At 46.0% G+C, this 144179-nt stretch overlaps 2 protein-coding genes and 1 long non-coding RNA gene across 4 annotated transcripts; 1 reads left to right on the top strand and 2 right to left on the bottom strand.

The window, feature by feature from the left end:
• Window positions 1-9639: 9639 nt before the first annotated feature.
• Window positions 9640-10885, bottom strand: LOC146072889 (olfactory receptor 5B21-like). The gene has a single exon (XM_083180068.1). The coding sequence runs from the start codon at window positions 10689-10691 to the stop codon at window positions 9681-9683; it is 1011 nt and encodes a 336-aa protein (XP_083036194.1). The 5' UTR covers window positions 10692-10885; the 3' UTR covers window positions 9640-9680.
• A 27702-nt stretch (window positions 10886-38587) lies between these two features.
• Window positions 38588-91469, bottom strand: LOC146072888 (uncharacterized). Its single transcript, XM_083180067.1, has 5 exons — window positions 91345-91469; window positions 56350-56532; window positions 48265-48387; window positions 40081-40200; window positions 38588-38849 (listed from the first exon to the last, which is right to left on the bottom strand). The coding sequence occupies exons 1-4, from the start codon at window positions 91379-91381 to the stop codon at window positions 40097-40099; spliced, it is 447 nt and encodes a 148-aa protein (XP_083036193.1). The 5' UTR covers window positions 91382-91469; the 3' UTR covers window positions 38588-38849; window positions 40081-40096.
• A 33993-nt stretch (window positions 91470-125462) lies between these two features.
• Window positions 125463-143001, top strand: LOC146072886 (uncharacterized). 2 transcript variants are annotated; one of them, XR_014473258.1, is made up of 5 exons: window positions 125463-125708; window positions 125854-125946; window positions 128305-128325; window positions 140118-140228; window positions 142895-143001. It is a non-coding gene; the product is annotated as an uncharacterized LOC146072886 (long non-coding RNA). The 2 variants fall into 2 exon arrangements; XR_014473259.1 differs by having other exon boundaries at window positions 140118-140231.
• Window positions 143002-144179: the final 1178 nt, after the last annotated feature.

Genomic DNA, 144179 nt, shown 5'->3' with positions numbered 1-144179 from the left:
ACAGGAGGGGTTAAACTCTGGACTTAGGCTGAATACACTAAAGGTGCAGGTTTCAGCACTCTCAGTTTTTTTCCAGAAACGTATAGCTCTCATTCCGGAAATCCACACTTTTTTCCAGGGGGTGCTGAGGCTTCAGCCCCCTATTCGTCCGCCTACGGCTCCCTGGGACCTAGAGTTGGTCCTCAGATATTTGAAGTCATCAATATTTGAGCCTTTAGAAGAGGTGGATCTTCGATATCTCACCTGGAAGGTGGTTCTTCTTTTGGCTCTGGCCTCGGCCAGACGTGTCTCGGAATTGGGTGCGCTTTCTTGTCGCTCACCGTTCCTCCAGTTTCATCCGGACAGAGCGGAGCTCCGTACCAGTCTTTCTTTCCTTCCAAAGGTGGTCTCAGCGTTCCACGTGAACCAACCCATAGTGGTTCCAGCATTCACAGAGGCTTCACCTGAGGATAGGTCTTTGGATGTGGTGAGGGCCCTGCGGATTTATGTCTCTCGCACGGCTTCTCTTCGCAAGACGGATGTCTTGTTTGTTACCTACGACCCAGTGCGTCGTGGATGGCCAGCTTCAAAACAGACGCTGGCCAGATGGATCCGTCTGACTATTCGTCAGGCATACCTTGCTGAGGCTCAGACGCCTCCCACTAACATAGGCGCGCACTCCACCAGATCGGTGGGTCCTTCATGGGCGGCTGCCCGTGGGGTCTCCCTGCAACAGCTCTGTCGTGCTGCGACAGGGTCAGGTCGGCACACTTTTGTGCGATTTTATAGGTTTGATACCTTTGCGGCACCAGCTTCTCAGTTTGGCCGCTCTGTTTTAAGGGGATCTCAGCGCTCACCCACCCGGGTTGAAAGCTCTGGGACGTCCCCAGTGTAACTCCAGTGACACCTAGTGGATGAAGGAGAAACAGGGATTTTGTACTTACCGTAAATCCTTTTCTCCGAGTCCACAGGTGTCACTGGACGCCCGCCTCAGCGCTGTTCTCCACCTGTTATGTTCAGTGTTAGGTTCCTATTGGGTAACCTCTGGAGTTTTCCCTTGTCAGGGTTATTTAAACATGGTTATTACACACCTGTCTTGTCTGGTTTGACTCTGTGTGTGTTTGTTTGTTTTTTCATATATATACATTCTTTTTCTACTATTTGTATTGAATGATGTTATGTTGTGATGAACCTCCTCTCGGATGTGTGTTATATCTTTCTGCTCCCTTTCGGGCACGATCTTTATGACTGCCTGGGAGGGGAAGTAGAAGGGGAGGAGTTGGTCACACTGATTAATTATTTTAAAGTGCCCATGCTCCCTGTGGTCGCCTTCTATTCCCCAGTGTAACTCCAGTGACACCTGTGGACTCGGAGAAAAGGATTTACGGTAAGTACAAAATCCCTGTTTTAAAGGTCGCAGGATGCGTGCCATTTTAACGGCATGTGATGCTATGCAATATTTTATTGTACTGTGCGGGTGTTTTGACCCGAAAATCGCATTGCATCGCATACCACTAATTAAGGTATGCAATGCGATGGGCTCCGTGATAATACACAAGTACCGTTTGGTCTATTTATTTACTGACAAACTGGTTGAGTGCTTCCTGCTCCATATTGACTATTTTCAACAGACAAACAGCCTGGGAAAGGCACCGGGGCATGATTTCTGTCAAAAAAGGAGTGCCGGCCATATATATTTCGTCCTCATATATGCGGCCACAGCTTATGCTACAGATCTTACGTAGGACTCTAGGCGTACTATGTCACTACCCTGGGTCCACGCCACTACCCTCCTGTGTCTATTACCTTTAGAAAAGTTGTGGCAAGTGAAGGTGATCTAGTCAGATCACTTAGAAAAGGGTCTGAAATCGCCCCATGTGTACGCCCCTTAGGGGCTTTAGGAGGTGAGCTCATGAACATGTTCCCCCTCCCTGAGAGGTGCTCTCCTTTCTCCCATTATTCAGAATTATACATGGGCTGAAAACTTCATATACATATTTTTTAAGTGTATGTATTCAAAGTAATCAGCCCTGTTTCCTGCAGTGTCCATGGCTGAATTGCTTGGGCGGCGCAACACTAGTGATTAGGTAGAAACACGTGCAGCTTCAAGTTTGACAGGTATACTGATGTAGTAACCCCGCCTACTGTTATGCTGGACACGCCCATTTTGGTTTGGTGCCACCCACATGAGGCCGCTTCCAGAAATTTTCCAGGGCCACTTTTGGTCCCCAATCCGCCCCTGGTAAGAACCTAGTTGTTGGATAGGAAACAGAGAGTTGTAGTAAATGGGGTGCATTCTAAGAAGGAAAAAGATCACGATTCTGAGTTAAGAGCCCTGTGAACTACATGAATCAATTTGTTGTTGTTTAATTGCAGCAAGGAGACAAAGGGATGTGAGAAGTTTTCTTATGAAGTTGGTTAGATTTCAGCTAGGAGGTTCACAAGCTACATTACTCACCTACACTAGATAAAAATATGCCAAAGTGTGTAGACCAAATATATTCCATAGCTGTTCGTTGTTAGAACTTACCTTGCTCAAGGCCGATGGATATTTTTGTGGACTATAAATAATGTGTGACAAGGAATCACATACACTGAATAGAGATGAATTCTGTGTCTTTATTTGTGCGGGTAAACACCATACCATGTTCACATCTTGCCAAGCAGGTTACAGCATTGCAGGGTTTTTTTCCACAGATTTCACAGTCAGGGTACAATCCACACCCACCTATCATACCATGACATTACCGGCCTATCGCCCAGCTGCTTGCCAGCATTGGGAGCCATGACCTCCTGCCCTGGACACACATATAACAGGAAGCCACAGGTGCTGCTAATCAGCCAAACACATCAGTTTAGAAAACCTGGACTGGATCTAATTTAACTGCTGCTGCTCTAAAATCTGGACTGGGTCGTCCACATTACCCTCACATGGAAATATGCTGTCCCTACCACAAATGGCTTCTTGTTAATTGATCAGATTCATGCTTTTTAGAAAAATGTACTGTTATTCTGCACAGTAATAACTTGCGTAATGCCAGCTACTGCTATATATTTGCCAGGTATATGTAATGCTTATTCATTATTTATGCATGTATAGTAGGGGATCAGACAATAAATGAGAAGACTATATACAGTAACTGCCTGGACACATGATAAAAAGTTCAGAGTGAGTTTGGAAATATAATAATCCTGTGTGCAATTAATTCCAGCCCTATGCATGTAGACTTGGAGGATTGAGGGGTGACAGAGCACCCCCTTCATCATGGAACCATTAGGTTTTACAGTCAATGAAATTGGTATAACTACGTTAGCTCACTTGTCAGTTTTTATGTCTAGAATTGATCTATATAATGTATGTTATTAGCCTATAGAATACAATATTGTTTTACTTGTTTAATAAATCACCCACTTTTATACTATGCCGAGGATATGATACCATTACTTTTACTAATATATCAAAGTATTTATGATGGGTATGTTGTGTACTTATGGCTTGTGTTTACAGATATTTATTGGTTAAGACTTTTTTTTAGTATATATGGAAACCCAAAATTAGCAAAAAATGAAAAAAAAAAAAATTATCCCAACTTACCCATAAACTGCTCTTATTACATAGTTACATAGTACTTAAGGCTGAATAAAGACAAGCGTCCATCAAGTTCAACCTGTTATTAAAGTGCATGATCTACTTGCTTCAACCCATTTGATGATCTGATTGTTAGGCGCCGTACCTGGCGTCGCCGCCATCCAGGTCCCCCGTAAGCGTCTGCGCTGCTAGGACGGCGGCCATCTTCTGACGCGCGTCATCAGGAAGCTTCAGGGACGTTGCTAGGCAACGCCCCGAACTTCCGCTCCGGCCGTCTCTGCAGGGGGAAGATTCTGCAGGGCGGACAGGAAGTGATGTCGCCACAGGGGGCGGCTAATTCAAATATAAGCCGTCGTCTCTCTCACACAGACGCCGGTTATAGCGTTCTTTCAGCCTGTTGCTGAGATCGTGTTCCTGGTCCTGGAGCCTGTTGGAGAATCCCTGTTTGTTCCCCGCCTGGTCTGCCTTGCCTGGTTTGGTCCTGCCGTATCTAAGTTCTTTAAGAGTGCCCAGCTGTGAGAGTTACCGTCCTCAGAAGTCTGGAGGGGCTTGTCTGTGATACCGTCATCTCTCCAGATAAGTCAGGGGTCACCCTGTGTTTCCCTCCTGCTATTTGGCACATTTCTTTATAGTACATCTCATTAAGCATTGTTGCTATTTTCTTATATTACATCTCTCAAGCATTGTTGCCATTTTTGATATCTTCTTCTGAGCATTGTTGCTATTTCTTTATATTACATCTCTCAAGCATTGTTGCCATTTTTATATCTTCTTCTGAGCATTGTTGCTATATCCTTATATTACACCTCTTGGGCATTGTTGCCATTAATTCCTTGATCCATCATTACGCATGGTTGCACCCTATAAAGGTCACCACCCAGCATCATCACCCCTCGGGGAATCCGGGGACCCCTATCTTAGTGTCAGGTCAGTTAGTTGTCCCCTTGCTCTCCTCTGGCCTTGGTGGGCGTGTTGTCACTCTCAAGACCAGGTGGCATCGGGGTTGGAGCTGGACTAACCAGCTCCTTCGGACGCGGCTATTATTGGCGAAGCCTAGTTCCGCACACGTCCGCCAACTCCAGCTCGAGGCAACGGAGGTAGGGCAAGGTAGGTGGTCCCCATTCCCTTACACTGATATTGCATTTAATTCCATAAATAGTTGTCCTGTTGTCAGTTCAGTTCCTTGTGTAAACGAGTCAGACTGTACAGAGCGTCATTTAGCATTCAAGGTGAATGAACACATTAATATAAAAACCAATACACCGCATTTATATTACCCCAGCACAGAGTAAATACATGTCCCCAAATGCATCCGGAGAGTGTTGTAAATGCAAGATGTGGAATGCTAGATTCTTCCATTGCTTCTGGTCTTGCTCCAGGATTTTAAAATGTTGGCGTAAGACTATAGGCTATATAAACTCCTTATTCTCTATTAATGTAAGCATAGACCCTTTAGCCACGTAAGACCGGGAGGACCACCCGGCACTCACCTTTACCCACCACTTTGCTTCAAATCACCAGATTTATTTTCTATCCTCGGTGTCGATACCTGTGAGCAGAAGGGTGACCTGCGGCGATCCCGGACTTTACCATCCACAGGCTCCCCCGAGAGGTGTGACTCGCTCCAGACTCTGAGACCAAGTGCGGCAGGTACTCCGTCACTCCCACCGTTGGCTCTCTTTCCCGGAGCGTCACGGTGGTAGATGAGACAGACTTCTGCAACATACACCTAGCCGCGCCGCTGGTTCAATATGGAGTGCTCCTGGCTCATTACCATCATCTGCCGGTTGTAGCACAGATACATCTATTTCCAACAGCGAGGCTGCTTTGTGAGTCACCTTTTCATCTCTACAAATCCCCCTCCGTTTTTTTCCCCCCAATCAAACATCACATACTTCCATAAACTTACTGGATGGACTTTGTCTTCTCATATCTCATCAAACTAAATTATAAGTTCCCCGCTACTGGACATAACATCATCCTTAGTGGGTAAGAGCAACTGGACATTATTCATATAGCATTGTGTGGGGCATCAGTGATTGCCCAGTGGTCTATAACTATTTTATATCATATTGATTTTATTGTTATATTTTATTAAATAATTGTGATCATTTATATAAGCCTTTTTCATCTATTGTTTTTTAATAAATATTTGTGCTTAATTCAGTGCGCTCTCTATAATTATTTGATTAGAATAATTATATCCCCTAGATTTGTTTCATTGGATCCCCTGGTGGGAATCCATTGGGAGCTGCCATTTAATATATTGTTTCTTATATTAATTATTTAATTAACCACTTGCGCCCAATTATATATTACATATATATTTTTCCACGTGTATATGCCTACATTTTATCAATTGGCCCCTCCCTCCACAATTCTCAAAAAATATCCCCCTACTTATAATCATACTAACTCTTGCAAAGAAACTCATACTGATCCATATGGATATTACCAAACAGCCCCATCTGTAACTCAAATCGAGACTGTTCTAACTTCTCATGTTTGATAGACGCTCGGTACAACTAGGAATCCACTCATCCCCAAATGTTTTTTACTTGAAATGGGAAACTTTTATTGTCTCCCTAGAAGAGCCCTACAAATCAAACTGTATATTTTGAACTGTGACTATGACTGTCTTTGACGGTTCTGCTAGGTCGTGCCAGATCAAGATACCGCCTGTCTGGAAAATTTCAATGATCAAACTTCCTAGATTGATGCTAAACTCCAAGTATTGCAATTTACAAATTCTTACAATATGTCTAAAGTTTTAGATAGCGTCACACACCTCCCCTCCCTTCATTCATCTAACACCCCATACTCTCCCTTCCTCCCCTTCTCGTTTCGTCTCGTGTATACTCCCTTCTATTTTTATCCCCATCCCATACCCTTTTCTTATCTTATGCTCATATTCAATTAATCACAAAGTGTATTCTCAATATATGTTCAAAATAATAAGTTATAATCAGTCTCCTATTCTGCAAATTTCTTCTTTAATATAATAAGTTGTTGTTATTGAACAGATAAATATAGAACAGGAGAGGACGTGTTGTCTATTACTGTACCCCTATCTCTCTTACCAATCATATGTCTGTACAAAATGTACTGTATATTACATTCTGTGTTTAATGATAATCTTAATAAAAAGATTTAAATAAAAAATAAATGTGTGGCTCACACATAAAACCGTAACATAAAATGTATTTACAGTAATATTTACAAAACCAGCTAAATAGTGTTATCACAAAGAGAAGCACAAAATATGTATGATGGTGGTGGGGGTAAATAGATGTTACACCACTAGTTTATTTAAGATTTTTATCATCTTTTTTATACTCTTCCATATAATAACAGTAAAATACATAAAATTGGGCTTATGTGTTGTATCTTTTGTTGTAGTCCTCATCTTTCCAATTCACAATAGTTTGGTAGGATATACATCAAAGGAAAAAGTAACACGGTGAAAAACTGTATAATAAAGAAATACAAAAACATGATGCAGAAGTGTGAAAGTGGAAAACACGAAATGTTACACCCCAAAATTACATACAGTATCCACCCATAGGCAGTATATCTGCGTCCCCAATAACTACTTGAACAAATAGCAGATGTATACAACTCTGGAAGATCACTAGATAAATAGGGTTCTTGTTCACTTGGGAAATACAAGGAAGAAGTTCAGTAGCCTTCAATAGCGTACTGCTAATACATAGAACACATAAACTGTAGACTGGACCAGTCAGTGAAAGCATGGATTATCACAAGGCTTCTCAATAGGGAAAGTTCATGAAGGAGCGAGGGTATAACTGCCACCCGACGCGTTTCATCCTTTCTTGTAATGAGACTTCTTAAGGGGAATATTAACTCATTCACATTCGGGGTGCAAGCCTTTTGGTAGTATTCTAAGAATACATGTAAAACCTTGTATAGCCATGTCTTCACGGTCACCCAACCACTTATTATTGGCATACATTGCTCAAACAGCAACAATAGGAGTCCACATCAGGAAGAAAAAACAATAATGTAATTAAACATTCAACATGGACACAGTTACTAAATGCGGACATCATATCACAAGAAACAATATCGAGATTTGCACCAGATGGTGATGATTGTTGTACAAAGCAGAGGAATTGGCTATGGAACCTTCCTCTCACTGTCCTCAATATACCAAGTCTAAGAAGTGACTGGTGTCTCCTGACTGTAATCCTAAACCTAGCCATTCCCCAAATGCCTAATCCCCCCTCCTGCAGCCTAAACCCTCCCCCAAGTGCATAACACTAATTGTACCCTCTGGTAACCTAACCCTAATCTTCCCCAAAGTGCCTTACAATAACTATGGGCTCTGGCAGTCTAACCTTAATCCCCCATGTTACTAACTGTAACCCCAATGCTAACCTCTAACAATAAATACTAACCCTAGCCTTAACCCTAAACCTCGCCAAGCTCCTAACCCCCCAAAGTGTCTAACCCTAGCACAAGGGGTGTGATCAGAGAAGGGGAGGACCCACATGCAGCCTTTGTTGCAAGGCCCCTCCTCTCTGACAGCAATCAGACTTAGAATTTTCACCCGCGCCTTGTTCCAGGGCACATATCCAGTGCGCCCGTGCAAATCACACAGAACTGGCCACTCCGGATGGGTAGTTATAATGTATGGGGCAGTGTGTGCAGTGTGGGCCGACCTGGATTCCCGTGTGAGCCACAAGCACTGCACTCATTAAAGAAACATCTATGACTAGCACCTAACCAGGGCTGGACTGCCAATCTGGAGATTTATTTGACAGGTATTGACCATGTGGGGGAGATAATAGGGCTTGGCTAGAAAAATGCAGATATGTCGGAACCGTGCTCAAGTCAGCCACTGGAAATTAGTTATCAGGTGGAGAGGCCCTGGCATTTTAGGAGAGCCACTCATCTTTTGTGATGAAAGGTGTGTGTAAACAATGCCCTGCCAATGTGGCATCTGTTGTATGCAAGCTGGGGGATTGAGTCCTCAGGGGTGGACTTCTCTGTGTACAAATCAGCATCTGAGTCTGTGAGGCTACCAGGTATTGGAATCAGAGATTATGAAGGAGGAGGGCAGTGCACATAGAACACTCACATCCAGTGCAATACAATTGTCTATAAAGCCACGACAAGCTGCAACACATTTAATAACAAGCCCGGGTTTTATCAGTCTCATTAATATCCCCCATAAAGTATATGGGGGGCAATTCAATTGGTCCAGATGGTATAAGGATACACAGAGTCACTGCTAAACACTATACGGAGCAACGTGCCAAGACAGGATTCGTCCGTGCCACCGCTATTCATTTGTCCCCCTACCTACTAATGGACTGCGCTCTCCCTTCCGCTAATGAGCGGACCAAGTTATGCTGACACCGCTTACCATCTGACCACATAGATCCCGTTGGCTCTAATACACCCTGCTGCGGAGGAGTTCTTCATTCCATCAAGCCAACAGGCAGCTCTTCCGATCCCACCACTCTGCATGCTCGTGGAGGTTCCGGCATACCATTATCACTTCCAGTGGGTGAGATCATTTTAAAGGGACACGGTTGCTAGGACACTATGAAGGTCGATATACATTGGGTTGACACATGAAATAGGTCGACATGGCTAAGGTCGACGGGGTTGGAAGATCAAAACAAGCATTAGGTTGACAATGGGAAGGTCGACTGTTTTCAGTTTTTTTTTTTAGCAGACTTGTGCCGACTGGCGGTATTTAATACCCTGCCATTGAACATTACCTGTTCACCCTTGCTGGTGGAGCATAGCGCATGTCCAGGGATAACTTAACGAGACATTGACTACTTATTTCTTTATTTCCCAGAAACATATATTGTATTTATCAATATAGACCGGACATTGAGATCACCGTGATATTTGAATGTGAATTTTTATGTACACCACTAATTGTTATATTAAGTCATTTCAATTTGTTTTATTATATGTGAAGCTTTATTATATTGCCCTCTCTTTTTAGTATGTGTACTAAAATCTGCTGTCGATCATCTATACATATACCTCATCAAACAAATCAGTGATATTGATAAATGTAACCAGCGCTACAATCGGAAATTGGTCTCAGCCCAGGGGTGAAAGATATGGACTACATATATGTTTTGTGTAGATTAAATGTTACTAAAAGAACCCCAACTTTATCCCTAACAAATGAGATAATTATATCTACATCAGTAATATTGTGCATTACTTGTACAATGACTCTTTTCACCTCTTGGTTCCTCAGGCTGTATATTAGAGGATTGAGCATTGGTGTCACAGTTGAATAGAAGACTGCAGCTATTTTGTCTTGGTTCTCAATGACATTGGAAGGAGAGCGTAGGTAAGTGAAGAAAACGGACACATAGAAGATGGAGGCACAGGTGAGGTGTGAGGAGCAGGTGCCGAATGCTTTCCGTCTGCCCTCAGCGGACTTCATCCGTAGAATGGAGGAAATGATGAACGTGTAGGAGACCAAGATGATTATAAATGACCCCATGCCACAAGAAACTACAAAGAAGACCGTGACTATGACACAGGAGAAGGTGTCCGAGCAGGACAGCTTGAGCAGTGGTGGGACGTCACAGTAGAAGTGGTCTATAAGGTTTGTTTCACAGAAATGGAGACTGAATACACAGATGGTCTGAAATGATGACTGCAAGAAGCCAATGGAGAAAGACAGGAAAACCAGATACACACATATGTTCTTGGTCATTATAGAGATATAATGTAGAGGGTGGCAGATGGCAGCGTAACGGTCATATGCCATGTTGGAGAGAAGCAAGACTTCAGTACAGGCAAGACCAGCAAAGAAGAAGAACTGAAGGGCACACCCAAAAAATGAGATGGCTTTCCTCGTGGAGATAAGGTCAGAGAGCATTTTCGGAGTAATAGCTGAGGAGTATAAAAGGTCCACCAGAGAGAGGTAGCTCAGGAAGAAGTACATCGGGGTATGAAAGTTGGAGGTGTTATGGACAATGGCCATCATGCCGATGTTTCCAAATACAGTCACCATGTAGACATGTAAGAAGAGTATGAAGAGGAACGGGGCAAGTTGTGCATTGTCAGTGAGTCCAGAGAACAGAAACACTCTTGCTTGGGTCATGTTTGTGATGTCCATTGTTTTCTCTGTGTAGCGATGAAAATATTATTAATTAGAAACATCAATAATTTAAACTCATGAAAAAAGCTGTAGGATAAGCTATTCCATGTAAAGACAATTCTACAGAATACAACAAGGGTGTAACAGCATAGTTGAAAATATAATAAATGAATAAGTTAATTCAGTTTACCTTTGATGATCTGCAGACTTCTCTATTTCCCATGATAGTTTACACACATATTAAAACTGTACAGTGTATAGTGGTGATAATCACGGGGAGACTTGTTGCCTTGTCAGGAGTTTGTTTTGTACTAATAGAATTTAGATTTTAGGCCAAAACACCCAGGATATACAGTATGTTGTCTCTCAAACACACACAATCTTGTCAAAGTCTATAATAAAAATTGTTACATGATGAAATTGTCCTTGGGCTGCATTTGTAGTTTATTTGCAGCAATTGGCTGCTGCTTGCTCACAAGGGTGTATATATAAGGGTGTATATTTATTAAGATGGTAGTTATTTTGAAGGTTTGATGTTGCTATGGGCAATCATTATATCTATGACCTTCTAGAAGCTGCTAAATAAATAAGAAGTAGAATCTGATTGGTTGTTATGGGAAACTTGCCATATTAAATAGAACTCCCATGTAGTAAATGTACTGCAAGGTTCCTGAATAAAATCCTACCGTCTCAGTACACACCTTTGGGTACACACCTTTGGGTGGTCCTCTTTTTATGCAAAACCATCTATTGACAGAAATATTGGTGCTTGTGTATTATCTGGGCGCCCAAGTTTTCCATCGTACAACATACCAGTAGTTCTCGTCGCATCGCATCGCATGCGATCCAATTGCATGCGATGCGACCAAATTGGACCTGATTTTTAATCGTACAGGCACCCTGATGGGTCATTACTATGTTAAATGGCACCCCCAATGTTAATGCCACCCCCGCTATCAACGGCCACCCGAATCGTGGCGAGTGGCGGCGGTACGCCTCCTCCGACCTTTTCATACCCCCACTATCCACGTCGGCGCGGAGTTGATGTTAGATAGCGTGGCGTGCGCAGCGAGTCACCGAGCCCGAAGCGTGGCAAGTGCAGCGAGCACCGCACAGTGCGGGTCTGTACGCCTGGAAATCGGATCCCATCGCATACCTTAATTAGTGGTAAGCGATGCGATGGGCGCCCAGATAATACACAAGTACCAAAATATTTTATCCTGTTGTTCAGAATCAACACTTTTTACCATTGTACTTGTTTCTGGTGAAACTCTGATTAGCTGACTTCTATACCCTTCTTCTCCTTCTTTATACTCCGCGCCTCTATTAACAGTGAGGTTCCATAGAAGTGCAGCTTCCCCAACAGCGCAGGAAAAGGTCACAACCCCCCATCTCTTATATATAGCTCTCTGACGAAGTCCAGCGTGACGAAATGCGTAGGGGCGTGGCCTAGCGTCAAGTACGACCGGAGCCTTGAGTGTAACCTCTCCAACGCTTGTGTGCCCAGCACCTTCCTATGCCTGATCTGTGCGGCAATTTGTAAGCCGCTGTATATGGTACGTTACCCATCCCTTGTCTTGTGCAGTTTTTGAATAAATATCTTCTTTTAAAAAAGTGGTAATTTTGCACTATTGGAGTGCCCACATTTGTCTTTTCTAGATAAAACAATTCCCGTGTTTGGAGCCGGGAGAACCGCTGTGTTCAGATTGTGGAGCTGCCGGCTTGAATATAGCAGTGCATTTAAACATTGTGGAGCGGTGTCCTGCCTGTGTCCATCAAGGACGGATCAAGACTGTGGGGGAAATTTACTAAAGGAAATTTGTACAAAATAGGTGTATTTGTATATCCAGAAATACACTTATTTTTGACATTTACTATCCCGAAAATACGGCAATTCGTGTTCGTATTGATAGCACATCAGTACGACTACGAATTGCCATATTTTCGGGATAGTAAATGTCAAAAATAAGTGTATTTCTGGATATACAAATACACCTATTTTGTACAAATTTCCTTTAGTAAATTTCCCCCTGTGTGTCTATCATATGGACTGGTATTTAGCACCACATTACTGACATTTTGGGGGAAATTTACCAATATGAAAAACCTAGTTTTTCGTATTGGTATTTTCCCTACGACTGCATACGACTGTTTAAGTCGTATGCAAAGTCGTGTTCCGGAGGATCAGTTACAAAGCAGTCATATACGACTGCTTTGTAACCCTCCGATGGTGTAGTGATTCGTATTAGCGGCCGTATATACGGCTGCTAATACGAATTATTTCTAGCAGTCTGCACGGATCAGTCAGATCCGTGCAGGCTGCAATGTGTAAAAAAAATAGAAAAAAAAATAAATTAAAAAAAAAAACGGCGTGGGGTCCCCCCCACAGCCGAAACCAGCACCAGGCTGAAGGAGCCAGGGCCGGTAATTAAAAATCAGGGAACCCGACAAATAGGGGTTCCCCGATTTTTAACAACCAGCCCCAGGCTCCTGCTCTGGGGCTGGTTCCCAAAATACGGGGGACAAAATGACTAGGGGTCCCCCGTATTTCAAGAACCAGCCCCAGGCAAAACCAGCCAGCGGGTAATGCCACAGCCGGGGGGAGACTTTTTATGCAAGTCCCCCCGGCCAAAGCATTAACCCTACCGACCAGTCAGCCTGGCCAGGGGCCCTGGGGGAGTGGGGACCCCCCAATAAAGGGGTCCCCCCCCCCTCCAGGACTTACCTGACCAGGCTGAAGCCTGGTGCTGTCCTCGATGCCCCTGGGCGGTGGGCATCGAGCTGATGGTTTTGTGTAAAAAATAGAATAAAAACCATTGTCTTTTACTGGTGAACTATGAGTCCCAGCAAGCCTCCCCCGCAAGCTGGGACTTGGAGAACCACAAGTCCCAGCCTGCGGGGCATTAAAGGGCCCGCTGGGTCTTGTAGTTCCACAGTAAAAGAAAGAGTTAAATAAACACACTGACACACGTGAAAAATAAAAGTTTAATACATACATAACACATACATACTGATACTTACCTTTCTTGATCCCGTAGGTAGCCCTGGTCCTGATGTCCTGTGTCGTCCATGTCGGCTGTCTGCGTCGTCCTCCAGGTCCATGTCGACGGTCCGTGTCGTCCTCCAGGTCCATGGCGGTGTCCGGGTCCGAAGAAATCCATGTTGGAGCTGTGGAAGGAAATCCTACTCACCTGTTCCTGCGCTGAAGAAGTCTTCTCTTGATCCGACGTAGTCCAGGTAATCTTCAAAGCTGTCGCCGGTCCCCGCTGTCTGCGCTGTCTCTGCATCGCGCTGAGGAGAGATGCTGAAGTTTCATATTCGGCGCCTCTCCTCAGACTGAATTCTATTGGCCGCCTAGCAGGCCAATCAGGAGCCGACTTTCTCGGCTCCTGATTGGCCTGCTAGGCGGCCAATAGAATTCAGTCTGAGGAGAGGCGCCGAATATGAAACTTCAGCATCTCTCCTCAGCGCGATGCAGAGACAGCGCAGACAGCGGGGACCGGCGACAGCAGGAAGATTACCTGGACTACGTCGGATCAAGAGAAGACTTCTTCAGCGCAGGAACAGGTGAGTAGGATTTCCTTCCACAGCTCCAACATGGATTTCTTCGGACCCGGACACCGCCATGGACCTGGAGGACGACACGGACCGTCGACATGGACCTGGAGGACGACGCAGACAGCCGACATGGACGACACAGGACATCAGGACCAGGGCTACCTACGGGATCAAGAAAGGTAAGTATCAGTATGTATGTGTTATGTATGTATTAAACTTTTATTTTTCACGTGTGTCAGTGTGTTTATTTAACTCTTTCTTTTACTGTGGAACTACAAGACCCAGCGGGCCCTTTAATGCCCCGCAGGCTGGGACTTGTGGTTCTCCAAGTCCCAGCTTGCGGGGGAGGCTTGCTGGGACTCATAGTTCACCAGTAAAAGACAATGGTTTTTATTCTATTTTTTACACAAAACCATCAGCTCGATGCCCACCGCCCAGGGGCATCGAGGACAGCACCAGGCTTCAGCCTGGTCAGGTAAGTCCTGGAGGGGGGGGACTGGTCGGTAGGGTTAATGCTTTGGCCGGGGGGACTTGCATAAAAAGTCTCCCCCCGGCTGTGGCATTACCCGCTGGCTGGTTTTGCCTGGGGCTGGTTCTTGAAATACGGGGGACCCCTAGTCATTTTGTCCCCCGTATTTTGGGAACCAGCCCCAGAGCAGGAGCCTGGGGCTGGTTGTTAAAAATCGGGGAACCCCTATTTGTCGGGTTCCCTGATTTTTAATTACCGGCCCTGGCTCCTTCAGCCTGGTGCTGGTTTCGGCTGTGGGGGGGACCCCACGCCGTTTTTTTTTTTAATTTATTTTTTTTTCTATTTTTTTACACTGAAGCCTGCACGGATCTGACTGATCCGTGCAGGCTTAAAGCAAATAGAACAGGAAAATGGTGTTCTATTTTCCTGTCGTATTTGCGTGGGTGTTTCACACCACTAAGCAGCCGTATTGTCAGTACGGCTGCTTAGTAAATCAGAAACCACCATTCTTTGAATGGTGATTTCTGTCGTATTCTATCGATGGTGTAGACATTCGTATTTGTAAATACAAATACGAATGTTCCATCTTTAGGACTACGATTTGTTGTATTTTTGGGATTGTAAATCCCGAAAATACAAATTCGTAAAAAAAAGGTGTATTTCTCCCTACGAATACACCTTTTTTCTACGAATCCATTTTGGTAAATGTCCCCCTTTATTCTCTTTTGCGCACTGTACTGTTATATATATATATATCTATATATATATATATATATATATATCTATATATATATCTATATATATATCTATATATATATATAGATATATATATAACAGTACAGTGCGCAAAAGAGAATATATATATATAGACCAAAGTGAGACCGCACTCGCACTAAATTAGAGTGTACAGCTTTAGGGGTGTTCAAAAGAGGAAACATGTAAACCATGCCCCTCAATTACAATCCAATTATCCCTCCACGGATTGGGGGGATTTGAACACTCTCCTTTGAAATAAATAAAGTCACTGGTTTTGTTTAAAAATAGCACAATCTTGCAATTTATTTCAGCATGTTAGTTCTCATCTAGCCCCGACGTTTCGGTCCATGCTCAGACCTTTATCAAGGAGCCTACAATAACAATATGTACAAAACAAAATTCATTTAGATGTCTGCAAACAAACCACTTAGCAAAACATCTAATATGCATATAGACAAACAGTTACATACTTTTGTGGTGAGTCATCAGCGTTTACATATGGCTAACGCCTCAGCCCTGGAGAAGACAGGATCAGCCACATAGGAGGACTGTCCTGGTCAGGCTTTTATACCCTACTGCATTTCATTAACAAGGGGGAATTTGGCGCCAATCTTTCAATCAGCGCAACTACTGTGCGCGCGTACTTCCGGTAAAACCGGTGGAACGCACAGTTGAGCCGCACATCAGCCGGGGATATCGGCTGATGTGTTGCAGGCTCAGGAGACAATCAGTGTTACAGAGTCTGCTTAAAACGGACAGTTAGCAGATCACTACAGGATCTGCTGCAGCACATAAATAGATGAAAGAGTAGTAATATCGCTATGGTGTATGAAAATAAATATGGCGGCTAATTTGGACCGCAGGTGGAATGCACAGTGTACCAGCGCCACCTGTGGGTTGACAGTATATTACATCTCATAGAATTGAATTATACAAGAAACATATGTGCTGCCTCCAAGTCCGTTTTTATATGGGATTAAGCCTGACCATACATTAGGATGTGACAAGTGTGGAACCACCAATTAGGGAACATGATTATAATAGATTCATGATTATATGGTTATATGGTTGTTAGGATACTCATGGTCACAATAATTTCATTTCTTTTAATTTTTATTTTTTACTTTTTATTTTATTTTTTATCCTTATCAAAAAAAAAATTTTTTTTTTTATTATTCTTATTTATTTTTTATTCTCTATTTTTTATTTTTTATTATTTTTTATTTTTATGATATTACATACATAGAAATTATTTTGTCTGAATGAGATCAGTATTGGATATATGACCAAGGCTAAACCTAATTACCATTTGGTGGTTCTTACATACATTATAATTCATTATTCGTAGTATGGGTGGTCTAACAAAAGTCTCATCCTTGGTGCCTTGGTCCTGGCAAATGCCAGGGTGTCAATCGTACATTCTTTCATGTATACTCATGGGTGATAAATAATATGGAAGATAGTAATACGTGTTGGAAAACGGTTTCCACACAACATGTGGGTAGACGGTGATCTTAGTTCTTAAGGAATATTGCTAATGGGTTATGTTCACTAAGGCCCCGTGGGGACAATGTGCCCAATTGGTGAATCCACCTGCATTCAGTCTTCCTCAGAAGCAGTCCTCGGTCGCCTCCTCTAGGTGGAGGAGGGACCCAATCGATCACGCGATTGGGTCAATTGCTTGTATGATCAATCGATTCATACACCATAGCGATATTACTACTCTTTCATCTATTTATGTGCTGCAGCAGATCCTGTAGTGATCTGCTAACTGTCCGTTTTAAGCAGACTCTATAACACTGATTGTCTCCTGAGCCTGCAACACATCAGCCGATATCCCCGACTGATGTGCGGCTCAACTGTGCGTTCCACCGGGAGTCACTTCCCGGTGACGTACTTCCGGTTTTACCGGAAGTACGCGCGCACAGTAGTTGCGCTGATTAAAAGATTGGCGCCAAATTCCCCCTGGTTAATGAAATGCAGTAGGGTATAAAAGCCTGACCAGGACAGTCCTCCTATGTGGCTGATCCTGTCTTCTCCAGGGCTGAGGCGTTAGCCATATGTAAACGCTGATGACTCATCGCAAAAGTATGTAACTGTTTGTCTATATGCATATTAGATGTTTTGCTAAGTGGTTTGTTTGCAGACATCTAAATGAATTTTGTTTTGTACATATTGTTATTGTAGGCTCCTTGATAAAGGTCTGAGCATGGACCGAAACGTCGGGGCTAGATGAGAACTAACATGCTGAAATAAATTGCAAGATTGTGCTATTTTTACACAAACCAGTGACTTTATTTATTTCAAATCCCCCCAATCCGTGGAGGGATAATTGGATTATATATATATATATATATCTATATGGTACTTATATGTTAGTTGGGTGCCCAACATATATACACTGTATGTATACAGTATATATATTTATTTGTGGAATCAATGACATATTCCAGACACAAACTATACAGTGAAGAACATTTCTATGCACAAAATAAATGCAGTTTTTACAACATAAAATGCAACGTACAATGGTGGCATACAGTATGTACAGGGGCGAATTTAGGGGTCAGGCCGCCCCTAGGCACAACATTTTTGGCCGCCCCCCCCCCCCCTCAAATTTAACTGTAGCCCACCTTATTATTTTTTTAAGCAGTCTGCACTGCTCACTGTACGGAGGACCCGAAGGGAGGGAGGCCGGCATTTGGAGGATCTTTATTAGAGGTGTCTCAGTCATTTCCTCTCACAGTCTCACACTGTAACTGACTGACTGAGCGCAGGGAACTGCGCGCCGCTCAGCTCAGCTGCTGTACCCGCCCATTGGATACACAGCAGCCAATAGGCTGCATGTATAGGTTAGCCAATGGGCGCAGGCGGCAGTGAGCCTGAGCCAATCGCCGGACACACAGGAGGACCCTGCAGATAACCGGTGATGTAATGTGCCTGGCAGAGCGGGTGGGCGACGAGCTCGTAACTCGCCGCTGCCCACCTGCTCTGCCATGCTTCTATTTAACAGAATGTCAGCCTGTCTGCCGCCCTTAATTGGTGCCGCCCTGAGGCCCGTGCCTCACGGGCCTAGGCACAAATCCAGCACTGAGTATGTATTAATAACAACAGTCCTTACAGACCTGTAAACATCTCATAATCAGTTCTCTGGACCCCAAAGAGTTCATGTTTTCCAGGTCTCCTCACAGAACTGCAAGTGAAATAATTAGCTCCACCTTGTAAAGTGTGTCAGTGAGTAATGAGTACACCTGTGCACCTGCAATGTGACCCGGGTTATGTGACCTGTTTGGGGTCAGGAGGACCGAGTTTGAGAACCTGTTCCCTAATGGTATAAAGACAGTAAGTTGTTGCTGAATAGTAAGCATTGTTACATATTGGCGCCACAAGGGGTTTGCAGCGCAGTACACAGAGCACACATTAGAACAATACAGTACACAAAATTTAACATTGCAGTAACTGGAAAACTACAACAAAGCACAGGAAACAAATAGCAGTCCAATGCCTAGTAACCAATACAGCTGGGTTGTAGGGAAGCAGAGGAGGTGTCCGTGTAATACCAGGGGCAGCGCCATACATAGGGTATACGTTAGTACAATACAGGGGACACAGAACATTACAGTGACTGAGACACTACAACAGCACAGGTAACAGCAGCACAATGCTCAGTACACAATACAGCTGGGATGTAGGGAAGCAGAGGAGGTGTCCGTGTACTACCAGGGGCAGTGCCGTACATAGGGCACACATTCGTACAATACAGGGGACACAGAACATTACAGTGACTGAGACACTACAACAGCACAGGTAACAGCAGCACAATGCTCAATACACAATACAGCTGGGATGTAGGGAAGCAGAGGAGGTGTCCGTGTACTACCAGGGGCAGTGCCGTACATAGGGCACACATTAGTACAATACAGAGGACACAGAACATTACAGTGACTGAGACACTACAACAGCACAGGTAACAGCAGCACAATGGTCAGTACACAATACAGCTGGGATGTAGGGAAGCAGAGGAGGTGTCTGTGTACTACCAGGGGCAGCACTGTACATAGGGCACACATTAGTACAATACAGGGGACACAGAACATTACAGTGACTGAGACACTACAACAGCACAGGTAACAGCAGCACAATGCTCAGTACACAATACAGCTGGGATGTAGGGAAGCAGAGGAGGTGTCTGTGTACTACCAGGGGCAGCGCCGTACATAGGGCACACATTAGTACAATACAGGGGACACAGAACATTACAGTGACTGAGACACTACAACAGCACAGGTAACAGCAGCACAATGCTCAGTACACAATACAGCTGGGATGTAGGGAAGCAGAGGAGGTGTCTGTGTACTACCAGGGGCAGCACTGTACATAGGGCACACATTAGTACAATACAGGGGACACAGAACATTACAGTGACTGAGACACTACAACAGCACAGGTAACAGCAGCACAATGCTCAGTACACAATACAGCTGGGATGTAGGGAAGCAGAGGAGGTGTCTGTGTACTACCAGGGGCAGGGCCGTACATAGGGCACACATTAGTACAATACAGGGGACAAAGAATATTACAGTGACTGAGACACTACAACAGCACAGGTAACAGCAGCACAATGCTCAGTACACAATACAGCTGGGATGTAGGGAAGCAGAGGAGGTGTCTGTGTACTACCAGGGGCAGTGCTGTACATAAGGCACACATTAGTACAATACAAGGGACACAGAACATTATTGTGACTGAGACACTACAACAGCACAGGTAACAGCAGCACAATGCTCAGTACACAATACAGCTGGGATGTAGGGAAGCAGAGGAGGTGTCCGTGTACTACCAGAGGCAGCGCTGTACATAGGGCACACATTAGTACAATACAGGGGACACAGAACATTACAGTGACTGAGACACTACAACAGCACAGGTAACAGCAGCACAATGCTCAGTACACAATACAGCTGGGATGTAGGGAAGCAGAGGAGGTGTCCGTGTACTACCAGGGGCAGTGCCGTACATAGGGCACACATTAGTACAATACAGGGGACACCGAACATTACAGTGACTGAGACACTACAACAGCACAGGTAACAGCAGCACAATGCTCAGTACACAATACAGCTGGGATGTAGGGAAGCAGAGGAGGTGTCTGTGTACTACCAGGGGCAGCGCTGTACATGGGGCACACATTAGTACAATACAAGGGACACAGAACATTATTGTGACTGAGACACTACAACAGCACAGGTAACAGCAGCACAATGCTCAGTACACAATACAGCTGGGATGTAGGGAAGCAGAGGAGGTGTCCGTGTACTACCAGAGGCAGCGCTGTACATAGGGCACACATTAGTACAATACAGGGGACACAGAACATTACAGTGACTGAGACACTACAACAGCACAGGTAACAGCAGCACAATGCTCAGTACACAATACAGCTGGGATGTAGGGAAGCAGAGGAGGTGTCCGTGTACTACCAGGGGCAGTGCCGTACATAGGGCACACATTAGTACAATACAGGGGACACCGAACATTACAGTGACTGAGACACTACAACAGCACAGGTAACAGCAGCACAATGCTCAGTACACAATACAGCTGGGATATAGGGAAGCAGAGGAGGTGTCCGTGTACTACCAGGGGCAGAGCCGTACATAGGGCACACATTAGTACAATACAGGGGACACAGAACATTACAGTGACTGAGACATTACAACAGCACAGGTAACAGCAGCGCAATGCTCTGTACACAATACAGCTGGGATGTAGGGAAGCAGAGGAGGTGTCTGTGTACTATCAGAGGCAGCGCTGTACATAGGGCACACATTAATACAATACAGGGGACACAGAACATTACAGTGGCTGAGACACTACAACAGCACAGGTAACAGCAGCACAATGCTCAGTACACAATACAGCTGGGATGTAGGGAAGCCGAGGAGGTGTCCGTGTACTATCAGAGGCAGCGCTGTACATAGGGCACACATTAGTACAATACAGGGGACACAGAACATTACAGTGACTGATACACTACAACAGCACAGGTAACAGCAGCACAATGCTCAGTACACAATACAGCTGGGATGTAGGGAAGCAGAGGAGGTGTCCGTGTACTACCAGGGGCAGCGCTGTACATAGGGCACACATTAGTACAATACAGGGGACACAGAACATTACAGTGACTGAGACACTACAACAGCACAGGTAACAGCAGCACAATGCTCAGTACACAATACAGCTGGGATGTAGGGAAGCAGAGGAGGTGTCCGTGTACTACCAGGGGCAGCGCCATATATAGGCCACACATTAGTACAATACAGAGGACACAGAATATTACAGTGACTGAGACACTACAACAACACAGGTAACAGCAGCACAATGCTCAGTACACAATACAGCTGGGATGTAGGGAAGCAGAGGAGGTGTCCGTGTACTACCAGGGGCAGCGCCGTACATAGGGCACACATTAGTACAATACAGGGGACACAGAACATTATAGTGACTGACACACTACAACAGCACAGGTAACAGCAGCACAATGCTCAGTACACAATACAGCTGGGATATAGGGAAGCAGAGGAGGTGTCCGTGTACTACCAGGGGCAGCACCGTACATAGGTCACACATTAGTACAATACAGGGGACACTGAACATTACAGTGACTGAGACACTACAACAGCACAGGTAACAGCAGCACAATGCTCAGTACACAATACAGCTGGGATGTAGGGAAGCAGAGGAGGTGTCCGTGTACTACCAGGGGCTGCGCTGTACATAGGGCACACATTAGTACAATACAGGGGACACAGAACATTACAGTGACTGAGACACTACAACAGCACAGGTAACAGCAGCACAATGCTCAGTACACAATACAGCTGGGATATAGGGAAGCAGAGGAGGTGTCCGTGTACTACCAGGGGCAGCACCGTACATAGGTCACACATTAGTACAATACAGGGGACACTGAACATTACAGTGACTGAGACACTACAACAGCACAGGTAACAGCAGCACAATGTTCAGTACACAATACAGCTGGGATGTAGGGAAGCAGAGGAGGTGTCCGTGTACTACCAGGGGCAGCGCTCTACATAGGGCACACATTAGTGCAATACAGGGGACACAGAACATTACAGTGACTGAGACACTACAACAGCACAGGTAACAGCAGCACAATGCTCAGTACACAATACAGCTGGGATGTAGGGAAGCAGAGGAGGTGTCCGTGTACTACCAGGGGCTGCGCTGTACATAGGGCACACATTAGTACAATACAGGGGACACAGAACATTACAGTGACTGAGACACTACAACAGCACAGGTAACAGCAGCACAATGCTCAGTACACAATACAGCTGGGATGTAGGGAAGCAGAGGAGGTGTCCGTGTACTACCAGGGGCAGTGCCGTACATAGGGCACACATTAGTACAATACAGGGGACACCGAACATTACAGTGACTGAGACACTACAACAGCACAGGTAACAGCAGCACAATGCTCAGTACACAATACAGCTGGGATATAGGGAAGCAGAGGAGGTGTCCGTGTACTACCAGGGGCAGAGCCGTACATAGGGCACACATTAGTACAATACAGGGGACACAGAACATTACAGTGACTGAGACATTACAACAGCACAGGTAACAGCAGCGCAATGCTCAGTACACAATACAGCTGGGATGTAGGAAAGCAGAGGAGGAGTCCGTGTACTATCAGAGGCAGCGCTGTACATAGGGCACACATTAATACAATACAGGGGACACAGAACATTACAGTGGCTGAGACACTACAACAGCACAGGTAACAGCAGCACAATGCTCAGTACACAATACAGCTGGGATGTAGGGAAGCAGAGGAGGTGTCCGTGTACTACCAGGGGCAGCGCCGTACATAGGGCACACATTAGTACAATACAGCGGACACAGAACATTACAGTGACTGAGACACTACAACAGCACAGGTAACAGCAGCACAATGCTCAGTACACAATACAGCTGGGATGTAGGGAAGCCGAGGAGGTGTCCGTGTACTATCAGGGGCAGCGCTGTACATAGGGCACACATTAGTACAATACAGGGGACACAGAACATTACAGTGACTGAGACATTACAACAGCACAGGTAACAGCAGCACAATGCTCAGTACACAATACAGCTGGGATGTAGGGAAGCAGAGGAGGTGTCCGTGTACTACCAGGGGCAGCGCTGTACATAGGGCACACATTAGTACAATACAGGGGACACAGAACATTACAGTGACTGAGACACTACAACAGCACAGGTAACAGCAGCACAATGCTCAGTACACAATACAGCTGGGATGTAGGGAAGCAGAGGAGGTGTCCGTGTACTACCAGGGGCAGCGCCATATATAGGCCACACATTAGTACAATACAGAGGACACAGAATATTACAGTGACTGAGACACTACAACAACACAGGTAACAGCAGCACAATGCTCAGTACACAATACAGCTGGGATGTAGGGAAGCAGAGGAGGTGTCCGTGTACTACCAGGGGCAGCGCCGTACATAGGGCACACATTAGTACAATACAGGGGACACAGAACATTATAGTGACTGACACACTACAACAGCACAGGTAACAGCAGCACAATGCTCAGTACACAATACAGCTGGGATATAGGGAAGCAGAGGAGGTGTCCGTGTACTACCAGGGGCAGCACCGTACATAGGTCACACATTAGTACAATACAGGGGACACTGAACATTACAGTGACTGAGACACTACAACAGCACAGGTAACAGCAGCACAATGCTCAGTACACAATACAGCTGGGATGTAGGGAAGCAGAGGAGGTGTCCGTGTACTACCAGGGGCTGCGCTGTACATAGGGCACACATTAGTACAATACAGGGGACACAGAACATTACAGTGACTGAGACACTACAACAGCACAGGTAACAGCAGCACAATGCTCAGTACACAATACAGCTGGGATATAGGGAAGCAGAGGAGGTGTCCGTGTACTACCAGGGGCAGCACCGTACATAGGTCACACATTAGTACAATACAGGGGACACTGAACATTACAGTGACTGAGACACTACAACAGCACAGGTAACAGCAGCACAATGCTCAGTACACAATACAGCTGGGATGTAGGGAAGCAGAGGAGGTGTCCGTGTACTACCAGGGGCTGCGCTGTACATAGGGCACACATTAGTACAATACAGGGGACACAGAACATTACAGTGACTGAGACACTACAACAGCACAGGTAACAGCAGCACAGTGCTCAGTACACAATACAGCTGGGATGTAGGAAAGCAGAGGAGGTGTCCGTGTACTACCAGGGGCAGCGCTGTACATAGGGCACACATTAGTACAATACAGGGAACACAGAACATTACAGTGACTGAGACACTACAACAGCACAGGTAACAGCAGCACAATGGTCAGTACACAATACAGCTGGGATGTAGGGAAGCAGAGGAGGTGTCCGTGTACTACCAGGGGCAGCGCCGTACATAGGGCACACATTAGTACAATACAGGGGACACAGAACATTACAGTGACTGAGACACTACAACAGCACAGGTAACAGCAGCACAATGCTCAGTACACAATACAGCTGGGATGTAGGGAAGCAGAGGAGGTGTCTGTGTACTACCAGGGGCAGCGCCGTACATAGGGCACACATTAGTACAATACAGGGGACACAGAACATTACAGTGACTGAGACACTACAACAGCACAGGTAACAGCAGCACAATGCTCAGTACACAATACAGCTGGGATGTAGGGAAGCAGAGGAGGTGTTCTTGTACTACAAGGGGCAGCGCCGTACATAGTGCACACATTAGTACAGTACAGGGGGCACAGAACATTACAGTGACTGAGACACTTCAACAGCACAGGTAACAGCAGCACAATGTTCAGTACACAATACAGCTGGGATGTAGGAAAGCAGAGGAGGTGTCCGTGTACTACCAGGGGCAGCGCTGTACATAGGGCACACATTAGTACAATACAGGGGACACAGAACATTACAGTGACTGAGACATTACAACAGCACAGGTAACAGCAGCACAATGCTCAGTACACAATACAGCTGGGATATAGGGAAGCAGAGGAGGTGTCCGTGTACTACCAGGGGCAGAGCCGTACATAGGGCACACATTAGTACAATACAGGGGACACAGAACATTACAGTGACTGAGACATTACAACAGCACAGGTAACAGCAGCGCAATGCTCAGTACACAATACAGCTGGGATGTAGGGAAGCAGAGGAGGTGTCCGTGTACTACCAGGGGCAGCGCTGTACATAGGGCACACATTAGTACAATACAGAGGACACAGAACATTACAGTGACTGAGACACTACAACAGCACAGGTAACAGCAGCACAATGCTCAGTACACAATACAGCTGGGATGTAGGGAAGCAGAGGAGGTGTCCGTGTACTACCAGGGGCAGCGCTGTACATAGGTCACACATTAGTACAATACAGGGGACACTGAACATTACAGTGACTGAGACACTATAACAGCACAGGTAACAGCAGCACAATGCTCAGTACACAATACAGCTGGGATGTAGAGAAGCAGAGGAGGTGTCCGTGTACTACCAGGGCCAGCGCTGTACATAAAGCACACATTAGTGCAATACAGGGGACACAGAACATTACAGTGACTGAGACACTACAACAGCACAGGTAACAGCAGCACAATGCTCAGTACACAATACAGCTGGGATGTAGGGAAGCAGAGGAGGTGTCCGTGTACTACCAGGGTCAGCGCTGTACATAGGGCACACATTTGTACAATACAGGGGACACAGAACATTACAGTGACTGAGACACTACAACAGCACAGGTAACAGCAGCACAATGCTCAGTACACAATACAGCTGGGATGTAGGGAAGCAGAGGAGGTGTCCGTGTACTTCCAGGGGCAGCGCTGTACATAGGGCACACATTAGTACAATACAGGGGACACAGAACATTACAGTGACTGAGACACTATAACAGCACAGGTAACAGCAGCACAATGCTCAGTACACAATACAGCTGGGATGTAGGGAAGCAGAGGAGGTGTCCGTGTACTACCAGGGGCAGCGCTGTACATAGGGCACACATTAGTACAATACAGGGGACACAGAATATTACAGTGACTGAGACACTACAACAGCACAGGTAACAGCAGCACAGTCCTCAGTACACAATACAGCTGGGATGTAGGGAAGCAGAGGACGTGTTCGTGTACTACCAGGGGCAGCACCATACATAGGGCACATATTAGTACAATACAGGGGACACAGAACATTACAGTGACTGAGACACTACAACAGCACAGGTAACAGCAGCACAATGCTCAGTACACAATACAGCTGGGATGTAGGGAAGCAGAGGAGGTGTCCGTGTACTACCAGGGGCAGCGCTGTACATAGAGCACACATTAGTACAATACAGGGGACACAGAACATTACAGTGACTGAGACACTACAACAGCACAGGTAACAGCAGCACAATGCTCAGTACACAATACAGCTGGGATGTAGGGAAGCAGAGGAGGTGTCCGTGTACTACCTGGGGGAGCGCTGTACATAGGGCACACATTAGTACAATACAGGGGACACAGAACATTACAGTGACTGAGACACTACAACAGCACAGGTAACAGCAGCACAATGCTCAGTACACAATACAGCTGGGATGTAGGGAAGCAGAGGAGGTGTCCGTGTAGTACCAGGGGCAGCGCCGTACATAGGGCACACATTAGTACAATACAGGGGACACAGAACATTAAAGTGACTGAGACACTACAACCGCACAGGTAACAGCAGCACAATGCTCAGTACACAATACAGCTGGGATGTAGGGAAGCAGAGGAGGTGTCTGTGTACTACCAGGGGCAGCACCATACATAGGGCACACATTAGTACAATACAGCTGGGATGCAGAGAAGCAGAGGAGGTGTCTGTGTACTACCAGGGGCAGCGCTGTACATAGGGCACACATTAGTACAATATAGGGGACACAGAACATTACAGTGACTGAGACACTACAACAGCACAGGTAACAGCAGCACAATGCTCAGTACACAATACAGCTGGGATGTAGGGAAGCAGAGGAGGTGTCCGTGTACTACCAGGGGCAGCGCTGTACATAGGGCACACATTAGTACAATACAGGGGACACAGAACATTACAGTGACTGAGACACTACAACAGCACAGGTAACAGCAACACAATGCTCAGTACACAATACAGCTGGGATGTAGGGAAGCAGAGGAGGTGTCCGTGTACTACCAGGGGCAGTGCCGTACATAGGGCACACATTAGTACAATACAGGGGACACAGAACATTACAGTGACTGAGACACTACAACAGCACAGGTAACAGCAGCACAATGCTCAGTACACAATACAGCTGGGATGTAGGGAAGCAGCGGAGGTGTCCGTGTACTACCAGGGTCAGCGCTGTACATAGGGCACACATTAGTACAATACAGGGGACACAGAACATTACAGTGACTGAGACACTACAACAGCACAGGTAACAGCAGCACAATGCTCAGTACACAATACAGCTGGGATGTAGGGAAGCAGCGGAGGTGTCTGTGTACTACCAGGGGCAGCGCTGTACATAGGGCACACATTAGTACAATACAGGGGACACAGAACATTACAGGGACTGAGACACTACAACAGCACAGGTAACAGCAGCACAATGCTCAGTACACAATACAGCTGGGATGTAGGGAAACAGAGGAGGTGTCCGTGTACAACCAGGGGCAGTGCCGTACATAGGGCACACATTAGTACAATACAGAGGACACAGAACATTACAGTGACTGAGACACTACAACAGCACAGGTAACAGCAGCACAATGCTCAGTACACAATACAGCTGGGATGTTGGGAAGCAGAGGAGGTGTCCGTGTACTACCAGGGACAGCGCTGTACATAGGGCACACATTAGTACAATACAGGGGACACAGAACATTACAGTGACTGAGACACTACAACAGCACAGGTAACAGCAGCACAATGCTCAGTACACAATACAGCTGGGATATTGGGAAGCAGAGGAGGTGTCCGTGTACTACCAGGGGCAGCGCTGTACATAGGGCACACATTAGTACAATACAGGGGACACAGAACATTACAGTGACTGAGACACTACAACAGCACAGGTAACAGCAGCACAATGCTCAGTACACAATACAGCTGGGATGTAGGGAAGCAGAGGAGGGGTCCGTGTACTACCAGGGGCAGCGCGTACATAGGGCACACATTAGTACAATACAGGGGACACAGAACATTACAGTGACTGAGACACTACAACAGCACAGGTAACAGCAGCACAATGCTCAGTACACAATACAGCTGGGATGTAGGGAAGCAGAGGAGGTGTCCGTGTACTACCAGGGGCAGCACTGTACATAGGGCACACATTAGTACAATACAGGGGACACAGAACATTACAGTGACTGAGACACTACAACAGCACAGGTAACAGCAGCACAATGCACAGTACACAATACAGCTGGGATGTAGGGAAGCAGAGGAGGGGTCCGTGTACTACCAGGGGCAGCGCCGTACATAGGGCACACATTAGTACAATACAGGGGACACAGAACATTACAGTGACTGAGACACTACAACAGCACAGGTAACAGCAGCACAATGCTCAGTACACAATACAGCTGGGATGTAGGGAAGCAGAGGAGGTGTCCGTGTACTACCAGGGGCAGCGCTGTACATAGTGCACACATTAGTACAATACAGAGGACACAGAACATTACAGTGACTGAGACACTACAACAGCACAGGTAACAGCAGCACAATGCTCAGTACACAATACAGCTGGGATGTAGGGAAGCAGAGGAGGTGTCTGTGTACTACCAGGGGCAGCGCCGTACATAGGGCACATATTAGTACAATACAGGGGACACAGAACATTACAGTGACTGAGACACTACAACAGCACAGGTAACAGCAGCACAATGCTCAGTACACAATACAGCTGGGATGTAGGGAAGCAGAGGAGGTGTCCGTGTACTACCAGGGGCAGCACCATACATAGGGCATACATTAGTACAATACAGGGGACACAGAACATTACAGTGACTGAGACACTACAACAGCACAGGTAACAGCAGCACAATGCTCAGTACACAATACAGCTGGGATGTAGGGAAGCAGAGGAGGTGTCCGTGTACTACCAGGGGCAGCGCTGTATATAGGGCACACATTAGTACAATACAGGGAACACAGAACATTACAGTAACTGAGCCACTATAACAGCACAGGTAACAGCAGCACAATGCTCAGTACACAATACAGCAGGGATGTAGGGAAGCAGAGGAGGTGTACATGTACTACCAGGGGCAGCGCTGTACATAAGGCACACATTAGTACAATACAGAGGACACAGAACATTACAGTAACTGAGACACTACAACAGCACAGGTAACAGCAGCACAGTGCTCAGTACACAATACAGCAGGGATGTAGGGAAGCAGAGGAGGTGTCCGTGTACTACCAGGGGCAGCGCTGTACATAAGGCACACATTAGTACAATACAGGGAACACAGAACATTACAGTAACTGAGACACTACAACAGCACAGGTAACAGCAGCACAATGCTCAGTACACAATACAGCTGGGATGTAGGGAAGCAGAGGAGGTGTCCGTGTACTACCAGGGGCAGCGCTGTACATAGGGCACACATTAGTACAATACAGAGGACACAGAACATTACAGTGACTGAGACACTACAACAGCACAGGTAACAGCAGCACAATGCTCAGTACACAATACAGCTGGGATGTAGGGAAGCAGAGGAGGTGTCCGTGTACTACCAGGGGCAGCGCCGTACACAGGGCACACATTAATACAATGCAGGGGACACAGAACATTACAGTGACTGAGACACTACAACAGCACAGGTAACAGCAGCACAATGCTCAGTACACAGTACAGCTGGGATGTAGGGAAGCAGAGGAGGTGTCCGTGTACTACCAGGGGCAGCGCCGTACATAGGGCACACATTAGTACAATACAGGGGACACAGAACATTACAGTGACTGAGACACTACAACAGCACAGGTAACAGCAGCACAATGCACAGTACACAATACAGCTGGGATGTAGGGAAGCAGAGGAGGTGTCCGTGTACTACCAGGGGCAGCACTGTACATAGGGCACACATTAGTACAATACAGGGGACACAGAACATTACAGTGACTGAGACACTACAACAGCACAGGTAACAGCAGTACAATGCTCAGTACACAATACAGCTGGGATGTAGGGAAGCAGAGGAGGTGTCCGTGTACTACCAGGGGTGGGTAGTTATTGGAGGAGATGAACAATTACAAATGAGTAGAGTTGCGTGTGTAAATGGTCTGTAGTAGAAGTACAAGAGAAGAGGGCTGTGAGAACTTGAGGGCAGAGGGCCCTGCTCCAAGGAGCTTACAGTCTAGAAGAGGGCCGGGGGGGGGGGGGGGAGGGGTCACAGAGGTGACGTGAGGTGCAGGTAAGGAGGCCCGAAGGCAGGAAGTCAGCATGGTAGGGATGTCCAGGACACGAGGCAGCAGGTAGGGATAGCGGCCTCGGTACTAGGATATGCGGTACTAGGGTACACTGTGAGGAACAGGTGGGTTTTCGGTCAAAGCTTTTCAAGGCTGGGGAGAGTCTAATAATGCGATGGAGCTCATAGCAATGAGGGTGTAGCACGGGCAATATCTTGGATAAGCTCATGGGATGCAGTTACCAGGGTACAGGAGTGGTGACGGTCATTGGCTGCCTGGAGAGGGTGGACAGTAGCATGTTATTTGGAAGTTGGAAATGGTTTACATTAATAAGATGGTTTGAAATTAATATCATCTCACTCACCAGTTTCATGGCTATATAAACTGATAAATAGGATGAGACCTTCAGAAAGAGATGTTTTACCAGTCTGCACGGAACCGTCATCCGAACTCCAGGACACACGTATCTCCTGGCTGCTGTGGCTGAGGATTTTATATACTGTATATACTGTTGCTTAGTGGCCCTGGAGAATAATTATCTCCAATCCCAGAGATCACATCATTTATTATTGTAGTGTTGGAACAAACTAATTATGGAACTGTTTCTTGAATTGCTAGATTAATTTATTGCTACATTAAGGAAAACATTTCTAACCAAAGTAGATATTTTGTTCAATTATTTTCTCTTGTCTTATGGAATAATGATTACATTTGTCAACTTTTTGTTATTTTTTGTATTAGAAACATATCTAGTAACCATTCCTTCGCTTGTCCATTAAAACATAATTTAACATAATTTACTTTAGCGGTACCTAGTAATACCTTTGTACCACTGTTTTTTTTTTTTTTTTCAAAATAAATTTTATTACAGATGTCAAGAATACAGAGAATAGGAAGCACAAGAAAACCTATGCAGAGGTTTCATAATAAAAAAGAAAAATACTAATTGCCACACTTAACATATTATATAATAGCAACAAAATGGAGAAACTTGCGCCTCTGGACTGCTGCACAGTCTTCACCGAGGGTTACCACACCAATCGATAGTTTTGTAAAAAATGGTGAAGAACTATTGTGCAAATGACAAGAGGGGTTCCTTAATCCTCTTCTTATTCCGCTGACAGTCAACCAAACATTAATATAGAAATAAGACAAGGAGAAACTGTATCATGAAGTTTTCCATACACAGTACCCAGTCTGTGTTACTGACCTGTCTCCCTTGCCCTATTTGCATACAAAGGTTTATTTTAGGATCCACAGCTGGTCCCACAATCCTGATGGTAGTACCTCCTCACCAACGCGTTTCGGGCCGTTAAATGGCCCTTTTTCAAGGTATAAGCCTTTTAACACCGCGAAACGCGTTGGAAGGGAGGAACTACCATCAGGATTGTCCAGGGACCCTTGTGCCAATATTCCATCTTGATTGGCAGGCCCATCTCAGTCTCTATAACCCGGGTGAGTCGAGGTGGTGTATAAGGTGTACCCCTGAGACATTCTCAAACACTTTTATCTGTATGCACCTGTTTTGGATTTTTTATCTGCAATTTCTATCTGCAATTTTTTCTGTTGAATAAAACCCCATTTTTTACTTGTGGATGACTTGGAGTATCTGATTGGTCCGTGGTCTAAAGAATCCATGATTGAGGACTAAAGATACCTATATGTGCATATAGGGCATAACCATAAGGTTAGCCCTGTTTATTTGGGGACGTGGGACCAGCTGTGGATCCTAAAAGAAACCTTTGTGTGCAAATAGGGCAAGGGAGACAGGTCAGTAACACAGACTGGGTACTGTGTATGGAAAACTTCATGATACAGTTTCCATGGTTAAAGTCTCTCCTTGTCTTATTCTGGAGGCCATATCTTCAGAAGGATATACCGTAAATACACTGGAGAGTGTACAAAGAAGGGCAACTAAAATGGTGCATGGCCTACATCACAAAACTTACCTGGATAGACTAAAAGATCTTAACATGTATAGTTTGTAGCAAAGAAGGGAAATGGGGGACATGATAGAAATCTTCACATATATCAAGGGTTTTAACATAGTGCAGGTGGGAAATTTTCTTCAAAGGAAAACAAGTAATAAAACACGAGGACATGCACTGAAACTGGAGGGAGGTAGGTTCAGGGGAAATGTTAGAAAGAATTACTTCACAGAAAGGGTAGTGGATAAGTGGAATAGCCTCCCATCAGAGGTGGTAGAGGCTAAGACAGTAGAACAATTTAAACATGCTTGGGATAGGCATATGAATATCCTTACAAGGAAATAAGGATTGAAAAATGGTTGAGATTACCTGAAGGGTAAAAAAAGGGGCAGACTAGATGGGTCAAATGGTTCTTACGGTATCTGCCGTCAAATTCTATGTTTCTACCACACACATAACCCTCTGAGGCACTTATGTATTATATTGCTTCTGTTCTGGACTTGTAACTTGGTGGGACTGCTATGCTATTACTGGTGCCTGTCCTTGTGTTTCCCTCCTATGTCCCTATAGATTGTAAGCTTGCACCAGGGCCTTCATATTTCCAGCCACAGCCTACGTAATCATACTTAAATGAAAAGGAATCCTACAGTCTACAATAAAAGGCGAACGCAACCTTTTCAAGTGTTGCGGCCACCACTCGGAGAGCCCTACAGAGCAATTGAAGTGTTGCAACGTTGCTGGTGCCGACGTTACTGTTGTGTTGTTCCGTCATTTTTTACGGGCTGGGAACTGGGTATTTTTAAAGAAATAGAGTAGAAATGAAGCCTCAGGTCTAAAGGTGTAAATTATATTACCCTCCAGAAATACAAGAAAGCTAAAAACAAGGAATCTGCGCTGTGCATTATATGGTATTATATTATATGTAGACCACATCCGTCACCGGTGTCATTTCATTACAGCGACAGTATATAGGATGGAGGCTTACCGTATAGTCCCTTTATAATGGGACACTAATGGATTACACAGGTTCCGGGGCTACTGTCTGAATGTCACATGGTTGTAATCCATCCGTATCCCATTATAAAGGGACAATATGGTAAGCCTACCTGTACAGTATACATGATACATTTGCAAATATTATATTACGTTTTATTTTTTGTCCCGAATGTCAACATAGTCAACATGGACACCATCCAAGTGTACTGCGTTCTCTCGCATTGCACGCCATGCTTCGGGCATGGTAGGGCATGAATTACCGCCTGTCGGCTCATGTCAGCTAATTAAAACGTGAAATACTTTGTTGACCTTTTGACTGTTGACCTTTCCATTGTCGACCTAAAGCTTATTGACCTAAATGGGGTCTAGTGACTGTATCCAAGAGAGGGGACGCAGAAAAGTCTGTTATACAAATGCTAAGAAATGTCAGTGGCGTCTCAGAGGGGTGTGGCTGGCACCTGTGTATGACCCGCTGTGGGCTGTCACCAAACCCTGACACAGTGTCTCCGAAGACGCCCTGCATCTTCAGGACCCCCGAAGTGATGAAAACAGGTGTTGGGATGTGAAGCCACGCCCCTCCTAATATAACACACCCCCTACAGCAAGCTACACTCCCCTTTGTGAACTCTGAGGCACCGCATTGGGTGTTGGTTTGGTAAGCAATGCCTCTGGTTGGAACATAAATATATAATATATAGACACCATAATGTCAACAGGTACAATACATAGACAATACAAAATGCCGACATGGACTACTCTGTATGTAGACAAGCAATATGAAGACAGTCAAAATGTCAACAGAGACACATAATGTAGACTATAATATGAAGATTTAGAAAGGTTTAAGGGATTCAAGCTCAGGGAAAACTATTTTGGGGCTGCTGAATGGTATTACAGGGGAACCCCATAATGTTTGTCTCCCCGCTATAGTGTCACCTCCAAAGCTGGTTCATCCTGTAGCTGGTTATAGGAAAATAAAGGGACCCCACACGGCTTTCCTCCTCATATTCCAATACCAGCCAAGGCAGGGTGGTCCGAGGCTAAATATTAAAGGGGGGGGTTCTATCCTGATGGATCCTACTTCGGGCCTGGTGGATCTTATAAGTGTATGTGACGCTGACTGTCAGCAGCGCCGATACTATTGTTGTCAACCTCATAACTGCCAACACTTGTATTATTTCAGTTGGACCTTGTATCATACAGTTGGCACTCCCAGTACCCAGAACAGCAGGTAAGTCACCCTGGAGGTGGCACCACCCCCCCCCCCCACACACACACACACACACACCCCTCACACACACACACACACACACACACACACCCCTTCCACTCCTTTACAGTTATGATCTGTGGGCAACAATATTTAGTGCTAAATTCCGTCATCATAGCCCCGCATCCCACTATTCAATCCCAGTAATCTGGGCATTGGATAGCAGGGGGTGGGGCTAAAATGACGCAATCACATGTTCATGCATCCGCACCACCCACCCATGTTGAGGTCATGCCCCTTATTATCCTGACCGGGCTGCATGGGGCGGGCAGGAAATCAATAAGGGTGACTTACTCTGTATCCAAGTCAACTTTTTTTTTTTGCCATTTTAACCATGTGAACATTTTTATCATTCGGTGTGAGAGTTTTGAGGGTCCAGGGTTTGGCTACATCCTGGCCAGACAGATACATTTGTGCATAAAACACATTATCATCATTAGCGAATGCTGTATTACTCTGAGCAACATCATTCCACTGCAGAGTATTTTACTGATGAGCACAAATGTATCTCACTTTATTGGCATTATGGCCATTACAGATATTGTACCCTATAACGAGCTCAAGCATAAGGCCCCTCATTGGCTGCTCATGCAGGAGAGAAGGAGAACTGAAGAGCAATAGCCCTGAGTCTGACAGGAGCAAATCGAAAAAAAGGTGCAAAAAAAGGAGCATTTTGCCCCTGGATCATTGCTCAAAGCAAGGGGTGTAAGGTATATCCATTTACAGATGTAGCCACGCTCATCGATACTCCCCAAGGTGCATAGATCAATACAGTAGGCTCACCGCATCTGGTCACAGGTCTGCATATTATGTCGGAAAGTGCAATACATACGTTTGTCCACCAGATGTCGCTTTTGAAAATAATATATGCAAGAATGACTTTATGTTAGATGCAGTATACAGGTGTGGTGGAAGTGATAAAATGCTTTACAGATGAGCGCTGGGCTACAGGATCGCTGAATACAGATTACGCACAGTGGGCCGGATTCAGATTTGATCACAAAAATGTTCTCAAATGGACAAAACTACGCTGCACTGAAGAAGGGGCAAATGTAAGTTTGCCCATTTCAGAAAGATTCTGAACTTGAAATGCAAACATACTGCATAACTTTTTCATCTTCCTTCCACAAGGATACGCTTTATAAATTGACTAGGATTGTAACAACCGTATGAATGTCAACATAATAAAATACTGTAATAGCTTTCACTGGGCTGTTTCATCGCCCATGACAACTGCAGCCAATGAAATTCACTGAGTGTCACTGCAATATATCACTGCAGGTAATCATCACCTACTGTATCTCAGTGGCTGCCTTGGCTTAGTGAGTTGATGATGATTACAGAACCATGGCCTTTTATTGGGTTTTCAGTTCCGCAAAAAACACTAGGGGAAAATTTAAAATGATGGGAGTTTTATTGATTGGACTATGGGATGTTGCCCATAGCAACCAATCAGATTCTACGTATTTATTTGGCACCTTCTAGAAGATGATAGATAGCATCTGATTGGTTGCTATGGGCTCATTTAAGTACACACGTCAAAGAAACCTTTTTTCCTGTGCAGAGGAGATGCTCACAAAGCATTTCACACAATGAGCTCAGTTCAGGTGTAATCATGTTTGACTAACCTGACAAATTCTTTATGTACTTCCAAAAGCTACAGGAGGCACCTGCAACCATGCTTTGATTTCTACTGTTACTGTACAATATACTTACGTGGCAAGCAGGCCAGGTTAAGACCACGTCCCTTACCCTCCCAGTGGTCTGCGCTGCGGTTAAGGCCTCTGGTCGGCATTGCAGCATGGCGCGATGTCCTCTGTGTTCCCGCAGGTGACCGGCGTTGTCCCATGTCGCTGGCACGCCGGCTCCGGGCGGCGTGGACGCCGCCATGACACTTGTGCTCATCTGACTACTCTGTCCAATCCCACTGACCATCAGGGTGACTCCTGACCCGCACACCTGTTCTGCAATCAAGGTGTGTTCAGACTTCCCCAGTGTTGATTGGTGCTGCGACTGGCAGCCAATCAGGAGCAAGCAAGGAGGATATAGTTCTGGTCCTTGGTCTGGAGCCTTGCCTTGAACAATTGCTTTACCTGCTCCAGAGTTGCACCTGTGTGTCAGGTAAACCTGGATATCCGGGAGCCTTGGGAACTCTCTCTGTGTCCTTGATTCAGTGCTATTATACTTACCTGGTCTTGTCCATCTCCAGAAGACTCCTGCAATTCCATCTCTGCAGTCGAGTTGCGGTGTGTCCCGCTGAACACCCTGTCAGCCATCGGGTCAGTTGCCCCTGGCAGAGACTGTTTCCATCTAGTCCCGCTCCTGCCGACAGGCTCTGTCGACACCTGGGTTGACGCTTGGCTACTGTGCATTCATAGTGACTGTTTCCATCCACGTCCTATCCAGTATCACCAGCCGGTATACCTGTGTCTACTGTCTCATGTCCTATATAAAGCCTCCAGCGTTCTGCTACCCTGCGCCCCACACTGGTCCACCACGGTCGCAGCCAGGAACACAGAAAACCCCAGAGCTGACAGCCTGATTGGAATATGGTAAAGAAAGAGCATTTTTGGTGGAAAAGACACTTGCACAGTGAGCTCAGTTCAGGTGCAGTCATGTTTGGCTACTTTGCTGAATTATTTCCTTACTACCACTAGCTAAATGGGACAGAATGGGATTGAGCGACCCCAGATGGGGTTGTTGAACATGGGCTGATCTGAGCTCAATCTGTGAAATACTTTGCGAGCATCTAATCTGCCAAAATTAGGTTTCTTCACCACTTTCCATTTGGACAGTTCAATGCAGTTTGCGTCTTTCTACAGTGAGTCACACTACAAGGTCAAAATCAGTTTAGCCTCTAATGCAGCCGAGTGGCAATGCATAGAGATGAAAGTTTGGTGGTACGTGCCTACCGATCGAGACACTTGAGCTTAGAACCCAAAAAATAGTCAGAACACATATAATGCACTTTGACTAAAGCTGCCTGAGCATTTTCTTTGCACCAAGTGATGTGTGTCAGTAAAAATAAAATTGAAATCAAAGATATATGTTTTTTTTTTATGTTAAGAGCAGCACTCCCTTGATTGGCTGAGCTCTGCTGACCTCTCCGCTGACCTAAGAGTCAAGCGGAGCTCTGTTTGTATTTAGAATGTGGAGGGATTCCCCACTCTTAATAGCCATGGGAATTTGTGGTTTCCTAAATGACAAGGTTAATTAGGTTGAGTGTGTGGTCTGACCAACAGATGGAGCACCTCTCATTCAGTGCCAGCGCTCACCAGATCCCCTCTGCTGCGATACAATGCCATTCATTGTATACCATGATGTTTTTATTCATTCATATGTTTTTATTTTGTTGATTCACATTAAAATACATTTTATGCAATGATATTGTATATACTTATCTTGCATGTGGAATGGATTCTGAGATTGGAATAAGGATCTAAGAATTGGTGATCCAATACAGAAGTTCTCCGGATATTTGATTAAGGGAAGTACACCATTCCCCATTATTATTCAGCGCTGGTTGAAGGGTTTATTTCACTTTTCCTTACACAATTTGTCTCTGGGGATACTGAAGAAAATCCCTTTTTGTTATATAGCCTTTCTAGCTGCTCACTGGTTGCGCACGGTGGTAAATACTACATTGTCATATCTGTTGCCCATGGTGTCCTGTCTCTGTAGGGAATCTAAAAATAAATATAGAAAAAAAGAGTTTACAAATTTAAGTCAAAGCAGAAAACATGCAATGCAGCGCATGAAGGCAGAAATACAACTTGTACAGTAGCTGGAAATTGCGAGAACATAAATATTTGGCATTGAAATGAAACCGTGTAATCTGCAGGGTTATATATTGAGCTAAGTCTGGTCACCATTCTAAGTGTCATTAACAATGGGGTGAATGGGATTACAGTTCCAGACCCCTCACACAAAAAGTGGGGACAGCCTGGAGATGACCAGATTTACAGCTGTAGTTGCCATTTATTTTTACTTTCACCATTTTCCCACTTTTACTGTACACTGGCCGCAACTACATAGCACTTGCCACACCCAGAGAGTACTGACCACACCTACATAGCACTGGCCACACCTACCTAGCACTGGCCACACCCACATAGTACTGAAAACACCCTCACATCACTGGCCACATCCACACATCACTGGCCACATCCATACAGCACTGGCCACACCCAGAAAGAGCTGGTCATATATCCTAAGCTCTTCACGATAAGACATTTATCATGTTTAGCACCAAGCCTATGGTGATCGGTCTTAAATGCTGAATCTTTTCCCAGGGTCATTTTAGGAACCACCCTTGCCACTCCTGGAACACCGGCCTATTCTGACTGATCCACTTCTACAACTGTGCATTACCTCCAACCAGAGGTCAAAGTATGTAACCCCCATTGGCATCACCAATCTCCTGACCTGCTTCCTCCTTTTCCTCCCATTCGACTTCATGAACTATGTCATACAGTAAAACAAATACATATGCTCGATTGAATTACTATGGTCATCCAGCTGTATCTCTAAATAGCAAGCCTCAAAAACCAGCATGCACCCTATACAATGATTATAGTCAGGGAAAGTATCATCCCCAGTGCTCCACAACATTTTGCCCATTTCTAAACTCTGCTTCATCTCCTCAGTAAGTGAGGAGAGATCTACACGTTTCACTCCTGCCTCAAACAGCTCTAATGCAGCTCTAAGTCACAGCTGTATTGCCACAATGTAGGGCATCAGATCGTTACTCCGAGTCATCAGCTTGCTCAGCATGTGCACCAGACTTCCTAGCTAGCTCTAGTGCAATCAACCGAACAAGCAGCCACTGGAGATCAGAAGATCCAGAAGAAAAAACTTATATTGGTGCTAGACTTGGGAAGGGAATCAACAATAGTCAATAGCTCATTCAGTACTCACTAACTTCAAAGGGACCTTAGACTGCCAACTCCTCATAGTCATGTGGAGGCTGGTCATCAACTCTTTCCTGAATGCCGGTCCTACCACTTGGAGCTGCGGTACCAAAAGGCAAGGAGTCATCTGAAAGAATGGCAGACACATTAACAACAGAGGGTTGGGAGGGGGGACAGGAACATGGGGTTAAAAGTGGAGCAACAGAAGTGAAGAAGAACACAGGTGACTAGAAACCAGAACTCAAAGACGGGTCAGCAGAAGGAGAAGAAACCACCCCATAGGTGAGAACACCAGCACCATTGACAACCTCCTCTTGAAAAGACAGGAGCAGAAAACAATATACAAAGAACTACAATGAATCAAAAATACAACCAAATTGATAAATAAATAATTTTTATGTAAATAAAAGTGATATTACTCAATGGACATTAATATACATACATAGATATAACAATTATACACTTAAATGAAAGGTTTAAAAATGGGTAAACCTCTCTTGTAGGATGGATGATGGAGCTCAAGGAATCTCAAGGCTCTATAGTGAACAGACCAATAGAAGATGGATGTAATTGGCCAAGATGGCTAATATTGGTATCACTGTTTGTGGATGGTTAAAGAAATTTGCATGGAGATCACAGGTCCTGATCCGATGCCGCTGGAGGAATCTGTGTAGTAATAGTTGTATATGGACTGTTAGTTGGTGCCCAAGGTCCTCTCTGGTGGTACGGCGCCCCCAATTGCCGCTGGAGGATACTGGAATGGAATTTTGATGCAATAATGGAATCGTCCTCTTTCAGGTAACTGTAGATGGAAGAGTTGGCCTGGAGGTATCTAAATATTGAGATTCTGATTAGGGGCCACAGGGGGTCCAGTAGGGAATTTCCCAAGGGAGCAGTGACCAAAACAGATGTAAAGGCAGCTTCTAATGAATATATGTCCAATCCTGGACATATATCCAATCCAATCCTGGAGTAGAGGGTGTGGTGAAAAAGCCACACCCTGCCCAGCACAAGACCTGATCCTTCTGTCTCCTCCAAATCAGTGAGTGTTTGGACAATTACACTCATGTGTTCCATCTGTGAAGCCAGTAGACTATCAGGGGTACAGTCTGTAGTATCCTAATGTAATATATACTAGTATTAAATCCATCAAAATGATGGCTTAGTCCCTATCTGCTCCTACCTCATATCTCTGTCTTCCCAGATCCCTCTTTCCTTATTTAGCTTTTATGTGTTGAACATATTATTTTGCTTTCACTTCTGTTAAGGTGTAATTTAGTCCTTTGAGTGGTCTCTGTTGGTCACTGGCTGTACTGCACCTCATAGAGGTAAGTATATATATATATATATATCCACCCTTTGGCTCCGGCACTTACTGGGTCCCCCAAGGGGAATACTGGGCTCTAGTGCCTTCCTGGGGAGCAGCGCTCCGGTCATACATGCTTGGTGCATCAGGTTAAACGTGTATTAACATAGCAAGACATCTACGTTTCGGGGATAGCCTCCCCGTCATCAGGATACAAGCTAACAACAATGGCAGTGTTTAAATAGTGCATTACTCACATATGGTGACTTCATCCCTCCCACGGCATCACCGCCTGCAGCTCCGGCGCTTCCTCCCCTCCGCTCGCTTCCGCTTCCGGTGGGGGCTGACGTCAGCGCGCCCGGCGGCGTTGCCATGGCTACAGAACAAACAAAAACACACGTCGATGAACAGCGTGAGAAAACAGAGTAAAGTGCATAATAACATAAGAGATCTACGCAAACTGTAGACCATAAAGTGCTGGTGCATGAACGGATTAAAACTTGCTGATCAATAGACACATATATAGTTTGTGCAGGTACAATTCGATAAAAACAAAACATTTAAAATCAGTGAACATGTAAAAAAAGCGGCTCTAATAGTGTCAGATCTGGCCAGTATACATATAACCCATTATAGGGAAGCTATGGAAGTGAATACAATTGACATGCTGACCTAATCCAGTTACCTACTGATTCTTCATAAAAAATGTATAAGGCCCAAAGACTCGTTGAGGCCCTTTGGGCGCAATGTGTCCAGGCGAAAAATCCATCAGGCATTTTGCCGAGGCCAGGCACGGGATGGCCACCCTTAAACACAAAATCATTGATCATGTCCCCATTTCCCCCAGAGGGGGTGACCGTTCAAAAAAACTTCTGCAATTGGAATCCAGATGGATTTTTCGCCTGAACACATTGCGCCCAAAGGGCCTCAACGAGTCTTTGGGCCTTATACATTTTTTATGAAGAATCAGTAGGTAACTGGATTAGGTCAGCATGTCAATTGTATTCACTTCCATAGCTTCCCTATAATGGGTTATATGTATACTGGCCAGATCTGACACTATTAGAGCCGCTTTTTTTACATGTTCACTGATTTTAAATGTTTTGTTTTTATCGAATTGTACCTGCACAAACTATATATGTGTCTATTGATCAGCAAGTTTTAATCCGTTCATGCACCAGCACTTTATGGTCTACAGTTTGCGTAGATCTCTTATGTTATTATGCACTTTACTCTGTTTTCTCACGCTGTTCATCGACGTGTGTTTTTGTTTGTTCTGTAGCCATGGCAACGCCGCCGGGCGCGCTGACGTCAGCCCCCACCGGAAGCGGAAGCGAGCGGAGGGGAGGAAGCGCCGGAGCTGCAGGCGGTGATGCCGTGGGAGGGATGAAGTCACCATATGTGAGTAATGCACTATTTAAACACTGCCATTGTTGTTAGCTTGTATCCTGATGACGGGGAGGCTATCCCCGAAACGTAGATGTCTTGCTATGTTAATACACGTTTAACCTGATGCACTGAGCCTCTGAGTGCCACCTCCAGTTTGTTTGTATATATATATATATATATATATATATATATATATATATATATATATATATATAATGTCAGTACCTGGGAATTCTGTGGACCCGGGGGATGACCAGGAACCGGGGTAGCTTGCAGGTTAGCAGGGCGAATATAAGTCCTTCTCATATGGGACCTGGGAGGAGCCCGGAGTCTGAGGACACTGACATGTAGAAGTTAACCACGGGGTGGATGATGAAGGAACAGGTGGCAAACAGGAAACAGGAACCAGTTGTAGCTAAACCAGTGTACACAGGTGACTGCAGTAGGTAGCACCCAGGCAGGGGTGCACAGGAGACTGTGGCAGGCTGCAGCCAAACAGAAGGTACACTGGAGACTGGTATAGGTTGTACCCAAACGGAAGGTGCACAGGGGGTTGCTTGCAGAATGCACCCGGACTGAAGGTACACAGGTGATAGCAGGAGATTGTACCCAAACGGAAGGTGCACAGGAGGTTGCTTGTAGATTGCACCCAGACTGAAGGTACACAGGTGATAGCAGGAGATTGTACCCAAACGGAAGGTGCACAGGAGGTTGCTTGCAGATTGCACCCAGACTGAAGGTACACAGGTGAGCATGACTGATTGCACCTTGGAGCAGAATACTGGAGGTGCACAGATGGTCAAAGGCTGATTGCACTTGGAGCAAGACGCTGGAAGTGCACAGGTGATCCGGACTGATTGCACTTGGAGCAAGACGCTGAAAGTGCACAGGTAGTCAGGAGAGCTCAGGACGCTGGTGTTCCCTAAGGATTGACAAGCGAAGAACTGGCGCCAGCTTGGTTCAAACATGAGTCTTTTATCCCCCTTGGGAGTCTCTGATAGGCTGCTGACTTCAGCCCGGATTGCATTGGCTGGTTTCACCAAGATGGCGCCTGCTGCGCAGATGCTGCGGCAGAGGTAGTGTGCCTTGTGTCAGTGAAGTCCCCACAGGCGGCCAGAAGCACTGCAGCTGCCGCTCCACTGGTGCCCGCATCCAGGGTGAGGGGACAGAGCCGGGAACCAGGCCAGGACACTCCGCGCCAGCACAAGGCAACCAGTCAGAGCGGGCAGTGTCACCCACACATAATGGTGACTGCCCACGTCCTCCTGGAGCTCTGTTCAGACGCCCGAGACCACGCACCTGGACCAGATCCCGCCGCACTACCCGGACTGGTAAGTAACACACGCGGACTGTGACAATATATATATATATATATATATATATAGGCAATAACAGGCGGCACTCCAAGGGTTTGTATAAATCTTGTTATTAAAGCTGATAAAACACCAACGTTTCGGAGCCAAAAATGCTCCTTTGTCAAGGTGGTCACTGTATGTTTTCACCACCTTGACAAAGGAGCATTTTTGGCTCCGAAACGTTGGTGTTTTATCAGCTTTAATAACAAGATTTATACAAACCCTTGGAGTGCCGCCTGTTATTGCCTATATACCTCTTCATCGTGGAGGGCACCGAGGTCAGAGCTATTGAGGGGAGAGTGCCGGACCGCACGCCACTTTGTATATATATATATATATATATATATATAGGAAAAAAACAGAAAGCGCACAGGTGAGCTAGTATGAAAGTACAAATTTACTAGTAATAACAGGCTCACATACATGTAAGTTTGAGAAAGCAGATATGCGGTAACATAAAAACCAGCACAGCGGAGTCCACGATCAGAAATAGGCACGGCGGCAGGACATCAGCGGCTGGAAGCGGAGGACCCGGAGACGCTACAGCATGGATAGCTGAGATCAACGTCAACGTCAACCCAGGAACGCCCCAACGCGTTTCGTCAGCATGTGACTTCGTCAGGAGGCGTGTCTTGCATCAACAAGGATAGGACTTATATACCCAGCGACAGGCATGTTACGTGAACTTTCACTAATCATATTAAAGGTATATACCCGCGTATATTAAAAAACGAAATGAGCAGCAATAATACATTAAATGAATACATAATAAGAATACATAGTAAAAAATACACACACGGTATACAATAAAATACATAATGAAAAATACATGAAGACAAAAAATAATTTTATACATTGTTTAATAAAATATATATATATATATATATATATATATATATATATATATATATATATGTTGAGATGAAGGAAGAATCGACACAGCATTGCACCACACCGACAGAAAAATCAGGACTAAGCACAGACTAAGGGGTATACGCCCAACTACAAAGTCTAGCACATCCCGAAAAAAGAGTCAGTGTTAACAGTGCAAAAAAGGTACTATGTCGATACCTTCATTCATCCCTAAAGGAGACATGGTTTTTAAAGTAAAAATCCAATAAGATTCTCTGCGACTCAATTTGGATAAAATGTCGCCACCCCTCTCATCAAGGGTAACATGTTCCAAAGCTTTGAAGGAAAAGAAATCAAGGTTAGAATCACAACATAAAGCAAAATGACGGGGGACACTATGAAGAATGGACTTGTTACGTATACTTCTAGTATGCTCCAATATTCTAATTTTTAATGGGCGTTTAGTCTTGCCAATGTAGCTTTTGCCACATCGACAAGAAAGACAATAAATTACGCATGTAGTTAAACATGTCATTCTACTTTTTATAGACCACGATTTAGAGTTGTCACTATTAGAAAATTTATAATGGTCCCTGTCAACGTATTGGCACATCTTGCACTTGTTGCAAGGAAAGAACCCATTACAGGTTTTAAGCCAATTCTCATTGGCTGTTTCTTTTTTGATGCGGCTAGGAGCCAAAATGGATCGCAAGGAAGAGGCTTTTTTAAAAACAATTTGAGGTTTAGGAGGCAATATATCCTGTAATAAGGGGTCCAATAACAACACATCCCAATGCTTATGAAGAACATCAGTAATGGCTTTGCTGCTAGAATTATATTTGGTGACAAACGGAATGAATTTGTCAGATCTAGGAGGGCGTTTCTTATATTGAAGTAGCTCGTTCCGATCACGTTCACGAGCTTTTTTCTGACAATTTTCAACAAGCTGAGGGGGATATTTTTTATCAAGGAACCGTTTATTGTAAATGGCTGACTGCTCATCAAATTTAGTGAGGTTAGCGCAATTTCTGCGAACCCTAACAAATTGAGAGTAAGGGATGTTCTGAATCCACTTACCGAAATGACAACTTTTAAAATGAACATAGCTATTGCTATCAACTTGTTTTATGTATGTGGAGGTATCAATGATGGTATTTTCAGGAGACCATTCAGAAGTGTCAAGCAAGAGATCCAAAAACTCTATTTTGTGGTCATGAAAATTAGAAGTGAAACGAAGGTTATAAGAATTAATGTTGATGGCAGAAATAAACTTATTAAAGGAAATCTCATCCCCATCCCATATAATAAGGATATCATCTATATATCTATGGAGGGAAATAATATTATTCTTATAAATGGAATTAATTTCTAGGCTTAACTCCTCCCACTTGCCAAGATAAAGATTGGCTAAGCTAGGAGCGTATGAATGGATGAAGTATTCACCCTGAAACGTAAACACATTGTTATGCATAACCACCTTGATGCATTCAATAAAAAAATTACTGAAAGCAGGATCCACATTAGTGTCTTTGTCCAAAAAAGAACGGATCGCATCCAATCCACTTTGCACTTTTCTCAGCTCACGTCCTGAAGAAAAGGCCGACACGGCATTGAAACGTCGACATATGATGCTGCTTTAAACTTGTTGCACTAAATAAAATGGTTTAATCCCCTAAAGCCTGCTGAGTGCCGCCTCTCACTTGAAGACCCTGCCATAGGTCATGAGTAACCAACCCAGCTACAATACTTGGGAAGGCACCAGGCGAGATTGCAACTTTATTTGGAGTGCCAAACAATCAAATTGTGTATATATATATATATATATATATATATATATATATATATATATATATATATATATATATATATATATATATATATATATATATATATATATATATATATATATATATATAATATAGACAGTGGCAGAACTGATGGACGCAAGTCTTTATTCAGTCTCACCTTCTATGTAACTTGTGGGTGATGATCCCAGGTGGAAAAACATAATTTGAGCCCTCTCCTCCCCCCAACCCAAGTACACAATATGCAGCAAAGCAGTGGGTGATGAATAGAGGCAAATGGTGAGAGAGAGGCAGAGTGTGACACAGAGAGGCACAGTGGGACAGGGAGGGGCAGGGGGAGGCAGATTGTGACACGGAGAGGCAGAATGTGACAGAAAAAAGTAGGGTATGACAGGGAGAGGCAGGGGAGACAGAGTGGGGCAGGGAGAGGCAGAGTGTGACAGGGAGAGGCAGAGGGGGCAGAGTGTGACAGGAAGAGGCAGAGTGTGACAGGGAGAGGCAGGGGGGCAGAGTGTGACAGGGAGAGGCAGAGTGTGACAGGGAGAGGCAGTGTGTGGCAGGGGAGGCAGATTGTGACAGGGAGAGGCAGAGTGTGACAGAAATAGGCAGAGTGTGACAGGAAGAGGCAGGGGGAGGCATATTGTGACAGGGAGAGGCAGGGGGAGGCAGATTGTGACAGGGAGAGGCAGTGGGAGTCAGTGTGTGACAGGGAGAGGCAGAGGGTGACAGGGAGAGGCTAGGGGAGGTAGAGGGAGACAGGGAAAGGCAGAGGGTAACAGAGAGAGGCAGGAGGAGGCAGAGTGTTACAGAGAGAGGCAGGGGGAGGCAGAGTGTTACAGAGAGAGGCAGGGGGAGGCAAAGTGTGACAGGGAGAGGCAGAGTGCGACAGGGAGAGGCAGAGTGTGACAGAGAGGCAGGTGGAGGAAGAGTGTGACAGGGTGAGGCAGAGTGTGACAGGGAGAGGCAATGGGAGTCAGTGTGTGTCAGGGAGAGGTAGATGGTGAAAGAGAGGCTAGGGGAGGTAGAGGGTGACAGGGAAAGGCAGAAGGTGACAGAGAGAGGCAGGAGGAGGCAGAGTGTGACAGAGAGGCAGGTGGAGGCAGAGTGTGACAGGGTGAGGCAGAGTGTGACAGGGAGATGCAATGGGAGTCAGTGTGTGACAGGGAGAGGCAGAGGGTGAAAGAGAGAGGCTAGGGGAGGTAGAGGGTGATAGGGAAAGGCAAAGGGTGACAGAGAGAGGCAGGAGGAGGCAGAGTGTGACAGGGAGAGGCAGGGGATGGCAGTGTGTGACAGGGAGAGGTAGGGGAGGCAGTTTGTGACAGGGAAAATTATTAGGTGACAGAAAGAGAGTGACAGGGGCAGCAGTGGGCACGTTAGTCCTCAGGGGCCCCGGTGTACTGCCCCTGCTGCACCAATGGTAATTCTGCCTGTGTATATAGATATATAGAGAGATCTCTCATGCAAGGGGTACAGAGAATACTGACCATGTTTGGTGTGACACCAGAATACGCCCAGTGAGAGACCAGCAATGAAGAATGCTACTGTAATGCAGAGACGGATAATCCAGGGAATGCTGTAATCATGTTGTGTCACTAGAACAGGTACATCTAAAAAAAAAGAAAAAAGATGTTTTACAGGTTTTTGTCTCTCTATAATGAGTGCACACCCAGCATCCATTTACTCACCTCTCTGCCAGTCTCGCGCCGGCAGTGCAGTGGCAAAAATCACTGAGAAAATGGCTGTATGACCATTTACTAGTGATTCACGCATGCACAATAGAGATGTCCTCAGGAACGTGACACAAGCACCATGTCCCCGGAGACCTGATTGTACAGTAGAATCTGATACAATGCCAACTGCACTGCTGGAGATGGTGGGGGCCCAATCCTACACTACACACAGCACCGCTTCGCCCTTCACTTTTAAAGTGCCCCTGGTTTGCATGCAGTACCAGAGTCAGATTAGGGGAGGGGGGGGGGGGGGGGGGCATTTTAACTCTGGACCCCTGTCTCTTAGGGGCCACCAATCAAGCCCAACATCGAGGTCGGGCTGCAGATGTAGCTTATCTAGACTTTAGTAAGGCTTTTGACACTGTCCCACATCGCAGACTGTTAAATAAACTTGAAAGCTTGGGATTGTATTCTAAGATAGTTGAATGGATAAGAGCGTGGTTGCAGGACAGAAAACAGAGAGTTGTAGTAAACGGAGTACAGTCAAAGGAGGGAAAGGTTACAAGTGGGGTACCCCAGGGATCTGTACTTGGACCGGTGCTTTTTAATATCTTTATTGGTGATATTGCAAATGGAATTGAGGGTAAAATGTGCCTTTTTGCAGATGACACAAAGGTATGCAACAGGGTAGACACACCAGGAGGGGTAAAACACATGATTGAGGATCTAGGTAGATTAGAGAAATGGTCAAGAGAATGGCAACTACAGTTTAGGGGGTTGGGATCATTCGTCAGAATGAATTTAGGTCTACAGTCATTAGGTCGACCCCACTAGGTCGACTGGCAGGAAGGTCGACCTGACTTAAGGTCGACATGGGCCAAGGTCGACATGACTTAAGGTCGAATTTGCATAAAGGTCGACATGAGGAAGGTCGACTGGTCATAAGGTCGACATGGGTTTTTCACTGTTTTTTGATCCGAATGTCGACACAGTCTACATGGACACAGTTGGCGATGAGAATCGGACCCTCGCATCGCTCGCTTCGCTCGCGATGCTTCGGGCACGGTGCCTCGCTGCGCTCGGCACACTATTTTATTCTCCCACCACGCCCTAGTGGATGGTAGGGCATGAAATACCGCCTGTCGGCACATGTCGGCTCAAAAAACAGTGAAAAACCCATGTCGACCTTATGACCAGTCGACCTTCCTCATGTCGACCTTTATGCAAATTCTACCTTAAGTCATGTCGACCTTGGCCCATGTCGACCTTAAGTCAGGTCGACCTTCCTGCCAGTCGACCTAGTGGGGTCGACCTAATGACTGTAGACCTAAATGCATTCTGACGAATGACCGCATCCCAGTTTGGGTCTATAGGGAAATAGGCATTGATACATAAGCTGCCTGAAGAGACAGTGCAGGATATAGAGCAGGATGGATACAGTGCAGTTTGATACAGTGCAGGATGTAGAGCAGGTTGGATACAGTGCAGGATATAGAGCAGGTTGGATACAGTGCAGGATATAGAGCAGGTTGGATACAGTGCAGGAAGTAGAGCAGGTTGGATACATTGTGGTTGGATACAGTGCAGTTGGATACAGTGCTGGATATAGAGCAGGTTGGATACAGTGCTGGATATAGAGCAGGTTGGATACAATGCAGGCTATACAGAAGGTTGGATACAGTGAGGTATATAGTGCAGGTTGGATTCTATATGGGATGTATACAGTGTGGTTGGATGCAGTGCATTTGGATACAGTGCTGGATATACAGCAGGTTGGATACAGTGCAGTTGGATACAGTGAGGTATATAGAGCAGGTTGGATTCTATATGGGATGGATACAGTGTGGTTGGATACAGTGCATTTGGATACAGTGCTGGATATAGAGCAGGTTGGATACAGTGCTGGATATAGAGCAGGTTGGATACAATGCAGGCTATACAGAAGGTTGGATACAGTGAGGTATATAGTGCAGGTTGGATTCTATATGGGATGTATACAGTGTGGTTGGATGCAGTGCATTTGGATACAGTGCTGGATATACAGCAGGTTGGATACAGTGCAGTTGGATACAGTGAGGTATATAGAGCAGGTTGGATTCTATATGGGATGGATACAGTGTGGGCTGGAAATAATTGGGGCTGGATACACTGCAGGCTAGATACATTGTGTGTTGGATGCAGTGGTGATTTTTACCCATTGGAAGTCTGACCTGACAGTCACCCAAGGAAGTCCCATTGCTAGGTGTTCCCTCCCTCTGGGACGTCTCCACATGGGCTGCTGGGTGGCAACCCATAAATCCGGGTCCTGTGCATGCGCAGTAACGATACCACCGGGGGGCAACAGGGCAGCCCCCCTCCTCGGGAGAGCTAAGATGCAATGCTGATTTGGATGCACAGTGTAGGTTTATTACAATGCAGTTGGATACAGTGCAGGATATACCTGTATAATGGGTTGGATACAATGCAGTGGGATACAGTGTGGTTTGATACAGTGTTGGATATAGAGCAGGTTGGGTACAGTGTAGTTACATACAGTGCGGTTGGATACAGTGTGGGATACAGTGCAGGTTGGGTACAGTGCAGGTTGGGTACAATGCAGTTGGATACATATTCTGGTTAAGGCGGCCGTGCGTACGTACGTTCCGTATCAGCGTACGTTTGCCGTACGCGGCCGTTGAGCGAAAGTCCACCCACAAAACAGCCGCATACGTACACGGACGGATCACCCCTTAGACTCCGACCACTGGCGTACAACAGAGCGTACGCCACCGTGCACGGATGGAAAACTCAGCGTATGTCACTGCTCGTGAGGTTTATGTATTTGTATCATAAATACAAAACATATGCTTGTATTAGAGTGAAAAGGTTGACACATGTCGACTTGTGTAGATTGAGTGTGCTGCTGTTTAAAGTATATGAAAACCCTTTCTGATTGTGTGTAATAAGCAGGTCTTAAAAAGAATCTTTACTAAAAAGAAACCAACCTTTACATGTAGAGAAGTGTAGAAAGATAAGCTTCCAATGTGTTTAAGTGCTGTGTGTGGCTTGCAGGTAGTGAAATAATGGTTTGGACGTAATAGACTGCAGCATTGCTTATTACATTCAGGTGTATGTGTTTGAGTAGTAATCAGCGTTAATTAGCAGACCCAGGTGTCCGCTGTCATGCGGTATCTCTAGGGGTGGTCTGAGGTGGCGGTTGGCATCCGCTTGTTTTGTGTCTGAAATGAACGGTGCTTTCTCCGAATGAGCGGTAGTAGCAGCGTACATTTTTTGTGCACACCCCCGTGTACGCCCATGTTTACGCCCAGAATCCCTCATTATTTTGGCCGCTCCCCTCAACACGCCCCTATGCCGCCCACAGTGACAGTACTCTTGAGTACAGTTTTTTTCGCACGGAAAGACCCATCCGTGAGCGTTGTGGAGCCGTCGCGCCTGCGCATTGCGGAAGATACGCATGCGCAGATAAAAAAAAAAACCCAGGAACGTACGCTTACGGCCCAGCCGCCCGAACCAGAATAACCTCCAATGTCACATCAGGTATAAGAGTAACCTCACCCGTCACATCAGGTATAAGAGTAACCTCACCCGTCACATCAGGTATAATAGTAACCTCACCCGTCACATCAGGTATAATAGTAACCTCACCTGTCACATCAGGTATAATAGTAACCTCACCCGTCACATCAGGTATAATAGTAACATCACCCGTCACATCAGGTATAATAGTAACCTCACCTGTCACATTAGGTATAATAGTAACCCCACCCATCACATCAGGTATAATAGTAACCTCACCCGTCACACCAGGTATAAGAGTAACCTCACCCGTCACATCAGGTATAACAGTAACCTCACCCGTCACACCAGGTATAAGAGTAACCTCACCCGTCACACCAGGTATAAGAGTAACCTCACCCGTCACATCAGGTATAACAGTAACCTCACCCGTCACATCAGGTATAATAGTAACCTCACCCGTCACATCAGGTATAATAGTAATCTCACCCGTCACACCAGGTATAATAGTAACCTCACCCGTCACATTAGGTATTATAGTAACCTCACCCGTCACATCAGGTATTATAGTAACCTCACCCGTCACATCAGGTATAATAGTAACCTCACCCGTCACATCAGGTATAATAGTAACCTCACCCGTCACATCAGGTATAATAGTAACCTCACCCGTCACATCAGGTATAATAGTAACCTCACCCGTCACATCAGGTGTAATAGTAACCTCACCCGTCACATCAGGTATAATAGTAACCTCACCCGTCACATCAGGTATAATAGTAACCTCACCCGTCACATCAGGTATAATAGTAACCTCACCCGTCACATCAGGTATAATAGTAACATCACCCGTCACATCAGGTATAAGAGTAACCTCACCCGTCACATCAGGTATAATAGTAACCTCACCCGTCACATCAGGTATAATAGTAACCTCACCTGTCACATCAGGTATTATAGTAACCTCACCGGTTACATCAGGTATAATAGTAACCTCACCCGTCACATCAGGTATGAGTAACCTCACCTGTCACATCAGGTATAATAGTAACCTCACCGGTCACAACAGGTATAATAGTAACCTCACCTGTCACATCAGGTATTATAGTAACCTCACCGGTCACATCAAGTATAATAGTAACCTCACCCGTCACATCAGGTATAATAGTAACCTCACCCGTCACATCAGGTATAATAGTAACCTCACCCGTCACATCAGGTATAATAGTAACCTCACCCGTCACATCAGGTATAATAGTAACCTCACCCGTCACATCAGGTATAATAGTAACCTCACCCGTCACATCAGGTATAATAGTAACCTCACCCGTCACATCAGGTATAATAGTAACCTCACCCGTCACATCAGGTATAATAGTAACCTCACCCGTCACATCAGGTATAATAGTAACCTCACCTGTCACATCAGGTATAATAGTAACCTCACCCGTCACATCAGGTATAATAGTAACCTCACCTGTCACATCAGGTATAAGAGTAACCTCACCTGTCACATCAGGTATAATAGTAACCTCACACGTCACATCAGGTATAATAGTAACCTCACCGGTCACATCAGTAATCTCACACATCAGTAATCTCACCCGTCACATCAGGTATAATAGTAACCTCAACCGTCACATCAGGTATAAGAGTAACCTCACGCGTCACATCAGGTATAATAGTAACCTCACCCGTCACATCAGGTATAAGAGTAACCTCACCCGTCACATCAGGTATAAGAGTAACCTCACCCGTCACATCAGGTATAATAGTAACCTCACCCGTCACATCAGGTATAATAGTAACCTCACCCGTCACATCAGGTATGAGTAACCTCACCTGTCACATCAGGTTTAATAGTAACCTCACCCGTCACATCAGGTATAATAATAACCTCGCCCGTCACATCAGGTATAATAATAACCTCGCCCGTCACATCAGGTATAATAGTAACCTCACCCGTCACATCAGGTATTATAGTAACCTCACCGGTCACATCAGTAATCTCACACATCAGTAATCTCACCCGTCACATCAGGTATAATAGTAACCTCAACCGTCACATCAGGTATAAGAGTAACCTCACGCGTCACATCAGGTATAATAGTAACCTCACCCGTCACATCAGGTATAAGAGTAACCTCACCCGTCACATCAGGTATAAGAGTAACCTCACCCGTCACATCAGGTATAATAGTAACCTCACCCGTCACATCAGGTATAATAGTAACCTCACCCGTCACATCAGGTATGAGTAACCTCACCTGTCACATCAGGTTTAATAGTAACCTCACCCGTCACATCAGGTATAATAATAACCTCGCCCGTCACATCAGGTATAATAATAACCTCGCCCGTCACATCAGGTATAATAGTAACCTCACCCGTCACATCAGGTATTATAGTAACCTCACCTGTCACATCAGGTATAATAGTAACCTCACCTGTCACATCAGGTATACTAGTAACCTCACCCGTCACATCAGGTATAATAGTAACCTCACCCGTCACATCAAGTATAATAGTAACCTCACCCGTCACATCAGGTATAATAGTCACCTCACCCGTCACATCAAGTATAATAGTAACCTCACCCGTCACATCAGGTATAAGAGTAACCTCACCTGTCACATCAGGTATAATAGTAACATCACCCGTCACATCAGGTATAATAGTAACCTCACCTGTCACATCAGGTATAATAGTAACCCCACCCATCACATCAGGTATAATAGTAACCTCACCCGTCACACCAGGTATAAGTAACCTCACCCGTCACATCAGGTATAACAGTAACCTCACCCGTCACATCAGGTATAATAGTAACATCACCCGTCACATCAGGTATAATAGTAACCTCACCGGTCACATCAGGTATAATAGTAACCTCACCCGTCACATCAGGTATAATAGTAACCTCACCCGTCACATCAGGTATAATAGTAACCTCACCCGTCACATCAGGTATAATAGTAACCTCACCCGTCACATCAGGTATAACAGTAACCTCACCCGTCACATCAGGTATAACAGTAACCTCACCCGTCACATCAGGTATAACAGTAACCTCACCCGTCACATCAGGTATAATAGTAACCTCACCGGTCACATCAGGTATAATAGTAACCTCACCCGTCACATCAGGTATAATAGTAACCTCACCCGTCACATCAGGTATAATAGTAACCTCACCCGTCACATCAGGTATAATAGTAACCTCACCCGTCACATCAGGTATAATAGTAACCTCACCCGTCACATCAGGTATAATAGTAACCTCACCCGTCACATCAGGTATAATAGTAACCTCACCCGTCACATCAGGTATAATAGTAACCTCACCCGTCACATCAGGTATAATAGTAACCTCACCCGTCACATCAGGTATAATAGTAACCTCACCCGTCACATCAGGTATTATAGTAACCTCACCCGTCACATCAGGTATAAGAGTAACCTCACCCGTCACATCAGGTATAAGAGTAACCTCACCCGTCACATCAGGTATAATAGTAACCTCACCGGTCACATCAGGTATAATAGTAACCTCACCCGTCACATCAGGTATAAGAGTAACCTCACCCGTCACATCAGGTATAATAGTAACCTCACCCGTCACATCAGGTATAATAGTAACCTCACCCGTCACATCAGGTATAATAGTAACCTCACCCGTCACATCAGGTATAATAGTAACCTCACCCGTCACATCAGGTATAATAGTAACCTCACCCGTCACATCAGGTATAATAGTAACCTCACCCGTCACATCAGGTATAATAGTCACATCAGGTATAATAGTAACCTCACCCGTCACATCAGGTATAATAGTAACCTCACCCGTCACATCAGGTATAATAGTAACCTCCCCCGTCACATCAGGTATAAGAGTAACCTCACTCGTCACATCAGGTATAATAGTAACCTCACCCGTCACATCAGGTATAATAGTAACCTCACCTGTCACATCATGTATAATAGTAACCACACCCGTCACATCAGGTATAATAGTAACCTCACCTGTCACATCAGGTATAACAGTAACCTCACCTGTCACATCAGGTATAATAGTAACCTCACCCATCACATCAGGTATAATAGTAACCTCACCCGTCACATCAGGTATAATAGTAACCTCATCTGTCACATCAGGTATAATAGTAACCTCACCCGTCACATCAGGTGTAATAGTAACCTCACCCGTCACATCAGGTATAACAGTAACCTCACCCGTCACATCAGGTATAATAGTAACCTCACCCGTCACATCAGGCATAATAGTAACCTCACCCGTCACATCAGGTATAATAGTAACCTCACCCGTAACATCAGGTATAATAGTAACCTCATCTGTCACGTCAGGTATAGTAGTATTCTCACCTGTCACAATGTTTGATGTCACATTAAGGAAAGTCCCATCGCCATGTCCTGATACTTCTCCATCATTCCGGAAAGTGACCTCACAGTAATACATCCCGGTGTCTCGGAAATCTGCTCCGTGCAGGGTGATGCTGGCGGATCTGCTGGCAATGAATTCCTCTGGACCCACTCTGGAGATTCTGCCTGTGAAATCAATATTACTATCAGAGACCTCAGGTCCAGTCCTCACCATGTGTCTGTGCCACCAGTACCAGCCGAGTGTCATATTCTCTGCCCCGCTGATGCTGTAGCTACAGGGGAGGGTGACCGAGCTGCCCACTGTGGTGACTATTTCAGGGATCTGGGACACGTTGAGTGTCTGGGTGCGTAATCCTGGTGTAAAGAGAGTGTAATAAGCATTAACCAGCATTATATCAGTTACACATACAGTACAGGTCCCAGTCTGCAGGTGCTACAGTAATGTGATTATAGGGTAACACACACAAGGTAATAACCTGATGCAATGTTATCTCCTCTCACATCTAATTACACCCCAATAACCAGCAGATGGCCCCTGCTGTAATGAGAGAAGTGATGCCCCATACAGCACTGAGCCCCATCCTCACCTGGCACCAGTGTCCCCAGTGTCCCCAGTATCAGCAGCAATAGCACAGCGTCCATCCTGTCACTGTGCGACTGTCACTCAGGAGCTTGGGTTTCTATATTTTAAAAAAATTACACACAGGGGGTGGGGCCAATTCTGGGGCATAGCCACGCCCCCTCCCATGAACATTTAGTAATACATTTATTTTTAATACTTATAAGAAGCCTTAGCAAGCATGCATTGTGGGAATACTGCCAATTACTGCTAAGGGACTTGTGCTGCTGCTCAGTGGCGTAAGTTCATCCCAGTTGCCCGGAGGCAAGATGTGTATTGACCCCCCCCCCATACACACACAAAACCTTATATAAAGTTTACACTGTATGTCTGTTATGAAATATAACAGGCATATATACAGTATGTATACAGTATATCTACATCTAGAGAGAGAGAGAGAGATAGAACTCCAGCAGTGATATCAATGGCCTTCAATTAATGGATTTAAAATTGCAGGGGAGGAGAGGTGCCCCCTTGAGAGCAGGAGCCCGGTGGCAGATGACTCCATTGCCTCCCACAGTTCTGCCTCTGCTGCTGGTTTTATAAATTTTTATAAGGCTTACTATGTCCTTCTTGGTTCAGCTCCAAACTCAACATTGCTTCATACAATTGTCAGAGCTGCCAGACAAGGTCACCAGATACTCGGAGCTGTCCGTATTGTTACACTGATGGACTGTTCAGTGCGTGGGACGCGGTGGTTACGGGGAAGATGTAAGGAGGTGGGGCCGCCTATGGGAGGTACTCTCACCGTGTGCGCATTACATGGACTCTCTACTGTAGGAACCTAGAATCAGGGACTAGCATAGGGAACATTGGCACCTGAATAGGGGGCATCCCATGTCTTAGGCCCTTAGAGTGTAAGCTGTGATATAGGGGGTGGGGTAATTCTGGTTCCCTCGGAAAGACCCATTCTGGCGGCGGTGGGGGGGGGTAGCGCATGCACAAGTGCGTATTTGTGCATGTTCAGATCCCAGCAACAAGCGGCTTCAACAAGTTACGCACTCATTGTGGGGAGGGAGGGACGAGGGCGGAAATGGGGCTCGCCCATGGGAATACTTGGCATTAGCACAGACTGACTTTTATTTTCGAAGGCAGAGGAAATAATTTGGTGGTCTGTGACCATCGAATGATATCTCCTGCTAGGGGTCACATGCAGGGGGATTTGTCCTCTTACACATGCATGTTACCGAGGGGATTCGGGGGGGGGGAGGGGCGTTCTGCCGCTTGCTAATCAGCGAACAACCAGTACAATCATCCCTCTAATGTCCTGTACTAGAGCCATTGGCATGGTTACGGAGGCTTAGAGTAGGTATAGACAGAGCTAGATTAAGGTCTAAATGGGCCTGGAGCTGAAAATTACCAAGGGCCGATTATGCGCAATAATAGGGGTTGTGGCCAGCACCTAATAATGTGGGGGGCGTGACCAGTGTTCTGGTTGGGTGGTCTGCTCATGGGTGTGTCTCTATTTGTGTAAATACTGTCAACTAATTATATATGCCTGGAAAAGGCAGGGGGCTGGCATAAGAAAAATGCAGGGAGATATATTGGCGGGTGCACTCCAAAGGTGCACTCGCAGGATGCCGATGTCCTAAGATACTTGCGGGGTGAGGCGGCACTCCAGTCATAAAAAAATACTGAAAGCCGAAACTTGGTAGACAATATGTCAGCACCTTTTATGTGGTAACCTACGTTCAGGGCCGGCGACAGGGGGGTCAAAGGGGACATGTGTGAAGGGCCCCGGCAATCTGAAGGGCCCCAGAGCCCGGCCGGGGCCTGTCTGTAAGCTGTCGCCGGCGTCTACTCTGCAGTGACAGTCTGTGCCCCGCCCCCACTCATGTCAGTGTGCTGCGGCTGCCTGGCTCTGCCGTCTGTGTGTGCAGTGCGACGCCGCTGGGTCTCTCCTGCTCTGTGTGTGTGTCCACATAGACGTGCCCAGGCAACTCCTAATGTCCAGAACACCCACACCCCCTCTATCTATGGGTGGTATTCAATGAGAATACCTCGCTGCCCCTGACCGGCGAATATGAGCTCCTGCGGCGAACGCCCCAGGGAGCCTGAGGACGGTGGCAGGCAGGGAGATGGAAGTCTCTCTGCCTGCCCCAGAGCGTATGTGGGGGGGAGTTGGGCTCCCCAGGTGCCAGGCAGCACAGGCTGCCCCCCCGGGGGTGCCAGCAGGGGACCAGGTATATTCACTACACCCGATCGTGCATATGTAACGATCGGGTGCAGTGAATATATGAATATCTAATGAGCGGCTCGGCTCCGGCGCCCCCTGCTGGCTGCTGTGTAAAAATATATATATATTTTTTTTTAAATTAAATATATATTCATGTGCTTACAGCACATGAATAAAAATAGCATGCCCCTCCTCAGAATAAAATTCCTGATTTTTTGACACCAAATGTAAAAAACAAAACACTTTATTTTAAAAGTTCACATTCCACTTCACCATAAAAAGATAGCGATTGCTACTCGGTGAATCATGGCGAAAAAAACATTCAAATGTATTCGCCATGTGGTCATTGAATAGGGTGATTCACCGTTTTAGTAAAAAATTCGCCAAACAGCACAAATTCGCCATAAAAACATGGTGAATCAGGCTCATTGAATACCGCCCTATGAGCGAGGAGAGAGGGCGCGAGGAGTGAGGGGCCCGGGCCAGCTTTCTGTTCCTGCCTCCTGCTAGATGTAGATGTCAGTCACAGTCAGTGCCGCGGTCACGCTGTGGCTGTCCTGAAAGGTGAAACACTGTTGATTGGTGGATGGCTCTGGCTATCCACCAATAACAATTGCGGGACTATCTAAAAACTGATTGGTGGATGACTAGTTCATCCACCAATCAGGTTAAACATCAGTGTAAACTTGCTCCCTCTGCCAGCCAGTGAATTTGATGCTGCTGCACTGGAGGAGGAAGTGAGTAGTATTGGGCTGACCCTGACCCAAAGATCGTAAGTCACTTTATTGCAGGGGGTCAGGGGCATCAGAACAGGGGGGGGGCAAAGCAACATACTTCAGTAACATGTCAGTTATTTGATAGGAGCGCTAGATAACACATCCAGCACCAGCAGGCACCCAGAGTGGCAGGCAGGCAGTCCTCAGACTACAAGTCTGAACTCCGGAGGAGCAAAGGAAGAAGAAGGGGGAGTGACATGCAGCAGCACCACACGGAGCCAGGCAGGCTGAGCCTGTCACACAGGCATCCATTCAGAGAGGAGAGTGCTGTCCCAGTGTCCCGCCTTCTGTCTGCTCTGCCTGTGTATGGGAGAGACCCTGGCAGCAACATAAGAAAAGTAAGTGGAGGAAGCTCTAAGCTTACAGTACCTACAAGTTGAGTTACTTTGGGGATGTATTAAGCTATGGGGACATATGGGGAGTGTGTGAACATCTGATGCTCTGGGCATATGAGGTGTGTTGGGACATGTTCTGGACATATGTGGGGTTTGGGGACATGTTCTGGACATATGTGGGGTGTGGGTACATGTGCTGGACATATGTGGGGTGTGGGTACATGTGCTGGACATATGAGGTGTGTGGGGACATGTGCTGGACATATATGGAGTGTGGGGACATGTGCTGGGCATATGTGGGGTGTGAGTACATGTGCTGGGCATATGTGGGGTGTGAGTACATGTGCTGGGCATATGAGGTGTGTGGGGACATGTGCTGGGCATATGAGTGGTGTGGGGACATGTTCTGGACATATGTGGGGTGTGGGGACATATGCTGGGCATATGAGTGGTGTGGGGACATGTTCTGGACATATGTGGGGTGTGGGGACATATGCTGGACATATGTGGGGTGTGGGGACATGTGCTGGACATATGAGGTGTGTGGGGACATGTGCTGGACATATGAGGTGTGTGGGGACATGTGCTGGACATATGAGGTGTGTGGGGACATGTGCTGGACATATGAGGTGTGTGGGGACATGTGCTGGACATATGAGGTGTGTGGGGACATGTGCTGGGCATATGAGGTGTGTGGGGACATGTGCTGGGCATATGAGGTGTGTGGGGACATGTGCTGGGCATATGAGGTGTGTGGGGACATGTGCTGGGCATGTGAGGTGTGTGGGGACATGTGCTGGGCATGTGAGGTGTGTGGGGACATGTGCTGGGCATGTGAGGTGTGTGGGGACATGTGCTGGGCATGTGAGGTGTGTGGGGACATGTGCTGGGCATATGAGTGGTGTGGGGACATGTGCTGGGCATATGAGGTGTGTGGGGACATGTGCTGGGCATATGAGTTGTGTGGGGACATGTGCTGGGCATATAGGTGTGGGGACATGTGCTGGGCATATGAGGTGTGTGGGGACATGTGCTGGACATATGTGGGGTGTGGGGACATGTGCTGGGCATATGAGGTGTGTGGGGACATGTGCTGGGCATATGAGTGGTGTGGGGACATGTGCTGGGCATATGAGTTGTGTGGGGACATGTGCTGGACATATATGGGGTGTGAGTACATGTGCTGGGCATATGTGGGGTGTGAGTACATGTGCTGGGCATATGAGGTGTGTGGGGACATGTGCTGGACATATGTGGGGTGTGGGGACATGTGCTGGGCATATGAGGTGTGTGGGGACATGTGCTGGACATATGTGGGGTGTGGGGACATGTGCTGGGCATATAAGGTGTGTGGGGACATGTGCTGGGCATATGAGGTGTGTGGGGACATGTGCTGGGCATATGAGGTGTGTGGGGACATGTGCTGGGCATATGAGGGGTGTGGGGACATGTGCTGGGCATATGAGGTGTGTGGGGACATGTGCTGGACATATGTGGGGTGTAGGGACATGTGCTGGGCATATGAGGTGTGTGGGGACATGTTCTGTGCATATGAGGTGTGTGAGGACATGTGCTGGGCATATGAGTGGTGTGGGGACATGTTTTGGACATATAAGTTGTGTGGGGACATGTGCTGGGCATATAAGATGGGTGGGGACATGTGCTGGGCATATGAGTGGTGTGGGGACATGTTCTGGGTATATGAGGTGTGTGGGGACATGTTCTGGGTATATGAGGTGTGTGGGGACATGTGCTGGGCATATGAGGTGTGTGGGGACATGTGCTGGGCATGTGAGGTGTGTGGGGACATGTGCGGTGTGTGGGGACATGTGCTGGGCATATGAGAGGGGTGGGGACATGTACTGGGCATATGAGAGGGGTGGGGACATGTGCTGGTCATGAGAGGGGTGGGGACATGTGCTGGGCATATGAGGTGTGTGGGGACATGTGCTGGGCATATAAGGTGTGTGGGGACATGTGCTGGACATATAAGGTGTGTGGAGACATGTGCTGGGCATATGAGAGGGGTGGGGACATGTGCTGGGCATATGAGGTATGTGGGGACATGTGCTGGGCATATAAGAGGGGTGGGGACATGTACTGGGCATATGAGAGGGGTGGGGACATGTGCTGGGCATATGAGGTGTGTGGGGACATGTGCTGGGCATATGAGAGGGGTGGGGACATGTGCTGGGCATATAAGAGGGGTGGGGACATGTACTGGGCATATAAGAGGGGTGGGGACATGTGCTGGGCATATGAGAGGGGTGGGGACATGTACTGGGCATATGGGGGTGGTGGGTGGCAAAATCAGGGACATGCACAGGGGTCCCAAATGGCAGATACACAAAGTTGGGAAGTATGAGATCCTAATGAAATGCAAAAAGTCATGGCCCATTCAAGATGCCTGAGGATAGATTACAAGGTAACGTACAGGGTGTGTTGAAAAATACAGTATAAATAGGGGTATAGCTGGTAGAACTAAAATCAGCATCAGTTCAGAGGTAGGTGTGGAAATTGTCGAGGAGACTGAAGATGAAGTAGAGGAAGGGAAGAACAGGACAGGAGCACAGGTGAGGTAAAGAGGTAGGGTGAGTACATGAGGAAGGAGGACCCTACTCATAAGAGTTAACATACTAAAAATAGGTGGGTGGACGAACGAAATACAATAGGATAAGTAGGAACGGAGGGGAACGGAGGCAGGATAGGAGGATCAAAAGAGGTTAGGAGGAGGGATAGGCTAGTCGAAAAAAAGGGGGTTTTGAGGGAGCGCTTGAAGGAGGTAAGGGAATCAGATAGCCTGATGGGTGGCGGGAGGTTGTTCCAGTGCAGGGGGGCAGCGTGAGAGAAGTCTTGGACACGGGAGTGGGAGGAGGTGATTAGGTGAGAGGTCAGTCGGCGGTCAGCGATGGACCGAAGAGGACAGGAGGGAGCGTGGATAGAGATCAGTGAAGAGAGGTAGGGAGCTGTGGAGGAGGAGAGAGCCTTGTAGGTGGTGGTGAGGAGTTTAAAGAGAATTCGGAAAGGAATGGGGAGCCAGTGAAGAGATAGACAGAGGGGGGAGGCGGAGGTAGAGGAAAATGAGCCTAGCAGCAGCGTTAAGAATGGATTGGAGAGGTGCGAGGCAGGTGAAAGGTAGCCCAGAGAGAAGGATGTTGCAGTAGTCAAGGCGGGAGATGACAAGAGAGTGAATGAGAATTTTGGTCGCGTCAGTGGAGAGGAATGGTCTGATGCGTGAGATGTTGCGTAGGTGAAAGCGGCAAGACTGTGAGAGAGCACGAATGTGGGGGGTGAAAGAGAGGGAGGAGTCAATGATGACACAGAGGCAGCGCGTTTGGTCGGTGGACGTGATCTCGGTTTCACCAATGCTGATGGAGATAGTGGGAGAAGAGGGGATGTTCGGGGGATGGAAGATTAGAAGTTCAGTTTTAGCCATGTTTAGTTTCAGGAAGCGTTGGGTCATCCAGGCTGAGATGGCCGTGAGGCATTCGGAGACCTTGGACAGGAGTGATGGGGATAAGTCGGGGGAGGAGAGATAGATTAGGGTATCATCAGCATAAAGGTGGTAATGAAAACCATAGGAGCTGATGAGGGTGCCCAGAGAGGTGGTGTAGAGGGAGAAGAGGAGAGGGCCAAGGACTGACCCTTGGGGAACACCGACTGGCTGCGGGGTAGTAGGAGAGGAGGAGCTCGGAGTGGAGACGGAGAAGGAGCGATCGGAGAGGTATGAGGTGAACCAGGAGAAGACCGTGCCAGTGATGCCAAAGGAGCGGAGGGTGTTGAGCAGGAGAGGGTGGTCAACAGTGTCAAAGGCAGCCGACAGATCAAGCTGGATGAGGATAGAGTAATAAGTTTTTAGTAATAAGTGTATTCAATTGAGTATGCTTACATTATAAATGCTCCAGTGACTATCAACGTTTCATGGCCACTATGTCCATTTCTTCAGGATATAGGCTGCTGAACAAAAAGTGCAGATGCAGAGACAGTGACTGTGTGACTGTCACTGTCTCTGCACCTGCACTTTTTGTTCAGCAGCCTATATCCTGAAGAAATGGACATAGTGGCCATGAAACGTTGATAGTTTACAGTGTACATTTTGGATTTCCTTTACTATTATGGCACCTCCGGATCCGCTGTTATCTGCCACTTACCACAAAATTGTACATTTACCTCTATCTGCACATTTCTAGTATTCCAGTATCTTACACAGTATTTGGCAATATTTATTGGTAAAGGCAGAGGAGGGTTGTGTGGGTTTGGGATTACGTGGGGGGGGCCCAGAAACATAAGTGTACAGGGCCCAAAGATTTCTGTTGCCGGCCCTGCCTACGTTTACCACACCATATACCCCTTATACAAATCATGCAACACAATAGTAACCCCTTATACTGTACTTGCTTCTTACACATTATGCCACATGGAATGAAACAAAATTCACACCGATTGAGCAAAAATTCACGTTATGCCACACAGATTAATGCAAAATTCACATTTTACCACATGGATTGAGCCAAAATACACATTATACCAGGCATGTCCAAACTGTGGCCCTCCAGCTGTTGTGAAACTACACGTCCCAGCATGCCTTGACATAGTTTTAGCATTCCCTAATTGCAAAACTGTGGCAATGCATGATGGGACTTGTAGTTTCACAGCTGGAGGGCCATAGTTTGGACATGCCTGCACTATACCAAACATATTGAGCAATAATGCACAATATGTTTCATAAATAGGGGCATTGGCGCACATTAAAAATTTACACCATAATGCCCATTACATGTTAAGCCTCACACCATAATCTCCATTACCTATTATGCCAAACACCATAATGCTTATTAAAAACTATGCTACATAAGTGTTGCTTACCTATATGTTCATAGCCAGGGGCTCCATGTTCATTGCCAGGGGTTCCATGCTCATTGCCATGTTGGTTTACATGCTCATTGCCAAGGGTGGAATACATGCTCGCGGTAACTGGGGGACAGTCGCCGCCGGGCAGAAATGACAGCCATTAACAGCCGGGCAGAGAGCAGGGGGCTGCCCGGCTGTATTCAGAGCACTGCATGTCCCGGCTATTTGAAATAATACCCCTTTCATACCAGAAAATGCAGGGAATATGGTCCCAGGATCATGCAGGGACATTCTCGGACTGGCCCCTTTTACACCAGCCTAGTCCCTGCATTTTCTGGTGTGAGGGGGAGAGAAAACCACCCCCGCCCCCTTTAAACAACCAGCTATATCTTCGGAACCAACTGACCCATTTACATGTAGGCTTCGAATGTTTTTTGGTCCCGTGAAACTGGGCCGTTTGGTTCCAGAGAAATCTGTCCTCAAACAGCATGAACAGCCATGAAATTACATTTCAGAAATGAAAAAAAAAAAAGTTTTACCTGCAATATCTCTAGAACCAATGAACCCATATGGACCAGGTATCAGATTGAAGGCCCAGCGATTTGAGTTCAACTGAGATCAACCTTGAGTTTCTGTGATGCCGAAGGGGGAACTGGCAGCCGTTGGAACCGTGTGGAGGTCGAATTTAGCGGGTCCCATGTTATCCTATGGGGAAAACGTTCCAGGTTTGCCTGGCAGTATCTCTGGTTCCCAGGGGGCTAGAGACACGGGGCTGGGCTCGTTGGAAAGCCCTGACCCTCAGCTACAAAATGGGCCTGGAGAGAGTGGGCCTGGAGCTATAGCTCCATCAGGCCCATTGTTAATCTGGCTCTGGGTATAGAGATTTGAGCATAAGAGGGGAATTGTTTCACACACATTGCTTTATACACACTGTCACATCTGAGGGGTGGCTCTGGTCTGGAGCTGGAGTGTAGCGGGAGCTCGGTTCCTGAATAAACTTACACTACATAGAGAGTAACAGGGGTCTGTAGAGGAACCCCACACAGGGGAAGATGGAGTCTCTGAAGGATAGCATGAGCCAATAAGCAACTGGTAAGTGAGATTCGGCTCAGGTTCGCAAAGGCAAGAAGACAGCTGTAGTGAGGATGATGCAATACTGGAACCAATAGCAGGTAGACTGAACAGCAGCTGTAGAAGGCAAACTGAGAACCATGTACACTGGTAGAGGATGCAATGTCCTGGACTGGACACTAGAGGGAGTCCGATAGCAGACAGAGTGGAATGCTCCAGGTGCTGAATTAGCAGAAGTACTGGAGAGCTGTGGAAGCTGCTACTCCTTAGGACATCATTGTACTCACTGATACCTGGCTCCATTCTCAGGGTTTATATAGACAGAGCCTGTAACTAATTGGCTGTTACAGGATGATGCCAGAATAACCATTCCCGGATTGGCTGATGAACTCCTGGGAATCAAACCAATATGGCCGCTCCCATGTTGGAGACACAAACGTTGTTTGGTGTGCATGTGGAAAGGCCTGAGGCCTGCAACAGAGAGAAGGCCCATTGCTGGGTGTTAGTGAGCAACAAGGCCGCTGGCTGCATTCAGCAATGCCCGCTGAGAAGAAGTCTCTGAGCAAGTCTGACCAAGCACCTGGAGCGGAGGTAAGTATGTCTCAAACCCTGAGTCATGACACACACACACTTGTGGATGCCCCCAGCCATGATGGGGACCCGGTGGGGGGTGGTGGTTGCTGGCAAGTGCCTGCTTTGAGGTGAGCGATGGCAGGGGAGCAATGGAAGGGGGGACAGTATGGCTGTCATTAAGGATGACCTCCCTTGTCCGGACATGCCTGGAAGACGGAGGGGGTCCCTAAGGACACATAGGAGTGCGCATCGTTAACAACAGGGAGTGTACACACTAAGCGCTATTGTTCACAATATTGCCTAGTGTGTATGGGGCTTTACACTGACCATTCACCAAGCTGTTGTTCATAACTCTTCCCTTGGTCAGTTCCGTATTTCTCATCAAACACAATTTCTCTTCCCGGTGACACAGCTCAACACTGGGATGTAGTAGGGTCCGGATGGAGCCAGGCACCTATGCTAAAGTCTTGAGAGGCAGGCTCCTCCCCCTCTGCCCCTCTGCATCCCAGATATCTTCAGTTTCGTTTAGGTGCCCACCGGAGTGGGTGCTATGCTGAAGGGCTGCTGGAGCAGCCACAAAGAGAGTTAGCTAGGGTGTTTGTTTTTTTATTAATTTTACACTTTAGTTAGGCAGGCACAGTGTGAGGATTCTTTTAGAATCCTCACACTGACAGCGCAGCAGGGGCTGACAGAAGTGCGTCCTGTCAGCTCCCTGTGCACGGAGTGAGGATGTCTCTCCGTGCAGTGCCTCTACCTCCATCTATAGGGGGTATCCTGGGCTCTGGGGGACCCCTAAGCCGGCTCCCTGCTTAGGGGGGCATCTTGGGCGACGGGCACCCAGCGATGGCGCCCGCCATTTTAAAAGAGTTTCCTGGCTGAACTCCTCGGAGGTTGCAGCCAGGCACAGGAGCTCAGAGCTAGGCAATTCCATGTGATCCCTTCAGAGGGGAGTCACAGGAATAGGAGGAATCCACTACTGGGAGCGGCTGACAGGGGGAGTTTGGCGCCAAAGTGCGGGTTCTCCCCGCTGCAGCCGGGACTTGGTCTCTTCCCTCACTCTGCTGTTTGGCGCTTCTCTGGCTACACTGCGCAGCAAGGAGAGAAGTGATTTCACCGCAGACGGAGTGCTGGGATTCCCTGAGGCGACACTATCCCCGGTTTCTGGAGATCCTGCAGCAGACAGTACCTAAGTACACTGCATATATTGCCTTGGTACTATCGCCTTACTTATTTGCACTTTGTCTATTATCATGACTGAGAGGTCTTCTGCTGCGTTTGGGGAGGGTGTGTCGACCAGGACACAAAACTGCAGGTTTTGTGGTCTAAATTTAGCTGCTGCACAGATGGACCAGGGGGATATTTGCCCCACTTGTGAGGCTTCGCCTAGTGGTACACAGGTACAAGGGGTTGAGCAACCGGAACCTGCTTGGGCTGTGTCTTTGAGTAAGTCTGTGTCGACTTTAGTTCAGCTTTTGCATAATCAGAGGGAAGAATTGGTTAGGTCCCCAAGACCACTGTCTTCCTCTCAGTATTCGGTGGGGTCCATCCCTCCGGCACAGGGTGACCCTGCTTTTCTGCAGATAATGCAGGAAACTGCTTTGGGGGTTCAGAGATTGAATAGTACCCTTTTGGAGCAGTTTAAGGAACCGGGGAGTTCTGCTAAGCTTTCTCTCCCTTTTACTCCTATCCCTTCGGCGGGGCCTGAAGAAGAAGGGGAATGCGTGGAGGAGGTTGAATGGGATCAGACAAATGTAGAGGTCTCTATCCCTGGTGTGGATGATTTAATCATTGCAGTCAAGCAAGCCTTAAACCTGGCGGAAGATGACAGGACCCCTTCTCAAGGGGTGTTCAAACGTCAGCGCAGAGAAGCAGTCACTTATCCCTCGGATGAGGGTATGCAGGAGTTATTAGGCGCTGCGTGGAAAACTCCAGATAAAAAGCCCATTATGCCCAAAAAGTTTTTATCTTGGTATCCTTTGCCTGAGGAACACGTGAAACTGTGGGAGTCGGTTCCCTTAGTGGATGCGCCTGTGGCGAGGCTATCCAAGTCCACAGTGTTGCCTGTTCAGGGTGGAGCAGCTTTTAAGGACCCTGTGGACAAAAAATTGGAGGGCTGTCTAAAAGCCATATTTGAGGGAGTGGGATATACGCTCAGACCAGTTATAGCTTCTGCCTGGGTGTCTAAGGTAATGATTGCTTGGGCGTCCACTTTGTGTTCTCTATTGCCGCCTGATTCAGAGGAGTTTGGTTTAGCTGAAAAGCTTAGGGCAGCTGCGGAGTATACCTGCGAAGCAGGGGAGGAGGCGGTTAAGATGTATTCTACATCTGTTATGGCCAGGAGGGCCTTGTGGCTTAAGGCGTGGGACGCTGACAATGTTTCCAAAAAATCATTAGAGTCCTTTCCTTTCAAGGGAGAGTTACTCTTTGGCTCGGAATTGGAAAATCTGATCGAGCAAGCAACGGGGGGTAAAAGTACTCTTTTGCCTTTGGCTTCTTCTGGGAAGCATAATACTTCCAGGTTTTTTTCATTCAAGCAGTTCTTTCGTACCTCCTTTAGAGGTGGTGCGGCTTCCAGAGGTGCCTCAGGAAGAGGCAGGTTTCCTGCAGGTAAAGGCAGAGGTCCCAGGTCTCGTTTCGGCGCCTTTTCCAGAAAGCAGGCGTCCAAAGGTGATGAAAAGCCCTCGGCATGACGGGCTTGTGGCTCCCTGCTCTGGGACCAGAGTGGGGGGTCGCCTTCTGCTGTTCAGGGATGCTTGGACATTGTCCTGTCGGGATCCCTGGGTGCTCGATGTTGTATCTCAGGGATACAGGATCAGCTTGAAAGGAATTCTCCCTAGGATATTTCTTCCTACACCCCTTCCCAGGGAAGCCGTCCTCAGACAGGCCCTTTTGGGGGCGGCAAGGTCTCTTGTCGACAAGGGTGTGGCAGTTCCTGTGCTTCAGAAGGAACAGAAGAGGGGATTCTATTCAATCCTCTATGGGTGGATCACTTCAAATGGAGTCTTTCCGGTCGGGGCTCCTCAGTCTGGAACCGGTAGAGTTTTTAGCGTCTGTGGACATTCAGGACGCTTATCTGCATGTGCCTATTCACGCAGAACATCAATCTTTGCTGCGGTTCGCAATATGAGATCTTCACCTGTAGTTTCGTGCTCTGCCCTTTGGGTTGGCAACAGCTCCAAGAGTGTTCACAAAAATAATGGCAGTTATGGCAGCTACTCTCAGACTCCAGGGGATCGTGATATTTGGATGATCTACTCTTCAAAGTGGATTCACCAGAAGGCTTGGCAAGGAGTCTGTAGTGATACACTTCTTACAGTCCCATGGCTGGCTTCTAAATTTAAAGAAGTCAAATCTTGTTCCCTCTCAAAGGCTGCAGTTTTTGGGGGTTCTTCTCGATACCCATTTGCATCGGGTTTTTCTCCCGGAAGCAAAGGCAGAGGATATTCGTACGCTGATGCAGAGCATCTTACAGGCAGACAACCCATCAGTCTGGCTTTGTTCAAGGCTTTTTGGAAAAATGGTGGCGACCTTCGAAACGCTACAGTACGCCAGGTTCCATTCCAGACCATTCCAGTGGAACATTCTGGTGTGTTGGTCAGGAAATCCCAAGACCATGAAAGTGGAGAAGGTTCTTTTAACATCGGAAACAAAAATATCCTTGATGTGGTGGACAGATGTGGATTCGCTGCAGATGGGTCGCTTGCTTCGATCTTGGGAGTGGCTGGTGGTAACCACCGATGCCAGTCGCCGAGGTTGGGGGGCGGTAGTCCTGAGCTCGAGGTTGCAGGGTCTTTGGTCCAGGGAGGAATCTTCCCTGCATATCAACATTCTGGAGCTGAGGGCGATTCTGAATGCCCTCTGTCAGGCCGAGAGTATGCTGAAAGGCCTGCCCGTTCGCATACAATCAGACAGTGCCACCACAGTGGCCTACCTGAACCATCAGGGGGGAACCCGCAGCCGGATGGCTATGGTGGAAGTCACGAGGATCTTTCAATTGGCAGAGTCCAATGTGCCGGCCTTATCTGCGATTTTCATTCCGGGAATGAAAAATGTGGAAGCGGATTTCCTCAGCAGGGATGATCTCCTGGAAGGGGAATGGACCTTACACCAGGAGGTCTTTCAGGAGATAGTATCGCGCTGTCGACTGCCGGAGGTGGGTTTGCCCAGATTCTGCGCCAGGACCAGGGATCCTTTGGCTTGGGCAGTGGATGCCATGACAATACCATGGGACTTCAGGATGGCATATGTGTTTCCTCCGTTTCCTATGATAGGACGGGTCATCAAGAGAGTGAATGAGCAGGGGATTTGTGTAATTCTAATTGCTCCGGACTGGCCGAAGGGATCATGGTATTCCAGCGTTCTGAAGTTGTCAGCGCAGTCGTGGAGACTTCCGCTCCAGCCAGACCTGCTTCAGCAAGGTCCTTTTCTACACCAGGACCTTCCTCGGTTCAATTTGACGGCGTGGCTGTTGAAACCGCCATTTTGAGAAGGAAAGGTTTCTCAGAAGAGGTTATTCGTACAATGATAAGTGCTAGGAAACCAGTGTCGGCAGCAAACTACTATAGAGTCTGGAGGACCTATATCAGATGTTTTGAGAGACAATGGGTTCACACTTCCAGATTCAAGGTGGCTAGGTTGTTGGAATTTCTGCAAGATGGTTTTTCTTCAGGGTTAAGTCTTCAATCACTGAAAGTGCAGTTGTCGGCTTTATCTATCTTTCCAAAAGAAAATTGCGTTGTTACCAAAGGTACAGACCTTTTTGCAGGGGGTTACTCGGCTGAGACCTCCCTATAAACAACCTGTGGCTCCTTGGGATCTTTCTTTGGTTCTGTCTGTTTTGCAGAGGTCACCTTTTGAACCGTTAAGGTCTGCGGATTTAAAGTACCTCACAGGGAAGTTTACCTTTTTGCTTGCTATCTCTTCGGCTAGAAGGGTTTCCGAGTTAGGTGCTTTGTCTTGCAAATCTCCTTTTTTGTTTTTTTCACGAGGATAGGGCTGTGATGAGAACAATTCCTAAGTTTCTCCCTAAAGTCGTTTCCTCCTTTCATTTAAATCAGGATATTGTCATTCCGGTTTTTTCCCCACCTGAAGGGGTTAAGAATAGGGACAGGTTAAAGACCTTGGATGTGGTTCGCGCTTTGCGCATTTACGTGGACATTCAGAAGTCGAATCTGTTACTAGTCTCTTATGATGTTCAAAAAAGAGGATGGCCTGCTTCTAAGCAGGTCATTGCTAGGTGGTTGAGATCTGTGATTGCATTTGCTTACACAAAAGTGGGTAGACCAGTACCTTCAAAGATAAATGCTCATACTACTAGATCGGTTGCTACCTCTTGGGCGGTGCGCCACGGGGCTTCTGCCGACCAAGTGTGCAGGGCTGCCACCTGGTCCTCTGTTCATACTTTCACAAAATTCTACAGGTTCCATGAGTTTGCGTCGGAGGATGCCTCTTTTGGGCGTGCAGTGATGAGAACTGCTAACCTGAGCGTACCCTCCCATAGGACCGGCTCTGGAACGTCCCAGTGTTGAGCTGTGTCACCGGGATGAGTGAAGAGAAAAGGGCATTTTTGTAAGAACTTACAGTTCAAATCCCTTTCTCTGATCTCATCCCAGTGACACAGCGATCCCTCCCCTTACGCTCAGTAAGTTGTACCTTCATGTGTTGTCATGTTTATTGGTTAAAAAAAAATAAAAAAAAATTATATTGTGGATATTGATATGTTCAGGCGTTGTACTGAGTTAATGTATCCTAGTGTGCTTTAGAAGTTGAAACTGAAGATATCCAGGATGCAGAGGGGAAGGAGCCTGCCTTTAGCATAGGTGCCTGGCTCCATCTGGACCCTACTACATCCCAGTGTTGAGCTGTGTCACCGGGATCAGATCAGAGAAAGGGATTCGAACGGTAAGTTCTTACAAAAATCCCCTTTTTTATTTTAGACAATTCAGAAAACAGGAACCTGTGGGTAAGCCACAGGAAATCTTCAAGATGTGATAAAGATTGGTAAGCTTGCAGCAGGGCTCCCCTACCTCCAATTCTGTCTGTTGTTACCCAGTTTGTTTTATCACTGTTATTTCCAATTGTAAAGAGCAACGGAATCTGCTGCGCTATATAAGACACTGTGAATCTATAAATAAATAAGGAGCATGGTCTGTCAGGTTTCAAAGACCTGAAATAAGTGTCAAGGAAAGTTTGGCTAACTTTTGCATTTTACAATTTATGGTTAGGAGCGGTTAGAAGTATCTATGAGCCTTATTCTGGTTAGGTCGGTGAAACGTACGTTTCCCGTACATCATGGGTCCTCAAACTGCGGCCCTCCAGATGTGGTGAAACTACAAATCCCAGCATGCCTTGCCACAGTTTTCCTATAAGGGAGTGTTAAAACTGTGGCAAGGCATGCTGGGAATTGTAGTTTCACAACATCTGGAGGGCCGCAGTTTGAGGACCCATGCCGTACATGGACGGTGAGTGTAAGTCCGCCCACAGAACATCCGCACATGGACGGTCACAAAACAAGGACAATGGGGAGTGGCGTACACTTGAGCGTACGCCACCGTGTACGGACGGATCTCCCCTCAGCCACCGATAACTGGCGTACATAAGAGCGTACGCCACCGTATACGGACGGATCTTGTCCGTTTTCACACCGACACCTTCCGTATATCTGAGTGTACGCCACAGTGCACGGATGGGTCTCGCCTTTTTTCAATGGAAAACTCAGCGTGTGTCACCGATCGTGAGAGGGAGCGTACGTCCGTGCACGGTGGCATACCCTTCACATATATGGCCCTGCAAATCTTGCCTTTGAACTATAATTAAGACAATTAATTAATTATTCTAACTGTTATTCAATAATTGTTTTCTATTAACTCAATTGTCTACCTTAATAAACACCCTAATAAAACAACATTTAAACCCTCATTACATGTATATTTATTATGTACTAATGTGGCATTTTAATCACTATCTATAAGTCCCCACATTGGTTTAACTTTTAAATAAAGTCATGTTGGTGTTTGTGTGTATGTACTAAATTATGTCCATAATTAGTTTGTTCCGAGTTTTAAACATGTATACCTACCCTGATGTTATGTGTGATGTTTTAATCTAACAACATTAAACTTTCATGTATGGACTTCTGGTTTCGGCGGCTACATGCACGGCGGCTAGGAGAGCCAGCTCCGCTGCAGCAGCCGTCCATTTACTATTTGAAAAGGCTTTCAGCATCCACAAATGGCACCCAGCAACCACAGAAGCCTAGCGGAACATACCAAGCGCATGGAAAAGTACCTCGCTACTATGCCAAGCATCAAAAGCCGAGCACAGAGGGAACAGGAGAAGAGGGAGAAGAAATCCAAGATGGCGCCGACCTCCGGAGCCAGCGTGTCCCGCTCAGCGTCTCCTGCACTCAGCAGCTGCCACTCTGATGAGGAGCACCACAGAGAGCCCCAGTAGGTACTCATAGCACCTCACCCCTCTAGCCTGCATGCCCCACACCAAGTGCCAGAGCCAGACCCAGCAGCCCCAGTACTGTATGGGGATCTAATAGCCGCGGTGAGAGCAGCGGTCAGCCCCCTGCTAGAACAGCAGACCGCCAACATCAATAAGCAGCTAGCACAGCTGCAGCAAAGGGTGATGGACACAGAATATAAAATGGGGGAAACTTTTGCAGAGGTCTGCGAAATTAAAAACGTCACCGCTGAGCACGTCAAAACTATCCTGCAATTGCAAAGTAAGGTCCAGGACCTGGAAAACAGGTCGAGACGGAATAACCTCCGTATAATAGATCTCCCTGAATCCGTTAAGGGTCAAGAGCTGTACGACTTTATCAAAATAACCCTCCCTACCCTTCTCCATATCCAAGACAGATGCACAGACCTGGTCATAGAGAGGGCACACAGGCTTGGCCCTCAGAGGCCTCAAGAGGGAGCCAGACCACAGGCTATCATCTTCAAATCACTGAACTACCTGCATAAGGAACTGTTCTGGGTGGCATCCCGCAAAACCAAAGATATTAAATGGAATGGCCACAAGATTTTGTTGTTCCAGGATTACTCGTCAGAATTGACCAAGGCTAGGAAAGACTTTTCCCCTATATGTACCAAACTAATTCAGGAGGGCCGTAAGTTTGCACTTCTCTATCCTGCCCGGCTGCGCATAATTGAAGGTTCAGAATACAAGGACTTCATGACAGCAGCAAACGCCCCTTTTTTTATTTACAGGTTGATCAACAGTGCACCTGCCTGATGTTATGTTGTGCATTAGTGCACATACTAGTTGAGGTGATGGCAGAAGACATGCACCATTGCTTGGTTAAGCTAAGTTTAATTGAAAGTTGTGAATTACCTTTTACAAAGTTAAATGTTAGATAACAAAATGGACGGCTGGCCCAAGGAGCCAGGCCTTTCCAATATAGAAATGATCCATAAGATCATCCTTTTCAGAAATATACTATGGAAGCATACTCCAACAATTATATTGTTCTACCCCTTCCTAATCCCCCTCTTACCCTCGGACTTTCCTCTCTACTCCAATTTCTATTTCTTCTTTCTTCAAACACTGGTAAAGTTCAAAATGCAAGGTACTGATACTCATAATGATTTATCGCTATGTCACTTAGATTAGGTAGCTGGAACATTGGGGGTATAAACTCCCCAAAAAAGAGATAAAATGTGTTGTTATATCTAACTAAACTACTTTTGGATGTAGCATTTCTGCAGGAGACACACCTGACTGCAGCGGAAACCCTCAAAATTGGCATTATGGGATGGAAGCTGGCAGCGGCGGCTCCGTACAACTCCAAGGCCAGAGGCCTGGCGATCCTGGTAAGAGCACATTTACCTATTACAATATCCAGTGTGGTAGCTGACCCAGAAGGTCGTTATCTGCTTTGCCATATGCTCTACGAAACCCAACCCTTCTTATGTATGTCAGTCTATGCACCCAAAGTTTACTCAAAGCCCTTCTTTTTAAAGCTAACTTCACTACTCACGCCTCATATGGATCTCCCAATAATATTGGGAGGCGATTTAAATCTGATCATTTCCCCTATGTTAGACAGACAAATTCACAATAAAAACCGGAGCAAACTACCTAAATTTGGGGTGCAGGCATTGGCCACGCAGCTACAACTTGTAGACGTGTGGAGAGCTTTAAACCCTACTGAAAAAGATTTCACATGCCTATCAGTGGCCACTGGCCAACTGTCTAGGATAGATTACATCTTGACATCCACCACACTCCTACCAAAAATAGAAGAAACCCATATTGAACCTATTACATTGTCTGATCACGTGGTAGTCCGGCTAACAATTAAATCAAATAAGGAACATTCCATCTATATATCTTGGAGATGTCCATATGTGTTAGCCACATCACCACAATTAAAAGAAAAAATCGGAAGTGCATGGGATCAATATAACAGCAACGATAAAGCCACCCTAGAGACTGACCCAGTATTATTCTGGCAGGCCTCCAAGGCCACCATAAGAGGCGAGATTATATCATTTTCCAACACACAGAAACAAAACACAACAAAAGAGTACATAGAGGCCCAACAACACTTAACGGAATCCTTTCAAGATTTCAAAGCCCACCCTACCCCTTCAAATAGGACACAATATACACAAGCCCGCAACAAATATGAAAAACTTCTTACAAAAATGGAGGCATGGTACTCCTTCAAAAAAGATTATCGGGAAAGCTACTATCAAACTTACTTCAGGGCCAACGCACCCCCTCCACCATCCACCCTCTGAAAAAACCTGACCAATCTAAAACAAGTTCCAATAAAGAAATAGCCCAAGTCTTAAACGACTACTATAGGCACCTGTACTCTGAACCCAACTCAGACCCGACACAACAATCTTTGTTTTGGGACAACTTGCCACTACCGCAGCTCCCTGTAACCCACAGGGAATCCTTAATTACAGACATCCCATTATAAGAAGTCCAGGATGCTATTTCAAATTTAAAACCCAACAAAGCCCCCGGCCCCGACGGATTCACGTCCGAATACTATAAACTTCTACAACATAAAATATCCCCATGTCTGGTAGCAACCTTCAACGCCATTCGTCACGCCCATGCCTTACCCCCTTGCTTTAATATGGCCAATATACGGGTATTGCCCAAATCCGGGAGGGATTTTTCTGACCCGGCCTCCTATAGGCCAATATCATTACTTAATTTGGAATACAAACTGCTCACAAAGATCTTAGCGGAAAGACTACTTCTTTTTACTTCTTGGCTAAAAACACTAAAAGCACTGACGAAGCTCTCTTAGCGAAACAGCTGTCTGCTTTCTTTTCCTGACATACTACACCCGGCGCCGGCGAGACCTGACGCCGTCACTCAGCGCCGCTCAGGACACATCCGCAAAGCTCCCGGCCGATGCAGAGACCTCCTACGGCAGGTAAGCAGTGTTAGCCACACTGTTCTATCACTCTTAGAGGGTCACCGGCTCACTATATAACCTACAGCAGTGTTCCCTCATCGCAGCCATACCCACGGCTCCGCACTTAATATATCTAGACCTATATGTTGCAGGAGCAAGTCCGATTATGATTGCTCCTTCTCCATGTCTAGCACCTGCTATATATAATATTTAAACAGCAACAAAGGTGACACTTCTAAATCAGGGGGATTTACTCCAGGTCGTCTCTGGCACAGCGCATACTGATTCCCATCAATGCTTTTAGCAATGGGATTTTGGTAGCTTCTGATACCTCAGACCTCAGACGCACCTCCTTTTTCTCCCCCTTCCTCCCATTTCTCCTGCACCCATTCTACTCGTGAATTATCTGATCAGTGCAAGAGGATTTGGCAGGACCCTGCTCTGACAGGGCACCATATACCCTTTTAAAGTGATTATTGATATTCCACTCTATACTTTAAACGCAGCCAGTGGTGAGTACCGCTCACTTCCCACCAATGTATCATCAATGGGAAGCAGCAGCCTACTAACCCACTAGGCAGAAGTCGTCTCTTTTGTTGCACTACTAGAGCATCATATAGGATCTTTTCATTAGCACTCTCATCTCCCCCCAGAAATTTCGGCTAGACCCTGCACTGTCGTTGACAACAGGGCACCTTATTACTGGGAAAGAGACAGCAGATGCTATTTCTCTATAGTCTCCAACTCTACTCCCCATTGACGGTCTGACAACACAATCCACTCACTGTGTCGACACTGGACTAGGACTAGTCGTTTGACACAGCAGCAGTACTTGTGTGCATACCTGTGGAGTCCCTATTTGACACTAATCTTAATCTAATATAAACTTCAGTATCACTTCTTGTAGGTGGCTATCACTGCATTACCCTTTTGTTTGCCTATATTTGGAGCTCTGCATCTATCATATCAAATTTACGCCGATTGAGCACATTATTATGTATCTGTGAACTGGACACATACTATACAATTTATTGGATACAATTTAAATTACCCTATTATTGCTACCAGTGTCTTCATATATTTTGTTGAAATTTAGTCTATCAAAGCGACCCACATCTGGGGGCATACACATAAATCAATTTGACCCACAACCTGTGGCTATACACTTTTGTAATACCATAGACAACTCACGGTAGGGACTCAATTAAAGCCTAGATAGTGGTTTTGACCACTTTATGCTATCTTTTGTAGTCTATTTGTGTCCTTTGTCCAATTTGTCACACAAATTGATACCGTTTCAGCATATTACAATGCATCTGTGACTTGGACACACACCATACAATCTATTGTATGCATCATGTATTTGTGAACTGGACATAAGCTACACAAATTTATTGGATGTTACCTATGATTACATATCCATCCTACTCTTGCTACCAGTGTCCCATTTAAACCCACACCTGTGGCCATACACGTTTGAGATACCAGAGACAAATGACTGGAGGGACTCAACTGTAGTACAACAAGTGGTTCTGACCACTGATTTAATCTCTGTGTAGTTTGTTTGTGTCCTCTGTCCATTTGTCACCAAATTGTACGCCGATCCTGCATAGTTTATACATTTGTGAACTGGACACACACCATACAATTTATTGGTTGTAACCTGTTAATACCTTTTTAACTATTTCGCTATCAGTGTCTCACTTCATTGAAATCCAATATACTGAATTGACCCACACCTTCGGACACATTGAATACTTACCCACAAGTGTGGCAATACACATTGTTGATACCAGCGATAAATCGCTGGAGGGACTCTATTGAGTCCGACAAGTGGTTTCTTACCACTACAGTATTTATGTTTTGTGTAGTTTGTCTGTGTCTTTTGTTCATATTATAGCCTTTTTTAGAATTACCAATTAAAAGTTACGTTTTACAACTAACAACCATTACAAAAATGTATTTCTTTCTGACAAGCGTGCCCCCAAACAAAGGAGAGTACTTTTTTCTTTCTCTTTAAAACTAAAAACACTATATTCAGGTTCCTCGTCAAGGATTCTATGTAATGGAAGCATATCAGACCCATTCCCAATATTGAGGGGAACGAGACAGGGATGCCCCATGTCCCCGCTCCTATTCGCATTGGCCTTGGAACCACTGGCGGTCACACTAAGAGAATCCCCGCTCTATCAGGGTGTGCAGGTGGGCAAAATCGACCTTAGAGTGGCACTATTTGCAGACGATATGTTGCTTTTCCTGTCACACCCGGAGCATTCCATCCCTATAGCAATGCAGATCTTACAAGACTTTGGCAGCTTCTCAGGCTACAGGGTCAACATAAACAAATCAGAGCTACTGATGCTACGAGGTAATGCACCAATATTTCTGTCATCCCCTACCTTGCGCACCATTAAACTGTAACGGAAAGACATCAAATATCTTGGTGTTCAGATACCTAATAAACCAAATCTCCTATACAAGATAAATATATCCCCAGCCATTGCAAAGGCTAAACAAACAATGGAGACGTGGCACGACCTTCCACTCTCGCTCCTGGGCAGAGTGGAGGTAATGAAAACAATTATACTCCCAAGAATAACATACTTATTACAACTATTACCCATCAAACTATCAAAAGCAGACATCAAACTTTTTACGCAGTTATGCACCAAATTTATTTGGAAATCTGGCAAATCATGGATAGCACTGGTCAAGATCCAGATGCCAAGAGCAGAGGGGGGACTGGCGCTCCCAGATCTTAATGCATACTCAAAGGCTCTCCTGACTAGACATGCCATGGACTGGCTATTAGAATCAGACAATTTCTCCGTACATAAATTAGACAGCCCACTATTCCACCCCTTCTCACCAGGCGCACTACTCCACACACCTAAAGCCAAGATCCCAAAACACATACTAAACCACCTCTTTTTCAGAGATACTTATGAGGCATGGGGGTACACATGCAAAGTATTCAAAGTATCACCACTAAACTCAAAATGGCTACCAATATGGGGAAACCCACTGTTCTCCCCCGGAATCCAAAACCCAGCATTCCAACCAATCTACCAAAGAGGGCTAAAACTCACATTGCAGGTCTTTGACCTAGGGGGCCATGTGCTTCGCTATGACCAACTGAAATCAACCTACAACCTAAATGCTCAAAGCATATTTCCTATTATGCAACTACTGCTCTATGTAGCCACACTACTCCCGGTCTCCCCAGACACGCAAGACACAATTAAATTACACTCTATCATAACCAAATTGTCACGGCCTGGACTATCTGTGTTCCCGGCATTGACCTGGGTGCGCCACTGGAGGGCGCAGGGAACCGGAAGCGGTGAGGCTTGAGGTAGCTGGAGCTCATGCACGGAGGATAGGTGAAGATGACCTGCCGGGGACACAGAGGATTGTCTGAGACCTAAAGCAGAGGCGCGGGGTCTAAGCCGACAGTGGTATTCACCAGGGACCCCCGCAAGGGGATATGGACTTCGCTGCAACTGCCGACCAGGTCGCGGCCCTCTGCCCAGGTTCCACTGTGGCTTTGGCAGGGTTTAATACTCTGGAGTCTCTAGAGCAAAGATGTTGAGGGGTGCCATCGATGGTGATCGATGGCACTGAATGCTTGATAGCAACACGGAGGGCACAGAGGAATATGAATAGCAGGAGATACACAGTGTGGGAGACTGAGTACCGTGGGATGCGGCCTGGGAGCCGGAGGAGACACGATGGTGATCACTGGGGGTCACTGGAGATCACTGGGGAACACTGGGGAACGCTAAAGATCACTGGGGAACACTGGAGATCACTGGGGATCGCTGGAGCGGCCTGGGAGCCGAGAGGAGACGGGCATGGGAACCCACTGGTATCTGGATGCTGAGAAGGTAACCTGGGCTGCGCAGAGAAGACTGGATCACACGGCAGATGGAACTCGTGGAAGCTTCTGGCAGGAGTGGAATAACCAGTGATGCTGAGAATGACACAAGTAACAGCGGACTCAGGAAACCGCACCTCTGGAGCAAGTGGGGAGTCTTGACAGGAGCTGACGCTGGAGAATTCTCAGGGGAACTGACGAGTGGTTCAAGACGGGGAGGAGACTGTGAGACAGGCTTTTATCCCTCCAGCTGATGAGGGAATCAGACGCAGGTAAGGGAATTAGCCGCAGCAGCAGCACACAGACCAGGAAGTGAGTTGGAGCTTACCTGGATCATGTGACCTGCAGTCTGATCAGGAAATACCAAAAAAGAAGAAAAAGAGACCAGCGCTAAACAATCCGGACGTTATTAAACACTACAATAGGGCTAAGCTATTCAATAATCACAAATGGCTCAGTGTTAATTACCCTATAGGTTAGTATTGCAGGTTATTGGATTAATCGGCTCTTTAAAAATATATACTTGGATCCAGAAAGTCCATATATTCAAACCGATGATGATGTTTTTTTTATTAGAATGTAGTTAGTAGATAGTAAGTTTCCGATTAGCATACAATGCTGTTAATAGCAAACCATCAGGTTAGTTGCAAAGGTTGTCTGGCCAGACATAAAAATAATATAAAAATAGGTAAGTACCTTTGGAGACCTGTAGCAGGTTACAGTCCCTAGTGCCTCCCAGTTGCTGGAACTGAATTTCCTTGATCAAGGAAATTCAGTTCCAGCAACTGGGAGGCACTAGGGAATGTATAAATGCTACAGGTCTCCAAAGGTACTTACCTACTTTTTTATTATTTGTAATTAGGGTAATTAACACACACACACACACACCTTACTTTTACACCAATATACTCACCAATCCAGGTCCCGCGCTGTCCTCTTCACAGCCGGCTCCCCCCGCACTGACAGCGGGGAGAACCGGCTCTCTCCGATGCCGCTAACAGCCTCTGTAGCGCTGTCCCAGCGCTACAGAGGCTGAGAGCGTCTTTGGCTTATGCGTCTCCATGGAGACGCAAAGCTCAGCCAATCAGAGCTGAGCTATGCGTCTCCATGGAGACGCATCGGCCAATCACGCTCTCAGCCTCAGTAGCGCTGGGACAGCGCTACAGAGGCTGTTAGCGGCATCGGAGAGAGCCGGTTCTCCCCGCTGTCAGTGCGGGGGGAGCCGGCTGTGAAGAGGACAGCGCTGGACCTGGATTGGTGAGTATATTGGTGTAAAAGTGAGGTGTGTGTGTGTGTGTAATAAAGTTTTACTTCTCTGTGTGTGTGTGTTTTTTTTAACATTCTTTTTACAGGTGGACTACAAGTCCCAGCGGGCCCATTAATGCCCCGCATGCTGGGACTTGTGTTTCTCCAAGTCCTTGCATCCGGGGAGGTCTGCTGGCACTTGTAGTTCTCCTGTATCAAGCAATGTTATGTATGGAAGATTTAACCCTATCAGGCCGGCGTCAACTGGCCATGGACGCCGGTGACAGCCCCGGGCTTCAGCCCTGGATGGGTGAAGCCTGGGGGGGGATGACCCCTTTATGGGGGTGTCCCCACTCCTCCAGGTACCCCGTCCAAGGCTGACCAGCCACGGTGCTCATGGTACGGCCGGGGGACCTTGTGTAAAAAGTGTCCCCCGGCTGCGCCATGACACCGAGGGCTGTTGGAGCTCAGTGCTGGTTTCAAAATACGGGGGACCCCCAGATTTTTTGTCCCCTGTATTTTTGGAACCAGGACCGGTCCAAGAGTCCGGGGCTGGTTTCAGAAATACGGGGGACCCTATGCTTTTTGTCCCCCGTATTTTTGGAACCAGCCCCAGCTCAATGATTATGCTGGTTATGCTCAGGAGGGGGGACCCCACGCCATTTAAAAAAAAAAAAAACACTTTTCAACATTTTTTACCACAGGGCCATGCACAGATCTCAATGATCTGTGCAGGGTTCTGGCCATTTCGCATTTCAGAACCTGGTCTGATTTTTTTGCGAATTTTAGACACATTTTTCTAATTCGCATCTCATTAAATATGCAAATTGTATACTTTTCAATGTAAAAACATCTGGATGCGAGTTCTGGCGAAAACTAAAAATCGCACTTTTAAAAAGTGCGATTTCGCGGCAAAACCGCACTTTTTGCCGTTTTTCGCATCTCATTAAATATGCGAATTCGGGAAAAAGTGCGAAAACGGCAGTTTTTGCAAAAAAATACGCAAAAGTCAGATTATCTCATCCCATAGAATGTCACCCATGGACTTTCTGGATCCAACTTTATATTTTTAAAGAGCCGATTAATCCAATAACCTGCAATACTAACCTATAGGGTAATTAACACTGAGCCATTTGTGATTATGGAATAGCTTAGCCCTATTGGATGCTATACATATTTTTATCTGTATTTTTACTCATGTAGATGTGTTTTATGTTCCAATTTTTTATAGGTTGTGGCCACATACCTAGTGTATATTTGATTATTATTTCTAATACATTTTATTGATTATTAGTATTTCTAATTGCGCAGTTTTTCTCTTTTTCCTGTTTGATCAGGGAATACACCTGGAGCTTTCAGTGACACAGGGGATGACTTGGAAGCAGGACACATCACGCCAGGGATTACAGACTGTACCGGCAGCTGATCTGCGGAGTATATTACCCCAGCGTGCCGGTAAGGGGCGCACGCGAGTGGTATGAGAACCGGGGTTCCTGACACAAATTTAACAATGCACGCTTTAAAACTAGGATGTTATATAGTGAATTCCTAAAACCCAAAATACAGGAGCAGGCTAGAAGACAGTGGAGTAAAGACATTCCTTTATTGTCATCTTGCGATACATTATTCAAACATTTGAATAGCACATTACACATACTGCGCTCCTCCATGTTACAGGAGACGCACACAAGGATAGTTCATAGAGCATATATATCTCCGGCACAACGCAGCCACTTTGTCCAGATGACCCAGGTTGTTGCCTGAAGTGCGGCTCAGCCTCAGCGTCACTATGGGCCTTATTCGAGTTCACTCTTTCTGACAAAATCCTTCTTAGATGGACAAAACCATGTGCACTGCAGGGGGGCAGATGTAACATGTGCAGATAGACATAGATTTGGTGATTTTTTTGGTGATTCTTTGCAGGGTGAATACTGGCTGCTTTATTTTAACACTGCAATATAGATCTCACTTTGAAGTAAAACCCCACCCAAATCTAATTAGATCTGCACAAGTTACATCTGCCCCACCTGCAGTGCACATGGTTTTGTCCATCTAAGAAGGATTTTGTCTGAAAGAGTGAACTCGAATAAGGCCCTCTATCACAACTTGTGGACCTGTGGAAGGATAAAGAAATTCTGGCATAAGATAATAAACTATATCAATACCACACTGGATATTAAGGTAACTCTACATCCCTTCCCACTCCTATTTGCCAACTTTGACGTGTGGGAACTGAACAAGGGTCAACAGAAGAATATACCTTTTCTCAATTTATTAGTAACGGCGGCTAAGAAACTTATTGGGAAGCCAGTGGCGTAACTATAAATTATGCTCCCCCAAGACAAAATATTTTTAGGCGCCCCCCCACCCCCATAATGCCCCATACACATTACCTCTCTGTGGCTACCCATGTCCCTTGAAAAAGACTGGCCGGGCCGGAAGCTTCCTGTGGGGCCGGGCCAGAAGCTTCCCACCCCACAGCCCCCCAATATTACATTATACACAGCCCTCCCCATATTACATTATACACCGTCCCCCCATATTACATTATACACAGCCCACCCCATATTACATTATACACAGCCCACCCCGTATTACATTATACACAGCCCACCCCGTATTACATTATACACAGCCCACCCCGTATTACATTATACACAGCCCCCCCCATATTACACTATACACAGCCCCCCCCATATTACATTATACACCGTCCCCCCATATTACATTATACACAGCCCACCCCGTATTACATTATACACAGCCCACCCCATATTACATTATACACAGCCCACCCCATATTACATTATACACAGCCCACCCCATATTACATTATACACAGCTCACCCCATATTACATTATACACAGCCCACCCCATATTACATTATACACAGCCCTCCCCATATTACATCATACACAGCCCACCCCATAATACATTATACACAGCCCCCCTATATTACATTATACACCGTCCCCCCATATTACATTATACACAGCCCACCCCGTATTACATTATACACAGCCCACCCCGTATTACATTATACACAGCCCACCCCGTATTACATTATACACAGCCCACCCCGTATTACATTATACACAGCCCCCCCCATATTACACTATACACAGCCCCCCCCATATTACATTATACACCGTCCCCCCATATTACATTATACACAGCCCACCCCGTATTACATTATACACAGCCCTCCCCATATTACATTATACACAGCCCACCCCGTATTACATTATACACAGCCCACCCCATATTACATTATACACAGCCCCCCCCATATTACATTATACACCGTCCCCCCATATTACATTATACACAGCCCACCCCGTATTACATTATACACAGCCCACCCCATATTACATTATACACAGCCCACCCCATATTACATTATACACAGCCCACCCCATATTACATTATACACAGCTCACCCCATATTACACTATACACAGCCCCCCTATATTACATTATACACAGCCCACCCCATATTACATTATACACAGCCCACCCCATATTACATTATACACAGCCCTCCCCATATTACATTATACACAGGCCACCCCATATTACATTATACACCGTCCCCCCATATTACATTATACACAGCCCACCCCATATTACATTATACACAGCCCACCCCATATTACATTATACACAGGCCACCCCATATTACATTATACACAGCCCACCCCATATTACATTATACACAGCCCCCCTATATTACATTATACACAGCCCACCGCATATTACATTATACACAGCCCTCCCCATATTACACTATACACAGCCCCCATATATTACATTATACACAGCCCACCCCATATTACATTATACACAGCCCTCCCCATATTACATTATACACCGTCCCCCCATATTACATTATACACAGCCCACCCCATATTACATTATACACAGCCCACCCCATATTACATTATACACAGCCCACCCCATATTACATTATACACAGGCCACCCCATATTACATTATACACAGCCCACCCCATAATACATTATACACAGCCCACCCCATATTACATTATACACAGCCCACCCCATATTACATTATACACAGCCCACCCCATATTACATTATACACAGCCCCCCTATATTACATTATACACAGCCCACCGCATATTACATTATACACAGCCCACCCCATATTACACTATACACAGCCCACCCCATATTACATTATACACAGCCCACCCCATATTACATTATACACAGGCCACCCCATATTACATTATACACAGCCCACCCCATAATACATTATACACAGCCCACCCCATATTACATTATACACAGCCCACCCCATATTACATTATACACAGCCCACCCCATATTACATTATACACAGCCCCCCTATATTACATTATACACAGCCCACCGCATATTACATTATACACAGCCCTCCCCATATTACACTATACACAGCCCACCCCATATTACATTATACACAGCCCTCCCCATATTACATTATACACAGCCCACCCCATAATACATTATACACAGCCCACCCCATATTACATTATACACAGCCCTCCCCATATTACATCATACACAGCCCACCCCATAATACATTATACACAGCCCACCCCATATTACATTATACACAGCCCACCCCATATTACATTATACACAGCCCACCCCATATTACATTATACACAGCCCCCCAATATTACATTATACACAGCCCTCCCCATATTACATTATACACAGCCCTCCCCATATTACATTATACACAGCCCACCCCATATTACATTATACACAGCCCTCCCCATATTACATTATACACAGCCCTCCCCATATTACATTATACACAGCCCACCCCATATTGCATTATACACAGCCCACCCCATATTACATTATACACAGCCCCCCTATATTACATTATAAACAGCCCACCCCATATTACATTATACACAGCCCCCCTATATTACATTATACACAGCCCTCCCCATATTACATTATACACAGCCCACCCCATATTACATTATACACAGCCCACCCCATATTACATAATACACAGCCCTCCCCATATTACATTATACACAGCCCACCCCATATTACATTATACACAGGCCACCCCATATTACATTATACACAGCCCACCCCATATTACATTATACACAGCCCTCCCCATATTGCATTATACACAGCCCACCCCATATTACATTATACACAGCCCTCCCATATTACATAATACACAGGCCACCCCATATTACATTATACACAGCCCACCCATATTGCATTATACACAGCCCACCCCATATTACATTATACACAGCCCCCCTATATTACATTATAAACAGCCCACCCCATATTACATTATACACAGCCCCCCTATATTACATTATACACAGCCCTCCCCATATTACATTATACACAGCCCCCCCCATATTACATTATACATAGCCCCCCATATTGCATTATACACAGCCCACCCCATATTACATTATACACAGCCCACCCCATATTACATTATACACAGGCCACCCCATATTACATTATACACAGCCCCCCATATTGCATTATACACAGCCCACCCCATATTGCATTATACACAGCCCACCCCATATTACATTATACACAGCCCTCCCCATATTACATAATACACAGGCCACCCCTTATTACATTATACACAGCCCTCCCCATATTGCATTATACACAGCCCTCCCCATATTGCATTATACACAGCCCACCCCATATTACATTATACACAGCCCACCCCATATTACATTATACACAGCCCCCCTATATTACATTATACACAGCCCACCGCATATTACATTATACACAGCCCACCCCATAATACATTATACACAGCCCACCCCATATTACACTATACACAGCCCTTCCCATATTACATAATACACAGGCCACCCCATATTACATTATACACAGCCCCCATATATTACATTATACACAGCCCACCCCATAATACATTATACACAGCCCCCCTATATTACATTATACACAGCCCACCCCATATTACATTATACACAGCCCACCCCATATTACATTATACACAGCCCACCCCATATTACATAATACACAGGCCACCCCATATTACATTATACACAGCCCACCCCATATTACATTATACACAGCCCACCCCATATTACACTATACACAGCCCTTCCCATATTACATAATACACAGCCTACCCCATATTACATTATACACAGCCCACCCCATATTACATTATACACAGCCCCCATATATTACATTATACACAGCCCTCCCCATATTACATTATACACAGCCCCCCTATATTACATTATAGACAGCCCACCCCATATTACATTATACACAGCCCACCCCATATTACATTATACACAGCCCCCATATATTACATTATACACAGCCCTCCTATATTACATTATACACAGCCCACCCCATATTACATTATACACAGCCCACCCCATATTACATTATACACAGCCCACCCCATATTACATTATACACAGCCCACCCCATATTACATTATACACAGCCCTTCCCATATTACATAATACACAGGCCACCCCATATTACATTATATACAGCCCCCATATATTACATTATACACAGGCCACCCCATATTGCATTATACACAGCCCCCCATATTGCATTATACACAGCCCACCCCATATTACACTATACACAGCCCTTCCCATATTACATAATACACAGCCTACCCCATATTACATTATACACAGCCCACCCCATATTACATTATACACAGCCCCCATATATTACATTATACACAGCCCTCCCCATATTACATTATACACAGCCCCCCTATATTACATTATACACAGCCCACCCCATATTACATTATACACAGCCCACCCCATATTACATTATACACAGCCCCCATATATTACATTATACACAGCCCTCCTATATTACATTATACACAGCCCACCCCATATTACATTATACACAGCCCACCCCATATTACATTATACACAGCCCACCCCATATTACATTATACACAGCCCACCCCATATTACATTATACACAGCCCTTCCCATATTACATAATACACAGGCCACCCCATATTACATTATACACAGCCCCCATATATTACATTATACACAGGCCACCCCATATTGCATTATACACAGCCCCCCATATTGCATTATACACAGCCCACCCCATATTACACTATACACAGCCCTTCCCATATTACATAATACACAGCCCTCCCCATATTACATTATACACAGCCCACCCCATAATACATTATACACAGCCCACCCCATATTACACTATACACAGCCCTTCCCATATTACATAATACACAGGCCACCCCATATTACATTATACACAGCCCCCATATATTACATTATACACAGCCCACCCCATATTACATTATACACAGCCCCCCTTTATTACATTATACACAGCCCTCCCCATATTACATAATACACAGGCCACCCCATATTACATTATACACAGCCCCCATATATTACATTATACACAGCCCACCCCATATTACATTATACACAGCCCACCCCATATTACATTATACACAGCCCACCCCATAATACATTATACACAGCCCACCCCATATTACACTATACACAGCCCTTCCCATATTACATAATACACAGGCCACCCCATATTACATTATACACAGCCCCCATATATTACATTATACACAGCCCACCCCATATTACATTATACACAGCCCCCCTATATTACATTATACACAGCCCTCCCCATATTACATAATACACAGGCCACCCCATATTACATTATACACAGCCCCCATATATTACATTATACACAGCCCACCCCATATTACATTATACACAGCCTACCCCATATTACATTATACACAGCCCTCCCCATATTACATTATACACAGCCCACCCCATATTGCATTATACACAGCCCACCCCATATTACATTATACACAGCCCACCCCATATTACATTATACACAGCCCACCCCATATTACATTATACACAGGCCACCCCATATTACATTATACACAGCCCACCCCATAATACATTATACACAGCCCACCCCATATTACATTATACACAGCCCACCCCATATTACATTATACACAGGCCACCCCATATTACATTATACACAGCCCACCCCATAATACATTATACACAGCCCACCCCATATTACATTATACACAGCCCACCCCATATTACATTATACACAGCCCACCCCATATTACATTATACACAGCCCTCCCCATATTACATTATACACAGCCCACCCCATAATACATTATACACAGCCCACCCCATATTACATTATACACAGCCCACCCCATATTACATTATACACAGCCCACCCCATATTACATTATACACAGCCCACCCCATAATACATTATACACAGCCCACCCCATATTACATTATACACAGCCCACCCCATATTGCATTATACACAGCCCACCCCATATTGCATTATACACAGCCCACCCATATTGCATTATACACAGCCCTCCCCATATTGCATTATACACAGCCCACCCCATATTACATTATACACAGCCCACCCCATATTACATTATACACAGCCCACCCCATATTACATTATACACAGCCCACCCATATTGCATTATACACAGCCCACCCCATATTACATTATACACAGCCCTCCCCATATTACATTATACACAGGCCACCCCATATTACATTATACACAGCCCCCCATATTACATTATACACAGCCCTCCCCATATTACATTATACATAGCCCCCCATATTACATTATACACAGCCCCCCTATATTACATTATACACAGCCCACCCATATTGCATTATACACAGCCCACCCTATATTACATTATTCACAGCCCCCCCCATATTACATTATACACAGCCCCCCATATTACATTATACACAGCCCCCCATATTACATTATACACAGCACATGATTCCACATGATAAACAGCCCCCACACACACTAAAGTACAGATTCCCATCATATTACAGACCCCACTCCCCCAGTACACACACAGCACCACAGTAATAAAAGTACCACATTACAGTAGATAAAACACAGCCCCCTCACTCCCCCACTATACAACACTCACCTGGCTTGCCCATTCCTTGGAGGTTTGGGACCAGCATCAGGGCGGCAGCAGCAGCAGGTTACAGGAGCACTGTGCAGGGAGCCCAGCAGTATGGTAGGTGGGGCCAGCATCAGGGCAGCCGGAGAGCAGGGCTGAGCAGGGAGCAGGGCTGAGCAGGGAGCAGGGCTGAGCAGGAGCAGGGAGAGCAGGGCTGAGGCCTGCTGCACGGAGCCCATCAGTGTGGTGGGCGGGGCCAGCATCAGGAAGCCCTGACTGAGTGATGGCTCTCCTGCTCCTCAAGCTGCACAGACTTCCTCTCACAGCGCGGTGGCCGGCTGTGTATAATTAGCATGAGCAGGCCCCCTCCGGACTGAGGACTCCTCAGCTTCCCGGCTTCTCTGTCTGGCCTCTCCTTGCGGGAGCAGGCGCCCACGCAGCCCCCGCTCCCCCAAGCAGTGGCGGGGGCTGCCTTACACAAGCTACGCCACTGTAGGAAGCACTGGTTGCTGAGGAACCCTCCACAGCTGACCAGCTTAATCCGAATGCTAACACGTATACAAAACTATGACAAATTTGATGTGTATTTCCATACCTCCAGATCATCGAAGCTTGTAGATAGATGGGGTCCGCTGGCGGACTCCCTAGTTCGGCCCATTACTCCTTGAGATATGGGTGATGATATGACATGTCCTCAATGTTTATGTTTTGTGAAGTGATGAGCCCTAACTTGACTTGAAGTGCATAGGCGAATCTAGGGGGTGGTCCGGGGGTGCATAGGACCACCCATTAGCCCATTTTGTAGCTGAGGGCTGGGGCTTTCCAACGAGCCCAGCCCCGTGTATCTAGCCCCCTGGGAACCAGAGATACTGCCAGGCAAAGCTGGAACGTTTTCCCTATAGGATAACATGGGACCCGCTAATTCCGACCCCCACCCAGTTCAACGGCTGCCAGTTCCCCCTTCGGCATCACTGAAGCTCGAGGTTGATCTCAGTCTAACCCAAATCGCTGGGCCTTCAATCTGATACCAGGCTGGATCCATATGGGTTAATTGGTTCCAGGGATATTGAGGTTAAACCTTTTTTTTTTTTCATTTCTTAAATGTAATTTCATGACTGTTTATGGCCCTTATTCTGATTGACGCGGACTTTACCGCATACTTTCGGATCGCGTGTTTTCGGCGTCTGCGCATGCGTGGAGAACGCAACGCGCATGTGCCACGCCTTGACTCCGTACCAGTTCGGACAAATCCCGTCCCAAACTGTTCCCCGCAATCAGTCGGGAAATATGGGCGTATTATGGGCGTCATGCGGAATGACACATGGGCGTAGTTTCAAAGTGGGCAAAACGGGGCGGAAACATGGGCGGATACGGGGGAGTACACTTATGTTGGGGGGCGTACATTCGGATAGCACTCCGAATGCACGCGATCAAAAAGGGCAGAAATGTGCGGTGTCCACAAGTGTACTATTGCTTAGCGGACACCACTCGTTCATGCGGTAGGCGAACGTACGCCTAATGACTACAAGCATTAACACCTGAACCCAATAGAATCGACTCCTTTACGCATTACTCACTAATAGGACGCTTGTCAGTGCTTTAATTGAAACCATTGCACTTCAATTGCTGTAAGGGTTAATGTGTGCAATGCATGTGTTAGGCATGCTTGTAAGGATATATTGGCATCTAATTGATTCCAAATCCAAATAAGAAGTTTTTTATGAGGATAGGTATTTGAATAAGTGGGTCATGTGATGTCTTGCAGAAGATACATAATAGTGGGTTGTTTGGCGTAAATACTCCGCTTACGTGCGGTAGCACCGCTTGGCTCCCGTTCGGATGCGGTATTCCCGAGCATACTCTGTAATACTCTGTAATACCGTGCAGAATCTGAGTGTTTCTCCCGCACACGCATGGTTTGTATGTCGTCCGTAAACACGCCCTGTTCTTAAAGAGTGAGTCCGTCCGAATGCGGAGGACCCGTGGGCGTTTCTACGGACGATGGCCGCACGCGGCAGAACACCGTGGCGTGCGGACCGCACCGTAAGAATGCGGGAATATCCGCACCGATCAGAATAAGGGCCTATGTTCTTTGAGGGCAGTCTTCTCTGGAACCAAATAGCCCAGTTTCACAGGACCAAAATCATTTAAAGCCAACTCAAAAGTTCTTCAATATGATACTGGTGTCATGTAAATGGGTCAGTTGGTTCCAAAGATATAGCTGGTTGGTTAAAGGGGGGTAGAGAGAGGGGAGTGGTTTTCTCTCCCCCTCACACCAGAAAATGCAGGGACTAGGCTGGTGTACAAGGGGTCGGCCTGGGAATGTCCCTGCATGATCCTGGGACCATATTCCCCGGTAAATCCCTGCATTTTCTGTTGTGAAAGGGGTATTATTTCAAACAGCCGTGACCTGCAGTGCTCTGAATACAGCCGGGCAGCCCCCTGCTCTCTGCCCAGCTGTCAATGACTATCACCCCTGCAGCTTCTGCTCCAATTCTTCTACCCGCTTTCACCTCAGCCCGCCCCCCCTTTAATCATGTGGTGCCGGCGGCCGGCATGCTCCCCCGACGTCACACACAACAACAGCGCGCACAATATTTCAAATGTCCACTCGACTAGAGGAGACACCAGGAGGGGAGTGGGAGCGTGCTCTGCACTGCATTCTGCTTTGCTCCTCTCCCCATAGAAGCAGCTGCACCGCTCTCCATCTCTCCCTGCAGCATCAGCGAAGGCTCATATAAAAATATACAGTAAGTGGCACTTTTGGGGGCATTACTTAAGGGACGCTACAAGTGGCGGTATGTGGGGCATTACACATAATGTGTGGCTTAATGTGTAAGGGGCATTACGGTGTGCAGCATCATGTGTAAGGGGCATTATGTGTGCAGCATCATGTGTAAGGGGCATTATGTGTGCATCATCATATGTAAGGGGCATTATGTGTACAGCATCATGTGTAATGGGTACTATGGTGCGCGGCATCATGTGTAATGGGTACTATGGTGTGCGGCATCATGTGTAATGTGTACTATGGTGCGCGGCACCATGTGTAATGGGTACTATGGTGCCATCAAGCAAGAACCCCTTAGCAATGAGCACGTAGGTAAGCAGCACTTATGTGGCAAATATGTAATGGGCATTATGGTTTGTTATATAGTATGTAATGGGCATCATGATGTTTGGCACAATGTGTAATGGGCATTATGGTGTGTGGCCTTATGTGTAATTGGCATTACGGCGTGTGGCTTTATGTGTAATGGGTATTACTGTGTATGGTCTAAAGTGTAATACCACACCCCTTTTTGTGATGCCACGCCTCCTTCCCATGAGACCACACCCCCTTTTTGCCGCGCGGCTGCGCCGCGCAAAGGTCCGCCTTCTGTTGTGTTTAGATCTGGGACCACCCATTGCCATAATTCTAGATTCGCCTATGTTGAAGTGACACAACACGGAAAAAAGAAGACTAGAATTTACTACCCCCCCCTTCTTTCTCTCGCCTCTCCCCCCCCTTCTTCTCTTTTGCTTCACTTTAACACCCCCCCTTTTTTATCCTCCTCAACATCCTTCCTCCCATCTTTTAACACCCCTTGAAATGTAATGATCATTGCAGTTATTCTTTTGAGATTAGAAGGCATCTGCGGGGAAACACCCCCCCCCTCCCCTTTTCGGCGAACATTTTTCTCGCTCACATTGACAGGGTGAGGTCGAGCATACTTATTTGTGATAACAGATGCTAAGTTGGTTGTTGTTTACCCCCAAATGCCTTATTGGATGCCTTAACTGATGCCTAATTTGAACCAATAAATATATATATAAAAAAAACATTCATGTATTTTCACTATGTGTTATTTAACCCAAAAACACACACATCAATCGTTACCCCTCACGTCAAATTACAAATATAAGTGACATTACACATCTGTATGTACCTGCCCTTACAAACCCTCTAACATTTTTCTGATTAAAAACACATGCAACTTCTAACTAAACATAAACTTTTATTTTTTTTTCAACATAATATTCAAAATAAAATAAAAAATTAAAGGAGGGCCTCCAGTTGGCCAAACAGGATATTTAAATAAAATATGGTAAGGGAAATTTCCTTCAGTATCTCATCCTGGTGCTGTTCAGTGTCTGTAGTGAAGGGAAAAAAAAACATTATAATTAATATATAATATACACAAATGTTTGTTGTATTTTTACATAATAAGAAGTTGTGAGTTAAGTGTGAAGGCCGCATACATTTTTCAACTACATTGAAGATGGGTCTGCTGTAAACACGGTACTAAATACTATTTTGTTTACACACACATACTGTACATATTACATAACATGAAATAAATTCCTCCTTCTTGGATGAATGTATGCTGCATCACAATTGGGAGGTTTGTGCTGGGGGAATCACCTCAAACCTCACAATTAACCTGTGCTATTTAAGGGTAATGACATTGTTGCGGCTTATCCACTCCTTACTTTTTAAAATTTAGGACATTGCTGTACAAATTATAGGCCTACAGCGATCTGTCTTGAAAAAGTTCCCAGAATACAATAGGGGACAAAACGCGTTGACACGTTATCCTTATCCACCTGAGAAGGTGATCCAGCCAGCTTTATCTCAGCTAACTTCAAGGAGGCAGCGCTAGCCGTTCAACACCATCGGCATTTAGCCACCTCACATCCATCAAGCCAGCAGCACAATTCCGTGCAAGACGCCACCGGCACTTAGCCGCTTAAAGCCTCTGACCACCGGCTTCACTTCGGGAGAGTGCATTTTCCCCCCCACTCTATCCCTCCCTGGGCTCACTGCGGACTGGGCATCCATCCATCCTCAGCTGAAGTGCGGCTCACTCCCACCCTGAGCTGCCGGCCATCAGCTGCATACAACCCAGCAACGTGAGCCAGAGGAGTTCGTGGAGCACAGCAGGACGGCACCTTATTACTCCTTATCACCGCTGATTGCACGGTGACTTCACCTCACACTGCGGTGAAAATCTGCCGGCGCTCCGCCGAGAGGAGTCTTCATTCTATCTGAGGGGCTCCTTAGACCTGCATATATCTATCTAAATATCCCGTACGGACTCTACTATTCTGGTGAGCATCTATTAATGTGACTGCATTATACCACTTATTTGACTGGCCAGTCTTATTTAAGTCCGGATTTATCTACCTGCTTTATTCTCTACCTGCAGAATAACAACAATTTTGGCTTGATTTAACCTTGCTGAGTTTAACAGTATATACTGTGACGTTATTTAAGCTAATTAGCTGCTTAACTGGGATCCCATCTCTTAGTGTATTATATATATTTTTTATTCATTATTGTATATGTGTATTGTAAATTTATGTGTTTTTTCTAGATAAAAATTTATATAAAAAAGAATACAGTGTGTCCTGCATTTTTCTTTATACAGCCAATTAGTGTGTTATCAATTACAACCAGCAGCGCAATTCACTCCAACCCCCCCCATCTACAGCTATGTTTGAAAAGCATGCATCCGCATGGCCTCACACACTATTAACACACCAATATATAAATGAATGTTGCACATCATACTGGGAAGTGTAGTTACACAACAGCTGGGCCCACATAACTTCAACACCACTACTGTAGGATATGTCATTGGATGTACTGTTATGTCAATTATTCAAGGGGTGAGGCATGCCCACACTCAAAAATTACACCAAGGGGACCCTTGTTCCTGGAGGAGGACAGGCCACAGCTCAGGGTGGCACTGCAGTGATATGTTGCTACTAATGATGATGTGGGCTACACATATGTGGGTGTTGTGATTGTTTATGTGTAGACATGTGTATGTAAACATTAGGCACATTGTTTACTTATGGCTGTCAGTCCCATCCTGGTCACTGCTGGATGCGGGTCCTGTGCTTGGGGATGGGGGGGGACAGGAGCAAGGTGGATGGGATGGGAGTTAAGGTTAAGGTGGTGGGGTGGAGTGGGGATTGGTAGGGGTTGGGGGTGGGGAGTAGTCGGGGGTTTGGAAATGGGGTTGGGGAGGCTAGAGGGTAGTGGGTGGGGGTAGAGGAGTGCGTGGGGGGTAGAGGAGTGGGTTGGGGTAGAGGAGTGGGTGGGGGTAGGGGGGTGGTTGGGGGTAGGGGGGTGGGTGGGGGTAGAGGAGTGGCTGCTGGAAGGTGAGGGGGAGATGGGGTGGGCACCAGCGGGCCCCAAGGTGCTCTCAGCATCCTCTTCATCCTGTTGCTGGGCCTCCTCTCTTGCCCTCATGCGTGCCCTGGTGCGTGCTGAAATGTTCATGTTGATGGTATTGAATTTGAAGGTTGCGGATCATGAAAATGGGGGAAAGAAAAACTCACAATAGTCATTTTCATAACAGTACAAATGTACATTTTTCATATAACTAATAAAAATATCATGCTAATGAATAGATATGCTACTCACAAATTCATACATTAGCCATATATATCCATATAGACACTATCCATATAGGCCCATATATACCCATATACACCCATATAGACACTACCCATATAGGCCCATATATACCCATATAGGCCCATATACACCCATATGGACACCCAGATACTCATGCACATATATAAAAGCATTCCTTAAAACATATGAAAAGCATATTTGTGGGGAAAAAAATACTTACATCGACTAATATACCACCGAATGCTTGATAGTAGCCATGGCTGCCGGTGGTGCAGATAGGACCACCGCCGCTCCACCTGACCCAGGCTCCTACGAACGTGGGTCCGGGCATAGATTAAGCGCCGGGCAGCGTTATACGCCTGATGCTTCTCCGCATTGGAGACATAGGGGCCCCTGGGCCCCAGGCGCTGGTCCATTACCTGGACCAACGCCAGCAGTTCCCCGAGGGGGGGGGGGGAAATGGGGCAGCCCGTGCCGTAGACATATTGGCAATGGCGCAGTTATTAATTGCAGGTACATATATAAGTTTTGGTGGTTGCTGATTGGTCGAAAACATAGTTTTTTTTGTTGTAAACTTTATTAATCCATCTTAGATTAACAATATGTACAGATGGGGCTGGGCTCTTCTTTGCTGGCGAATCGCCAGAACGTCACCGCTGGCGATCCGCCAGCAGCCCGGCTCGCCATCTGACTGAGACGCGCATGTGTCTCAGTTTCCATCGGCGGGGCGACGGGAACCCTGTCCATCTCCGCTTCAGGGAGATGGACAGGGTTAGGGGGGGGGGACCTGGGGGAAGCGCCGTCAGAAGGGGACACGCGCTCATCTCGTGCGCACGCGTCCCCTTTCGCTGTACAGATGGTGGGTGGCAGGGGATGGCGTCTGGCGTCGCCATCGCCATTCCCTGCAATGATGAGACCTGCCCCATCTGTATGCAAATGAAAAGATTCGCTGACCATTCCGATATGCACACACGAACATACAGTATGCATTCAATGTAGGGAGACACGTACTGTAAATACAGTATGCGAAAATTTCTACACGCAACTATGTATTAATACAGATCTACGCTGATAATAACGCACATACAACATGTTGCTATGTGAAAAAGTATTACACATAAGAAATGTAAGGAAAGCATTGTGACGTTGGTATCTTTTTAATTTGTAATAAGAAACCATACAAGTACTCCAGCAGAGACCACCCGAAAACACATACTCATCAGTGGAATTACATGTGAACACATTTAGCCATGTAGCACAGAATGGTCAACAACCTGTGTATGTTCATGTACAGGTGAATGCTCAGGTGCGTTGTTAACGCGTAATTTAAGCGGGATTTTTCAGCGGAAATTAGCTACAACATTGCAGAAAAAAATGCCCCTTGTGAAAGGCTGGATTTTAGCATATAAATATGCAGCCAGATGCAGACCACTTTTGCTGCAAACATGTCAGGCTCTGACGATTCCGCAGCTGAGGACGCCCTAGTAAGGGCAAAAATGGAATCTATGATGGAAGAAATGAGCAGGAGGGAACAGGAGCGGAGAAGGAGGGCCCAAGAGAGGAGTAGGGCGGCAGATCATGGGGGCCCCTCACAAACAGACCCTGTTCCTACTGTACCGGGTCAAGAAGGACCTAGCAACCAGCCAGAACAAGAGGTGGCATCTCTGCCAACATGTGTGACCCAGCAGCTGCATGGTGAGGTGACTGGGCCACCAGAAAACGCCCTGCACCATCTAAGAAGAGTGCTGGGCAGGATACCAGCAGCAAAAAGAAAAACCCTGCATTTCAAGAGGCAGAATTGAGAGTTTTAGTACCCCTAGCACGAGAATGAATTAAATTAGTTCCCAGGAAGCTGGTTCCCAGTGCAAGGATAAAGATTTGGGAGAAAATTACAGAGGAAGTGAATAAGGTGGCAACAATGGCGAGGGATTTGGTGTCGGTGAAGAAAAGGCAAGTGTGTTTCTCCCCCTGATAATCAAATATGTGTGTACATATGTTACATGTATGTTTTGAGGATAATAGAAAGGTGTGTTTGTAGATAGCGCTACACTTGACACATGTGAACACAACCATGTCCAATAACCCCCATTTATATATGAAACATGCTCCATTGGTGTGATGTGAGGTTATGGCCACAGTTCTTGTCATGTGAAGTATGTGATGGGACAACAACAAGTGTGTTGTTGTAAAAGACTTGTTGAAACATGTTCCATATTTTGCAAATTAAATAAGGATGTCCAAACTGTGCACATTTAGCTGTTGAGAAACTACACATCCCAGCATGCCTTCCCATAGTTACATGACTCCCTAATAGCAACAATGGCAAGCTATGCTGGGATGTGTAGTTTCACAACAGCTGGAGGATCACACTTTGGCCATGGCTGCTCTCATTTCAGCATAGTGAGATATGTATGTGCATTTAGCGGCCTAATGAGTGATATAGGAGACACTGTAATGCCTCATAATGGTGACATAAATGTGTGTGTGGTAAACGTATGCAGAAAAAGAACATATCAGCCACACTAGTAAATGTAACGTAGTAATGGTGTTCAGTAGCACAGTGGTGCACATATGTCCTGATTATACTTTGTATTTATTATTTGTAGGTGGACAGATTTCAAAAGTGGGATAAAGAGGAAGATGACTGAGCGGTATGCTCACAGCATGTCCACTGGGAGGGGGCCTATCCCATCCAATTTGGGGTATACCCCCCTGGAGCTGGAGGCATTGGATGTCCTGGTTGTGGCAGAGGTCAGGGGGGTATCCAATATGGATAGTGAGCTCCCGGTGGAGGTGTTTACAGGTAAATTAGAGGCGTGCATTGATTGTGGTAAGAGACATTGTTTGTGTATGTGATGGTGACATTGATTTGTCTTTTTACCCTAGGTGAGCCGGCTGGTCCAGAGGTACCGCCAGCATCTTCCCCTTCAGGCCCACAAGTCCAGCAGCCTCCGCCAACAGGACGCCCCCAGCCACAACAGGCAGGGGATCCCATGTGGACACAGCTGCTGGAGACGGTCGTGCAGCAAGGGGTGGAGGCTGCGGCCCGTCAACAGCAGTTTGGGAATTTTTTGGCGAGTGGAAGGCTGCCAACAGCAAACAGTTGGAGGAGTTCACCACAACACCAAAAAATCAAAACAAAACCTCTCAGGCGCTCCTGTTCTGGAATATCACAGGATTCTCTCTCACAAGTGATATGGAGATAATATGGAAGGAAGAAAAAAAAGTGCAATAGTGAAGCACGTTTATGAACCTTCCTTTCCCCTTTAATACACAATAAAATGCATAATCCACTGATAAAACATTACATCAACAATATCACAATAAAAACATACAAATAAAGTGCTGTGTGCAGTCACGGTGTGATTCTGAGCAGGACACGAGCCAATAATTACCAGATGAGTTGGGAACTGGTGATCAAACAGTTCCTAATTGCGCATGCAACACAGTTATGTAGTGGTGTTGACACTAAATCCCATCTGGCATCCAGTCCCGGGTCCTCCGTGCTCCGTCTGTCACAAACTTACAGCAGGTATGCCACACTCTCACCAACGCGTTTCGTCCTGTCCATAGGACTTTTTCAAGGTGACACCAAAATACTAGATGAAGGGGGGGCTGTAGATGTGGCATATCTAGACTTTAGTAAGGCATTTGACACTGTCCCACATTGCAGGCTGATAAATAAACTTGAAAGTGTGGGATTGGATTATAAAACAATTACATGGATAAGAACCTGGTTGCAGGATAGGAAACAGACAGTCGTAGTAAATGGAGTGCATTCTATGGAGGGACATGTTACCAGTGGAGTACCCCAGGGATCTCTAACTTGGACCAGTGCTCTTTAATATCTTTGTTAGTGACAGTGCAAATGGTATTGAAGGGAAAGTATGCCTTTTTGCAGATGATACAAAGATATGCAACAGAGTAGACACACCAGGAGGGGTAAATCAAATGACTGATGATCTAAGTAAACTTGAGAATTGGTCAAGAGAATGTCAACTACAGTTTAATGCTAAAAAATGTAAAATTATGTACTTGGGACTCAAAAACCCAAAGGCTCAATATAGTATAAATGGCACTATAATGGAAACTACTGAGGAGGAAAGCGATCTAGGAGTCACGAATTCAAGTGACTTAAAGGCAGGAAAGCAACGTAGCAAATCAATGAGGAAGGCAAGTCAGATGCTTGGTTGCATAGGGAGAGGAATCAGTAGCAGAAAGAAAGAAGTAATAATGCCACTTTATAGGTCATTGGTACGACCTCATCTGGAATACTGTGTCCAGTTCTGGAGACCATATCTCCAGAAGGATATAAATACATTGGAGAGTGTACAAAGAAGGGCAACTAAAATGGTTCATGGCCTACATCACAAAACTTACCTGGAAAGACTAAAAGATCTTAACATGTATAGTTTGGAACAGAGAAGGGAAAGGGGGGACATGATAGAAATCTTCAAATATATCAAGGGTTTTAACATAGTATAGGAGGGAAATTTTCGTTAAAGGAAAATAAGTAATAGAACAGGAGGACATGCACTGAAACTGGAAGGAGGTTTAGGGGAAATGTTAGAAAGAATTACTTCACAGAAAGGGTAGTGGATAAGTGGAATAGCCTCCCATCAGAGGTGGTAGAGGCTAAGACAGTAGAACAATTTAAACATGCTTGGGATAGGCATATGGATATCCTTACAAAGAAATAAGGATTAAAAAGGGTTGAGATTACCTGAAGGGTAAAAAAAGGGGCAGACTAGATGGGCCAAATGGTTCTTACTGTATCTGCCGTCAAATTCTATGTTTCTACCACACACATAACCCTCTGAGGCACTTATGTATTATATTGCTTCTGTTCTGGACTTGTCACTTGGTGGGACTGCTATGCTATTACTGGTGCCTGTCCTTGTGTTTCCCTCCTATGTCCCTATAGATTGTAAGCTTGCACCAGGGCCTTCATATTTCCAGCCATAGCCTACGTAATCATACTTAAATGAAAATGAATCCTACAGTCTACAATAAAAGGTGAACGCAACCTTTTCAAGTGTTGCGGCCACCACTCGCAGAGCCCTACAGAGCAATTGAAGTGTTGCAACATTGCTGGTGCCGACGTTACTGTTATGGTGTCCCGTCATTTTTACGGGCTGGGAACTGGGTATTTTTAAAGAAATAGAGCAGAAATGAAGCCTCAGGTTTAAAGGTGTAAATTATATTACCCTCCAGAAATACAAGAAAGCTAAAAACAAGGAATCTGCGCTGTGCATTATATGGTATGATATTATATGTAGACCACATTCACACTGTCACCGGTGTCATTTCATTACAGCGACAGTATATAGGATGGAGGCTTACCGTATCGTCCCTTTATAATGGGACGCTAATGGATTACACAGGTTCCGGGGCTGCTGTCTGAATGTCACATGGTTGTAATCCATCCGTATCCCATTATAAAGGGACAATATGGTAAGCCTACCTGTACAGTATACATGATACATTTGCAAATATTATATTACGTTTTTTTTTGTCCCGAATGTCAACATAGTCAACATGGACACCATCCAAGTGTACTGCGTTCTCTCGCATGGCACGCCATGCTTCGGGCACGGTGCCTCGCTACGCTTAGCACACTATTTTATTCTCCGGCCATGCCATAGTGGATGGTAGGGCATGAAATACCGCCTGAAACATGAAAGACCTGGTTGACCTTTTGACCGTTGACCTTCCCATTGTTGACCTAAAGCTTATTGACCTAAATGGGGTCTAGTGACTGTATCCCAAAGAGGGGATGCAGAAAAGTCTGCTATACAAATGCTAAGAAATGTCAATGGCGTCTCAAAGGGGTGTGGCTGACACCTGTGTATGACCCGCCGCGGGGTGTCACCAAACCCTGACACGCCCTGCATCTTCAGGACCCCCGAAGTGATGAAAACAGGTGTTGGGATGTGAAGCCATGCCCCTCCCAATATAACACACCCCCTACTGCAAGCTACACTCCCCTTTGTGAACTCTGGGGCACCGCATTGGGTGTTGGTTTGGTAAGCAACGCCTCTGGTTGGAACATAAAAATATAATATATAGACACAGGTACAATATATATAGACAATACAAAATGCCGACATGGACTACTCTGTATGTAGACAAGCAATATGAAGACAGTCAAAATGTCAACAGAGACACATAATGTAGACTATAATATGAAGACTTAGAAAGGTTTAAGGGATTCAAGCTCAGGGAAAACTATTTTGGGGCTGCTGAATGGTATTACAGGGGAACCCCATAATGTTTATCTCCCCGCTATAGTGTCCCCTCCAAAGCTGGTTCATCCCGTAGCTGGTTATAGGAAAATAAAGGGACCCCACACCGCTGTTCCTCCTCATATTCCAATACCAGCCAAGGCAGGGTGGTCCGAGGCTAAATATTAAAGGGGGGGGGGGGGGGTTTCTATCCTGATGGATCCTACTTCGGGCCTGGTGGATCTTATAAGTGTATGTGACGCTGACTGTCAGCAGCGCTGATACTATTGTTGTCAACCTCATAACTGCCAACACTTGTATTATTTCAGTTGGACCTTGTATCATACAGTTGGCACTCCCAGTACCCAGAACAGCAGGTAAGTCACCCTGGAGGTGGCATCACCCCCCCCCACACCCCTCACACACACACACACACACACACACACACACCTTCCACTCCTTTACAGTTATGATCTGTGGGCAACAACAATTAGTGCTAAATGACATCATCATAGTCCCGCACCCCACTATTCAATCCCAGTAATCTGGGCATTGGATAGCAGGGGGTGGGGCTAAAATGACGCGATCACATGTTCATGCATCCGCACCACCCACCCATGTTGAGGTCATGCCCCCTTATTATCCTGACCGGGCTGCATGAGGCGGGCAGGAAATCCATAAGGGTGACTTACTCTGTATCCAAGTCAACTTTTTAGTTTTTTTTGCCATTTTAACCATGTGAACATTTTTATCATTCGGTGTGAGAGTTTTGTGTGACCAGGGTTTGGCTACATCCTGGCCAGACAGATACTGTAAGTCACATCCACCCGCAAGTCATTTGTGCATAACACACACATTATCATCATTAGCGAATGCTGTATTACTCTGAGCAGCATCATTCCACTGCAGAGTTTTTTACTGATGAGCACAAATGTATCTCACTTTATTGGCATTATGACTATTACAGATATTGTACCCTATGACGAGCTCAGGCATAAGGCCCCTCATTGGCTGCTCATGCAGGAGAGAAGGAGAACTGAAGAGCAATATCCCTGAGTCAGACTTAGGAGCAAATCGAAAAAAAGGTGCAAAAAAAGGAGCATTTTGCCCCTGGAACAATGCTCAAAGCAAGGGGTGTATATGCATTTCCAGATGTAGCCACGCTCACTGATACTCCCCAAGGTGCATAGATCGATACAGCCCGTTCTATGCTCCTCAATCACAATTTGGTATGGAGGGGCACATGAGTCCGACAAACGCAGACTGCAAAGGGTGGTGAGGACAGCAGAGAAGATCATTGGGGCTGACCTCCCCCCTGTACAGGAACTGTACTCAGCCAGGGTGAAGAAACGTGCGGTGGACAAGCTTCACCCTGGACACCACCTTTTTGACATTCTCCTATCGCGTAGACGCTTCAGAGCGATCACTGCCAAGTCATCCAGAACTGCGAGTAGCTGCTTTCCGATAGCTATCCACCAACTGAACAATGTATTGCAAACTAATGCCCAACTGAGCCGCCCAACTATGCTTACCGTAAATACATGATCTATCCGCAGTATGACATTGTCCTACCATGCTCACCACTGAATATGTAAAACATTCACACTGTATGTATGCAAAAAAGCTGAAATGTCTTTGTATGTCACACACTTCCCCTTGTGTTCCCTGCTTGCAGCTGCAATGGAATCTGCAAAAAAAATCCTAGTATACGTGAGTATACATGGCCAATAAAGTTGATTCTGATTCTGACAGTAGGCGCACTACTTCTGGTCGCAGGTCTTCTGCATATTGTCAGAGAGTGCAATACATATGTTTGTCCACCAGATGTCACTTTTGAAAATCACCTTTTGGAATGCATGAGGTTTTCAATTACAGCAATATATGCAAGAACGACTTTATGTCAGATGCAGTATACAGGTGTGGTGGAAGACAAAGTGATAAAATGCTTTACAGATGAGCGCTGGGCTACGGGATCGCTGAATACAGATCACGCACAGTGGGCCTGATCACAAAAATGTTCTCAAATTGGTCAGACTCAGAACAATTTTGCTTTTGCGATCAAGGGCCTGTAACTTCACATAAACATACCGCGTCATTCTCCGCCTGCCTTCCACAAGGATACAGCGCTGCAGGTCACTATATCATTTACTGGGATTGTAAGAACAGTATGAATGTCAATATACTAAAATACTGTATTAGCTTTCTCTATGCTGCCCTTGACACCTGCAGCCAACTACAGTACATCACAGGTGATCATTTATTTATTTCCGTACAGTTTCTTATATAGTGCAGCAGATTCCGCTGCGCTTTACTATTGGAAATAACAGTGATTAAACAAACTGGGTTAACCCTTGCCTGACCAAGTCACAGTTTGCAAAGTCTTCACAGCGCTGTTCATCATCGTATGTAAATCCACAGCCTGTACGTCTACCTCATTCTTATCTTTATTCACAGACTAAAATCATTTGCTTTTGGTGCTATATTATTTCACTCGTTATTATTGAACTGCATTGTGAGAAAACTTCATTAAATATTCAAAACCTTATTCAGCTCTCCTCAGTCTTCACCCAGAGTTCTCCAATCTCTCTTACATGAGAAAGCATTACATACGACCACCCACCGTTCACCTTACTCCCACCCAGAGGCGGAACTACCATTGGTGCAACAGGTGCATTGCACCGGGGCCTCTGAGGACTAAGGGGCCCATTGCTGCCCAGACAAGCAGCTTGTACCCTTGTCACCCACTGGTGCGGGGCCTAAATTATACTTTTGCACCTGGGCCCACCACTCACAAGTTCCGCCACTGCTCCCACCACCACATCCTCAGCTTCCTCTCACCTGTACTCCTGGTACAGATATCCACAGTAGTGCCAGTTACATATCATGTCCTCATTAGTGTTGGTACAGATATACCCAGTAGTGCCAGTTACATATCATGTCCTCAGTACTGCTGGTACAGATATACCCAGTAGTGCCAGTTACATATCATGTGCTCAGTAGTGCCAGTTACATATCATGTCCTCAGTAGTGCCAGTTACATATCATGTCCTCAGTAGTGCTGGTACAGATATCCACAGTAGTGCCAGTTACATATCATGTCCTCAGTAGTGCCAGTTACATATCATCTCCTCAGTAGTGCTGGTACAGATATACCCAGTAGGGCCAGTTACATATTATATCCTCAGTAGTGCCAGTTACATATCATGTCCTCAGTAGTGCCAGTTACATATCATGTCCTCAGTAGTGCTGGTACAGATATACCCAGTAGTGCCAGTTACATATCATGTCCTCAGTAGTGCCAGTTACATATCATGTCCTCAGTAGTGCTGGTACAGATATACCCAGTAGTGCCAGTTACATATTATATCCTCAGTAGTGACAGTTACATATCATGTCCTCAGTAGTGCTGGTACAGATATCCACAGTAGTGCCAGTTACATATCATGTCCTCAGTAGTGCCAGTTACATATCATGTCCTCAGTAGTGCTGGTACAGATATCCACAGTAGTGCCAGTTACATATCATGTCCTCAGTAGTGCCAGTTACATATCATGTCCTCAGTAGTGCTGGTACAGATATACCCAGTAGTGCCAGTTACATATTATATCCTCAGTAGTGCCAGTTACATATCATATCCTCAGTAGTGCCAGTTACATATCATGTCCTCAGTAGTGCTGGTACAGATATCCACAGTAGTGCCATTTACATATCATGTCCTCAGTAGTGCCAGTTACATATCATGTCCTCAGTAGTGCTGGTACAGATATACCCAGTAGTGCCAGTTACATATTATATCCTCAGTAGTGACAGTTACATATCATGTCCTCAGTAGTGCTGGTACAGATATCCCCAGTAGTGTCAGATGTGGATACATATCATGGTGGATACATATCATGTTCCCAGTAGTGCTGGTACAGATATCCCCAGTAGTACCAGTTACATATCATGTCCCCAGTAGTGCTGGTACAGATATCCCCAGTAGTACCAGCTACATATCATGTCCCCAGTAGTGCTGGTACATATATACCCAGTAGTGTCAGTTACATATCATGTCCCCAGTAGTGCTGGCACAGATATACCCAGTAGTGTCAGTTACATATCACGTCCCCAGTAGTGCTGGCACAGATATACCCAGTAGTGCCAGTTACATATTATATCCTCAGTAGTGACAGTTACATATCATGTCCTCAGTAGTGCTGGTACAGATATCAACAGTAGTGCCAGTTACAGATATCCTCAGTAGTGCCAGTTACATACTGTATTATGTCTCCAGTAGTACCAGTTACATATCATGTCCCCAGTAGTGCCAGATACATATCATGTCCTCAGTAGTGCTGGTACAGATATCCTCAGTAGTGCCAGTTACATATCATGTCTCCAGTAGTACCAGTTACATATCATGTACCCAGTAGTGCTGGTACAGATATCCCCAGTAGTGCCAGTTACATATCATGTCCTCAGTAGTGCTGGTACAGATATACCCAGTAGTGCCAGTTACAGATATCCTCAGTAGTGCCAGTTACATATCATGTCTCCAGTAGTACCAGTTACATATCATGTACCCAGTAGTGCTGGTACAGATATCCCCAGTAGTGCCAGCTACATATCATGTCCTCAGTAGTGCTGGTACAGATATCCCCAGTAGGGCCAGTTACAGATGTCCCCAGTAGTGCCAGTTAAATATCATGTCCCCAGTAGTACCAGTTACATATCATGTACCCAGTAGTGTTGGTACAGATATCCCCAGTAGTGCCAGTTACAGATGTCCCCCGTAGTGCCAGTTAAATATCATGTCCCCAGTAGTGCAAGTTACATTTCATGTCCCCAGTAGTGCCAGTAACATATCATGTCCTCATTAGTGCTGGTACAGATATCCCCAGTAGTGCCAGTTACAGATATCCTCAGTAGTGCCAGTTACATATCATGTCTCCAGTAGTACCAGTTACAAATCATGTACCCAGTAGTGCTGGTACAGATATCCCCAGTTGTGCCAGTTACATATCATGTCCTCAGTAGTGATGGTACAGATATCCCCAGTAGTGCCAGTTATAGATGTCCCCAGTAGTGCCAGTTAAATATCATGTCCCCAGTAGTGCTGTTACATATCATGTCCCCAGTAGTGCCAGTTACAGATATCCTCAGTAGTGCCAGTTACATATCATGTCTCCAGTAGTACCAGTTACATATCATGTACCCAGTAGTGCTGGTACAGATATCCCCAGTAGTGCCAGTTACATATCATGTCCTCAGTAGTGATGGTACAGATATCCCTAGTAGTGCTAGTTATAGATGTCCCCAGTAGTGCCAGTTAAATATCATGTCCCCAGTAGTACCAGTTACATATCATGTACCCAGTAGTGCTGGTACAGATATCCACAGTAGTGCCAGCTACAGATGTCCCCAGTAGTGCCAGTTAAATATCATGTCCCCAGTAGTACCAGTTACATTTCATGTTTCCAGTAGTGCTGGTACGGATATCCCCAGTAGTGCTGGTACAGATATCCCCAGTAGTGCCAGTTACAGATGTCCCCAGTAGTGCCAAGGGTGCTTCCAGCACAGCCACTTAAAGGTGTGGCATGCCATTTTATCAACAATAATTTATTTCAACGTTTCAATGCTGTGTAGGGCCGGGCTGGCCATCTGGCACTTGTGGCAAATGCCATAGGGGCTGATGGCCAGGTGGGACGATTTGTCACTCCAAGGCGGAAACTTGCTGCGGGTCCGGTGGCTCTCTCTGTGCGCTGATCGGTCCAGGAGAAAGGGGTTGTAACATGCGGCTATTCCCCTCTCTCCTGCAAGCCTAGATCAGCAGCACCTGCATGCCTGGGGTGCGAGTGCCCAGCATGTGCACGCACGCGGCTTAACATCGTGCGGGGCCGATTCGGCAGCCCAGTCCATCCCTGATGCTGTGTGTGTCATTACAATAAGAAATGCAGGCTTGCTAAGGCATCTCAAAAGTATTGAAAATAAATGTATTAATAAAACATGGGAGGGCTATGACCCAGAATTGGCCCCACCCCCTGGGTGTCTTGATTTTTTAATTTAATTAAATGTATTAACCCAAGCTCCTGAGTGACAGTCGCACAGTGACAGGATGGACGCTCTGCTATTGCTGCTGACACTGGGGACACTGGTGCCAGGTGAGGATGGGGCTCAGTGCTGTATGGGGCATCACTTCTCTCATTACAGCAGGGGCCATCTGCTGGTTATTGGGGTATAATTAGATGTGAGAGGAGATAACATTGCATCAGGTTATTACCTTGTGTGTGTTACCCTATAATCACATTACTGTAGCACCTGCAGACTGGGACCTGTATGTGTAACTGATATAATACTGGTTAATGCTTATTACACTCTCTTTACACCAGGATTACGCACCCAGACACTCAACGTGTCCCAGATCCCTGTAATAGTCACCACAGTGGGCAGCTCGGTCACCCTCCCCTGTAGCTACAGCATCAACGGGGCAGAGAATATGACAATCGGCTGGTACAAGTGGTACAGACACGTGGTGAGGACTGGACCTGAGGTCTCTGATAGTAATATGGATTTCACAGGCAGAATCTCCAGAGTGGGTCCAGCAGAATTCCTTACCAGCAGATCTGCCAGCTTCACCCTGCTCGGAGCAGATGTCACAGACACCGGGATGTATTACTGTGAGGTCACTTTCCGGAATGATGGAGAAGTATCAGGACACGGTGCTGGGACTTTCCTTAATGTGATAGGTGAGGTTATTCTTCTACCTGATAACTGGACCGAGAGAACCTTGTAAGGAAATCACCCGTAGCAAGGATGGTGGTAACCCTCTGGGGGATTCTCTTCACTTGGGCAGAAAATAACTATGTTCTATATAATCCATATCCAACCGCACTGTATCCAACCCGCACTGTACCCAACCCGCACTGTATCAAACCTGCTCTATATGCCCCCCTCTATCCAACCGCACTGTACCCAACCCGCACTGTACCCAAACTGCACTGTATCAAACCTGCTCTATATGCCCCACTCTATCCAACCGCACTGTACCCAACCCGCACTGTACCCAACCCGCACTGTATCAAACCTGCTCTATATGCCCCACCCTATCCAACCGCACTGTACCCAACCCGCACTGTATCAAACCTGCTCTATATGCCCCACTCTATCCAACCGCACTGTACCCAACCTGCACTGTATCAAACCTGCTCTATATGCCCCACTCTATCCAACCGCACTGTACCCAACCCGCACTGTATCAAAACCTGCTCTATATGCCCCACTCTATCCAACCGCATGTACCCAACCCGCACTGTATCAAACCTGCTTTATATGCCCCACTCTATCCAACGCACTGTACCCAACCCACACTGTACACAACCTGCTCTATATGCCCCACTCTATCCAACCGCACTGTACCCAACCCGCACTGTACCCAACCTGCTCTATATGCCCCACTCTATCCAACCACACTGTACCCAACCCGCACTGTATCAACCCTGCTCTATATGCCCCACTCTATCCAACCGCACTGTACCCAACCCGCACTGTACCCAACCCGCACTGTATCAAAACCTGCTCTATATGCCGCACTCTATCCAACCGCACTGTACCCAACCCGCACTGTATCAAAACCTGCTCTATATGCCCCACTCTATCCAACCGCACTGTACCCAACCCGCACTGTATCAAAACCTGCTCTATATGCCCCACTCTATCCAACCGCATGTACCCAAACCGCACTGTATCAAAACCTGCTTTATATGCCCCACTCTATCCAACCGCACTGTACCCAACCCGCACTGTATCAAACTTGCTTTATATGCCCCACTCTATCCAACCGCACGTACCCAACCTGCTCTATATGCCCCACTCTATCCAACCGCACTGTACCCAACCCGCACTGCATCAAACCTGCTCTATATGCCCCACTCTATCCAACCGCATGTACCCAACCCGCACTGTATCAAAACCTGCTTTATATGCCCCACTCTATCCAACCGCACTGTACCCAACCCGCACTGCATCAAACCTGCTCTATATGCCCCACTCTATCCAACCGCACTGTACCCAACCCGCACTGTATCAAAACCTGCTCTATATGCCCCACTCTATCCAACCGCATGTACCCAACCCGCACTGTATCAAAACCTGCTCTATATGCCCCACTCTATCCAACCGCACTGTACCCAACCCGCACTGTATCAAACCTGCTTTATATGCCCCACCCTATCCAACCGCACTGTACCCAACCCGCACTGCATCAAACCTGCTCTATATGCCCCACTCTATCCAACCGCATGTACCCAACCCGCACTGTATCAAACCTGCTCTATATGCCCCACTCTATCCAACCGCATGTACCCAACCCACACTGTATCAAACCTGCTTTATATGACCCACCCTATCGTACCACACTGTATCCATCCTGCTCTATATACCGCACTGTATCCAACCTATTCTATATCCTGCACTGTATATAACCTGCTCTGTATCTGCACTGTATCCAACCTGCTCTATATCCTGCACTGTATCTAACCTGCTCTATATGCCCCACTCTATCCAACCGCACTGTATCCAACCTGTTCTATATTCTGCAGTGTATCCAACCTGCTCTTTATCCTGCACTGTATCCAGTGGCGCACGCAGGGGGGTTTCTGAGTACCTAGAAACCCCCCAGGAATCTAAGGGCCTAGACTTAAAGATGATGGTCCCCTCTTTCCATGGGTATAAGAATTTTAAAAATTGGCCCTGGGAAACCGGAGATATCTGACTTCAAAGCAGTGGTCCCCATCCAAGCCTGTTAATTGCTCTTCCCAGTCAGATATTTCAGGTTCTGTCTGACTAAGAGTTTTTCTGAGGGTATATTACAAAAGCTGGGACTCTCCCCCTTTGATGAACACTAGTAGCTTGTCTCTACTGTGCCCAGAACAAGAGATATCGGCCTTCCAGCAGCTGGTTACTGCTCCAGCTCCACACACCTGGTATGTTGTTTTATATTCTCGATGGCGGATTGCTCTGCCTCCTGAACGCTGATCCCCTAGTCCCCAGTAACATTTGGTAGGTGGGATTCTTATTATTAAAATCTAAGAAATCTATTTCCGGGAACTGGAGATATCTGCAGTCAAGCAAGCTGTCTTCCCACCAGAAAATTATGAATAATAAGCCCACTCCACTATACACCCCTCCTCTGCATATTAAACATCCTCTACCACCCTGGAAGTTATGTATCAGGACCCCTTCATTCAGCCCAATGCCCCCTTCTCCCACCCCATCTCCCACCATCTGTGCAGTAAAGGGGTAATTAGTGGAAATTACTGATCCAGGCCCTACATGCTGAGCGGTTGATATAATACCCCTACCACCCGCGGGACATCAAAGCTTCTGCTCATAGCACCCCCCACCCCTACCGCTGGAGGATCGGTAGGGGCCCTAATACATTGCTATGCCCAGGGGTCTACACGGTACTTGTTTCCTAGCACGGCCACCACGATTTCAATCGTGTCGGTCGCGTCGGGTGCATACCAAAACGCACACGACGCGACCGACGCGATGTACCCGATTTCTCCATAGGCTTTAATGTTAAAATAATTTAACATTGAAGCCTATGGAGAAATCGGACCGACGCGATGTACCCGATTTCTCCATAGGCTTCAATCTATATAATAAGTTGAAGAGTCTGTGTGCGTGTGTGTGTGCGTGCGTGTGTGCGTGTCCGTTGCATTGCGGACACACCGTGGCACTCAGAGACACCAAATTTGGCAACAAGATACCTCTGGACCCGGTGGTGTGCACCTCGAAGCCGTTTTTGGGAAATTTCACTTAGAATTTTAAAAAAAAACACCAAGTTTTAATTTTCCTTCATTGATGATCTGGGGAAAAGATCGACGATCTGGGAAACCGTAGACGAAGGAACAACTCCACACCTGATTTCATTGCTGTCATTGAGTATGACAGACACATTCTAACATTATGGTGAAGGCTTTAAACAATTAGGAAATAATTGAGGATATACATACTGTAGACCACACAACACACACACGTACACATTGTACACGCACACACACACACACAGTACACCACATACGCACACATAGCACACACCACACACATTTATACGTAGAGCACCTCACACACTTAAGCTGTGTACACACGGGGGAGATAGGGGCTGAATCGCTGGAAACACACTGCATGCAGTACAAATCCATACACACTACAACACACACCCAAAAACAGTACAACATACACACAACTCCTGGCTTCAATCAATTCTATGGAGACGGACCACGATAAAATGGCCGCCCCATGAAGCAGACAGTTCTCTGAAACTGTTTGCGGTATGGGGGCGGCCATTTTATCGTGGTCCGTCTGCATAGAATTATTAAGTGAAGCTAGGAGGGGAGCCGGGTCGCGCAGACAGGTAAGCCTGCGGCGATGGGGGGGGGGGGGGGGGGGGCACCGGCGGCCGGGGTGGGGAGGGGGGGAGGCACTCCCCCATTAACGGCCGGGGTGGGGAGGCCGGCGGGGAGGGGGGAGGTGCCCCCCATTAACGGCAGGGGGGCACCCCAAACGAAGCTACGCCACTGAGTAGACACACACTTAAACATTGCCAGGATATGCACAGCACACTACACACACATATATATACGTAGCGCACCTCACAAACTTACACATTCGGCAGATATACACACAACACACACACATAACACACAACTCACAGTACAACACACACCAACATTCACTACAACACACACCCAAAAACAGTACAATACACAGAACACACACTTAAACATTGCACAGATACACATAACATACCTCTAACAGCACAACACACACCCACATTCACCACACACACCCAAAAAACAGTACAACACACACAAAACACACACATTTAAACATTGCACAGATACACAAAGACACAAACACACACATACTGTATATACATAGCACACCTCACACACTTACGCATTGGACAGATACATACAATATAACACACAAAACCACATACATTACAACACACACACAAAAACAGTACAACACACACAAACACACAGAACACATAAAAAATAATTTGCCGTTTATTTAACAGTCTGTACCGGCAAATAAAAACTGTACCTAATGTACCATTTCTACTTTGTTCCCCATATCCGTCTCTCCAGTCCTCCAGTTGCACTGAGAAATCTTTGTCCTGGCCAATGCACCCATTGATCAATACAAAGTGGGTACACTGCACTCACCCTGTTAGTCAGTTGGATATCAGGCACTGCTCTGCCTTAAGGGTTTCCCAGACTCATTTGGTTCACAGATAATGGCCCTTATTCTGGTTGGTGCGGTCGAGCCGCATATGCGGCTCCGACCGCACCAGACGTATCCCCGCCCACACTACGGATCGCCACGGCCGTCCGTACACGGACGGCTGGCGATCCGCACGAAAATGGTGGAGGCGTACGCCTCCACCATGGTGGGAGCTGCCCCCTGCATTCGATGGTCGACGACCATCGAAGGCAGGGCCGCACGCCGCGGCAGCTCCCGCAAGCTGAGACCACACGGACAATCGTCCGTGTGGTAGCTTGTATGGGGGCTGAAAGCTGACATCCGCCGACGTCAGCTTTCCGCCCCCATGAGTGGCGTCATGCCCTCATTACCATGCGTACGCCCCGCGTTTGCATGGGAACGCCCATGAAACGCGGGGCGTACACATAGGGAAATGAGGGGATGAAGCCCCTCACGCCCCTATACGCCCCCTTTGCGGCGGACGAAATCCGTCTGCGGCGAAGGGGGCTGCACATGCGCAGATTGACCTCTGCGCATGTGCAGAAGAAAAACATCGGCGGTACGGCCGCACGCGGGCCGTACCGCACGAATCAAAATAAGGGCCATTGTTTGGTCGATGGGCATGAGCGCTGCATGCATTTGTTTGAATGTTATGAGTGTAAGAAGTTGAAGAATAAGACTGAGATGAAGATTTGTCATGTTATAGTGTACAATTTACTCAATAAATCGTGAAAAAAATATGTGTACATAGAAGTACAATCAAAAAATGAAAGTAGGATTAAAAAATAAATGATGATTCAAACTGATAATTGTTTGGATGGCGGTGGGTTGCGAAACAAATCTATAGGTGGAGGGGGTATGGATATTGTGGGCATAATTGGTGTTTGGTACACCTACAGGGGGTACCCAGATGATGAGAAATTTTCACTACAGTGTCACCGTAGGGGGATTTCCAATTGGGGTTCAGGTGGTCTTTTAGGGACCCCTTTACAATCCCGTTGGTCTCTTCTCCTGGAGCCTATGGTCTCCCTCAGTGATTGACTATTGATGATTGTGATGGCTGGATCAGTGGATTGGCTCGGCGGGAGTAGGGAAGAATTTGGGCCATTGCACCCATTCCCAGTGGGGCATTACAGTGGTGCGGGTAGCGTGCGTCGCGTCATGACATCATGTGGCCAGGCCCGTGGACCTGCTCCCACACTCAGGGGCTGCCCCACTGTTTGGTAGAGATGCCCGGTGCATGTGCTTTACAGATCCCCAGACCTCAGAGACTGCTGCAGGTTCGGTGAGGGGAGTGGCAGTGGCAGGGAGCAGTGAATTTTTAATTAATTATGGCGGTGTAAGTAACGCCCACCCCGGTCCCCACGCACTCAGCGCCTGTAATTACACACCCTAGAAACTGTACAATTTGAAAGTATAGAAATGGAGGTGTGGCCACGTCCCTTTCTGATTTTGTACCGATTTCTGACCCTCAGATGTTGGAGGATATGTCATACAGTAGGTGCTAAATCTCAGGAGTGGATGTGGAATTCATCAACACATACAAGTTATCAACTCAGGAGCGTTGTGTTTCAAACAACAACACCACACCTGATTTCATTGCCGTCATTGAGTATCAATGCAAACACATTCTAACATTATGGTGGAATCTATAACAAATTACAATCTTAGGTCTTTGGCACAGCATATTGTAAGATGACATTTTTCAGCAATTTTGGTAATAAAGAAACCCCAAGGGTTTCCCGGGCAACGCCGGGCGGGTCAGCTAGTGTTAAAATAATTTAACATTGAAGCCTATGGAGAAATCGGGTACATCGTGTCCATAGACTTCAATGTTAAATTATTTTAACATTGAAGCCTATGGAGAAATCGGGTCCATCGTGTCCATAGGCTTCAATGTTAAATTTTTTTAACATTGAAACTGAGTCCATTTAACATAGTAAAAAATGGTAAAAGGGCCAATATGGGCCATTTCTCATTGGGTATGGCCCCGTCATGTGTGTAAAAAATAATGGCCCCCCATTGTGGCCGCCACCCCCACGATTGACGCAAACCCGAAGCGTGGCGAGCGCAGCGAGCCCGCGAGGGGCGGCGGTGCGCGTCCTCCGACCTTTTCATTCCCCTACTATCCACGTCGGGGTGGAGCTGAGAATAGATTAGTGTGGCGAGCCCGAAGCGTGGCGAGCGCAGCGAGCCCCGCGAGGGGACGCTGATACCTTCTTAGATCCCTGCGTCCCCTCGCGGGCTTCACAGGTATCAGCGTCCCCTCGCGGGGCTCGCTGCGCTCGCCACACTAATCTATTCTCAACTCCACGCCAACGTGGATAGTAGGGGAATGAAAAGGTCACTATATCCAACCACACTGTATCCAACCTACTCTATGTTCTGCATTGTATTCAACCTGTTCTATCCAACCGCATTGTATCTAACCTGCTCTATATCCTGCACTGCATCCCACCGCACTGTATACATTACAACCGCACTGTATCTAACCTGCTCTGTATAACGCACTGCATCCAACCGCACTGTATCCAACCTGCTCTATGTTCTGCACTGTATCCAACCTGCTCTATATCCTTTACAGTATCCAACTTGTTCTATATCCCGCACTGTATCCTACCTAATCTTTAACCCGCACCATATCCAACCCGCACTGTATCCATCCTGCTCTATATCCTGCACTGTATCCAACCTACTCTATATCCTGCACTGTATCCATCCTGCTCTAAATCCTGCACTGTATCCAACCTGCTCTATATCCTGCACTGTATCCATCCTGCTCTATATCCTGCACTGTATCCAACCCGCACTGTATCAAAACCTGCTCTATATGCCCCACTCTATCCAACCGCATGTATCCAACCCGCACTGTATCAAACCTGCTCTATATGCCCCACTCTATCCAACCGCATGTATCCAACCCGCACTGTATCCAACCTGCTCTATATCCTTTACAGTATCCAACTTGTTCTATATCCCGCACTGTATCCTACCTGATCTATAACCTGCACTGTATCCAACCTACTCTATGTCCCGCACGGTATCCATCCTGCTCTATATCCTGCACTGTATCCAACCTACTCTATGTCCCGCACGGTATCCATCCTGCTCTATATCCTGCACTGTATCCAACCTACTCTATGTCCCGCACGGTATCCAACCTGCTCTATATCCTGCACTGTATCCAACCTACTCTATGTCCCGCACTGTATCCATCCTGCTCTATATCCTGCACTGTATCCAACCTACTCTATGTCCCGCACGGTATCCAACCTGCTCTATATCCTGCACTGTATCCAACCTATTCTATGTCCCGCACTGTATCCATCCTGCTCTATATCCTGCACTGTATCCAACCCGCACTGTATCAAAACCTGCTCTATATGCCCCACTCTATCCAACCGCATGTACCCAACCCGCACTGTATCAAACCTGCTTTATATGCCCCACTCTTTCCAACCGCATGTACCCAACCCACACTGTATCAAACCTGCTTTATATGCCCCACTCTTTCCAACCGCATGTACCCAACCCACACTGTATCAAACCTGCTTTATATGCCCCACTCTTTCCAACCGCATGTACCCAACCCACACTGTATCAAACCTGCTTTATATGCCCCACTCTTTCCAACCGCATGTACCCAACCCACACTGTATCAAACCTGCTTTATATGCCCCACTCTATCCAACCGCATGTACCCAACCCACACTGTATCAAACCTGCTTTATATGCCCCACTCTTTCCAACCGCATGTACCCAACCCACACTGTATCAAACCTGCTTTATATGCCCCACTCTTTCCAACCGCATGTACCCAACCCACACTGTATCAAACCTGCTTTATATGCCCCACTCTATCCAACCGCATGTACCCAACCCACACTGTATCAAAGACATTTTTTTCTAATTTCACCACTGAGTAGCAGCTTCCAATAGGAAGCGACTACATGGTGAACTCCTGCCAACATGAGATGAGGTCACACATAGAGCCTGGTGTTGTAACTCCTCCTGACAGGAAAGACGTGTGATCATGTGACACATGAGGACTGGGAGAGACACAGCCAGCCAGCAGAGAGCTCCAGAGGTAGATCCCGCAACCCCCCTCCCCCACGAGTATAATGCACACCCTACTCTTGCGCGAATGAGCGTGCGCACCTGTGAATGTGCGCGCACACCAGAGCTCTGATGCTGGCTGTCTGTTTTACACTGGAAACCTCCTTGTTTTCTCTGGAGGGGCTGCAGTCCTGCAGCACAACAGCAGGAGCCGCCACTGGACATGGTTTAACAGAGAGGTGAAAGAGGGAAGGAAAGGTACATGGGGGACAGAGGCTCAAGGGGGACAGGTGGATGGGGAGGTGCAAGGGGATGGAGAGGTACAGAAGGATGAAGAGTTGCAGGGGTGCAAGGAAGACGGGGGCATACGCATATATATAAATTCATCTGGGGGCATGACCAGCAGCTCACAGAGCCCTGAGTGGCAAAGAAAATGGGGGAGTGTCTTGCAGGAGTGCCACCCCTCTAAGCCACGCCCCTTCACATGAGGCCACGCCCCCTTTTGGAGTGCGCGTGGTGATGCTGCGCGCAGATTCATACTGCAGTTAGATCTGGGACCAACCATTACCATATTTCTAGATTCGCCTATGCTGCTAGGATCACATACGGGACATTGTATGCAAAAGGACCAGCTACAACATAGGGCGGTATTCCATGTTTTTGTGGCGATTTTGTGCTGTAAGGCGAATTTCTGACTAACACGGTTAATCACCCTATTCAATGACCAGATGGCGAATACATTTCAAGGTTTTTTTCGCCATGATTCACCGAGTAGCAATCGCTATCTTTTTATGGTGAAGTGAACTTTTAAAATAAAATGTTTTGTTTCTTACATTTGGTGTAAAAAAATCAGGAATTTTATTCTGAGGAGGGGCATGCTATTTTTATTCATGTGCTGTAAGCACATGAATATATATTTAATAAAAAATAAAAAAATATATATATATTTTTTTACACAGAGCAGCCAGCAGGGGGCCGGAGCCGAGCCGCTCATTAGATATTCATATATTCACTTCACCCGATCATTACATATGCATGATCGGGTGTAGTGAATATACGCGGTCCCCCGCTGGCACCCCCGGGGGGCAGCCTGTGCTGCCTGGCTCCCGGGGAGCCCACCTCCCCCCCACAAACATTCTGGGGCAGGCAGGGAGACTTCCATCTCCCTGCCTGCCGCCGTCCTCGGACTCCCTGCGGCATCGCCGCTGGAGTTAAAATTCGCCGGTCAGGGGCAGCGAGCCCCTGACTCGTTGAATACTGGAGCCGGCGAGGCTCCGGAACGCGGCGGGCAGTGGCGAATGTGCAGCGAATCCTAAACAGGATTCACTGCACATCGCCAAAATGCTCATTGAATACCGCCCATAGTATATACGATAGTGTCCCCCAGGAGCCGCTGGGTAAGATGGCGGGGAATCGCATGCGATACCTCGCCCTAGGGGATGGGGCCGTACTCAGCCTTGTCGTAGGATCTAGATACCCAGGAAGTATCGGACAATGCAGACCCTGTTCCTGTCATGCCTATAAATCAGGGCTGACATGGGAGCTGCAGGCTATATTGTAGACCCATGACCATCATATTTGAAAGTAAACCATCAGGTAAACCATTGGACCTACAGACAGTTATTTACAGAAGGTTATACTAATGTGCTTTCTATAATGAATAATAGATGAATGGAGTTAGGAACAGTAAACTTCAGCTATCTTCAGCTTATTTGTGGACATAAACGAGATTCAGAAATTGTCAACACAACCAGTTACATTAGCACTGCAGAAAGCAATCCTTGTTCCATCAGCCACTGCGTTAGAGAGTTTAAATTCCTGGATTGTACTGCCCAGAGTCATAGTAAGGCCCCAGGGGGCCCGGGATACTTAAGACAGGGGGACTCATAAAGACTAAACAAACACACACACAAGCGTACATATACCATACTTCCTAAATTTGAGCCTTGATGATCAGGACTCCAGTGCATGGCGGAAGTCGTGTGCTCCCTAAATGACTTGTGACCTCCCAATAAGAGGGTGTGGCTTCATAGGGATGTAGCAGTCGGGAAACGTGCTAATTTCTATCACTATGAGGGCGTGGCTAGCACTCTGAGAGCTGAAGGCCACGCCCCTAGCTACTCTGTCTCCGTGAATAGAATCTGTGCACATGCGCGCAGCATCTCTTCCCGCGAACTGACAGCGCTGCTGGGAGTTGCTGCAGGAGGCCGGCAGTTCCAGGTGAGGAGGTGGCAGCTCTCAGGGCTAGGGGTGGCGGCCTACAGCTCCCCGGCTCTCAGGAGTGGAGGGAACCAGCGGTGGCCCTGACTGTGAGGTTATCAGATTCACTGTAAATCTGTAATTACTATATTTTATTAGGTGTAGTAATTAATGTACTATTTTAGTCCGTCGGTACCCTCTTGTTCTCCATATATGTCTATATACCCCCTATATGTGTGTGTAGTTCCAGATCATATATTATTAGGCTGTATAATCCCACCTCAAATGTAATGTCTGTATTTCCCAGGACTTTATTCATGTAAGCATTGTACCATTGGCAATCTCCACAGGGGGGTTTACAATTCTTTGTAAACCTCTGGGCTCTAGCAGACTTTGTGGAACCGGCCACCACAGGGGGTGATCAGCCCATAATGTAATCAGCCGATTATTGTTCCTGCTGTTTACATGAGGGGGATAGCTGAAGGACAATCACCACAGGGGTGATCAAATTCCCCTACTATCAACAGGAAGGTTGTCCACAGGGGGTGACCACCACATAATGTAATCAGACTGTGTTTTGTATCTTGTGTTGACTCTGCTATGCATATCTTGGCCACTTCCAGACTTTCTGGAACCGACCCCAGCAGGGGGCAGAAGCAGATGGGCAGCAGCAGTACCTGGGAGGGGGGATAAACCTGACTTGAATCCACCAATAGGGATTGAGTGCAAGCCACTGATGGTATGGAGAAGCGTGGGAAATAGGAAGTTTTTAAAATGACTGGCACACAAGCCAGGAGGGAGAATTGATGGACTGTCCTGGACTAAGAGGTTATGCTCTGTCTAGGTATCGTGTGGACTTATATGCTATCACTGCTGTGTGGGCTAAGTGATAGTTTGCCCTGTGGAACTGATCTGGGACTGTGACTATACAAGGACTGTCTGTTTGGGCCTGCTACCCGATAACGTTTATATGCTACATTTGCCTCTTTTTCCTGTCTTCATCTACTTTCGTGTGCTGTGATAAAAATAAACCATATTTTGGTTTCATCTGCTCGGTGTCTGAGTGATTGAGGAACTCGTACCCTCACATTTGGCGGCAGCGACAGTGGGATCATTCAGACACCAACCTTCGAGCACAGAAAGCACAGAGAACAGAGGATCAGACCATATGTAAGGAAACGGAAATGCAATAAGGTGATGTTCAGCAAGTGAGCAGGTGTCATTCCTGTGGAAAGGGAAAATGTTTCCAAGGAAAGAAAATCGATGCCTCAAGACCCCTGTAGCAGAGGAGCTCAGGGATGGAGGTTCTTCAGTGTATCGGCAGGCTGGGAAGCCGGATCTGTTATTGATTGTCAGGAAAATGCAGTATATCTGGGAGTACTGGGAAGAAGCTCAGCAGATGATCAGCGGGTGGAGAGTATCCAGCATACAGGACAAGTTGTGTTACCTGGGGGATGCATTTCTGCACTGTAAAGGTGAGGCCACCTCTTGGAATCTGTTGGGAGAGCCAGAGTTTGTAGAATTTACAGAGGAAGTGATTGCTACAGTTACCCAGATGCTACAAAGAGGACAATATTCTGAGGCTGAAGGACAAGTCCAGAATACATTGATGCCCCAGATAGAACCAGAGGAAAGGTCTAGAAGGGGGCTACTGCAATCTGGGCAGACAACCGAGGGGTCTGCCACAGAATTAAGTGTTACTGCAAGAGAAGGGTCGTTGTCAGGGGGGCCCCTAACTGCCCTTGAAGAAATGAGTATGGAGGAGCTGATAGCAGAAGGTCAGCTGCGAGGTATACCCATCCGATCCTGCACTCGCGGGGAAATCCTTCAGCAGATCCTTCACGATCAGGGAGATCCTACAAATGCATTTGCTGATTATCGAGCTTGGATCCTCCATTTCGGTGCACAGTTGAGTGTGTGGGAACAATTGCAGTGTCTGGAGGAGTGCTTCGTGGTGGCAGAGGAAGAGGCGATTGATCGGGGGCTCCTGGATACCCCAGCATGGCAAGATCAGTGTCGCAGGGGGCGTGATGAAAGGCACCGTTTGCAATTGCTTCTCCCCCATCCTAGGGAGGAAGCTGCTCAGGGTTCTCTGCAGGGGGAGGTTATCCCCAACGTGAAGGAAGTGAGGCCTCTGAGCAAGGCACCCCGGGAGGAGCTGCACTACTGCTTCCCTTTTGCTGAGGTGGGAGATGCAGAGCTATTATCCTGCTGCCAGGGGATCTATGAGGACTGCGTCCAAGAAGAGATCGCCGTGGTTAGAGGAGTATCCGACAACATCCAGGCCACCAGCCCACCAGTCACAGATGACGTCGTGTTTCGGGCTGCCCAGCATACTCAGCTGGGGAAGGAGGCTATCGCGGAGAAGGAGCTGTGCGCAGAAGTAGCTGCAGGTGAGCATCTGGCTTTTAAGGGGACAGAGCTGACACAGCCTGTCCTGCAGCCACCAGCGGAATTGTTTGTGATGGAGGGTCCCTCCTCAGCCCTGGACATTGAGACCAAATGCTGGACTGAAATTTGCCATGCCCCTAGTTTGGGTTTGGGGGAGGAAGGACATGACGGGGTGGTGGAAGTGCCAGGGCCAGAGCCCCTATATTGGCCTGCTGTTTGGCCCCTGGTCCTTGGGCAAGAGGGGGAGGTGGAAAGTGGTCCCTGCCCCATTGTGCCCGAGGCAAAAGTATTAGTAGGTTACAATGTTGCAGAGGGGGGGTACCCAGAATCCGAAGAAGAGGAATCGCTACATCCCTTGTTAGTTCCAATGTATGACTTAGACTGTAATCATGCCCTTGCTGGTTCTGCAAACCAGCCGCCTTTTACAAGATGGGTTTGGTATGATGTCACCCTGTGGGACTCAGGTGGTATATCCAAACCCCAGATTCTCGGCTCTGCATCCCGCTATTCCAGGTTGTTATTGGTTCCTGAACAGCTGGGTACCGGGACTACAATAGTGGAAGGAATGTGAGGTTATCAGATTCACTGTAAATCTGTAATTACTATATTTTATTAGGTGTAGTAATTAATGTACTATTTTAGTCCGTCGGTACCCTCTTGTTCTCCATATATGTCTATATACCCCCTATATGTGTGTGTAGTTCCAGATCATATATTATTAGGCTGTATAATCCCACCTCAAATGTAATGTATGTATTTCCCAGGACTTTATTCATGTAAGCATTGTACCATTGGCAATCTCCACAGGGGGGTTTACAATTCTTTGTAAACCTCTGGGCTCTAGCAGACTTTGTGGAACCGGCCACCACAGGGGGTGATCAGCCCATAATGTAATCAGCCGATTATTGTTCCTGCTGTTTACATGAGGGGGATAGCTGAAGGACAATCACCACAGGGGGTGATCAAATTCCCCTACTATCAACAGGAAGGTTGTCCACAGGGGGTGACCACCACATAATGTAATCAGACTGTGTTTTGTATATTGTGTTGACTCTGCTATGCATATCTTGGCCACTTCCAGACTTTCTGGAACCGACCCCAGCAGGGGGCAGAAGCAGATGGGCAGCAGCAGTACCTGGGAGGGGGGATAAACCTGACTTGAATCCACCAATAGGGATTGAGTGCAAGCCCACTGATGGTATGGAGAAGCGTGGGAAATAGGAAGTTTTTAAAATGACTGGCACACAAGCCAGGAGGGAGAATTGATGGACTGTCCTGGACTAAGAGGTTATGCTCTGTCTAGGTATCGTGTGGACTTATATGCTATCACTGCTGTGTGGGCTAAGTGATAGTTTGCCCTGTGGAACTGATCTGGGACTGTGACTATACAAGGACTGTCTGTTTGGGCCTGCTACCCGATAACGTTTATATGCTACATTTGCCTCTTTTTCCTGTCTTCATCTACTTTCGTGTGCTGTGATAAAAATAAACCATATTTTGGTTTCATCTGCTCGGTGTCTGAGTGATTGAGGAACTCGTACCCTCACACTGACCACACAGGAAGCGCTGGCAGAATCTGGGACAATGGAGCACTTTAAATGAGAAGGGGGCCCATGTGTATGGTCAGATTGGGCCCCCACCATCTTCAGCAGGGCATTGTACCAAGCTCAGGGAGGGCAGAAACCTCCAATGGAGCAGAAGGGCCAAAGTACCAGAGTCTATATCACAAGCAGGTCTCCGGGAACATGGTGCTTGTGTCACATCTCCATTGTGCATGAGCGAATCACTACAAAATGGTCAGGCGGCCATTTTCCCAGTGATTTTTGCTGCTGTGCTGCCGTCACGGGACTGGCAGAGAGGTGAGTATGATTAAGTGATGCCGGATGTGTGGTGTGTGGGGTGTGGGGTGTGGGGTGTGCCCCCCCCCTCCCCCCCCTCCCCCCCCCCTTGCACTCATTATAGAGAGAAAAAAACCTGTAAAACATCTTTTTTTCTCTTTTTCAGATCACAGTGTTGCCCGGCGTGTCCGTCTCTCCATCACAGTAATATTCATCATTGCTGCTCTCTTACTGGGCATTCACTGGTGTCACAAAAAGGGTCAGTATTATCCGTACTCTTAGCCGGGGTAAATGCACAAGAGATCTCTCTCTGTGGGGTCCATTTATCATTCCATATTTGCGACTAAATCCCTGAAAAACACCCATTTGTATCACCCGAATGTATCAGGAGGGACCGAACCAGGAAACTCCGGTCCCTGCTGCGCTCCCTCCTGCACTGCCGCCGGCCGTAGCATCGCATCTCCTATGGGCTCTGGATCGAACTGCCGCCGGGGCAGTCAGCGGGTGTGTGTGTGGGGGGGGGTCATTGCTTAACCATGAATGTGCAGACTACAATGTCCGGCTCAGCACATCACAGGGCAAAACTGAGGCGTTCTCAGGTGTCTTAGCTGGCCATGCGCCCTGTGCGAGGACAGGGTGGGCAGCTGATATCCGGTGATGTCAGCTGCCCACCACCGGCAGCAGCGTCACTGCCTTATATCCATGGGAACGCCCAGCATTTTCATGCATCTTTCCCATGGGCTCATCCACCCGGCGCAGTTCCCCATGCCCGTTTGTACCCGGTCTCTGCACATGCACAGAAATACATCAAACATCTTTCCCCTGTGTGAATGTGTGGGGGCCAAACGGACCAGAATAAGGGCCTCAGTGCAGTGTGAGGACAGGAGACATGACAGGTATGTGGGGAATTATACTCAGGGCCGTTTCTAGAGGCGGACAAGCCGTGCAGCCGCCCGGGGAGCTGCACGGCTTGTCCGCCTCTGTTGAACAGCCGGGGTGCCCGGCAGCTCCCCCCACGCCACTGAACCCCCCTTCCTCCGCCTCTCCCCGTCCACTGCCCCAGCCACAGATGATTTCGTTTGGAGGGGAGAGGAGCGCATAGAGCGTCTCTCCTTCCCCTCGCTGTGTCACTGGGCTGTTAGCCAATCAGAGCTTGCGGGCCGGCAGCCAATCAGGAGCCAGCCCGCGAGGTATGATTGGCTGACAGCCCAGTCACAGTCTGGGACATAGTGAAGGGGAAGGAGAGACGCGCTATGTGCTCCCCTCCCCTCCCCTGGAAAGCAGCAACAGCAGCGGCGGCGGGGGACTGGTGGGGGACTCGGAGACCCGGACTCTGCTCTCCCCAGCAGCAGCAACGGTGAGTTGTGCTGCTGCTGGGATATTATATTCTGGCACTGTGGGGCATATAGGTCTGGCACTGAGGGGGGCATATGTGTGGCACTGTGGGGGCATATTTGACACTGTGGGGGCATATATGTGTGGCACTATGGGGGCATAGCTGTCACTGTGGGGGCATATATGTGTGGCACTGTGGGGGCATATGTGTGGCACTGTGGGGACATATGGGTGGCACTGTGGGGGCATATGTGTGGCACTGTGGGGGCATATCTGGCACTGTGGGGGCATATCTGTGCCACTGTGGGGGCATATTTGGCACTGTGGGGGCATATATGTGTGGCACTGTGGAGACATAACTGGCACTGTGGGGCATATATGTGTGGCACTGTGGGGGCATAACTGGCACTGTGGGGGCATATCTGTGCCACTGTGGGGGCATATTTGGCACTGTGTGGGCATATTTGGCACTGTGGGGGCATATATGTGTGGCACTGTGGGGGCATAGCTGTCACTGTGGGGGCATATGTGTGTGGCACTGTGGGGGCATATGTGTGGCACTGTGGGGGCATATCTGCCACTGTGGGGGCATATATGTATGGCACTGTGGGGGCATATCTAGGACTGTGGGGGCATATTAGTAAATGGCATCAGTTGTGCGGCAGCGGCGCGTGGGGCATAATGTGTAATAGGCATTCCGTTGTGGGGAGTATTGTGTAATTGCCATCATGGTGTGCGGCGTAATATGTAATTGTCTTCACAGTGTGTGACATAATGTGTAATTGTCATCACAGTGTGCGGCGTAATGTGTCACGGATAAAAAGTGTATAATGATTCAAGTAGCCTGTCATTGTTTGGCCTTGATCTGTGAGGCGTACTAGGTCACTGTGTGGGCCTTTATATTTTTATGTCACTGTGTGGCCTTCAGCCCGCCAACTTAAGTGCGGGAGGACAATGACAATTCCTGCGGTAACAAATGTCTGGTCATGCGGGTTGCAATAGTGAGATGTAAGGTAATTGTTTTCCTGCTAGATCACGCCCCTTATAATAAGCCACAGCCCTTTTTAAAAGAAACCACGCCCCCTATTTTGGCGCGCGCGCCTTCGCCGCGTGCAATTTCTTCTATGTCATGTTGTGTATTTTTTTTTTTTGGGGGGGGGGGGGGGGGGGGGGGGGCATTTTTATTTCTTTGCCCTGGGAGCTAAATTGTCTAGAAACGGTCCTGATTATACTGTATGCTTCGAGAGCTGTAATAATGTCTATCTCTTCTCTTCTGCTGCAGCACTCAGAGCCAAGGTGTACAGTGAGTATAACACAGCTGCTGTATGTACTAATAACTGCCTGCTGTATGTACTAATAACTGCCTGCCGTATGTACTCATAACTGCCTGCTGTATGTACTCATAACTGCCTGCTGTATGTACTAATAACTGCCTGCTGTATGTACTCATAACTGCCTGCTGTATGTACTCATAACTGCCTGCTGTATGTACTAATAACTGCCTGCTGTATGTACTAATAACTGCCTGCTGTATGTACTCATAACTGCCTGCTGTATGTACTAATAACTGCCTGCTGTATGTACTCATAACTGCCTGCTGTATGTACTAATAACTGCACGGTGTATGTACTAATAACTGCCTGCTGTATGTACTCATAACTGCCTGCTGTATGTACTCATAACTGCCTGCTGTATGTACTAATAACTGCCTGCTGTATGTACTAATAACTGCCTGCTGTATGTACTCATAACTGCCTGCTGTATGTACTAATAACTGCCTGCTGTATGTACTAATAACTGCCTGCTGTATGTATGTACTCATAACTGCCTGCTGTATGTACTAATAACTGCCTGCTGTATGTACTAATAACTGCCTGCTGTATGTACTCATAACTGCCTGCTGTATGTACTAATAACTGCCTGCTGTATGTACTCATAACTGCCTGCTGTATGTACTCATAACTGCCTGCTGTATGTACTAATAACTGCCTGCTGTATGTACTCATAACTGCCTGCTGTATGTACTCATAACTGCCTGCTGTATGTACTAATAACTGCCTGCTGTATGTACTAATAACTGCCTGCTGTATGTACTCATAACTGCCTGCTGTATGTACTAATAACTGCCTGCTGTATGTACTCATAACTGCCTGCTGTATGTACTAATAACTGCACGGTGTATGTACTAATAACTGCCTGCTGTATGTACTCATAACTGCCTGCTGTATGTACTAATAACTGCCTGCTGTATGTACTAATAACTGCCTGCTGTATGTACTAATAACTGCCTGCTGTATGTACTCATAACTACCTGCTGTATGTACTAATAACTGCCTGCTGTATGTACTAATAACTGCCTGCTGTATGTACTCATAACTGCCTGCTGTATGTACTAATAACTGCCTGCTGTATGTACTCATAACTGCCTGCTGTATGTACTCATAACTGCCTGCTGTATGTACTCATAACTGCCTGCTGTATGTACTCATAACTGCCTGCTGTATGTACTCATAACTGCATGGTGTATGTACTCATAACTGCCTGCTGTATGTACTAATAACTGCCTGCTGTATGTACTAATAACTGCCTGCTGTATGTACTAATAACTGCCTGCTGTATGTACTAATAACTGCCTGCTGTATGTACTCATAACTGCCTGCTGTATGTACTAATAACTGCCTGCTGTATGTACTCATAACTGCCTGCTGTATGTACTAATAACTGCACGGTGTATGTACTAATAACTGCCTGCTGTATGTACTAATAACTGCCTGCTGTATGTACTAATAACTGCCTGCTGTATGTACTAATAACTGCCTGCTGTATGTACTCATAACTGCCTGCTGTATGTACTAATAACTGCATGGTGTATGTACTAATAACTGCATGGTGTATGTACTAATAACTGCCTGCTGTATGTACTAATAACTGCCTGCTGTATGTACTAATAACTGCCTGCTGTATGTACTCATAACTGCCTGCTGTATGTACTAATAACTGCCTGCTGTATGTACTAATAACTGCCTGCTGTATGTACTAATAACTGCCTGCTGTATGTACTAATAACTGCCTGCTGTATGTACTAATAACTGCCTGCTGTATGTACTAATAACTGCCTGCTGTATGTACTCATAACTGCCTGCAGTATGTACTAATAACTGCCTGCTGTATGTACTCATAACTGCCTGCTGTATGTACTAATAACTGCCTGCTGTATGTACTCATAACTGCCTGCTGTATGTACTAATAACTGCCTGCTGTATGTACTCATAACTGCCTGCTGTATGTACTAATAACTGCCTGCTGTATGTACTCATAACTGCCTGCTGTATGTACTAATAACTGCCTGCTGTATGTACTCATAACTGCCTGCTGTATGTACTAATAACTGCACGGTGTATGTACTAATAACTGCCTGCTGTATGTACTCATAACTGCCTGCTGTATGTACTCATAACTGCCTGCTGTATGTACTCATAACTGCCTGCTGTATGTACTAATAACTGCCTGCTGTATGTACTCATAACTGCCTGCTGTATGTACTCATAACTGCCTGCTGTATGTACTCATAACTGCCTGCTGTATGTACTCATAACTGCCTGCTGTATGTACTCATAACTGCCTGCTGTATGTACTAATAACTGCCTGCTGTATGTACTCATAACTGCCTGCTGTATGTACTAATAACTGCCTGCTGTATGTACTAATAACTGCCTGCTGTATGTACTAATAACTGCCTGCTGTATGTACTAATAACTGCCTGCTGTATGTACTAATAACTGCCTGCTGTATGTACTAATAACTGCCTGCTGTATGTACTCATAACTGCCTGCTGTATGTACTAATAACTGCCTGCTGTATGTACTAATAACTGCCTGCTGTATGTACTAATAACTGCCTGCTGTATGTACTCATAACTGCCTGCTGTATGTACTCATAACTGCCTGCTGTATGTACTCATAACTGCCTGCTGTATGTACTCATAACTGCCTGCTGTATGTACTCATAACTGCCTGCTGTATGTACTCATAACTGCTTGCTGTATGTACTCATAACTGCCTGCTGTATGTACTCATAACTGCCTGCTGTATGTACTCATAACTGCCTGCTGTATGTACTCATAACTGCCTGCTGTATGTACTCATAACTGCCTGCTGTATGTACTAATAACTGCCTGCTGTATGTACTCATAACTGCCTGCTGTATGTACTCATAACTGCCTGCTGTATGTACTCATAACTGCCTGCTGTATGTACTAATAACTGCCTGCTGTATGTACTAATAACTGCCTGCTGTATGTACTCATAACTGCCTGCTGTATGTACTAATAACTGCCTGCTGTATGTACTCATAACTGCCTGCTGTATGTACTCATAACTGCCTGCTGTATGTACTAATAACTGCCTGCTGTATGTACTAATAACTGCCTGCTGTATGTACTAATAACTGCCTGCTGTATGTACTAATAACTGCCTGCTGTATGTACTAATAACTGCCTGCTGTATGTACTAATAACTGCCTGCTGTATGTACTAATAACTGCCTGCTGTATGTACTCATAACTGCCTGCTGTATGTACTAATAACTGCACGGTGTATGTACTAATAACTGCCTGCTGTATGTACTCATAACTGCCTGCTGTATGTACTAATAACTGCCTGCTGTATGTACTAATAACTGCCTGCTGTATGTACTAATAACTGCCTGCTGTATGTACTCATAACTGCCTGCTGTATGTACTAATAACTGCCTGCTGTATGTACTAATAACTGCCTGCTGTATGTACTCATAACTGCCTGCTGTATGTACTAATAACTGCCTGCTGTATGTACTCATAACTGCCTGCTGTATGTACTAATAACTGCCTGCTGTATGTACTAATAACTGCCTGCTGTATGTACTAATAACTGCCTGCTGTATGTACTAATAACTGCCTGCTGTATGTACTAATAACTGCCTGCTGTATGTACTAATAACTGCCTGCTGTATGTACTCATAACTGCCTGCTGTATGTACTAATAACTGCCTGCTGTATGTACTAATAACTGCCTGCTGTATGTACTCATAACTGCCTGCTGTATGTACTCATAACTGCCTGCTGTATGTACTCATAACTGCCTGCTGTATGTACTCATAACTGCCTGCTGTATGTACTCATAACTGCCTGCTGTATGTACTCATAACTGCCTGCTGTATGTACTAATAACTGCCTGCTGTATGTACTCATAACTGCCTGCTGTATGTAGTCATAACTGCCTGCTGTATGTACTCATAACTGCCTGCTGTATGTACTAATAACTGCCTGCTGTATGTACTCATAACTGCCTGCTGTATGTACTAATAACTGCCTGCTGTATGTACTCATAACTGCCTGCTGTATGTACTAATAACTGCCTGCTGTATGTACTAATAACTGCCTGCTGTATGTACTAATAACTGCCTGCTGTATGTACTCATAACTGCCTGCTGTATGTACTAATAACTGCACGGTGTATGTACTAATAACTGCCTGCTGTATGTACTCATAACTGCCTGCTGTATGTACTAATAACTGCCTGCTGTATGTACTAATAACTGCCTGCTGTATGTACTAATAACTGCCTGCTGTATGTACTCATAACTGCCTGCTGTATGTACTAATAACTGCCTGCTGTATGTACTCATAACTGCCTGCTGTATGTACTAATAACTGCCTGCTGTATGTACTCATAACTGCCTGCTGTATGTACTAATAACTGCCTGCTGTATGTACTAATAACTGCCTGCTGTATGTACTAATAACTGCCTGCTGTATGTACTAATAACTGCCTGCTGTATGTACTAATAACTGCCTGCTCTATGTACTAATAACTGCCTGCTGTATGTACTCATAACTGCCTGCTGTATGTACTCATAACTGCCTGCTGTATGTACTAATAACTGCCTGCTGTATGTACTAATAACTGCCTGCTCTATGTACTAATAACTGCCTGCTGTATGTACTCATAACTGCCTGCTGTATGTACTAATAACTGCCTGCTGTATGTACTCATAACTGCCTGCTGTATGTACTCATAACTGCCTGCTGTATGTACTCATAACTGCCTGCTGTATGTACTAATAACTGCCTGCTGTATGTACTCATAACTGCCTGCTGTATGTACTAATAACTGCCTGCTGTATGTACTCATAACTGCCTGCTGTATGTACTAATAACTGCCTGCTGTATGTACTCATAACTGCCTGCTGTATGTACTCATAACTGCCTGCTGTATGTACTCATAACTGCCTGCTGTATGTACTCATAACTGCCTGCTGTATGTACTAATAACTGCCTGCTGTATGTACTCATAACTGCCTGCTGTATGTACTCATAACTGCCTGCTGTATGTACTCATAACTGCCTGCTGTATGTACTAATAACTGTCTGCTGTATGTACTAATAACTGCCTGCTGTATGTACTCATAACTGCCTGCTGTATGTACTCATAACTGCCTGCTGTATGTACTAATAACTGCCTGCTGTATGTACTCATAACTGCCTGCTGTATGTACTCATAACTGCCTGCTGTATGTACTAATAACTGCCTGCTGTATGTACTAATAACTGCCTGCTGTATGTACTAATAACTGCCTGCTGTATGTACTAATAACTGCCTGCTGTATGTACTAATAACTGCCTGCTGTATGTACTAATAACTGCCTGCTGTATGTACTAATAACTGCCTGCTGTATGTACTCATAACTGCCTGCTGTATGTACTAATAACTGCACGGTGTATGTACTAATAACTGCCTGCTGTATGTACTCATAACTGCCTGCTGTATGTACTAATAACTGCCTGCTGTATGTACTAATAACTGCCTGCTGTATGTACTAATAACTGCCTGCTGTATGTACTCATAACTGCCTGCTGTATGTACTAATAACTGCCTGCTGTATGTACTAATAACTGCCTGCTGTATGTACTCATAACTGCCTGCTGTATGTACTAATAACTGCCTGCTGTATGTACTCATAACTGCCTGCTGTATGTACTAATAACTGCCTGCTGTATGTACTAATAACTGCCTGCTGTATGTACTCATAACTGCCTGCTGTATGTACTAATAACTGCACGGTGTATGTACTAATAACTGCCTGCTGTATGTACTCATAACTGCCTGCTGTATGTACTAATAACTGCCTGCTGTATGTACTAATAACTGCCTGCTGTATGTACTAATAACTGCCTGCTGTATGTACTAATAACTGCCTGCTGTATGTACTCATAACTGCCTGCTGTATGTACTAATAACTGCCTGCTGTATGTACTCATAACTGCCTGCTGTATGTACTAATAACTGCACGGTGTATGTACTAATAACTGCCTGCTGTATGTACTCATAACTGCCTGCTGTATGTACTAATAACTGCCTGCTGTATGTACTAATAACTGCCTGCTGTATGTACTAATAACTGCCTGCTGTATGTACTCATAACTGCCTGCTGTATGTACTAATAACTGCCTGCTGTATGTACTAATAACTGCCTGCTGTATGTACTCATAACTGCCTGCTGTATGTACTAATAACTGCCTGCTGTATGTACTCATAACTGCCTGCTGTATGTACTAATAACTGCCTGCTGTATGTACTCATAACTGCCTGCTGTATGTACTAATAACTGCCTGCTGTATGTACTAATAACTGCCTGCTGTATGTACTAATAACTGCCTGCTGTATGTACTAATAACTGCCTGCTGTATGTACTCATAACTGCCTGCTGTATGTACTAATAACTGCCTGCTGTATGTACTCATAACTGCCTGCTGTATGTACTCATAACTGCCTGCTGTATGTACTAATAACTGCACGGTGTATGTACTAATAACTGTGTGCTGTATGTACTAATAACTGCCTGCTGTATGTACTAATAACTGCCTGCTGTATGTACTCATAACTGCCTGCTGTATGTACTCATAACTGCCTGCTGTATGTACTCATAACTGCCTGCTGTATGTACTCATAACTGCCTGCTGTATGTACTAATAACTGCCTGCTGTATGTACTAATAACTGCCTGCTGTATGTACTAATAACTGCCTGCTGTATGTACTCATAACTGCACGGTGTATGTACTAATAACTGCCTGCTGTATGTACTAATAACTGCCTGCTGTATGTACTAATAACTCTGTGCTGTATGTACTAATAACTGCCTGCCGTATGTACTCATAACTGCCTGCTGTATGTACTAATAACTGCCTGCTGTATGTACTAATAACTGCACGGTGTATGTACTAATAACTGCCTGCTGTATGTACTCATAACTGCCTGCTGTATGTACTAATAACTGCCTGCTGTATGTACTAATAACTGCACGGTGTATGTACTAATAACTGCGTGCTGTATGTACTAATAACTGCCTGCTGTATGTACTAATAACTGCACGGTGTATGTACTAATAACTGTGTGCTGTATGTACTAATAACTGCCTGCTGTATGTACTAATAACTGCCTGCTGTATGTACTCATAACTGCCTGCTGTATGTACTCATAACTGCACGGTGTATGTACTCATAACTGCCTGCTGTATGTACTAATAACTGCCTGCTGTATGTACTAATAACTCTGTGCTGTATGTACTAATAACTGCCTGCTGTATGTACTAATAACTGCACGGTGTATGTACTAATAACTCTGTGCTGTATGTACTCATAACTGCCTGCTGTATGTACTAATAACTGTGCTGTATGTACTAATAACTGCCTGCTGTATGTACTAATAACTGCCTGCTGTATGTACTCATAACTGCCTGCTGTAGGTACTAATAACTGCCTGCTGTATGTACTAATAACTGCCTGCTGTATGTACTCATAACTGCCTGCTGTATGTACTAATAACTGCCTGCTGTATGTACTCATAACTGCCTGCTGTATGTACTAATAACTGCCTGCTGTATGTACTCATAACTGCCTGCTGTATGTACTAATAACTGCCTGCTGTATGTACTAATAACTGCCTGCTGTATGTACTAATAACTGCCTGCTGTATGTACTAATAACTGCCTGCTGTATGTACTAATAACTGCCTGCTGTATGTACTCATAACTACCTGCTGTATGTACTAATAACTGCCTGCTGTATGTACTAATAACTGCCTGCTGTATGTACTCATAACTGCCTGCTGTATGTACTCATAACTGCCTGCTGTATGTACTAATAACTGCACGGTGTATGTACTAATAACTGTGTGCTGTATGTACTAATAACTGCCTGCTGTATGTACTAATAACTGCCTGCTGTATGTACTCATAACTGCCTGCTGTATGTACTCATAACTGCCTGCTGTATGTACTCATAACTGCCTGCTGTATGTACTAATAACTGCCTGCTGTATGTACTAATAACTGCCTGCTGTATGTACTAATAACTGCCTGCTGTATGTACTCATAACTGCACGGTGTATGTACTAATAACTGCCTGCTGTATGTACTAATAACTGCCTGCTGTATGTACTAATAACTCTGTGCTGTATGTACTAATAACTGCCTGCCGTATGTACTCATAACTGCCTGCTGTATGTACTAATAACTGCCTGCTGTATGTACTAATAACTGCACGGTGTATGTACTAATAACTGCCTGCTGTATGTACTCATAACTGCCTGCTGTATGTACTAATAACTGCCTGCTGTATGTACTAATAACTGCACGGTGTATGTACTAATAACTGTGTGCTGTATGTACTAATAACTGCCTGCTGTATGTACTAATAACTGCACGGTGTATGTACTAATAACTGTGTGCTGTATGTACTAATAACTGCCTGCTGTATGTACTAATAACTGCCTGCTGTATGTACTCATAACTGCCTGCTGTATGTACTCATAACTGCCTGCTGTATGTACTCATAACTGCACGGTGTATGTACTCATAACTGCCTGCTGTATGTACTAATAACTGCCTGCTGTATGTACTAATAACTCTGTGCTGTATGTACTAATAACTGCCTGCTGTATGTACTAATAACTGCACGGTGTATGTACTAATAACTCTGTGCTGTATGTACTAATAACTGCCTGCTGTATGTACTAATAACTGCATGGTGCATGTACTTATAGCTGCATGCTGTATGTACTAATAACTGTGTGCTGTATGTACTAATAACTGCACGGTGTACGCACTAATAACTGCACGGTGTATGTACTAATAACTGCATGGTGTATGTACTAATAGCTGCATGGTGTATGTACTAATAGCTGCATGGTGTATGTACTAATAGCTGCATGGTGTATGTACTAATAACTGCCTGCTGTATGTACTAATAACTGCACGGTGTATGTACTAATAACTCTGTGCTGTATGTACTAATAACTGCCTGCTGTATGTACTAATAACTGACGGCTGTAAGTACTAAGAACTGCACGATGTATGTACTAATAACTGCATGTTGTATGTACTAATAACTGCACGGTGTATGTAGTAATAACTGCACGGTGTATGTACTAATAACTGCACGGTGTATGTACTAATAGCTGCATGGTGTATGTACTAATAACTGCCTGCTGTATGTACTAATAACTGCACGATGTATGTACTAATAACTGCATGGTGTATGTACTAATAACTGCATGGTGTATGTACTAATAACTGCACGGTGTATGTACTAATAGCTGCATGGTGTATGTACTAATATTTGCCTGCTGTATGTACTAATAACTGCACGGTGTATGTACTAATAACTGCCTGCTGTATGTACTAATAACTGCACGGTGTATGTACTAATAACTCTGTGCTGTATGTACTAATAACTGCCTGCTGTATGTACTAATAACTGCATGGTGCATGTACTTATAGCTGCATGCTGTATGTACTAATAACTGTGTGCTGTATGTACTAATAACTGTGTGCTGTAGGTACTAAGAACTGCATGGTGTACGCACTAATAACTGCACGGTGTATGTACTAATAACTGCATGGTGTATGTACTAATAGCTGCATGGTGTATGTACTAATAGCTGCATGGTGTATGTACTAATAACTGCCTGCTGTATGTACTAATAACTGCACGGTGTATGTACTAATAACTCTGTGCTGTTTGTACTAATAACTGCCTGCTGTATGTACTAATAACTGACGGCTGTAAGTACTAAGAACTGCACGATGTATGTACTAATAACTGCATGTTGTATGTACTAATAACTGCACGGTGTATGTAGTAATAACTGCACGGTGTATGTACTAATAACTGCACGGTGTATGTACTAATAGCTGCATGGTGTATGTACTAATAACTGCCTGCTGTATGTACTAATAACTGCACGATGTATGTACTAATAACTGCATGGTGTATGTACTAATAACTGCATGGTGTATGTACTAATAACTGCACGGTGTATGTACTAATAGCTGCATGGTGTATGTACTAATATTTGCCTGCTGTATGTACTAATAACTGCACGGTGTATGTACTAATAACTGCCTGCTGTATGTACTAATAACTGCACGGTGTATGTACTAATAACTGCCTGCTGTATGTACTAATAACTGCACGGTGTATGTTCTAATAACTCTGTGCTGTATGTACTAATAACTGCCTGCTGTATGTACTAATAACTGTGTGCTGTATGTACTAATAACTGTGTGCTGTATGTACTAATAACTGTGTGCTGTAGGTACTAAGAACTGCACGGTGTACGCACTAATAACTGCACGGTGTATGTACTAATAACTGCAAGGTGTATGTACTAATAACTGCAAGGTGTATGTACTAATAACTGCATGGTGTATGTACTAATAACTGCACAGTGTATGTACTAATAACTGCATGGTGTATGTACTAATAGCTGCATGGTGTATGTACTAATAACTGCACGGTGTATGTACTAATAACTGCCTGCTGTATGTACTAATAACTGCACGGTGTATGTACTAATAACTCTGTGCTGTATGTACTAATAACTGCCTGCTGTATGTACTAATAACTGCCGGCTGTAAGTACTAAGAACTGCACGATGTATGTACTAATAACTGCATGTTGTATGTACTAATAACTGCATGTTGTATGTACTAATAACTGCACGGTGTATGTACTAATAACTGCACGGTGTATGTACTAATAACTGCCTGCTGTATGTACTAATAACTGCACGATGTATGTACTAATTACTGCATGTTGTATGTACTAATAACTGCATGTTGTATGTACTAATAACTGCACGGTGTATGTACTAATAACTGCACGGTGTATGTACTAATAACTGCATGGTGTACAGTATGTACTAATATCTGCACGGTGTATGTACTAATAACTGCCTGCTGTATGTACTAATAACTGCACGATGTATGTACTAATAACTGCATGCTGTATGTACTAATAACTGCACGGTGTATGTACTAATAACTGCACGGTGTATGTACTAATAACTGCACTGTGTATGTACTAATAACTGCACGGTGTATGTACTAATAACTGCACGGTGTACAGTATGTACTAATAACTGCATGTTGTATGTACTAATAACTGCACGGTGTATGTACTAATAACTGCCTGCTGTATGTACTAATAACTGCACGATGTATGTACTAATAACTGCATGCTGTATGTACTAATAACTGCACGGTGTATGTACTAATAACTGCACGGTGTATGTACTAATAACTGCATGGTGTACAGTATGTACTAATATCTGCACGGTGTATGTACTAATAACTGCACGGTGTATGTACTAATAACTACGTGCTGTATGTACTAATAAATGGATGCTATATATACTAATAACTGCACGCTATATATACTAATAACTGCACGCTATATATACTAATAACTGCATGCAGTGTGTACTACATGCCATAGTCATGCCCATTTTGGACCCAGGGATCATTTTTCTTTCTTCTTCATGCCCCAGATTTTCCTGCTCCTGTCTTTTCAAGAGGAGGTTGTCAACGGTGCTGGCGTTCTCACCTACGGGGTGTTTTCTTCTGCTTCTGCTGACTCCTCCTCGTCTTCTGGTTTCTAGACACCTGTGTTCTCCTCCACTTCTGTTGCTCCACTTTCTTCCTCATGTTCCTGTCCTCCCTCCCATCCTTTGGTTGTTTTACCATTGCCCAAGCTGAATGTGTCTGCCATTCTTTCAGATGACTGCTTGTCTTCTGCTGCTCTAAGTGGTAAGTCCGGCATTCAGGAAAGAGTTGATGACCAGCCTCCACATGACTATGAGGAGTTTGCAGTCTAAGGTCCCTTTGAAGGTAGTGAGTATGAGCTATTGACTATTGTTGATTCCCTTCCCAAGTCTAGCACCAATATAAGTTTTTTTTTTCTGGATCTTCTGATCTCCAGTGGCTGCTTGTTCGGTTGATTGCACTAGAGCTACTGTAGCTAGGAAGCAGTGGTGCAAGTAGAATTTTTTTCTTGGTGGTACTGATAGCCTCCACCAAAAATGGGCATGGTCATGTGTCATCAGGGGGCGTGGTCACACAAAGCTAGAGGAGTGACTAAATGACAATAGAGGCGTGGACACAGGAGACAGGGAATGAGAAACAGGGAATTACTGGGGGTGGGTTGGCTCTTGCTTGGGGGAGAGCCAGGCAGCTTGTGCTTACAATAGTGGAGCCTGCTCTTCATGCTGTCGGCGCTGCTGATGCCTGTCAGTGTGACAGGCTAAATCAGCAGTAGCCGGTAGCTGCATACAGCACCAATCATAACGCTGGGTGGGGGGGCTGCGGATGCATTATATTTAGACTTAAAATAAAAATAGAAATGACAGTGGATCAGGGGTAAGTGGTACTGCGTACCTGCAACATATTTCTTACAGGTACTCCGTACCACGCCGTACCCCCTTACTTGCAACACTGCTAGGAAGTGTGGTGCACATGCTGAGCAAGCTGATGACTCAGAGTTACAATCTGATGCCCTGCATTGTGGCAATACAGCTGTGACTTAGGGCTGCATTAGAGCTGTTTGAGGCAGGAGTGAAATGTGTAGATCTCTCCTCACTCACTGAGTCATCTGACGATGTCCTTGGCTGGTCCTTGGCTGATCCAGAAGCTTTGAGATTGAATCAGCTTTTAGGCCACTTCCTTTGCATCTGAAGTCGATGCAATATTTGGAATTTAAGTTGTTGAAAATTACGTGTCCATGGATTGTGCTGTATCTTGTGCCTGGTTTTAGAAATACTCTATGTTCTTTCATCAGTGCATACTGTACGTGCTTGTAACAGAGCTGGCATTTTGTTAAAGTGTCCCATGCATTTCCAAATAATGTCCCCTTTGTCCTGTGACACTCGTCTTCCTAGGAGTTTTCACGGCGCATAAGTTGTGGTGTAAACAGATTCATCTAGGTTCCGAATCTTGCTTCACCACCAACTGTAATTACAGGAAAATGATGGTACTCCTATGGGGGACACATCCGCAAGTGTAAGTAGAGACACTGATACTGCAGAGACGGACTCATTCTATTTCCAGCTACAGGATCTCTCTATGCAGGCCTGGACTAATGGGGCAGACACACCTTGTGATGTCTACTTAGTGATGTGGGCTAAGCAGCGGCGGCTCCTACCTGTGTCTAGGAGGGGGTTGCTGCTGGCTGCGTAATGTGTAGGTGTGGCAAGTGATGTGTAGGTGTGGCCAGTGATGTGTGGGTGTGGCTAGTGCTATCTGGGTGTGGTCACTGCTATGTAGATGTGGCCAGTGCTATCTGGGTGTGGCCAGTACTATGTAGGTGTGTCCAGTACTGTCTGGGTGTGGCTAGTACTATGTAAGTTTGGCCAGTGCTGTCCAGGTACTGTATGGCCAGTGCTATTTATGCATGGCCAGTGCTATGTATGTGTGACCAGTACTGTTTGGGTGTGGCCAGTCTAGGTTTGACTAGTGCTATGTAGGTGTGGTCAGTGCTATGTAAGTGTGACCAGTACTGTCTGGGTGTGGCCAGTGCTATGTAGATGTGGCCAGTGCTATGTAGATTTGGCCAGTGGTATGTAGGTGTGGCCAGTGCTAAGCAGGTGTGGTCAGTGCTATGTAGGTGTGGTCAGTGCTATGCAGGTGTGGTCAGTGCTATGTAGGTGTGGCCAGTGCTACGTAGGTGTGGCCAGAGCTATGTAGATGTGGCCAGTGCTATGTAGATTTGGCCAGTGGTATGTAGGTGTGGCCAGTGCTAAGCAGGTGTGGTCAGTGCTATGTAGGAGTGGTCAGTGCTATGCAGGTGTGGTCAGTGCTATGTAGGTGTGGCCAATGCTATGTAGGTGTGGCCAGTGCTATGTAGATTTGTCCGGTGCTATGTAGATTTGTCCGGTGCTATGTAGATTTGTCCGGTGCTATGTAGATTTGGCCAGTGCTATGTAGATTTGGCCAGTGCTATGTAGATTTGGCCAGTGGTATATAGGTGTGGCCAGTGCTAAGCAGGTGTGGTAGTGCTATGTAGGTGTGGTCAGTGCTATGCAGGTGTGGTCAGTGCTATGTAGATTTTGCCAGTGGTATGTAGGTGTGGCCAGTGCTATGCAGGTGTGTTCAGTGCTATGTAGGTGTGGCCAGTGCTATGTAGGTGTGGTCAGTGCTATGTAGATGTGGCCAATTCTATGTAGGTGTGGCCAGTGCACATTAAAAGTGGGAAAGTAAAAATAAATTGTTGCTATTGTGTGGTCATCTTCAGGCTGTCCCAACAATAGGCCTGTTCTTGTGTGGGGAGTAATCCCATTCACCCCATTGTTAATCGATGAGACTAAGACTGGTGACCAGACCAACGCCACCATTTGCTCCATATACAGTATAACGCTGCAGATTACACAGTTTCATGTTAATGCCAAATAGTTCTCACTATTTCCAGCCACACGTTGTATTTCCTGCCTTCATGTGCTGCATTGCATGTTTTCTGCTTTGACCTAAATTTGTAAACTCTTTTTTGATATATTTATTTTTAGACCCCATACAGAGACAGGACATCATGGGGGCGTCATAACGAAGACAGAAGAGAAAGATATTGTTAACCAACAAGTGTACATTATAAATATATTCCCTTCCACCACTATGCTCCATTGTCTTCATCCTGCCTGCGTTACGGCGGGTGCTAATTAGACCTCCAACCTCCACACTATAATGAACTATCTCTCTATCGCCATAGCAAGGCATAGACCAGAGGTTCCCAAATGCGGTCCTTATGGCCCCTCAACGTTCCAGGTTCTAAGTATAACCATGCTTGACCATAGGTGACGTAATTAGTGCCTCAGTGAATTTGATTTAACCATAGTGCCACAGATAAATGTAAAGCCTGGACTGTTGGGGTGCCTTGAGGGCCTACGTTTGGGGACTCTAACACTCAGCAATAGCTAAGAAGCCTTTCGGCATATTGCAGAAGGTTCTGGACTGGTCCATCTCTTCCTGGGCCTGATTTAAGGTTGGGAGTGAATTGAAAAAAGGAGCAAAACAAAATGAGTAATTTGCAGCTGGGGTAGATGTAATATATGCGTAGAGATCTGGAGGCATATTTACCACTATCTGCACTCAAAATGCAGTTGGGATGAGACATTTTTGCCCCATTTTATAATTTGTTAATGAAAATAACTGCTTGCATTTAATAAAGTTGAAGTTCATTACAGAGGGCCTAATTCAAACCGGATCGCAGGACAAATCTGTTCTCAAAATAGGCAAAACCATGCGCACTGCAGATGGGGCAGATGTAACATGTGCAGAGAGAGTTAGATTTGGGGGAGTTATTTTGTTTCTGTGCAGAGTAAATACTGGCTGCTTTATTCTTACACTGCAATGTAGATTTCAGTTTTACATTTCCGATGTCATTCGCATTTGGCTGCCAAGTTTTCCGGCAGCCAAATCCGGATGAGGTTTGAGGCATCGCACAGAACAGTCAGATCCCCCCTCCTGCCTATAACCAGCCCCGGGCTCATTGATGCTGCCCTGGTTGCAGAAATACAGTTGGAAAATTCAAATGGGGTCCAGCTGTATTTCTATAACCAGCACCAGGCTCTTGGCCCAGTCCTGGTTCCCAAAATATGGGGGATAAAAGGAGACAGCCAGCGGTGCCATGCCACAAACGGGGGACACTTTTTTATATTAGTTCCCTTGGTCCAAAATACGGCACTTTGGCTGGTCAGATCGGGTCGGCTCGCTGAGGGAGTGGGGACCCATCCAAAAAAGGGGATATCTCCCCCAGGGATCCCCTGGCATGGGCTGAAGCCTGGGGCTGTCCAA

Source organism: Crinia signifera, chromosome 4, assembly GCF_055691185.1.
Source record: "Crinia signifera chromosome 4, ASM5569118v1, whole genome shotgun sequence".
Classification (NCBI taxonomy): Eukaryota; Metazoa; Chordata; class Amphibia; order Anura; family Myobatrachidae; genus Crinia; species Crinia signifera.
Note: the sequence above shows the minus strand (reverse complement) of the source record. Positions and strands in the feature narration are given on the sequence as shown.

Excerpts from the sequence above, each read along its gene's own strand:
- LOC146072889 (XM_083180068.1), bottom strand. The coding sequence starts at position 10,691 with ATGGACATCACAAACATGACCCAAGCAAGAGTGTTTCTGTTCTCTGGA.
- LOC146072888 (XM_083180067.1), bottom strand. The coding sequence starts at position 91,381 with ATGCTGGTCCCAAACCTCCAAGGAATGGGCAAGCCAG. Across the intron at positions 56,533-91,344 it reads CCAAGGAATGGGCAAGCCAG|GCAGAATCTCCAGAGTGGGT; the intron begins GTGAGTGTTGTA and ends TTGATTTCACAG. Across the intron at positions 40,201-48,264 it reads CTGGTGTCACACCAAACATG|ATGACTCCTTGCCTTTTGGT; the intron begins GTCAGTATTCTC and ends CCATTCTTTCAG.